The 108851-nt window shown below is 41.7% G+C and overlaps 1 protein-coding gene and 1 gene segment (V, D, J or C); one reads left to right on the top strand and one right to left on the bottom strand.

The window, feature by feature from the left end:
* Nucleotides 1–4255: 4255 nt before the first annotated feature.
* Nucleotides 4256–5199, bottom strand: LOC121666182. The segment is given in 2 exon segments: nucleotides 4256–4847; nucleotides 4941–5199. Coding segments are annotated over 2 exon segments (504 nt in total).
* Nucleotides 5200–26424: 21225 nt separating this feature from the next.
* Nucleotides 26425–93153, top strand: LOC121666178 (ephrin type-B receptor 5). Of its 4 annotated transcripts, none has more exons than XM_042031387.1 (17): nucleotides 26425–26512; nucleotides 44953–45171; nucleotides 55512–55576; nucleotides 58062–58758; nucleotides 71605–71760; nucleotides 72748–73086; nucleotides 81628–81752; nucleotides 82742–82904; nucleotides 83683–83797; nucleotides 86566–86621; nucleotides 86737–86856; nucleotides 87254–87501; nucleotides 88423–88638; nucleotides 89666–89815; nucleotides 89966–90159; nucleotides 91421–91576; nucleotides 92618–93153. In XM_042031387.1, the coding sequence occupies exons 2-17, from the start codon at nucleotides 45078–45080 to the stop codon at nucleotides 92724–92726; spliced, it is 3003 nt and encodes a 1000-aa protein (XP_041887321.1). In that variant the 5' UTR covers nucleotides 26425–26512; nucleotides 44953–45077; the 3' UTR covers nucleotides 92727–93153. The 4 variants fall into 4 exon arrangements, with proteins under 4 accessions (XP_041887321.1, XP_041887323.1, XP_041887320.1 ...); XM_042031389.1 differs by lacking the exons at nucleotides 26425–26512; nucleotides 92618–93153 and adding exons at nucleotides 26619–27000; nucleotides 90625–90689 and having other exon boundaries at nucleotides 91421–91538; XM_042031386.1 differs by lacking the exon at nucleotides 26425–26512 and adding an exon at nucleotides 26622–27000.
* The last annotated feature ends 15698 nt before the right edge of the window (nucleotides 93154–108851 follow it).

The raw sequence follows: 108851 nt of genomic DNA, 5'->3' as shown, positions 1-108851 counted from the left end.
CCTGATTAACACTTTTTACAAAAATGCTTCTAAAGTTCTTACATTCATGGGATGTGAACAACCTAGTCTAGAGAAAGGTGCCCCCTTCTTCTTTGGAGACAAAACCAAAGGAACAGTTCTTGGCAAGTGGGAATTGTGAGAAGGTTGTGCAAGGGGCACATTTCAGGGAGTGTGACAAAGGTAAACAAAGAGAGAAGTCTCTCAATTCTGACGATGGGCTCTTTTCCCAAGATGCCTCATTATTCATATTCTATGAGGTTAGAGTAGACTGGCGCACAGCAGAATGGAATATTAAAAAATAATTCTAGCTCAGTCTGAAACACATTAAGATGAATATAAGTTATTAGGACATTTGGTGAAAATGGCTGCATTTATCAAGGCTGTCAGACAAACCCCCAGATCCATTCTCACACACAGACTTTCAGAGTGGTCATGGCAGAACTTGGTCAAAGTGAACAGAGGACAAACTTGGGCATAGGAGTTTTGGAGCAGACAAGCTACATTTGGAAAGAGGGACACAACTAAGCAGTTCTATGGAAGAAAAGAATTTGGTAAGTGACAGAGACTTCCTTTAAGATTCTGGAATAAGAAGAATGTTCCCACACTGAATTCATAGCTCTCAGTTGCTGGAAATTGAGACCAAGCACAGGAGTCCAATCCTGTTCTGTTCCAAGCTTGCTACAAGCCACGTAATTCTCCTGCCCACACACTCCCTCGATTGTAGGATTGATTGTGCAAAGAGAGCACTTTAAAAGATGGGCAGATACATATCTGGGCTCATATAATATCTCCTCTTTTTTTTTTCTTTTGGTTTGAAGTATGTTTAAAGGAAAGTTTTTGTCCATGAAGCTCATTTTCAAGAGTGGTTTGTACAGAGGATGTTTGTGATGGGGCTGATGCTTAGGTCCAAGGAGAGAAGCAGAATTCTGTTCTGCACACATTTGTTCACTCATTCTAACCATACAGGAGACTGCTTTGGACACAGTGAGGTCTTCCAGGTGATACTTATGTAAGTCCACTTCTCTACAATTACACTGTGTCTCTTATAATTTTCAAGAGAACCAGCTAATGAGAATGAAGGTGAGGGTTTTAGACAAAAAGAGGGAAAGAATTCCAGGGAGATACTGCATATGACAATGGAGGAAGTATGATAAGATTGTGTTGACCTTTTAAAGAAAACAGTAAAAAGGAAAATTAGGAAGAGTAAGAAAACAAGAAAATAAAGACCTAAGAAAAGCGATGGGGGAGTGAAAATAAAGACATAACTTAGAGATAGGGAAAAAAGGATACAGTTGAAACATTGTATTGATTGAGGGGTGGGAATCTAATCTGTAGTGGAGGAGCAAAGGGAACCAGAGTGTAAAACTGTGTTTAGGGGCACCTTTTCTGTGCAACATAAATTATAAAACCAAGGGATTACTAAACCTGAAGAGTGTTTCTGGTGATCCTTCATCCACTTTGCATCTCATTATTACCTCACACCACAAGTTAAACCATTGGTAATTCAGTAGTAGCACACACAGGAGTAGATGAAGAACTGAGTCATAGATTTTATGTATAAATGTTTCCCAAATAGACACAGGAATAACACAGACCAAGGTAGGGGAGCACCTGTGGAGCTTTGGAAGCAGAAGATCTGAGAATGCACCAGCAAGGGAAAAGGAGTAGGAAGCATAGAGTGGAGACCCTAAAGGGAATTTCTTTCTAACATAGAGTCAACAGCAGGGGAAAATGTCTCTAAAGGCCTCAGCAGAAAATGGTACCTCAGAATGAGAGCAGGTCGTGTGCCAAAATGTGCTGGAAAATATCTCTTTAAGGCAACAGCAGTTAAATTTTAGCAAAACAGGATGTGGTTTGACATTTACTCAAAAAACCATTTTGATAACGCATCAGCCTCTCTTACCACAACACCACCCCAGCTTCTCAGGACGAGGCACAGGATGTGGCTTTCTATTCACCATTTTACAGTTGGACAGAAAAAGTGACACATAAACGGTCTCATGAAAGCTGTTGGGTGTTTTGCCTCAAGTTATCACACAATCTTCTTGCTCCTCAAGTCTGCAGATGGGTCCTGCATGTGCAGCTGCTCTTTCTGTTGTGCAACATAAAAAAAATTAAAAGATTTGAGGGTTTGGGGGAGTTGTTTGCTTTTACAAATTAAAAAAACCCTAATGGCTTTTCTAGGCATCTCAAATCAGCAAAGCAAGACAATAAAAATCACAGACTTGTAGAAAAATTATGACGGGAGGGGACTTCTGGAGGTGTCTCAATCCAAATTCCTGTTCAAAACAGGGCTAACTTCAGTGCTCCAACTCATGTTGCTCAGAGCTTTGTCCAGATGATTTCTGAATATTTCAAGGACAGAGATTTGATAAGATCTCCGAGAATCCTGTTCCAGTGCTGAAGCATCATCAAGAGAAAGTATTTTTTTTATGTCTAATCAGAATTTATCTTGCTGTGGCTTGTTCCCACTTGATTCCACTGTGCCCCTCTAAGACTCCAACACTGTTTAGGCAGTTGGAGTCATGCAATTATTCATCTTTTAGCCTTCTCTCCATGATGAACAAAATCAGTTCCCTCAACCTCTCTTATGTTTCTGCTCCAGTGCCTTCATCATCTAGGTGACTGACTCTCTGCTTCACCCTACCATTTTTGATATCTCCGTTGCCCTGGGGCTGGGGCTGGGGCAGGCATGTGTATGGACTAGAGAGGTGGCATTCCAGATGTAGTCTCAGGAGTGCTTCAACATGCTAACTACACCCTTGCTAATGCAACCAAAAATGCAACTAGCCTTCAGTGCTGAAAGGGCTTGCTGCCTATCCACGTTCAATTACTTTTCTGCAAAGTTGTTCTCCTAGCCATTCAGCTGATATTTAAAGGACTCACATAAAGGCTCTTTCACCTCTTCTCCAGGGATGTGCCTGTAATCCAATAATTCCCTTCCCAATGAAGAAACACTGCACAATAATCCCAAATTGAAATTTTCCCTTGGAGATCAGTATGGTTATCCTGCATGTGTTGTAATACTCTTTTGCCCTACAACACTTACAATATAATCTGACATAATTCAGACTGGGCTAAGAATAATTTCACAGTGTGGATGCTATGTCTAATTATGGAATGTTCCCATTCTACATCCTGTATTTAAAGCTTTCCAAAATGGAAACACATTATTATTATTATTAATTTCAGAACTAGCACATTATGCAGGTGACTTTTATACATCACAAGAACCTTGCTTAGTGCTTTTTTGGTTTAGAGCAATTTAAGACAATTTGTTATATTATCATCGTGAAAGGCTTACACCAAAGAGTATCTCAGGCTATGACTAATCCCACTGCATCAATTACACTGCCTGGGAGAATGGTGGTGATGGAAAGACACTGGAAAATCTTTTTGTTTGACACACAAGAGTCTTCATACCAAACCAGAAATATCCTGTCAGGGAGAGGTTATGTAGTAAATAAATTTACATTCACATCCTGTTTGTTCATCCCTCTATATTTTTGTCTTCAAAATATGGATGCTCTCTGAAGCAGTGTTCATATCAGGACTTAGCTCACAGTCAGAAACCCACAAGACCTTGAGAAACATTGCAAAGTTGCCTTGGATAAAAAAAGCCCTCAGAACTCAGCCATAGAGAGAAGGAATAAACCAGATTAGTACTGATTGTTGCTGCTTATTGAGTTGAGAGAGAGGTAGATAGATAGATAGATAGATAGATAGATAGACAGATAGATAGATAGATGTGATGCACATAGTGGCATGGGAATCACTATGCAGCCAGAAATAAACTCCATAGTCAGAACAATTTCTGAACAAATGAAAACCTACATGTTATTTTTTCTTGAATGTGAATTCATTCTAAGGTGCATACTACTTTGACTACCTCCCATTCCACTTCATACCCTCCATATACATATAACTTTTCAGGATTTTTTCTATGCACTCGTAGGTCATGGCAATGACTCTTCTCAATCCAATCTGTTGCATATTAGTTCTGTTCAGATTCTATTCCTGCATCATCTTTTGTTCAGACTCCTTTTCATCACTGCTGTCAATGGTAATTCTGGACTTTTCTTGTGATTAGGGTAACCTTTCCAAGCACAATAAAAACCACTGTGGTTCAGGAAAGAATAAGAGTGCACATAGGAGTCACGATCTCTAAAGTATTTCAGACTTGTATATGTCAAGCAACTGTTCTGTGTCAGGCAAGAAAATGTCTTAGAGGACAATAACTTGTGGCTGTGTAGGCTAGAATTTACATTTCCTTTATTTTATGTCTGCATTTGGTTAACCATTGTTATTGATTGTCCTGATGAGATGGAGGATAAATGGCTGACCAGGAAAGAGGAGCTCAGCATTAACCTGCACTTCAAATACCTATTTTGCCTAGGTCTTATTTCTACCTATTCTTGTTCCCCCTTCTCGGTAACATCTGGTTTGTGAGTAGGTGATTGCCCTACGCACCCTTTTCCTGTGCTGAAAGTGTCTCCCTTCGGAGGGAAGGTGCTGAAAGGGGAGAGGTTTATGTAAAGAAAGCAAGTGACTTTGAAGTGTTGTGTCCAAACTACTGGCACAGAAATAGATGCCTGAGTGGTTCAACTTCACAGACAAAATATCCAAATAGAATTCTTCAGTCCTTGGCCGGTTTGCTTGGAATCCAGCGCGAACGTCACCCTCTTGCTTTTGATTTGCTCCATAGGAAGAATAAATCAATTGCATTCCGTTTCCTGGCTGCTGCAGATACCAGTACATAGAAGCGTGACCATTATTTTGACTGCATTTCAGAGTAGCTTTCTCATCTTCTCTCACCACAAGACTTGGGGTTTGGGTGATTTCAGCTCCTGTAAGACAAAACAAAACAAAAACACAGTAAAACAAGTAAGCCACATTCTCCCAGCAGCAGAGCAGGTATTATGGCTCTACTGATTCCTTACTTGTTCCAAAGAAGTACATGGCCACACACAGAGCTGTCCACATCCTCATTTCTGCCTTGGTAGTCAGTGAACCTACCCTACATGGGACTTATATAGGTCTGTTTCACCTGCTTCCCTTAAACCAATAGCAGATAGCTCTGTAACAGCTACATCTATGCTGAAAAACAAGCTCCTTCCTGCAAGATTTCAAGCAAACACTTTATTTGAAGTGCATGTGTTGAAAACACACACAAAGTTTCAAACTGACTCATCTGGAAGCTTTTCGTACTCTACCAGACAGGATGTTGTCATGTGTGACAACTGAGGTTTTATTTACCCTTGCATGTCTTATTTCACCTTTTGATATTTTGTTTCCAGAATAAACCAGAAAATGTTTAGTGTAACAAAATAAAGTGGTATTATTTTGCATTGGTAACTGCTGGATTTTTTCCTTTCTGGAAAAACACAATACCTATGCTTAGACTTTATTTTTCTTCCTTTTCCACCTGTTAGGATAAGCATGCATGATATTATTTTGTAAGAGTTTTACATGGGAGCTTGTTGCAGCCTTAGCACACAGCAAAAATGAAGGAAAATTGGGTTATTCCTGAAGCAAATATCTAACAACTTCTTGTCCAGAAGTACCTGTACTAATTGTAAGTGCCTCTTGCAGGATCCAGAGTGATACCACTGATTCTGACACAACCTTTTAACCTGTGTTAAGAAGAGTGATTGCTGTCCTACCATGGTATTTTGGAAGCACAGAGGGAACCATCGCAGCACTCACATTTGCCATTTATAGCTTTGAAGTGTGGCCCCAGGGGCCAGTGCTCATATCAAGCAATACAGGATCTGTGCTACTGGAACTATTCTTTCTTATTTAAGTGAAAGGGTACCATCTGGTGGAGTGAGGGCGTGTTTACTGTGATCCTTAGAGGATTATTTCTCACGGTTCTTTATTTTTGCATTGGCAGATATTCATGGAAAAGGGAGTGGAACTAATGTAGCAGAGATACATATGTCTGTCGTTAAACTGGAGACTGTGAAATGCTGCATTGGAAGTGTTGACTCACAAGTACACAGGCTCTTAATCTGGACAAGAAAAATGATATTGAGAATGGGGTTTCAAAAACATAATGCAGATGAGGAGGGGAACTAGTGTGTGGAGTAGCCAATGAAGTTCCTAACTAGATAAGCTGTAAAAGCTGTCACAAGGTCCAGGTAGATGGGCTGGAAAAAGAAACCTTTTTTCACACAGAACACAGAGCTAAGAGTTTTCCTTTGGGTTTATGTGGCACAGGGGGCAGAAGAGGGGTCTACAGCAATATTATAGGTAAAACCTTTGAGAACAATATCTAGATTAAAATCCCATGTTGTTGTTTTTTCAAGACAGGATCTGAATCCAGACAAACCAGCTCTCCAGTGCACTGTGCTGTAGGGTATCACAAAGGGATTAATGACTAATGTTTTTCAACTGTATAAAAAATACAGATTTATAGCCTAGACTTTCCACATGGAGCAGATTCCATGATCAATAAATATTTAAGTATTTAATACAAAGTGAAAGAATTTCAAGAAGAAAATCTGACTCACAACATCCTGTCGCACACCAGTAGTTAAGTCTAAGTGGTTACGTGTGGGAGAGAGAGACCTCATCACCTAATCCTGGCAGTGAGTTTGTTGGGAGGTTGGTCTTCCTGATGAAGTTGTAAAAGTAAAGGCATCAAAATGTCTTGCTGTCACTCTGAGCATAACGTGGCCAATAACCTATTCACCAAATCATCAGCTCAGTGCTGTGAGAGGTTTACTTTCTTCTTAATGGGAATGAACACATGTAACATGGGCTTCACTCTCAACAAATGTCATTATTATCCTTTCAGCCATGGTTTTTTTAAAATTTTTGTATGACTCTGACATTACAAGATGTGGAAGAAAGTTGTTACTAGCAATGTTAGTGGAACTAATCCAGTAAATACAAATACTTCTTTCAGGAAAAAAAATTAGACTATTACTCCTGCAATTTAAAAAAATTTAGAAAAAATAGTGTGCCTTTTTTCCCCCATTTTTCTTTTTTTTTTTCTTTCTTCTTTTTTTAGGTGGAAAAAAATTGTTTGAATGCTCTAACTATTACTCTGTCAGAAAAAAAAGCCAAGATGAGATGTAGAAAACATGCCCTTTTCTTCCTAGATTTGTCAAGTTTATTTAAAAATTAGTGTTACATATGCCACCTTCCAGTCATGGGTATCAGGAACATTTTGCATGAGAGAAAACTCAATCCTGTCTGTAAGCCAGCTGTTTCAGACTAGTATTGTCACAGCATTTTTATTTGAAAAATGTATGATAATGGCATTTAGTATCATTTGTATGTTCCATAATCTCTTCTCTGGTCAGTTTAATTTCAGACAACACTTCTGGTGAGGATGAGTTACACAAAGAAGGATTTCAGTCTGCCCACTGTAACAGTCTGGGTTTGAGTGTGGATTTCATAACATCCAGAGATGTTGCAAAAATAGTTATCTCATAAATTAGGGGTCTCTTAGCTCTCTTCAAGGTCAGAATTTTGAACGCTATTATTATTTAGGACTGAGTGATAGGTTTTCTTTCAGGAGATCCCTAACTCCCTGATGGTGTCTCTGTTTCAGAACCCTGTGTGTTGCTCAGTAAAGGTCATGGAAGTTTCAACACAAGATGGTTGCCATCACAGCTAAAACACTGGAAATGAAGGTTTGGTACTAGCTCCTTTCTACCCAGGCCCAGAATTTCAATCCACTTTTTTCAGGATGGTTTCTTTGTTTTTTTCATTTGAACCAGTTCTAAATTCTTATTGCAGATATAATAGAATTAAAGCATGGACTGTTTATTACAGGAACATCCATTGGTGAGGGCGGAAGGGAAAGAAACTGGCCTACTGACAGAAACTTTGTCTGCTCAGCAACTCACAATTGAGAGTGAATGAGATTATTTTTTTGTTGCTGCAGGACCTGCATGTGCTCAGTCATACTGAAGGCTCCTGGCACAGTAATGCATCCCAATGTTTTGGGTTTTCTTTTTTTTCTGACAAAGTGGTTTCATGCTCAGTGTAAACTTCTGCTGCCTGCACTTTAATATGCTGTCTTAACTCCCTGAACTGGTTGTTGGAAGCAGTAAATGCAAGATTGTCTCTGTGCCCCTCCTGGTGGATAATCAAGAGAATCCACCTGGAAAAGAAAAAGGAAGAAGGAAAGAAAGGAAGAGAGAAGGGAAGAGAGAAGGGAAGAGAGAAGGAAGGACAGAAGGAAGGAAAAAGAGAAAAAGAGAGAAAGAGAGAGGGAAAGAGGGAAAGAGGGAAACAAACAAACAAACCAACAAACCCAGAGAAAGGAAAAAGTCTTCTCATGCACAGCAGATAATTTCTCCTCACGTATTTAGTGAATGTCATGATAAAAAGAAGCAGCAATGGCTACCCAGGTATCTTTCTTTCCTTTAACATTACTGATCTCAGATAATTTTCCTTCCTCCAGGCAGGTAAAAGCTACAGATAAGTTGAATCACATAACATTTCAGACTTTCTATCTTCCCCTGCCATTTGTATTAACCTTAAGTTTATCCCTGATTTGCTCTAGAATTCGCATGCAACACTTTTACAGATTACTTCCATTCTCCTCTCTTCTCATCTTCTTGCTTTTCCTCTTCCTCAATTAAAATTCATAATTTCTAAACAATGTACCTGTACCAACTAAGTGGTCCTTTTGCATCAAGGCCTGCCAAACCTCACAGTTTTGATCAGACTGTACTTTTGTTAATCTCCGGATTACAAAGCAACCTTTTAAAATTTCCACTACTAGACCTTCAGATGATTACTTTTTGTCATCTTGTAAGTTTTTAAGAACACAAGAAACTCTCAGGCTTCCCCCACCCACTCATCTGGTATGATGAACTACACAACCTCATCCGGCAAATTCTACCCTCTGTTCTTTCAAACACAGATACAGAGTGAGAGGAATTATACTGAAAGCCTCCTTCATTTTGGCAGTCAACAGTAGAATAAAGCACATCCTCATATTCACAGGTTTCGTCTTTCATATCACACTACTCAGAAGCCATGAATATCATGCCCTGCAGGACTGATGACTCCTTGGGCAGCTGATCACAACTCCTAGTAGTCTGCCTCCTCTTTTAGCTGCCAGCATCAAGCGTGTTGCAGGCCTACTGATCTTTTGCTTCTGACTAATAGACCAGCTTGTGAGTGCTTTAGAAAGGAGAGCCAGTGGGAGAACAGGCAGCATTAGGAGTCAAATGGTAAAAGAGAAAAGTTGGCATAAAGCTAAGTCCTCTTGTCTATAAACAGTGCAACTACTGTGGTGAGAGGGAAGATAGAACTGGAAATAGCAGACAGGAGACCAACAGGTGTATTGCTTCAGCCTGAACAGAGCTAGGTGGAGGCTCAAATAAAGAGAACAGAATGTCAAGGAAAGGACGTTTAGTCAACTTGCAATGCTGTGAACCGAGATGCAGCAATTATATCTGCTTGTCCTTCACCTAAGCAATGCCTAACACTCAAGGTATTGATTTTGAGTATATTTGCTGTCAGTGCAGCCAATAAAATACTTTGCAGAGGAAGCAAAAGCTATAGACCTCTAAAATCTGATTTAAGTAAAGAAGAATGCTTTACAGCACAGCTGCAAATAAATCCTAAAGGATGCTGGCTGCCTCACATTCTTGAGTAGAAGATACTGCTCATTAACTATTCAACAGTTTACTGAAAAACCAAGGAAAGAAGACAAGTCAGCAAAACCTTAAAACCAGCCTGAAACTGTATTTTATCACATAGGGATAAAAGTATTTAATTGCAGCGTTCTCTTTCTGGCACATCTGTACAAAATCTCACATATAACCACCAAACAAAATTAATTTCTTTGCTCCCAGTCTTACCCATATGATTAAAAAAAAATAAACCCAAAGCATTTGGCTTTGCAAAGAACATAAAAATAACATGGAGCCAGGCAGTGAATAAAGTGAGAGGCACATACTGGCAGGACCAAGAAACACAGCTTGCATTTTATGATGCTAGCAGGACTGTATGGGAGAAGGAAGAAATCTTTCTGGTTGATGATACTACAACACAGAGGTATAACCCTACAGTATTTAAGGCAGTTCTAATTAATGATATAACAATATATTTGGTATGTGCACTCAGGATGTGATTGAGAAAGAATACTACTATTTATGTATCTGTGACAACTATCCATTTTTTCACTGTTCAGATTATTACATACTGGCTAAAATTGACTAGAAGCTGATTCTGTGACCAGCTAAACACGGAGAGGAAGGTGGGCTGAATCTGAGTGCCATTAATAACTTTTTCTGTAGTTTGATGAGCATGATGTATCAGGCCACTTTCACTGTGCAACAATGTACAGAAGCCCTATAATACTTCCTAATTCTTATCACACCCTGAGAAAAGAACTCATGCAGTTAGTTATACTTGCTTGAACACACTTCTTCTTTGGGAAAGAAGACGAGAATCAGAAATAACAGTTAAGTCCATAAACACCCTTCTTTGTGGTGATGTTTGATGTTCTGTTGGTAATCAAAGTACCTCTTGCAAGAAAAAAAATCTCAACACGCTCTGGTTGGATCTGTTCTTATGTCAACCCTTCATGCCCCACACTGGCAAAAAGGACTGTGGTGGGTTTAAGCTCAGCTGGAGATGAAACACCACACAGCTGCTGACCCCCCTCTGCCTCCCCCCACTCCCCACGGTGGAATGGGGAGGGGGGGATCAAAATAAAACTTCTCTGTTGAGATAAGAACTGAAAATAAAGTCAAATAGAATAACAATGATTATTACTGGTAATAATAATAATGAAACAAACGCGTGATGCACAGTGCAATTGCTCACCACCCTCTGACCAATGCCAGACCTCACTTCCCAACCCCAGGCTGGCTGTGAACTGACTGTGAACATGAACTCCCATGAACTCCCCCCAGTTTAAACACTGGGCATGACGTTTTATGGTGTGGAATATCCCTCTGGCCAGTTTGGGTCACCTGTCCCAGCTATACTTCCTCCCAGCTTCTTTTGTGTACTTCCTCACTGGCAGAGTATGAGACATGGAAAAAGGGGTGATAAATTACTCATGATAAATATGACTTAGCAAAAAACCAAAACATCAGTGTGTTACCAACACCATTCTCTTTCCAAATCAACACGCAGCACTGCAACAGCAACAGAGAAGAAATTAATTCTATGCCAGCTGAAACCAGGACAATAAAGTACAAATAAACTTTACAATTCCATTTGAAAACTTGAGTACCTTGACTTTTTCATAGAGAAAGACAAAGGATTTTAAATAAGCATTAATAAACTTTCATAACTAAGATATATGTGAGTTTCTCCGTTGCTTTAACACTATTGACTTTAACAAATATACTTGAATCCACAGAAGAACACTTACTACATTTTCTTTACAAGCTTTTGAAGCTGTTTAGTGAAGCTAAAAAAAGAGTTTGGGGAGCAATGTGATTATAGGAATGAACTTGTATTGATGTACATGCAAAATGTGACAGCACAATTTTCTCTCAAACTATGAAATAAAGCAGTCATCAAATATATGTCAATAAATTAGTATATGCAGACACATAGGAATATAAAAGACTAGAAATCAATTAATCTCTTATCAAATATATGTCAATAAATTAGTATATGCAGACACATAGGAATATAAAAGACTAGAAATCAATTCATCTCTTATTTCTGCAGTTATACAAGATGATTTAAGAAGAACTAGGCTGGATTTCTACCAGCAGGAGGGCTAAAGGATGTTTTCCTATTCATATTATTCACTATAGTTAAATTTGTATTAAGATACTCTAAAAGAAAGCAGAAGACAAAGTTTATTTATATTTAAAAACTGTTAGAGTTGTCAGGAAAATCCACAAACGCCAGGGTTTATGTCCAAAAAGGAGACAGAGGAGTCCTGCAACTTCATTCGAATAAAGGGAGAGAGCCCACCGGGGCACACGCCCGCGGTGTTTTCTCTCTCGAGGTTTCGGAGGGCACAGCCTCCTTTTATCCCAAACTCCCGGCCGCATGTTGCCCTCGTCCTTTCCCCACTGGCTCAGGTACAGGGAAGGTACAGCCTTCCCGATCCGCCTCCCACATCTTCCCCCCTCGAACCTACTGTTTTACCCCAAAGCTCAGAAGTTCAGGCTTGTGCAGACCCTTGTGGGTTTCAGGAGCCAAGCTGTGTGGGCTCTGCAGCAAACCTGCTGCCCAAAGTTAGTAGAGACATTAAGACCCATTTCAAAGACATTAACACCCATACCTTCACCCATCGAATTGTTTGTAAAGACATTAGCTTGCCTCTCATAATGCAGTCCAGAGAAAACGTTATTTATAGCCTTGTTTTTCCTACTTGGAATTTTTCAACATTTTTCTGTCCCTAAAACAAGTTCTTACGCATCATTTACCCTCAGTTTTCCTCGACCTGAGGGAAAATGTCAAGTATCTCTAGAAAAGTCTGCATATAGAGCAGCATTAGGATATACTCAGTGTTTTGAGGTGCTATCAAATCAAATACGTCGTCATGGTCTATTGGGATATCTCAAATTTACAGGATAAAATACCTGTGATCTAAACTTTATCTCATGAGCTTATAAAGAAATGCAGCCAGTCTGACAAACAGGAGCTCAACCCCCTTTTGCCTAGACTAGTCTATCACAGGAATTCACTTATTCAGCATTCAAATCATACGGTTTCAAAACTTAGAACCCATAATTGTTAATTCATGCCCTTACGAGGTAAAAAAAAAAAAAATCTAGCCGATAGTGAGAATGTTCATCCTTCCTCTTCCATCATTTGGGCATCCCCCGTGAAACACCGGGAAGCATGGAAGTCCCAGCAATCCAGCTGCTACTGCTTTTGTATCTTCCAGCTAAAGGTTTGGTCTAAATAATATTCGTAAATTAGCAGATTGTGCAGAAAGTGCCAGACGGAGACGATGGCTGCAGGAACCAGCGATCTGCAGGTGACAATGGCTGCATAATGGCCCTTTGCCCCTTTCTGGGCACCTGTCCTGCCTACTGGCGCTCTCTCTTTGACCCAGTGTCTGCCCCCAGCCTACACCAGGCCTGACCAGGAGCTGTGCCAGCCATCTCCTGAGCAGCATTTTACTGAACAGGCACAATCCTTAAACAAGATTTAAGAACAACCTGTTCCCTATTCATTAGTAAAATCTGAGTGCAGTCAAGAGTCAAAAGAAATTGTCCCTCCCACACATAATTCAACTGACTGTGAGCTGATCCTATTTCCCCTTCCCCTAGGGCATGAACACACTCTAGGGCTCACCTTTCTGTGGATTTCTCACTGATGAGCATTCCTTAGACTGAGGTGGATGAACCACATTCCATACATCCTGAAAATGCAGATTTTAAGAACACTCTCAAGGAGAAGGCAGTTTTATATCTTCCAGTGAATCTCATTTTTATATGTAAACTAGCAATGAAAAAAAATGTACAAAACTTATCAGAGGTATTGGCAAAAATCAATAAAAAGCCTTTTGATTAACTCAGAATTTTCTTTGGCATTTGGGAGTAATTGTGTTTTTGATCTGAAATAAAACCCCTGAAAAGACTTTACTAATGAGGTGTTCCTTTTTCATTCGTCTTCCGGGGTTAACAAAAGGTAAGCAGCCTGTATTTATGAGGAAGCAGTCCGGGGCACCTCCCTTCAGAGAGGGTGGGAAGTGCCAGCTGAAACCAGCACAGCTCTGCTCAGCTGGTAAAGAGCTCTGGGCAAGAGCTGTGTTTGCGTGGCTCAGCAGGAGGCTCCAGGCACCAGCAACACACCTCTTGTGTCACTGCTAATGAAACTCCTTGTGCTCATGGGAGCTGCCTCTTCTGCCCGCCAGCCACGACATGTTTGTGCAGGATGCTCGCACTATCCGGAGCAGCACAAAGCCCCGGCGCTGGGAAAGCTTCCTCACGGGCTAGCTGCTGGTTCAGAGGAACGTTGCCACTGCAGCTTTCCAAGAAGCTCGACTGATGATCCCTGGAGCTGAAAACTGAAACAGGGAGGCTACTAGAAGGTCTGAGAACACTCATCTGAGAGAAAGGAGGGGGAAAAAAAGAAGTCACACCTCTTGATCCTGACAGCTCCAGTGTGTTCTTGCATTCAGCAGCTGTAAGAAGGAACAAAAACAACAACCATGTCAGCATTTTCCTGTCCTGCAACTGCACTGATGTCAGCAAGAGACATCAGGCACTTTGAAACCAGATGTTCTATGTGTTGCCTGGATTTTATTTTTCCCTACAAAACCTTCCTTTTTCCAGTCTTCATTAATTCATTCCACTGGATTTATTTGGTCATGCTGTGGCTCTTATTTTCTCTACTTTTACTAGAGTCTCTCTTTATTCCCAATCCTCCCTCTTTAATTCTCTTTTTAATTTCCTGAAAAAAATCAGAAGTTAATACTTTTCCTATTCAACATTCCACTTCCACAGAATCATTTTAACAGAGAATTACTGAAAAACTGGTTATGAAATCAGTCCCATTTTCCTGGAGTATTCCTTTTATGAGTTATGTTCCATCTTTGAAAGAAAACACAAATGTACCTTAAACGTGAATTTTTCACATTATTTTCTGTTCTTCTTCACATGTGAACTTGAGTATAGGATGCTGAACCCTGAACTGACTAGGCATGAACCTCTTTGCATGTGGCAACTACCTCTTCTCTTAAATGATTGGCTCAAAACATTTATTGATTCAGTCTTGCTCAGGCAGTAGCTCAGTCCAGGAAAATGAAGAATTTCAGCAGTTCATTAAAAAGCACTTCATATGAAAGGAATGACAAGAAGTTGGTAGATAGAAATACTAGACTGCCTGATTAGACTATCACACACTCATTGTAAGGAGGGTTGACACAGGCTGTGTTTTAGGATAAATGTGAATGAGAAAGGAAAAATGGACTTACAGAAAGCAAAAGATAGGTAATTTGGGACTAAGGTCTGTCCCTAGGACACTGAGGTAGAAGGAAGACACTAGGCTAGTTTGTTTAAGGAAAAAAAGCAAACCCACCTTACCGTGGACAAAATAGCTTTACTTTCTTTACAGGCCACAAACTGACCCTCAAAAACAGTCTTGAATTTATCTGAAGCTGCAGCATTTTTTTTGAAGCTTTTTTTTTTCTGAGCCAGAGAATTCTTTGTCAAGGATGCAAACTTGCAGTTACAGATAGAAATCTTCCAACCACATCCTTGTTCATATTATTGAATGTGAAACCAGAAAGCACCTCACTGCAAGCAGCCTACATTAGCTGCTTTTAGGAGAGGTGTCCTCTTCCTCATCTGCATTTTGTGCCCAGACAAGCTGTTTGCTATGTCCTCTCTGAGCAGACACATAATCAACTATAGCAAAACAACAACCATACCACACATTTTGCATGCGTACATAATATTTATTTATTTGTTTGTTTGTTTATTTGGATGACCTGTCCAATCTTGCTGCAAAGCACAGCAGCAAGCTCCCCATTTTTTTTTCTTTCTTTTTTTTCCCTGCAGCTCTCTACTGTTCACTTGGTTATACCTTGTCAAAACTGTTACTTCTTTTATGCAGCAAGTGAGCTGCAGTGCAGGTGAGATCTAAGTACCTATGGTCCTCACAAGCCTGACTCTAATTGATAGACCTTGTAGAAGTAGTTCCATGACATTTTCCATAAAACCTACTGTATTTTTAAGATGACATTTCCCTGCTCTTGCCTGTACAAGATTTATTGTCTCAGTGATGCTAATGGGATCTGATAAAAATGTCTGTATTTTGGCAAAGTAATGTAGCCACTTGTGTCAGTGGCAAAGACCTTAAGCTGGCCGTTCCTGAATGACAATCTGCCTTTAAAATGCTCCCAAGAACCTTTATGCATCAATCCAGTGGTCACTAAGTAGGAGAGAAAGCCTTTAGATGAGCCAGCAGGAGACTGTCCACATGAGAACAAGCAATTCGTAAATATGGTCCATAAAAGATCACTGGAGCTTTTTCTAACAACAAATGCAAGGAGGGATCTGCAGGCTGGTGGTGCATTTCACCCAATTTACCAAAAACAAAGGTGAAGATCTGCTCACAGCATAGCTTAGACAAGGAATCTGTGCCGACATTTGAGTTTAAATACAGCTTTTGGGGCAAGGGACAGAAACTGCACTGTTGGAGAGTGCAGGTGAGTTTGTCTAGAACAATTGAGGCTTATTGGTGCACTCAGGATCCTTCCTGACTCTCTTGGCTGAAAGTACAGCTTCAACAAGCATCACAGAGGAAATCATAAACTCAGGAAAAAAAGACTTACTTAAACCACAGGCAGCATCACTTAGAATTCATGACTATCCTTGAAATGCTAGAGATTAGGTAGATAGTTTCAAATTACTTTTCCCTACCGAGTTCAGTACCCTGAACTGTGCAGTGCTAGTAAGGACCCAGAAAAGGAGACGGTTAGTACCTTTCCAAGTCCTTTTCCAAGTTTTGGGGCTCTTTATTTCATGGAATTTCTAAAATTTGCATACGCAATGCTTTCATACCCCTGGTTCTGGTAAGCGTGAGGGATGAGCCGGCGGTCGGTGGGGCGGAGCCGGTGCTTTGGGGCGCTCGGATGGTTCCGCCGGCCGGCAATACCAGCTGTGACCACCGGGCGGCACTGTTCAGCCGCAGAACCGCCCCCCGGCCCCAGCGTGCAGCCTCTGGAAGGGGCGCCCCGAAATCGCCTGCCTTGGGTGACTTCACGCCCACAGACAGCTGGAGTTCCGGGCTCTCCTGAAAGAGCCAGAGACATTCTAGGCCCCTCCACATGATATCTTTACCCCGTGTTCAGACTTCAGCGCAAGGAAAAATGTATTGCTTGTTCTCCAGACACATTCACCGGCTCAATATTCTCCTGAGCTCTAGTTGAAAATTACACTCCCTATTCCATGTTTTTCTTCAATTTTTTTTTGTACCTTTTTCACAAATCTTAGTCCTCTCTGTTCACAGCCTGGACTCTAATACATACAAACTGGGGGACGAGAGGCTGGAGAGCCCTGTGGAAAGGGATGTGGGGGTTTGGGTGGATGGCAAGTGGAACATGAGTCAGCAGTGCCCTGGCAGCCAAAAGGGCCAACCGTGTCCTGGGGGGCATCAGGCACAGCATCGCCTGCCGGGCAACAGAGGGGATTGTCCTGCTCTGCTCTGCTCTGCTCTGCACTGCACTGATGTGACCTCACCTCAAGTCTGGGTGCAGTTTTGGGCACCACAGTGTAAGAGGAACATCAGGTTATTATTAGAGTGTGTCCAGAGGAGGGTGGCCAAGATGATCAAAGTTCTCCAGAGCAAGAGGTCACTTGGTTTGTTCAGCTTAAAGAAGGCTGAGGAGTGATCTACAGCTTCCTCATGGGGTGAATGGAGTGGGAGGTGCTGATCTCCTCTCTCTGGTGACCCAAGATAGGACACAAGGAAATCTAGAATCATTAAGGTTGGAAAACACCTTTAAGATCATCAAATCCAACCATAAACCCAACCCTGCCAAGTCTGTCTCTAAGATGTGTCCCTAATTGCCACATTTGCACATCTTTTAAATGCCTCCAGGGATAGTGACTAATCCACTTTCCTGGACAGCCTGTTCCAGTGTTTGATAAACCTTTTGGTGAACAAATCTTACTTCATTTCCAATCTAAACCTGCCCTGGCACAACTCAAGGTTGTTTCCTCTTGTTCTGTTGCTTGTTACATGGAAAAACAGACTCACCCCCACCTGGCTACACACTCCTTTCAGGGAGTTGTGGAGCATGATAAGGTCCCCCTGAGCCTCCTTTTCTCCAGGCTAAACACCCCCAGCTCCCTCAGCAGCTCCTCATAGGACCTGTGCTCCAGACCCTTCACCAGCTCTGTTGCCCTTCTCTGGACATGCTCCAGCACCTCAATGTCCTTCTTGTACTGAGGGGCCTGGAACTGGACACAGCACTCGAGGTGTGGCCTCAGCAGTGCCAAGGAGATAGGGGATGATCACTGCCCTGGTCCTGCTGGACACGCTATTGCTGATACAGGCCAAGATGCCATTGGCCTTCTTGGCCACCTGGGCTTTATTGAACCTCTCAAAACTGGCCTTGACCCATCAATCCAGTCTGTCCAGACCCCTCTGCAGAGTCCTCCTGCCCTTCAGCAGATCAACACTCCCACCCAGTTTGATGTCTCCTGCAAACTTGATCCCCTCATCCAGACCATGGATAAAGATATTAAACAGGACTGGCCCCAACACTGAGCCCTGGGGGACACCACCTGTGACCAGATACCACTTGGATGTAACTCCATTCACTACCACTTCCTGGGCCCAGCCATCCAGCCAGTTTTTAGTCCAGTGAAAAGTACACCTGTCCAAGTGATGAGCAGCCAGTTTCTCCAAGAGAATGTTGTGGGAAATGGTGTCAAAGGCTTTACTGTAGTCCAGGTAGAAGATAACATCCACAGCCTTTCCCTCACCCACTAGGCAGGTCACCCTGTCATGGAAGGAGAGCAGGTTGGTCAAGCAGGACTTGCCTTTCCTAAATCCATGCTGGTGGGCTTGAATCCCTGGTTTCCCTGCACATGACTGTGTGATGGCACTCAGGATGAGCTGTTCCATGACCTTCCCCAGCACTGAGGTCAGCCTGACAGGTCCTTAGTTCCCTGGATCTTCCTTCTGGCCCTTCTTGTGGATGGGCATCACATTTGTCAATGTCCAGTCAACTGGCCCTCCCTGGTGATCCAGGTCCCTCAGGTGGATCCCATCTGGACCCAAAGCCCTGTGTGTGTCTAAGTGGTGCAGCAGGTCACTGAGCATTTCCATTGGATTATGGGGGCTGCATTCTGTTCCCTATCCCTGTCTTCCATCTCAGGGAGATGGGTACCTGAAGAACAACTGGCCTTGTTTTTAAGGACTGAGGCAAGGAAGGTCTATTATGTACCTTTTCCTCATCCTTTGTCACTGTTTCCCCCTGCAGCATCCAGTAAAGGATGGAGATTCTCCTCAGCCCTCCATTTGTTGCTGATGTATTTATAAAAACATTTTTATTGTCTTTTCATTCCTCTGAAATTATATGAAGCTGTGTTAGGGGAAGTTTACATTGGCCATTAGGAAAAATTCCTTCACTGAGAGCACTGTCGGTCACTGGAACACGCTCCCCAGGGAAGTGGTCTTGGCCCCAAGCTTGTTGGAGTTCAAGGAGTACTTAGTCATATGGTTTAGATTTAGGCAGTTCTGTGAGGGGCAGGGAGTTGGACTCAATGATCCTCATGGGTCCCTTGCAACTCAAGGTATTCTGTGACTCTATGATTCTATGATTCAGGGTGATAAGCAGGAGAGCTGATGTGATTGTATAGATTACTCCCAACAAGATGAAGAGAAGCAGTTGTTCATTGCTTTTGTTACCTTGAAGGTGCTTACTCACCTTCTGCAGGTGTGCTGCCTAATGCATAAGGGGTTTACTCTTTTCATGTTACCCTGTGGCTAAACCTGTGTGACTTCACACCTCCACACCCTCAGTTTTTTCCAGATTTACTCAACAAGGGCATTTCAACAATTTCTGGAGGCATTTTCAGGTTTAGCTTCATATTCTTGCATACTTTCTTAGCTATTTTCTTTCTTTCTTTTTGCAGCTTTATTTTTGGTGGGAAGAGAACAGTTTCATACACAGACCGCAACAGCAAGGGGTACTGAAAACACATCCCTGTTACGGGATACTCAGTTTCAAAGGCCTCATACTCTGGGGACTGGCATATGTCCACTTAAAACAAACATCAACTCTCTTGACTGTCCCCTCCCAACCTGCACACCCTTTGCCTTCCCATCCATCTTCTAGCTGTAGCATTTATTCAGTTCCATAAAGTAAAATTGTACATATAATTTTTGATGAATTAGTTTTCAGACAGATCAGGTCCTTGATCCAGATCACTGCACAAATCTTTGCTGATAGCATTGGGAAGGTGATGAGGAAAGGGTAGAGAAAAAAAAGAGTGTAAGGTCACCTGTCTCAGTAGAGGTTCGTATTCTTCTGGGGTTGAAATGTCTGTGGGACTACGCCCTTAGAAGTAAATTCCCATTTTGCACTACACTGCTTTTAAACTGTTTTCTATAAATATGTTGCCACCTCTGGGTTCTGAATATTCCAGTCTGTGCATGGGAGATGGAATGAGAAATTAATCTTTCTGTTGAGATGTTTCCGTATCTTACAAGTAATTAAGCATTCCTTGGGAAAGAAACTGGCATCCAGGCAGCAGACTGAGACCCAGGAACTGCCAGGGTTTGGAGTGGTTCTGTTCATGAAACACTTTTCCTGCCAGGAAATGTATCCAGCCATTCATTCCCTTCTCTGAAAAACTCCTGAAATAATTACATTAAATGGAGTTTCATGCTAAACAAAATTATTTTAACACTTCCCACGTTCTTTTTCTCTAGGAAAGAAAATAAATCATTTTATTCCCAACTAAATTTGTAGTTCTCCTTTCCTACTCATTTTTCAGCCAAGAGCTAAATGAAAAAGGCAGTCATTTATGTAATCCCTTGCTGCAAGTTTGAGCAGGCTCACAGACCTTTACTGATGGATCTGGACATAGGGTGGCACCAGTCACCATCTCTGGCAGCCAAAAAGAAAAATCCTGTGGGTACCTTACATTCTCTCACAGAACCTCAGCTCCATTCCGTTCAGCTTCCTGAGGGTGTGGAGCCCTCACCTCTCTGCCTTTCAATGCCAGTGACTTAATGTCCTTATTTTTCTACTGGGCTTCCAAGAATAAGCTTTATGTTATGTGATCTTTTTAGCAGGGCGATTTTGCTTAAATCCCAGGGCACTTAGGAAGTGCAACTTCCCTTTCCATCTGCGTAACTATTGGTCCATTTTTTCCACTAAAGCATAGGCGTGCAACCGAAAACAGAGCTTTTTGGAATCTTCTGCAGTTTTCTGGAGTCATTCTTCAGATGAGCAACAGTCACCTGAATCTAGCACAGATCTCCTTTAAGTATGGAACACTTCCAAATCCTCTTATGGAAGCAACAGAACAGTAGGATAATTAGAGTTTATTTGAGCCCCTCTTCCTTCCAAGTCAAACAGACAATACTGAAAAAAATACAGTGGTACTCGGTCCGTGCTATTCCAACAGGAGTTCGCTGTTTCTGGTTTTCACAAGCAGAAATTAGGAATTTTATGCTTGGTCAAGAACTGTGGTTGCAGCACACATCCAAAGGAAGTGAGTGAAGCTTGGAACATGGATCAACATGGATCAGCAGATAGGGTTAGTCTTAGGTGCTTTATAGAATATAAAGGAGATTGCAAAACATACAAGTTCATAACTTCAATACCTCTTTAAAAGATATACCTATACATTCATACTTTCTAGGGAGTTCATAGGACTTTAATAACAACATATACAAGATAAATGTACATCTCCCTCACTGCGCATTTCTGTTCCTGGGCCATGGCTGTAGAGCTCATGAATTTTACATTTTCTCCCTTTGGCAGCTTCAGAAACCCTGTAGTGTCTCATGTTCCAGTAAGCAAAAAATTAATTTACAAGGTCTGGGCATTCAGGTAAAACCTAGTAGCAGTATTGAACTTACACAGCTGGATTGCAGGTCTGCACAGAATTGACTAAATAGTGTCCAGTCCCAGCATGGAACTAGGCTTGGTGTAAAACCAGTCATGGATCCCAGGCAGCCATTCTCTTTTTAAAGTTCCCCAAATCCTGGTCCACAGCATAAATGACTGTTTTTCCCTCTAGGTGTTGGCATGATGAACACTGGCATTCTCTCTGTGTGATGAGTGTGTCAGAACACTAGGGTTGCATAGGTAGGATGCTGGAAAATGGATAGATAAACAGACATTCAGACTGTAGCTGCAGTGAATTGGCACAAGTATAGCTGTTTGTTTGCCTTTGAGACTGTTCATGAAAATTTGCAACTGGCCCGTGCCAACTGAGGAGAGAGGTTAGGATGCAAAGCGTAGAATTACAATGGGCAAATGTTAATTCACGTGCATGAGGTGTCCCAGCCAAACTGGGGCAGCCTGCATGTGGTTTTACACACAATTCATATACCCTTCAAACATGCAGGTAATACATGATTTGACTAATCACTTACACCCACACTCCTGATTATTAATAACAGTAAATCTCTGCAAAGCACCTGCATTTTTGCAGAATTCTTACTGCTTATCTGTTGATCCAGACATCCCTGGAGTCCGTCTTGCTATAATTACTTGCTATGATGCCAGAAGATGCTGGGAAGATGTGGTCTAAGATGCTGCTGTTATCTTGGTTGTCAAAGTCCATATTTCTAGGACTAGGTCATCCTTTAGTTTCTTTTGCTTAAGCAGGAACAATACTAACTTCAGTAAAACTTCACAACTTTGTGACAATACAGTCTATAATGTGAACTAATATATGTTAACAAAATTAATACACTGTCACACTATAAAGATTGATTGATATAATAGTCAAAGAAGATAATTTTCACAACAGCTGATACACATACTTAATGAAAACAATAATTAAAAATATAGGTGGGTGAATAGTCAGCTAATGTAGATTGAGTTTTTTCTCCTCTTGGCATTTATTTCCATTAAAGCTCATAAGCAAAGCCCTAAGCAGAAGTGCAGGATGGCAAAGAAGGAACAAAGAGAACAAGTCTGGTCTGTAAGCAGAAGCACACTGCTTGTTTCAAGGGAGAACTGAGATCCAGAAGCCTTTTTGCTGGTAGAAAATCTCATTATTTGTGATAAAGATTAAAAGAAAAAAATTAAAAAGCATGTCTGTATACTAATGTTGCCAAGAGCCGGTGTGGAGACTGTAAAGGTGCAGGGTCTGGTTTTTCACACTCCATTTTGAGCTGCCCGTCAGTCCTTTGCACTTCTGTGCTTCCCCAAATTATCTTCAGTTATCTCTTAGGAATTTTCTGTAAGCTTCTCCTCTTTCTATGCCAAGCTTTCTTAGGGAGAAAATACCTTTGTACTTAACCAAACAGCAACAAACAAAACAACAAGGCTTTGGATATAGGGTATCCAGAAGGATATTATAAGGTTTTAGTTTACTGCTCTGTATGATTATTTTTCAGAAATCTGTGAAGGAAAATGTGCTATTTCAGACAGTTGCAGTGATAAATCTGCCCTTGAAAAAAATCTTCTTGAAGATTTTATCCACTAAATAGTTCTGCTTCAAAACTGCTTGTCAAACATGTCCTCTCATGTATAAATAGTACCCTTCTTATTCTTTCCTCTGCCTGCTATTCTATTTGCTGTTCCCAGCTCCTCCCTTTCTTCTTCACATCCCTTTCTTTCCTTGTCTGTCTTTTATAGTCGCTCTGTGTGTATCTTGCTTTCTCTACCTCTGTCTCCCACCTCTCTCACTCTTACCCTCCTTCTTCTCTCCTTTTTCTTTGAAACTCTATTCCCCTTGTCTTAGCCTCACCCCTCCCTTTTATCCTCCTCAGCTATTCTCTCATGGGTGGTTTTCTTCACTTTGGTTTGTGTGGTCTGCCCTGCACATTCCAATTCTTTTCTCTTCAAGACCTAACATGTTTCACACAGTGAGGAGAGTATTTGACAAATGAATTATGCTTTGCTGCTCTGACCATTGTTTTAATAACTGCAACTTTAAATATTATGAGATCTGTTTGTGTGTCTGGACATTTGAAACTCACTATTGTGTGGAATTGTGTGTCTATAAAATGAATGTCTGTCTGTGTAATTTGGAGTACATGATTGTCTTTATCAGTGTCTCCAAACTTTCTTGATCACGTACCCCTCTTAGTAAAAGGCTTTAGCATACACCCCGTTATGCATATATTTACTTATTTATAAATTATGTAGTACTGAAGTTCTAATATTTTCCTCCTACCCCCCAATGGGCTGCCTTGCATACCCCTTTGGGGTGCATGCACCCCACTTTGGAGATCACAGCTCTATATTGTGGAAGCCACATTGTTGCATGAGATACACTGGTTTTGTCACATTTAGAGACTGTCCTGAGAATCCGTGGTAGTTTGGGATTGAGAGCTTTTTCTCCTCTGTTTCTGTCACGTCAGCTGTGATTGTTTATATATTGAGAGGGCTGAGTTTTTCTGGTAGGGTGTGATAATTTGCCTAGCAGAGGGAGATTTCAGAAACTGGATTTTTTTTTTTTTTAAGATACAAATTCTGCAGCATTGCAAAATGCCGCAACATTGGAGAAGGAACATTTAAACGCTGACGTAAAAATTAATCCCTCGTAAAAGGTTGACTGTCCGCTTGCCTTTCACCAGGTGAGGTTTTAAAGAGGGTTTGGATGTTGCATGTGCACGCGTGCACAGGAACTTTTCCCAGACTTCCCCATTCAGAGCAGTTCGCTCATGCTTGGCTTTCATTCCACAAGAAGGAGGAGGAGGAGGTTTTGGGGGGAATATTCCGTTACCATAAAGGGGAGGAAGTGTTTCTGCAGCTATTGAACAAAGCAGCTAGTTAACCTCTTTCCCGACCCCGGTGCAATGGTACAGTCCCACTGCTCCTTTCTAGGGGCCAGATGCTCCTCACAGTAGTAAAATGAGGAAGAAAGGAAAACATATGTGCAAAAATTTACTACCCAACTGAGTAAGGACCAGATTCCAGGAGGAGTGGAATACCTGCAATTTCTCCTAAAGTAAATTTATTTTAGAATCATATTGGGGGGGGGGGGGGCGGAGAGAGAGCGGGAGGGAAGTTGGAAGGAAAGAGGTCTGTTGTAATTGGTGTCTAGAAACCCCCACAGAGAGGATTAAGAAAGAAACTATGCTGTCTGGGAAGAAGTAGGTATTTGTGTTACTCTGCATATATACAGAACTGCTAGGAAAGGCTGTGTTCTGTGGAAACTAGCCCTAGCTTTCTGAACACTGAGATGTGTCACTGTCTGCTGGTGGTACTTCTTTTAAGCAGAACGTTATTCAATGTGCTTTTTTCTTCTGTATGTGTACCAGTGTCTTACGTGGAAGGGAATCACAGTCACTTTCTATTGTCCGTATTGTGAAGCTCATACTTCAAACCAAAGGAAGTTACTTTGGCAACAGAAGCCCAAAATTCTGCTCTGTGTTATCACAGAAGTATTTATGAATTGTAAGGCACCGAGTTTTGATATCTTTTCCTTTCAGTCCTAATGCACGCTGTGTTTAGCTCACTGCACCCTCCCTCATTTTCTGCTGCTTGGCTGTGTAACTCACTGAATGGTAGGAATGAGCAGAGGGTTATGCTGTATGTCTCATCCTCTAGCATTTCTCTGTTTTCAGCCCAGTGACATTTGCAAAATGAGTAGGTAGACTCTTGTTCTTGCACGAGCAATAAACAGGAGACACCCAGAAAGATTATTCAAGAAAGATGCAAAGTCCTTTGTTTCCACATTGGAAGCTGAGGTTCTCCTTTGGAAGAACTGAGGAACCCTGTTTGATTCACCCAGACAATTGAGGTTTGTCAGTGCCTGGAATCGAAGAAGTGCCTAGCTAGCTTCTGTGACATTTCACAGAATCACAGCATGGGTCAGGCTGAAGGGATCACGGGAGGGGTCCTCTGCTCCAACGTCCCTGCTCAAGCAGGGTCATCCCAGAGCACATGGCACAGGATTGTACTCAGATGGTTCTGGAATAACTCCAGTGGGGAAGACTCCACAACCTCTCTGAGCAACCTGTTCCAGTGCTTGGTCACCCACACAGTGAAGATATTCTTCCTCATGTTCAGGTGGAACTTCCTGTGCATCAGTTTCTGTTCATTGCCTTGTGTCCTAGTGCTTGGCACCATTAAAAAGAGCCTGGCTCTATCCTTGACACCCTCCTTGCAGATACTTACAGACACTGCTAAGGTCACCCCCTCAGACATCTCTTCTAGAGGCTAAACAGGCCCCACTTCTTCAGCCTTTCCTCATAGGAAAGGTGCTCCAGTCTGTTAATAATCTTTGTAGCCCTCCACTGGACCCGTTCCTGGAACTCCATTTCTCTCTTGGACGGAGGAGCCCAGAACTGGACACTGCAACTCCAGAGGCAACTCACCCGGGCTGAGTAGAAAGGAAGCTTTGGAGGTGGAGTACAAGCAAGCACAGATGCACTAACTTGAGGCTGGGTCCGGCAGAACAACAGGAGATGCCACACAGTAATTTGGGTTTCAACAGTATCAAGAGAGACTGACCAAGGATTAGTCCTGTACAGCCACACTGTCCCTCCTAACCTGAACCTGGCAGGGGCAGAGGGGCAGGGGCAGAGGGGCTGGGGCAGGAGCTTGGGCAGAGGTTGGGGCAGGCACAGCTGCGGCCACGCTCGGGATCCCCAGAGAGCAGGCGGTGAGGGAAGACCCGCTTGGAAAATCCCTCTCTGGAAGAGGCTGGGTGGGGGAAAGGGGGAGAGGTCGGGCAGCACAGGCTGGGATCGCGGAGGGAAGCCGGTGCCGCCCAGCGACCCGCCCAGCGGAGCGGCTCCGAGGGGAGGCTGCGTGCGGCCGGGGGAGCCGGCGGGGCGTGCGGCACAGAGGATGGCGATGGCCGCGGAAGTGACAGGAGTGACTGCAGCCGCCTCGGAGTGCGGGATCCCGCAGCGCCCCCACCCCCATTTGCCGTCGCTGGGCCTCTGCGAAGGAAAGCAGGTCGGGGGGGCGGAGAGAGAATGGAGGAGGGGCACGACGAGGAAGGGAGGGAGGGAGGGAAGGGGGGAGAGAAAGCGAGAGAGAGAGAGGAGCCGGGAGAAAGGGACAAGGCAGATTCTGGGAAGCGAGAGGAAGAGAGACTCCTGCAGGAGGGGAAACCTGGGCGGGGAGAGGACATTCCCAGTGAAGGGCCTGGAGGGGAGCGCAAGGATCGGGACTGCTCACAAGCATCCGACTTGTTGAAAGACGTCGAGCGAGGACCAGAGGCTGTGCCCGGGGCCGGGGGACAAAGCGGCGTTGGGCGCGGAGCGAGAGGGAGCTGGCGCTGGCCCGCCGGGATGGTGCGATTCGCGCCGTGAAAATGGTCTTTGTCCAACTTTTCTGATGCCGGGAGGCCGGGCGGCACGGCTCTAGCGGGAAGGGCTCCTGCGAACACTGCTCGAGTAATGCTGGGAAGTGGAGGGGGTGTTGCTGGAGTCCTGCACAAGGTACCGTGGCGGACGGGCGAGGACGGGCATTGTGAGTCCGGCCGGAGCGCTCGGAGCGAGCGGGACGTGGTCGCGGGTTACCCGCCGGTCTCTGCCATCCGGGGGAGGGGGCACAGAACAAACGAGGACTACTTAGAAAGGCGTTCAAACTCCTCAGGTCATGTTTTTTCCCTCCTTTCCCGGTGCGTGCTGTTCAAAGGCTGCGTTACCGGGACCCTCCCCCGAGCGCGCCTCTGCTGTCAGGTGCCGGCTGTGGGCGCGGGGAGGACAGATGTGGGCAGTCGGGTCACGGCCTCTTGCTCACGGAGGTTACCATCGCACCCAGAGTCCTTCCACACAGCCATGGTGCGTTTGGTCTGCTCCCATGTGCGGTGTTTTCCGTCTCTCTAGCCCCCTGAAGAGCCATAGGGAAAAGCTGCCTTTGAAGTCTCTGAAGTAGGGCTTGATGGATGCTGGTGCCGGTTCCCGATCCTCGTGGAACGACACAAGCGAGGCTGTGTGGCCTTGTCTGTGGGTAGGGTTGCTCAGCGCTCTTGTGGGGGACAGATGGCTGTATGAGTGCTTGTGGCAGAGAAAAGCCATGTTAGGCTATTTTTCAAGGAGATGATGCAAGTTACTACTACTCAAGCTAAATAAATCTGTGAATGTGGGAGGGGCTGTTGTGATGGGTAATTTTAATTTTGCCTTTTGTGGGATCCACTGAGATGATTTCACTTACTCTGAAGTTTCTCTTGCTGTTACCACACTCATTTGGCCAGGGAGGAGAGTGAGTATCACCTGCCTTTCCTACAAGTTCCAGAAACCAGAGAGTAAAGGTGGGGAAGCAAATCTCCCGAGGGGCATCCTTCACTAGCAGTGATACCATGTCATGCAGATTCATGATGAAGAGGAGTGAGAGGGCAAATGGAAACAACAAAGTCAAGAAGAGTAGCTGCCACCAGATGCATCTGTTACAGGGACAAATCTGTAGCCTCATCTGGGATGGAGGAGGAGACCTCCTTTTTCATTGTTGTATGAGTTCTAATCAGAAACATGAAACTGGATGTGGATGCACCTCTTGTTTAGTTACAGCTGATCCAGCTGCCCTAAGCCATTAGTACAAGATTTATTGGCTGGTTTTAGGTATTTCTTCATTCCTGATTTGAAATAATTTCAATGCTGATGTTCCTTTGGGAGAAGGAAAGGAAAAGATAATCCACAATCTAATAATCCTCTTCTGATGCTACCCCATCTCATTGCAGAAAAAAAAATACTGTTTTTCTCTAGAAGTTCATTCCCTAAATTCAACACCTTGCACTACTTCAGTTCGCTGTGCTGATGTATTGGCAAGTTTCAGATAACTGCACATAATTGCATCCTTTCCTTTACTGCCCTTTGCATGTATGTTCTCTTAGCCAAATTATGCATGTGCAGTTTTTAATTCCTTGACTTGTGTGTCCCTCTAGCCACTAGACATTTTTTTCTTGTCTTCTGAGTTCTCTTCTATTTGACATTCTTGCACTTGCATTGAGCTTCTCAGAATTGTTTGCATGGCCATGTGTTTTGATACTTGGAAATACCATCACTTTGGGGCACTGGAGATTGTATGAAGTAGGATTGTATCTAATTTCATCACAGAAACCCTACAAAGGCATGTTTTCTTGCATTGTTCTGAGGTTCTCAGCTCTTCCAAGCTGTTACCTGTGGCAAGAACAGCTTAGGTTGTGGAGACTTTTTGGAGGGGGTTGGGGAAGAGATGTTTCTTCTCTTTTCTTTCGCCCAAGGCTGCTGCTGTCTTCGCCTTCTGTATTTTACTTGGAGGCTGACCAATGGCACAGTGTAAATCTTTTTTTGGGGCAAGGCAGCTGGTGGCTCCAAGGAGACAGCTGCTTATTCTCCAGCATGCTCCCATAGGCTACCAGCACATGTATCTGACAAGGGAGCTGATCACTCAGTCCATTGAGAATTGTGTTCTTTATGCCTGTACAAATTCGCTGTGTACGTCCCTCTTTGTGCCCAGGTGCAGATGTCTTCCCCTTCTCCCCTCTGATACTGCATGTGCCATATGCAAAAGATCATATAAGAGATGAGTATATTTTTTCCCCCTTATCTTGTGTGCTTCCAATTAAGACAGTGTTGTTTTTTTTGGTCAACTCTCCCTCCCTGAATTGTAGAAGATTTATGCATGCTTTTCCTCTGGTGCAGGAATGCTCCTCTCTCCAGATCTGCTCTCCCTAAAACCTTAGTTTCCTTGTATTTCATTGTCCATCAGCAGTCTCTTTGTAGAGGGTTATCCTAAAGTCCCTACAGATTAGTGCAGAGTACTTTTTGAGCACACATAAGGTTGCACAATATATTTTAATTTCTCATGTCTGTGGCCATACTGCATATGTTTACTGCACACATAAACAATAGAAGGTGGAAGAAGTACAAATGGGTGTGTATGGTCAAGCTAGAGCTTTATAATGTCATTTAGCCACCAAACAAGAGGGCAGTATCTCCCAAAAAGGGTACTGTCATGAAGAAGTATTTATTAAGAATATTCCAGATTGGCTGGTTTTGGTCATAAACGTGATGATTTTTTTCAAAAAACTCAAAGACTTATTTCTGTGAAAAGCAGATTAAGGGTTTAGGGGGAAACTGATGAGCCCCTATAATATTGTCATTATTTAGTCTTGTTTGTTGTTGTTTTTTTGCTTAAACCTGATTTAATATTATATTACTATTATATCTTGCTGTTGAGTTTGATTTTGTTAGCAAGCTTTGTATCATCTTGCAGAAGTGCAGGTAATGTGCTTCTTCCAGCTACTGACTCCACACGTTCAGCAGTTTTCCAACTCATTACGACCTTATACTTTAGCTTTTCTACCTGTTAAGTCTTGGGCTGGGTATCACTCTTCTCTCCATGTTTGCTCTCTTTGGCAACCATGAAGTGTCATGGGCTTCAGGGGTGTACACAAGTGTAACACAGGTGTATTTTGTAAATAGTTCTGTAGATGTTGTACAACAGCATACTAGCTCTCTTTCTCCAGTGCTGCCAACTGTGTAAACAGACTCCCAAAAGGATAAAAACTCCTTAATTGCTTGTGTCAGCCACAGCAGTCAAACATGTGAGCAGCAAGTCTGAGTAAGAAAAAGCCATTTCACGTTGTCACTCTTCTCTCACTTGATTTATACAAGGAGTTTTAAACTTAACAAAGAACTACACTAGTACTTCCTTCTCAGAGGCATGTGTTGTGCTTGAAGAAATACTCCTCTGCCACCAGAAATAGAATATTATTGGAAGTGTACTGTTAGTATATGTTGTGTTTTAAAAAATGCAATTAAAACGTGTACTTTTTGGAGATCCTGGCACATTATTTTATACTGAAGGTGCTGTCTTGCCTCTTAAAAAGTCGCCATGGAGCAAGCTGATGCTTCTGTCACAGAGGTCCTACTTGAAGGTTGTTCTTGAGATCACTTCTGCCAAAAGATCTTCTAGTCACTGGTTTCAATTTTCCATGCCAACAGAGGCCCCTGTGCATTCTGCTACTCAGGCCTGCTTGTCAAGAAGATTTTTGTTCAAACGTTTCACGTGCACACCCCCACTCCCATATGCACGCACGTGTGCGCATGCTCGTGTGTGCCCACAGCTATGGGCAAAGAGCGGAAAAAAGGGCTGTCCTGGCAGTAGAGAAGATTCTGGGTACTATAAGAACACAGTCTATCCAGCCTGAAAACTATAGTCTTACATATGAAAGCTGAATCCTTAAGGTCTTGATTCACCTTAGGATGGAAATTCTCGCCAGCCCAGACCTGCACATTGAAACATACATGACTTCATTTTCAGACAGGCTTTTTTTTTTTTCCCCGTCTCCTTAAGCTTGCCAAGTGAATGATTCCTCTGCTGATTCTGCAAGTTTCCAAGTGCAGTTTTTTGCTCTATGCCATGTCTCTGGAAAATATCCAGTGTGTCTAAATCATGTAATTAAACCCTAGAAGCTAAAGACTCAGAACTACTGACTCTTTGTAAGATATTTCTGTTTTAGCATGCTGATGTTTCTCCAAGTTACTGTAAAGCTTTCAAAGCTCCCTAAATGACCTGATCTCTCTCCCACTTACTGCAAAACATTCACATGATATGAATCTGTTTGGCCCAGCTGACCACTTCAGAGGCAGTGTGTAGGATACAGACGCCTGTGTGGAAGGCTTTAGCATCAGGCTTACCACAGGTTCTCTCAGATCCTGAGGATGTCTACAAATGGAAGCATGGTTCCTTGGCAGAACTCTCTTATCTTCCTAACTATTCTCTAAGAAGAGAGTGGGATGTCACAAGAGAGACAATATTACAGAGATTTCTGGGCAGGTTTTGAATAAATTCAATTTGGAAATTCAAACTGAACTGTTTATAAGACTGTTTGAATTTCCAAATGTTAAGTTTCACTCACAGCTAGGATCAATTTCATTCCAGTACGCAGAATCTGGAATGCTTTCTGCACCAGGAAGATGTTTTAAATTACTCCTCCTTGGGTTTGAGCCAGGAAGAAGCTGCTGGAAGCACAGCTGGATTGGGATGCATGCCTGCAGTTGTCTCCCAGATGGTCCCTTCCCTTCCTAATGTCAGTAGGCTTTCAGCTGGTGCCAGCAGCAATGGGAATGCAACTATGTACTGACATTTTCACTTTTCAGTGAGTTTGCTAATCCCGTTCGGTGCATGTGTTGTCCCTAAAGGGGCTACCATAGCAGCAGTAACCACTGCCATCACTACAGTATCAGGAATGGAGTAGTTGAAGAATGTTTGTTTCACTGCTAGTGCAGAGAGGATCTTAGTGGTCTTCTCCTCTTCCAGTATCTAAGCATGTTAGAAATACATAAAGATGCAGTACCACATGATGTGAGAACAAATCCTGATGACTTAAGTATAAATCAGCAGTCTGTTAAAATCCAGGAGGTAGATTGAGGCTTGACAGAGGGAATTTTCTTAGTTTGCGCGTGCCTTGTTCTGCTGGGACATGTATGTGGAGTCAGATGCTGAAGAGTAATTAGTCTTCATTTTGAGCCTTACTGTAGCTACCTTTTTGCTTGGGGCTCCAGGCTGAGCACCAGAAAGACATTTGGTGAAATAACGTAATGGGAATGATGCATGACTTGTGCTCCTTGTTTCAGTCAGAAGTCCTCTTAGCTGACTGCAAGAATCGTGTTGACAGCTGTGTGTTTCTCATGGATAATTTTACCAGTCTTGACTTAGAAGTGGCTCTGGATGGTCTCAGAGAGCTGCAGGTTCTTGCAAGAACTAAGGATGTCTTCGGGTAGAAGATGGAGGGCCATGAAGGGAGGGCCAGAAAAGAGGGCTGAAGCACCTCTTCTATGAAGACAGGCTGAGAGAGCTGGGATTGTTCCGAGTGGAGAAAACTCTGGAGAGACATTATTGTGGTCTTCCAGTACTTAAAGGGGATGCGAGAGAGCTGGAGAGGGACTTTTGACAAGGGCATGTAAGCAATTAAACATCTGGGAAAGACTTTAAACTGATGGAGGGGTGGTTTAGAGCAAGGAATTCTTTACTGAGAGAGTGGTGAGGCACTGGAACAGGTTGCCCAGAGAAGCAGTGGATGTCTCTTCCCTGGAAGTGTTCAAGGCCAGGCTGGATGGTGCTTGGAACAGCCTGGGGTAGTGGAAGGTGTCCCTGCCCATGGCAGGGGGATCAGAACTAAATGATCTTTAAGGTCCCCTCCAACCCAAAACATTCTATGATTCTATGATTCTGTGAAATCAAATTAGTGACTAGATCCCTGTTACCTGAAAAGAATAGCTTAAAAAATTGTCTCCCGAATAGATTCTTTTGATTATGTGAACCCCAAAAAGAGTGTGTGTGATGACAGAGCATAAAGAAAACAAATGCATCTTTGGAAACAGATTAAAAATAAAAATGTTCAATTCTTTAAAAGAATTGAGCTAAAACAAGTCTTACTCTGTCTGATAAATTAACACTTACAGCCCTAATGGAAAGGATCAGAATAGGCTCGTTGAATAGTCGTTCATTTCCTGCTTCTCTTGGCTGATTGTACCAGCCCACTGTGTCTAATAGCGTTGTAAAGAGTTGTGTGTACAGAAATCAGAGTGGGAAGAGGGAACTTACCCTAAACCCTCAGAAAGTTCTTTTAAAATCAGGTTTTAGATTATTTTTTTTTCTAAGAAAGACTTAGCTTTCCCCTTCTCCACCCAGATCATAGCAGATCAGCCTGGTGTTTTCTGCTTTTTTTCTTTTGTGCCTCTGAACCTGAGGTGTTGAAATTGGACAGTCCCTGACTTTATGGCACTAATGCAAATGCACACAGACTATTTGTGTTTGACTGTGTGAACTTCTCTGCCACAGCACTGATGAACTGGGAGCTCAGTGAAGAACAACAGAAGTGATTAGGTGACTATAGGGAATTTCTAAAATGCTATTAAAAAGAACTAGCTTACTGATGAGTGAAAAGAGTTTGCCCTGGAGTAGCTAGACTACCTGGGAGACTGTTGGCAGGTTCCTAGGCAAAGGGCTGGCTCAAATTGCCCAAAGCAGATGGATTTGGGTTCAGTATTAAGATGTGGTTTCTTCCAGCAAAGGTTCACACAGATTGTAGAAAGTCATGGAAGCCATATTGCTAATGACATTTAAAAATATGACTAGGCAAGCCTAAGGAAATATACAGCCAAAAATCCTGCAGTTGACCGGGGACTGTAGGCCAGATGTTGTCTAAATAAAGATGCCCATCCCCCTCGTTTCATTTCTATTATTATAGCCTCACCAACAACTGGGGGAGGGACTACCTTCCTGACAGAAAATGTATCTTGGATCTGCTCTGTTACAACCAAGACTGGTTGATATCCAGGGAAAGGAAGTGGTGTATTGTACTCACTCCATTTTAAATGTAATCCTTTGGTTTTGAGGTTGGACGTGGATGTAACAAGAGCAGCGAGCCCCAGCATCCACACTGAAATATAAATAAGCCTTTGAGACACTGAGGAGGCAGGATGAACTCTGAGATTTATGTGTTGTTGCTTTCATCTCTGGCACGAAAAATAATACAAACATACGTTAGAAAGAGATGCTATGAGCCTGAAGTATCTTTCTACCGTAACCTGCTTGGCCTTCCCTTTTCCTCTTAAGACTATTTCTGTTCTGCTGAAGTATTAGTGGCACATAATGTTCCCATTTCCTGAGGGTGGAAACACTGAACTGGAAATGCAGGATGGAGCAGGAGAGAAGGACCTGAGAATGAAATTGGCTGCTCTTCAGGCTCTGCCAGTGGCAAGTTCAAATTTTTGGTGGAGCTTCCTAACCCACTTTTGCTACACATGGGCTCCTTGTGATGCTTCACTGAACTCAGGGAATTGTTCCAAGCAGTCATTCCCATTCATATAATCTCTTCTTTGCAGCCTTCATCTGACTTCTTTTCTTCAAGCTACCATTTCTCCTTCATTTCCCTTTCAATTGTCTTGTAGACGAGAGCCAGTTTTGGGCAAACCTATTCCCAAAATCAAAGTGAAAACCTGGTCAAAGCCTTGAACCAGCATGAATCACTAGTGTTGTCCACTAAATAAATATCTAGATGTTGATAAAAAGTCTTAAAGGTCTTAGTGTTAAAGACCAAGTGAGATGTTTCTGAAGTCCAAGGCACTAAGAAGAAAGACAGCTGAGTCTGAATGAATATTATGGATTTTGAGACTGGAACTGAAGACAGCAAAACTGGAGAAACCATCTATTTTCTCAAAGTCTTTCCAGAGTAAGTTCTAGGTGTCATAGTTCTTTTCTTTGTGTTCTTGAGAGATTGCCTGTTACTGCACAGTGTAGTAACATCTCCTGCAAAAATGGTTGTAAGACAGACTGCAGTAAGCATTGGTGTACAGTTCTCAGAGTGTGACCAGTGCAGTGCAGGGTTGTTTTGTAGTGTTTTATTACCTAACATGAACATGAGACTCAAACTAATGGCAGAACAGACAGAATTCCCATCTAGGCAAACAGTGGTCATAAAAGAATGAAAACTGTGTGGCAGAGCTCTTCTCTGAGCCATTTTCTCCCTCCCTCGTAGCTTCCTAGTTTTGTGCATATATTTCCACATCAAACGCTCTAATTTACATGCTGGAACTAAAGCTTGTATATTGTACAGCCTGTTGGTGCAGTCAGCAAAATGTAAGGGAATCAGCTTGACTGAAGATAATTTTTTATTCCCACTGCCGTTTGGGGAATATGTTATGTTACAGCCCTCTGTTGAGGCAACCTTATGAACTGAAAAACTGGTATTTGCAATTTTGTGGGGGTTTAACTAGATGGAAGCTACCTGGTAATCATCTGCATGGAGGGAAGCTGGGAGAGTAGATCTGGACAGCAAGGTCAAGGCAGTGAAAAAGTCAGCGAAGTGATCGTGCTTCAGTGCTTTTCTGCCTTGTTGTTTTACAAAGAAGCATTCTTGCTTCTCTTAACAGGAATTAAAACAGTGATGATAAATGATGCTAGTAATTAAATAGTTTTAAAAGTAGCCTCTATCTGCAAATGCATGAAGCCAACAATTTGTGAACCAAGCTCTATGACAGCCCAAGGCTGTGAAACTGATTAAAATGGAAAAAAGTAGTTTTAATTAACCCTTAAATTATGAAGCACATTCTCTGAAAACCCAAGCTGCCTCATTGAAGCCAGAATGGAGGTTAATAAAAAGAGCTGCACTTAAATTAAGATGCTTTAATATTATTAGTTCTTTCTGTAATCTGTTTTGAAATGACAGTTTCTCTCGAATGAAAGGCAATTTCAAAATGATGGGAATTCTCATAGAAGAGGAACATTATCTCTTAACCGGCTGTCAGTGCTGCCACTATATCCCAATAGACAACATAACCTTGGATACTGTGAATACGAATAACATGCATTTTCTGCTTATGCTAAATATTTCTTACTGTAAAACCCTCATGAAGTCAAAAGCAAAATTAGAGATGAAGACAGTAAGCATATTTTTACAAAAAAAATGAAGTTCTTTACTGCAGCTGAAGAAAATACTAATCCATACTAAAGGATTTTGCAGACTGGTCCACAATGAACAGTTTTAGAAAAGTATTTTCAGCTTGTTCCTTTTTTTCCCTCCATTGTATCTTTTTAGTATTTGTGCATAGATCTTGGTTCATATATTTCTAGGCATGCCATGTAAGGCTACATTCTTAAGTTACAATGGGAAAGAGCATTAGTATAAAACATCCCTTTTCTTAGACTTACTCATATCTTAGTCTTGCAAGCCACTCTCGCTTTTGCTCCTGCTCAACCCTTCAGGCCCTTGATTTCTTTTCCAGTGTCCTGAGAGTGCCTTTAAGGTTGTTTTGCAGCTCTGTGTTTGGGTTGTCTGTGCAGATTTGCAGTTGCATTTGCAGGCTTGGTCAGCAAATGTCAAGGTTATTTTTCTGATTTGTGGCATTGCTTGTCTGGCCATAGCAGACACTGTGCTTGGCTTCTTTATCACTCTCCACCCATCAGCAATCAGAACTTGGTATATAATAACTTTAATTTCACTTGAAAAAAAAAAGCATGATCAGCACTGCTGAGTAGATGAGAACATGATTTTAGGGACATTCTCTTTACGTCACTGTCATGGTTTAACCCCAGCTGGCAACTAAGCAGCGCACAGCTGCTCGCTTAGCCCTACCCTCCCACCCCTCAGTGGGATGGGAAGGAGAAGCGGAAAAAGTTAAAAGACATGGGTTAGATAAGAACAATAAGAACAATTTAATAATTGAAATAAAATAATAGCAGTCATAATGGTGATGATGATGATGATGATGATGATGATGATGATGGAAAGGAAAGGAAGAGAGAGGCATAAAACCCAAGAAAAGCAAGTGATGCACAGTACAGTCACTCACCACCCACTGATGGATGCCCAGCACATCCCTGACCAGCGATCAACAGATCCTGGCCACCTCCCCTCTCTTTGTGTACGGAGCATGACATTCCATGGTATGGAATATCTCTTCAGCCTGTTTGGGTCAGCTGTTCCTGGCCAGGCTCCCTCCCAGTTTCTTGTCCACCTCCTCACTGGCAGAGCATGGGAAATTGAAAAGTTCTTGATTTAGAGTAAGCTCTACTTAGCAACAACTAAAACATCTGTGTTATTAAGAGTATTCTCATACTGAATCCAAAATACAGCACTGTTCCAGCTCTGAAGAAGAAATTTAACTCTCTCCCAGCCAAAACCAGGACAGTAACACATCCTTTGTTTAATAACCATTTGTGAAAATGTGTTATTTCCTTTCCCCTTTTAAATGCCGAAATAGGATGCATCTTTTTTCTTGTTGTTTTCAAACGTCTTCTGTAGTAAACATTCAGCGAATTTTGGGATGTTTGTTTAAACTTAAGCTGTATCAGAGAAAGTGTCAATTTTCAAAGAATTTTTAGTACCACAGATGATTTTCACCTAGAAGTTAAGAATGTGGTGATCTTTAGGGATATTTAAGTCTAGTACTTTAAACTTAAAATTCTGTGCTTAGAATTGTGGAAATACAACATTTTACACAGTGCTTGACAAAGGTTTGCTGCTTTACCCTAGAGTTTGTGAATTGCATTTATTTTCCTCTCTGAAGCCTTGCGTCTTCCTTTTGTACCGGTGAAAGTATAATTGTCAAAGATAAATCATACTTGAAGTTGATAACATATTTATTTCCACATAAAAGTGCAAGGATCTGTGCATAGTTGTACTGAGAGAAGTATCCTGAGAAATTAGAGTAAAATCAATAGCAGGACAGTGAAACCATACCCAGTGGGTATAGTTGTCATCTTCTCTTTCCATCAAAGAAGAGAAATGTGATGGACAGCTGCTAATTCTTTTTCTCCCTGTTCGTACAGTCTCCTTTATTTACTGTATGAAAATTCAGAGGGGGTAATTTCTGTATCATTTCAATTCCTGGGTTTTTTTGGAGAGTTTCTATCAGGCAAGTGATGGATTACATACCAAAAAATTAATTTCTTCACATTTTTCATTCTATAATGTTGTTAATATGATAAAACCAGGATTGTGCTTCCAGGTGTGAATGTTAGAAACTCAAGTATAATTGCCAGTGTTTCTTTGAAAACGACACAAATCACTATAAAAATTGTCAGTCAAATCTTGTGAGGTGGGAAGAGATTTCTTTCAGGAACTTAATTGTGTTTAATATGTATATAATTAAAGTATCTAATAGGTGGAAGAAAGAATCTAATTAAAATTTTTTTTTAATTGCTGTAGTTTCAAGAGATCAGTGTCCATCTTTGTTAGGAATAGCAGAGCATGATGTGGAGGCATTGAGAGAGTCTGCAGAAACATGGAGCAGCTGTGAATGAATTTTGCTTAGGAAGAAAGACTAGATTTACAAGCTAAGCTGTGAGGCTACTCTAGCTGACTATGTGTCATGGCAGATGAGAGAGATTTAAGGGAAAGCACTGTAGTTATCTAAAGAGATGCTAGTGTGGCCACCTTTGTGGGTTGAAAGATCTCACAGAGGCTCGGAATCTCCCCAGATACCTGCCGGCTGCACCTGGGGAGTCATCGGGAGGGAGCTGTTCAGCTGTCCATAGCTCCCTTTTTTAATTAGTGCAGCTCTTAGTTACCTGGTGAAGATGATTCAGCTCCGTCCAGTGACTGTAGAGGTCATTTGAGTGATTATGCTTCTAATTTGGACACCCTGTTCGAGCCTCAGGGGTTTAATAAGAATGCATGAAAATAAGCGTCTCTTTCTTCCCTTCAAGAGCTGTGGAAGTTCTTCATTTGGATCCCACTAGGAAATGTATAATCAGAGCATGGAAGATCAGCTTCAGGACTCCTGGTGTTTCTGTGGTAAACAAGGAAGTAAATGTCTTTCTTTGGAGAATATTCAGAATCAGATCTTGGATTGTCATTGTAAACTTAAGGGATCCCAATAGACACACAGCTCTATCTAGATAATCTGTAGGAAGCAAATGATCAAGCCAGCTAGAAGAAGTATTTTATGAAGTATGCTCTTGGGGAAGAATTCCTTTAAATTTAGTTATACATTTCATCTAGAGCATTTCTCTCAAAATTAAATTAATGAACAGACGGTAAAAAATCCACAAGGCTTTTTTTTGACAAATTCCACTCTCCTCTCGGATATTTCCAAAGTATTTTGGAGTCATTAAAAATAATCTCAATTAGTAACAGAGGATAAAAGGATATACAGCAACTATCAAAATGATCTATTTATTTAATCAATCATTTTTCTGTGGTGCCTTATGTGCCCCAGTAATAGAATTTTTTGAAGAAAAAACATTAACTTCATTATATTAAAACCCTGAGCGATAAATTATATGTTGCTCTCCCCCCATTCACTTCCTGTTTGGGATGTAGAAAGATTTCTATGAATAGCAGTTATTGTAATTATTGTCCAAGAAAGAAGGTAGGCAGTATTATTTCATGCTCAGAGTGTTGGGCAGGCACTGAGTGACAGCTTTTCACAACGACATTGTGAGATTTATCCCACTGAGATGCATGACCATTGCTGCAAGGGCATCCCAGTGGCAAAGGAGCAATTACAGTAGGACAGAACTGGGGGCAGCAAAGGGCGGGGGGAGGCCTCTTGCTTGATGTGTAGCACTATCATGATCCCCTATTTATCACGAATGAGGAGTATTAATTCCACTTTTTGTACTCTGCCTAAATGTGATGAATCAGTGTGCAGCACAAATTAATTGGAATAGTAGTTTATTGACTCTCCCAGATGTTGTGCTCATTTATCTTTTTAATGGTTCTTGCTGAGAGATAATATTAAACTGATATGAGTCACAGTGCAAAATGTGCAGGAGGAGGAAAGACTGTGTTTTCAAAGGTACAGCATTTTCTCTACCCTGAAGAATTTTTGAGGTGAGGAAGAAGTATGACAAATACGGGGAAAATCTGTGGAATCAAGTGTAGCAGAGGGAAGTTATACCCATATAATGTTTTCTGCTGTGAAATAGGCCTAGAGGAGTCAGTTAACAATGAACGAGGAAGAAGCATTGTTCCAGTGGGAGGAAACAAGATGATTTGGAAAAGTTCTTGGAACAGATAAGAAGAACTGAAAGCATAAAAAATTTGGCACTGTTACGATTTCAGCTTCTATTAGTAGAACAATTTAAAATACGTAAAAATACTTTGTTGCATGAGGATAGATATATTTCCAAATCTGTTAATAAGTTCAAAACAGGGATTGGATTAATTCCTAAAGAGATGCTAAAGGGAATGAATTGGGGGATATTCTCTAGTAACCTTTGTCTTATATTTGTGGATACCGGAGGAGGAGTAGGGAAGTGGATCACACAGAGGCCAGGCTTGCAAGCCATCTGCACACAGCACTTCTTCCTGGCACTGGACACACAGACAAAACTTGGCTGAGGTGGACATTCATCTGCTTCTGCGTTTTCTTGTGTTTTGAAATGCAGAACTCAAAGAAATGGCTACATTCCATTAATGGAGAGGAAGAGCCTGTCAGGCCCTCATCTTTTCCTCCAGAAGGCTTGTGCAGTACCTGAACAATCCTAGCTTTTTTCTTAATCCTAAATGCGTGCCTGAATTCCTCCCGTGGAAGCCAGACAGATGCATGGTTCAGATGAATGTTTAGTGCAATTTGATGTCAGGTTCTGCAGGTGGTATCTGTCAGAGGGAGATAGGGTCACTGTGCTATTACTTTCTGATCTGTGACTACATATTGTCTGTGTAGTGAGCTAGAACATGGTTCAGTGAAGGTCTGTCTAAAGTTTTATGGTTAGAGTCAAAAGGTTGAGAAAAGGATGGGTTTTGTTCAAAGCTTAGGTCCAGAAGAACCTGTGGCCATCACAGAATTAATACATTCATCTAGTCACCACTGTTCTTCATCAGTGCCATGCAAACCCCAGAAGAAAAGAAAAAGCACTCCATGCTAAGAAGACCCCTCTTAGGTTTGTCATGTGCATGACCACCTCCATCAAGACACCATTGGGGTACTCTGAAATAAGTGGCTACACAAACCTAGGAGCAAACCTGCTTCCTTTCTAATAAAAACACATGCACTGATGGAAGAAAATTTTCAATTAATGCTGACCTGTTTAGCAGCACTGGTGCCCTATGGCTCTTCAGGTGTCATCACCAACAGTGCTTGAACTTCGAGGGAATCCTTTATTTGCATAAAGCGGCTTCTGCAGAGGTACTGGCTGCATGAAATACTTTGCCACAGCTTAGGTACAGCATGGGCAGACAGCAGCCCTCTCTGTGACAGAAGTCTCACAAGCACAGAGCTGTAGTACTGTCAGTTGTTTTAGCACATGTGGGAGCACTATCACTGTCTCTTCTGTAGCACTGAGCATCATTTGCCTGGATGTGTACTGAAGTGTTCCCACTTTAAGACTGAGTTCAGAAGAAGTGAGAAATTACAGCGCTGGTCCTGTCTGGTGAGAATAAACAGGACTTAAACAGGACTTAAACAGTGCCAGTCAAGCCAGGCATGCTGTTTCACATTCAAGGCTTTCCAGCTGAAAGGGTTTGTGTTTTCAGTCTTGGGTAGAAGAAGGTTTGAGGTGATTGGCAAGAGCTGACTCTCTTCTGCTGAGATAGACAACAGACATATATAGAAGGAAGAAAAAAAATCCCCAGTAAAAAAAAATTTTAAATTACCCATTTCAACACTGCTACAGAAGCTCAAAAAAGCTGAGGAGTCTCCATCTTTGGTGGTGTTCAAAACTCACCTTGACAAGCTTTCCAAAGAACTCTTCTCCCTCACTGATTGTTCAGCTAAGAAACCAGAATTCTTGAAAATACTGGTGATGATTCTATTTATCTCTCTAACTGGGATCTCGAACGTAGATTTCGGTAATCTGGGTACCCCAGTGAGGGTGCCAAAGTAAACAGTCATAATAGCTTTGGTGAATAATGTAAGGAGATAACCCAGGAAATTCCACTTCCCATCTCTTGGAGCTTGGTATTACGGTAAAAGTAATATGTGACTGGTCTTTTCTGACTGCTTGAGATCTTCACAGTTTTATAGGGCTGAATCATTAAAAGACATTTGGATCCTCAGGAACTGTCATGCTTTTCAGATGCTTTACGATTTTCAGGACTTCCAAGGAGATGGGGATCATTCCTCTAGCTAAGGAAATACATGCCTTAAAATGGATTAAATTCTTCATGGAAGGGTTAGCATAAGAGGAGTGACATCTGCTACATGAGTAGCAAGTTCATGTATTTGGAGGAGAGAGCATGAGAAGGGGTATTAATGGAAGTTTATAGATCCTGTGTGCAGAAGATGTATTACTTTGCAGTCGGATTTGGAGGAGAATGGGGAGTAGTGGATTCCGTATCAAAGAGAAGTAATCTTGCTGAAAGCAGTTTTGGAAGAAGTAACTAGCTGAGAAGGCCATGGAAAGGTGCTTGTGTGGACAAGAGAAGAGGGTGGTTTAGAAGTTGGGATTGTTTGAGGTTTCTGTTTACGTAGTTTGGTGTAGGGTAGAAGTAGTAGTGGAACTGAAGAATGAAAGATGAGCGTCTTTGGGTGTAGTCAGATTCTGTACACATCAACTGCTAGGGGGAAGGGCAGGGCAGTGGTTAGCAATTTAGGGGCTTGGTACTCTTTAATTCACAGAGGCTAGTGCTTCCCTCCTACTCTCCCTTAAATGCTTCCATAATGTTCTCTCTATCCTTCATTGTGGAGTAAGCATTTTTCACTGAGGTGTGGAAGAGGCAGAATAAGAATTCTAAAAAAAAAATTTTCAAAAAATTTACCTTTTTTAACTACTAAATCACAACCAGCTTTTTTATTTGGCCACAGTTTATTTCAGGGAAGATAATTGCCAGTCTAATCCAGACAAAGGCTGTATGATTCCTCTTGAAGGGCAGTGTAACTTAGGTGGGATATAGGATCAACCAGGATAAGGCAAACAGATGTTGCAAGAGAGATGTGCGGGTCAGGAGGGCAGCAGAAGAACAACTGGTTTCCTTGGAGCCAGAAATTGTTTTGTGTCTGGTTTTGTGCACGAGGGGTTTCTTAGTTGTAACTGCTTAGTGGTAATTTCAATGCTTTGGCCTGAGATCCAGGAGCCAAAGTGTATTTGGGTTCTGTTTTCTGCTCTGTCACTCATAAGTTATGTGACATGAGAAAATCTGAATTGTGAGCTGTTTTCAAGCCTTCTGCAGATAAATGAAGTCCCATTGACTGAAATTAAGATATTCTTCAGTTTGTTTGACCTCTGTTTCTGCATTTATTTGCCTTCATTATGAGTGTTTAAAAGTCCCCATCTCTTAGGATTTTACTGGCCTAGTAAAAAACTTTTAGATATTGTATAGATTGACTGGCAGTCCAAGTGGTAAGTATTTATGTCTCCATGTAGAGGTATCTTGCAGGCTTGATTTTGGTGTACCCAATCTTAGTTTTGGTGGCTCAGGCAGCAATCTTCAGTCCTGTTCCAGGAGAACACTGCTGTGTGCTTGGATCTTTCTTTCTGTGAAGAACGACTTTCTGATCATTACCCTGAAATTTTCTCCCTTGTGCAGTTGCATCCAGTGGTGTTTTTATTCTGTGATGTGTTGTGTTGTATACAGGCTTCATAAACTAATAAGCAGTACCTGTGTTATATCCATCCTCACATTTAATCTTCATTTTTCCTCAGTTGTACTTAGTGCACTTTATTTTTCTCTTTCCTCGGAAGTAATGAATAGAAGTTTTTGCCTCTTGCTGGGATCCCTTTAGTTTCCTTACATTTTTGTGATGCCCAGAGTGCCTTTGGTTCATTTGGGTGCTCTAGGTTCTCACTGGTGGCAGCAGAAGAGAGAGAACTGTTCCATCCTGTCCAGTATTTCTCTCCCTCTCCAGTAAAGCAAATCTAATTGCACTGCACTGCCTTTTCACATACTCCCCAGGCTGCTTTTTTCTCTGCTATGCCCAAGTTGCTCAAATTCCCTATTGCAAGGTTTTCAGATAATTGCACAGAGGCTGCCCCTTTTAATTACAACTCTTCCCTCCCCTCTTTCAGCCCAGTTATTGAGCCATTTCTGTATATTGCCTGAGACATTTTTCTTTCTCCTTAGCTACGCTTCACTGTCTCACTGAAGACATTGGAGTGTTTTCAATGCTCTGCTCAAAGAGCACCTGAAGAAACAAAACATACTGGCTTTTTGCATGCAACCTACATTTTACTGTGATATTTCTCTGGTGAGCTGAGAATTGGACAGATGGAGCTAGAATTACCTTGCTTAGCAAAATTGTTATGCTGTATTCATCTAATGCAATGCTGGATTAGACTACATGCTGCTCCCTTACTGTAAGATAAGCCTTTATGTCAGGTTCTTAATGGTGGTGGTAGAGTTTTGTTTGGATTTTTTCCCACTAAAGATAATAAGCTTGGACTTGTGTGCTTTTTCTGGCTGTAATGCAGGCTTCCTATTTGACCTTAAATATCACAATGTTTGCTTCCTCACGTACGACATATCAACGGGAAAAATACTGTCCAACTTAGTAGTGTTCTACAGTCCTGTGCTTAAAGGGACAAATGGCTGCATCTGAAATGCAGTTACAAGTGTGTCAGCTGTGCAGATTTGTGTTGGCAAAAACTCTCCTGTCATGGCTACTGCCCTGCAGAGTCCTGAAAAGGCAAAGTGTAAGTTACAAGAGACAGAATTTGAAAAGCATACAGGGGAAATGGAATGGACACCTTCCAAGAAATGTTTCCAAAGATGCAGAAAGGATCAGGTCTTCAGTAATAGTACAGCCTATACTGTGGTAGAGATTAACGTTGATTTGGGAGCCACACTGTCACTGATGCCATGAAAGTCTCAAAATCTGTGTGTACTGGCAGAGCACAAAACACCTGTGACTGACTGGAGTCTTGAGGGGTGGGTATGTGGTATATACTGGGTCTGTGCTACTCCTTTTCACCCATGTCTTGGAAGTAGTAAATGATGGAATGGGTGTATAAAAACTGTCAGTTTTGTGTTAGTGTGACCTGATTTCTGTTTCTACCTTCTGTTTTTTCTTAAACAGTATTTCTCTGTGAAGGCCTCTGTCCTTTAATTTGGGAAGAAATTAAAACACTGCAAGAAATCTCTGGCCATTTCAAGGGAGTGGTGTGTGCTTGTTGAAGATGGTGGTATTTACAGAGAATCTTCATGGATTCTAATGCTGGCATCAGTGCAAGAAGAGTGTCGGGAATGGGTTTGCTCTGGATGGTCTTCTTCTTTCATCTAGTCACCTCATTAGAAGGTAAGAACAGATGCTTTGCAACAACTTGACTAAGTTTTCTGTAGAGGTTAAAAAAAAAAGTGTGCTCTCCAGTATGCTTGTATCCTAGTTCAGATGAGCATGTCTTTCTGTTTGATGGTTGATCACTATCTCTTGGGATTTAACAAGTTATTAGTGTTGTTTCTGGTGGGAGAGGCAAACCCTCTTATAAAGGACCATTAATGAACATTATTGCTAACTATCTCAGAAGTGACTGCCTCAAAGAATAGATTTTTTTCTCCAGGAATAAGCTCCTTGTTTATACTTTGTGTGTATTTGATTCTCGTGTTCCTGTTCTTGCACCATGCTTGCTTTGTGAAAAAAATCTCTGGACATTTATACTGTTCTAGAAGACAGCACCCAGTGGGCTGAAATCAAGAGTCTTTGTCTCACATCTGAAAAAGTTGCCTCAAATAATAGATATGGAGAGAATGCTTTGCGTTAACAAGAAGAGGCAGTTCACATTCAGCCAGCAGGGAGAGGAGGGAGAGAGCAGTGAAGGCAGGGTAGGGGAAAGGTAGGCAGGGGAAAAGAGGTGCCAAGAAAATGGTAGGAGAAAGAAGAGATGATAGAAGGGAGGGCGATGAGAGCAGGAGATAAGATGAGAACTATGGAAGAGAGTGAGAGAAGGGCAGAGGTACTGTAAACAGTCCCCTTGTTTGTTCCAAGAATATCCTTGCAGCTACATGTGCTCAATGAACTGTACTGCTTTGTGATGAATGTTCATCTCTTGCATTTCTGAAAGCCTCTGAAAAAGGAGAGGAGGGAGAGACGGAATCAAAGGGAACGATCTCAAGGAAAGACCTAGAGGAAAGGAGAATAGTGTGAGATCTAATAAAAAGAGGAAAGCTTGTTAAAGCATCCCTTCTCTTAATAGGAGGGGAATGCAGTGTGTATGGGAAGTTCAAGGACTAAATAATTGATGTAAGATTATAATAGAAATTCTTAAATCTCTGAAATTCTGTGAATTACTGGTTTAAAAATTGTATTACAAATTACTGTGTAATTCCTTGTGTAACTGGTAGAGAAACTGAGATAGAAAAGGGGGGGAGAAATGTCCATTATCTCTGCAAATACGAAGTAACTGAGTGATGCCTGTACGAGTGAACATTTTTTTAGTTCAGTGCTCACTCCTGAAAGTTTGTAGAGATAAAAGAGTTTAGAAAGTACTGTGTGATACAGCTTCACAGATCACGTAGTTGGACTGCCCGGATTAAAACAGGACAGTAAAATTCTGCCTATGGAGATGAAACAGTAAAGGTGTCCATGAGCCAAACTGCACCTCTCAATTCGGAGTCAGGGGAGTCAGCATCTTCCTTGTGACTGTACTGCATGGTCCTAAGTTTGCACTCCAAAGCTGATTTGCATCTCAGAGGTAAGTATTTTTGTTGTGGTCAAAAGTCAAAGAAAAATTATATGGTAAGGGAGGAAAGTCTGATGATAACTATGTAGAAAGCTTTGCTTTAGTGCAGAGTTGTCCATAAGGAAGAAAAAAGGCCCATGGCTTGTTTGTTGACTCATTATTATATATAGCAGAAACTTGAAATTCAGGTTTCAGATTTAAGTTGAAAAATACAGGGAATATCCAGTGTGGTCTTTAGTTTTTGTAAAGTTTCGCAGAAGTTTTAGATGGTGTTTAAAATAGATTTTACCTCTAACTAAAGAGAATTGACTGAGTGGGAAAATCAATCAAGGTAGTTTTTCTTCCTAGTGTTTCTCGGGCATTTGAGTTGAAGTCTGAATGTAAATCACGTTTTGTCTCAAACTAAATGTTGTTCAAACTTTGTTCGAAATTTTCTAAGCCTTACTGTTAATCATTAAGAAAAGAAGGAGAAGCTGTAGAGAGGGGAAGAGAAGTAGTCAAAATATTCAAACCATCTTTATATGCATTATGAAGAGAGCAAATACTTCTTAGGCAGAATGCCTCTCAGATATAAAGAAGGCAGCATGCTTTTACAGGACCTGATGGGACTTTAAACTCCTTCATGACTCAGAAGTAAAGAAATTCTTGTAAGCAGTAGAAAACGTTTTTGTTGGTTTTGGTTTTAATGCATAAAAAGGAAACATTAGGCTGAATTTATTCAGTGCAGCTCTAGTATTTGGACACACTGATTTCACTAGGAATGAGCATGTCTCTGCAAAGTTTTCCAGACATGGTTTTTACAATAAAAAAAAGCCAGAATGGAAACCTGAGGGAAGACTGCTTTGCAAACAGAGGACATTTATATACTTGTTATTTTATCTTTATAAAAGAAAACACAATTGCACAGAAGTTTTCATTAATACTACATTTCTCAGTGTTTATGGCTCTGCAAGATTTTTTGAGGATTTAATTTTGAGAGCATTATTTTTGAGATACATGCTGGGTAAAGGAATGGGTTTTTCCTTTTTCTCAAAGCCGCATAAAGAAGTACACTAATTTTATTTCTTTGAAAATCTATATATGTATGTAATTACAGTTTATCACTGAATATTTAAGTTAACATTTTAATTTAACCTTTCTGATTGTAAAAGTTAGTGAAGCATAGGATTTAAGAATGCTTGATGGGCTGCAGTCAAGACAGGTGAGAGCGAGTGATAACTTGTTAATGAAATAGCTCTTTCCAGGGCACTGAGATCAATTTTATGTGGAATATTGGTTTTGCTTTGATGGAGTTATAAATGTCTACAGCTGTAAACACAAGCAGAGTTCATTTTGCAGAACTCATTAAATATGTTCCAAGGGAATGATGTGTTCTGTATGTAAGTGACTGCATTTATTTTACAACAAGCTCTCAAGCCTGCAGAATAGCTGGACAATCTTTCTAAGTATCTTCCAGAAATTCAAGATATAGAGAGAATAATTCTTCTGCTTTGGTAAAACCTCTTTGCATTAAGAGTGTCTCCTTGGCAAAAGGGAATATGGAAGAGAAAGGTAGTGAGGTCAGACATTCTTAATTCATTTTCCCCCTATTTTTTCTACTAACTGGTTGCTGTCTTGGGCTGTTGAGAATAATGTATTGATTGCTCAAATTGGCTTGCCTTTGAAGTGGAGGAAAACACTTTCCTCAGAGGGAATCTTCAGAGTGAAAAATACCACTGTTTTTTGGCTTATTATATGCAGTTTAGTATATACAAAGAAAGATTTAAATTAGTGTTATTTTACTGCAGGGGAAAAAAAAGTGAAATTAACTTTTTCGTTTGATTGTTTGTGATTCACACGAGTTATTAAAATCCTAGCAAACATTTTCTTCACAGTTCTTTCCTGATGCTCTCCTGCATGCCAAAATCTTCGCCACATGCTTGGAAAGCCCAGGGCAGAGGAATACCCTGTTGTAGACATGCAGAAGGTGAATGAGAGTGGGCTGGATGCACATCTTGTTTGTAAAGGGAGAATAGACAGTGGTTTATCCTTTTGGTCAATCTCAGCAGCTCTGTTTGGTTTATTTTCTTCCATAGTAGATTCCTGTGTACTTCCTGTGCTAGGACATCCCTGCTCCCAGGTTTGTACCATGCCCTGTGTTGAATCTGTTCCCAAACTGCTGCTTGGAGGCCAGTAGGACAGGACAGAGTATTTGTGCTGCAGCTAACACTGTTTATATTCAAAGCTAATTAAAGCTTCAAAGAAAAGGAGCAGCATTCTTGTAATGTAGGGTATCCAGGACTTTTAGTACATGCTTTAGTAAAACTTTGGAAGACATAAACTTGCTTTTTAATGTCTGTGGAAAAAAAGGAAGCAGGAAAACATATAAAAGCATTGAAAGTCATGCTGTGCTGCCATCAAAAGTAGCCAGTTTGATGGCAGTGGCAGTTGGATCCAGGTTCTAGACTCTGGTGGGTGTTTACAATGGTGGGTGAACTTCTTAAGCTGTGGAAGAGTAGATATTATATTGTATCACTAGGAAAGTTGTAGATAGTAATTTAACTTGATTTCATATGCAAAGTTGAAACTTTTTTTGTTTTAATTTCTTGATGTCTGCATTTTCTGACATCAGTAGTAGTGCAACATGCTAATCCTGGCAGTTTCCTTAGAGCTTTAACAAAAGAAAGGGGCTGGGAAAGAGAAAAATACACAATCATTCATAAAGCTTAAAAACTGTGTTACCTTGCAAAAAGCTGTGTATTTCCATATTCTACACCATTTGGCTGTCATTTTTCTCTTTCACAGATGGTGCATAACTCCTGGTTGGAGTGTGAGAATTCCTCCTTGCAGATGACAACTTTGATGTTCTGATAGTGTCAGCATTTTGCTCTGACATAGCAAGCAGTTAAATTACATTATACTTCATGGAACTTACTAAACACATAGCCCATTGAATCCAAATAGCTTTTTAAAAATTAATTGCATTTGAGAAGTAGCATTGCAGAAGTAATACAGATCATTCATTGCAGGATTGACAATACAGATTTATACAAGAAAAATTTGAACTCAGTTGTCTCATATAGGTTGGTTTTGTGTATATACTCTTACATTACTCTATAACTCTGTAGCTTGTTTTTTCATGTTAAGTCTTTTTTTTCATAGCTAAACTTGAAGTATTTTTTTTTTTAAGTCTTTGTGTTGGATAGTTACAAACAAGTTGGATTTTTTTGCTATTTTTGTTTGGTTTTTTACTTGTTTCATCAACTCATTTTTGAAAAATAGAATACTTATTACAGTTGCATATGTCATTAGCTATTGATATATTGTTGCCTTCACTACAATAGCTGTTTAGTTTTGGAAGAAATTCTAGTGTATTTAGACCTTCCCAAAGGTTTCACTGTATTTTGTCTCCAGATGATAGACCCCATGCATAAATACATTTGTTTATCTGAGTGATGAAAGGCTCCTGATAAAAGGGTCCTCTCCCCATGCTCAAAGGAGTACAGAGGAACAGTGAAAGGCAGGGGAACCTGAATAACCTAACAGAGAAATGAATGCCCTGACCCAGCTTCTCCCGGAGCTACCACAGGAGTGTGATCAGTCCATGGGGTGGGAATGGAACCCATTAAGTTAAATCAGTGGAAGTGCTCTCTGGTACGCCTTGCAGATTGAAGGAGATTATTGCCATCAGGGGCATAGGATTTATTATGGGAAGTAGAGAAGATAATCTGCAAAATTAACTGCGGGTTGTTTAGGGGAGTAACTGTAGGTGTGGAAAGGGAGGATTAAGTGTGAGAAAGTAGAGAGATAAGGGGCCAGTCACGTACACCAGCTGCAGGTCAGTATGGCTGTCAGGCATCTGATCACCACAGTCTATCCTATCTTCTTACTAAATTCCGTTTTTCACCAGTTACCTGGCTGAGGGGGTTTTGTTTTGTTTGTGTTTGTGCATGCACATTTTTATACCAGCAACTGGAGTTGAACCACAGGTCATAGTGGCCCATGAGTCAGCGCAACCAGCAGCTGGAGATCATGAAATGGATGAAAATCAAGTGCTAGGAACTCAAGGTGGTCATAGGATCTGTGCATCTGTGAGGCGAGGAGCTGGAGTGAGTGAGCTTGTGTTGGTGAGCCTGTGATCTCTACATCAAGCTAGACTAGCCTGATGGTAGAGTTAGTGGGTTGGGAAGCCAGGGAAAGACCAGAGTCTGGAGGAGGAATGAGACACTAGTTTGTATGTGTGTGTCTCTGTGAGTGAGACAAATGGAGGGGTTTATCTAGTGAGGGAAGATCAACTATCAGGAGATCCAGGTCGACTCTTCCGGTCACCATAAATTCTGGGGGTTCTTTGAGAGTCCTGTCTGTATGTTGTGTATCTCAGTCCACCCAGAGACAAGATGATCCCAGGGCCAACTCCTGGGTCGGCTGAGTGTTGAAGACCACTTGTTGGAGAGATCCAAAGAATAGCAGCCCAGAAGAACAAGCATCCAGGGCTAGCGACTGGGTAGGCTGCATCCCTAAAGCCTGTTAGTAGAGGATCCATAGCGTGCCTTTGTGTGTGTGTGAAGGGATGTATCAGTGAGTGAGGCTGGCTGACTCCTCACACCGGGAGTGGGGCTGTGAGCTTCAGGTGCCAGCAGATGGAGAGACCACAGATCAAGAGGTCAGGAGGCTAAACCTTTAAGGACAGTTATTGCAGGGATCTATATTGTATATAAATGCATATGTATTTCCCACTACCAGACCTTAATCCTGACCCACCAGAAAGGGGAGCAGGATGAGGCTGTTGTTGGTTTCTGTTTGCCTGACTGGTGAGTGCTTCTGTTGGTGTTGATCTTTGGGGCTGGCCATTCACAGATGTGCAGTGCCTGCATGTGTTTGTGTGTGTGCCTGTTGGGAATATCCACTTAACTCTGCTATTGGTTCTGCCTGGGGCCATGGAGCTGCAGCAGCCTGGCTTGTGTGAGGTTACTGGATTTGACAACCCCTAACACTGTTTTTGCACAAGCCCAGGGAATGCTTTCTCTTCCCAGCCTTCTTAGAGAGCATTCACACTCTTCCTACTTGCTCAAGGCTTAATCACAGAAGGCAGAACAAGCTCAGTAACATTTCAGTTCTTTTCAAGAACTCTTTTAACTGAGTGAGTTGTGCTGCTTGGGGCATTCAGCTGCATAGCAAAGCAAACTCTCTGAATGTTACCTTTTACCGTAGTGCCCTTTGCCTTCTACCAGTGTACATTTGGATGTATTCAGAATTCAACTGGACAAGGTTTGGAGCAACCTACTGTAATTTAGCCTGGCCTTGAGTGGGGTGTTGATCAAGATGACCTCTGTACCTCCCTTCCAGCTTGTTTCATTCTGTGATTCTACAGTTTTAGTACTAGATTCTCATCACACAGGTAAAGGAATTCTTTTTCTCTCCTCTCAGGATCAGCTCTCTTGTCTGTGGCTGTAGTTTGCAAGGCTTTGGCTGTATAATTCCCTCTTGCGCCACTGCCCTGTTAAGACACTGAGGGCGAATGTTCTTCAGTCCAGAAAGCTGTTAGGCCATCTCTGCCTCTGTGAAGGTTGTCTAAGGGTAAATCATCCTTGGGTGAATTGTCATCCTCTTGCATCAGGGTATCATTTTGTCTGTAACATAAGCGCTTAATAGTCTTGCTTGAAAATACAGGCAGACCAAAATCTGAGGATCATTAATGTGCCTATTCTGAACAGCCTGATGTGTAATAGCAGCTTCCAGCCTCTGCCTAGTTTTTCTGGATGTTGACATAACAGCATAATGTAGCCCAAGAGATTGTTTTGTGATGTAAATATAGAATAGTACTAGCTTAAGTACTTGGGATTTTTATTTCATCCTTTCTGGCCTGCAAGAACTGAGGATGCTGAAATGAGAGTTCAGATTTTGCGAAGAATATAATGAACCCATTTGACTCTTCTATAAAAAGTGATGTTTTTTCTTTTTAGTTTAGGGAAGAGAAATACAGGAGAATCTCTCATCGGTTATTTTTATCTTAGTTTAACTAAAATAACACTTGTAATATGAAATTGGAATATCATTCTTCAAAATTGAGATTGAACCAGGAGTCGAAGAAGAGCTGTAGAATTGTCATCATTTCACATGTTTGAAAGCCTCTAGATTGCTCAGATATCTTGCCTATTCCTCATTTTTAATGCAGAGTGGACTACTGCTCCAATGATACCCAGAGATACCTCAATCAGTGTTGCCTCTAGCAGCATCATGGGCTGGACTGAGCCTGGGTTTAACCTGATTTTGATTTTGAGCAATGATGAAAGGGTGTAAGCCATTTTTCTTCCAGGGTGGTAAATTCAGCTGAACAGATCATTTCTCTCTGCACTCAAGAGCAGCAGATTACTGGTCTGGCCCAGCAGAGTAAGGATGTGGAATGCTACAGCAGTCATCAGTGCTACTAAAGTGTCAGAGCAAAGGCTTGTACATGTACACATGTAGTCATTCATACTGTTAAATTATGAGCACAGCCATGGATTTGTTTGGTCCATGCCAACTAATCTCAACACAAACAGTGCCTACACGTAGGTCAGAGGTTAGGATGGACCAAGGACCATTCCTGAGAGGTGGTTTGGATGCAGCCGTGCACTTCGGTGGGGTTGGAGTTTTTAGCCATGGGAACATGAACCTTACTGTGCCTGCTGTCCTCAGAGCTAGAGAGCAGTTTAACAGCTTGTTAGATTTATGAGTGTGCATGCAGCTGGTGTGACTGAGGATGTGATTCAAGCCATACAGCCAGTAGGTGAGGGAGAAAGAAGAAAAATAGTGAGGGACTTTAGGCTGTAGGTTGTGAAATGAGATTTATGAACACAAAATTCTTGTGTACTTTTCTTATTTTTCTAATGGTTTCTGACTTAAAATATGCACTGTAAAAGGGACAGTGCTGTCTGCTTCAGGCTGCCTATTTCTGTTTGCTTGTGAAATACTCATGTGCTTGGTAAGTATTACCTTGCTCACTGGTGAGAAGCTGTCTGGAGAATGTTTGACATGGCAGAGCACAGGCTGCTGAGCAAGTCTTCTCTATTTTCTTTCTTCTCCATTCCTTTCTCAGTTTCTAGATGGCTTTCCCTGCCCTGATTAACTTTTCTCTCTTGTACTTTCTTTTAGTTTCCGTGGGGTAGATGCATTATACTTTGGTAAACGGGAGACTCAGATCTGATTAGAAAAGAAGTTCTTTCTGTGTTGAAAAATGGCCTTGTATATTATTTCAGCATATCAAGGCCATGTCTGGGAACCCAGTGGCAAAATAATGACATGACACAGTGCAATCTCTGTGCCAGACTGCAAGTGAGAAGGGTAATGAGCATGGGGGAATGCCAAATTCCTCTGCTGCCAGGACAGCCAAGGGAAGACAGTGCCTCAGGGAGGCATAGGCCTTTTGCAGATGTTCTGCTGCTCAGAGGGGCTGTCTGAGCTGAGCTGTGCTTGAGAACTGAGCAGCTCAGCATTTCCTGAGGTCTGTTACATAATTTTGGTGGGGTTACTTTAGCTGTAACCAGTAGTTCTTTCTAGTTTTGGCAAGCCAGCCCAGGTATTTTGCACTGCTTTTGAATCAAGGAGCTGCATCAGCTCCTCAGAGAGGTCTAAAAAGTATAAAGTATCCTGTAGGAATATAGGGAATGTAGTTCAGGGACATGGGTGAAGGCTGAGGTCTGTATAAACTTGCTCACTTGATCATGTCTGCTTTAGGATGAGCCTAGTCTTTCCTTTCCAGTGATTAATGTGGAGTGAATCCCCAGGTGTATTGGTAGGGATAGTGACATCCGCAGTCCACAAACTGGGGATAAAACCCATTGAGGACCTTTCACGTGCATAAAACATGGACCAGTCATAATATTAAAACTTTGCAAGGGAAATTGGAATAATGAATCCTATTTGTAAGTAAGCTGGCTGTTGCTGTTGGGTTTTGGGTTGTTTTTTTTAATCTGGTTTTTGGGTTTTTTTTTTAAAGCAATAAGATAGAAATATGAAAATCAAAATAAGCAAATAAAGCTTCCTAGAATTTAAGAAAAGCCAGCTGATTTATACAGTATATATCAACACATGTAAATACCTGTTCAGCTGAGTAATTTTCTTATTCTGTGTCCTAAATATACAGAGTGAGGAGCACATGCTTGCATACCACGATGGTCTCAGACCCTGACATTCTCTTTTGGAGAATACTATGTTTATAGTTTGCACTGTCACAGTCTCTTCTGTGTTTATTTGTACCCAAGCAGAGAACAAAATGTCCGAGAGCAGTCAAGGCTAGTATCTGTCTCCAGTGGTAGATTCAATAACAGTGGAAATGCAGACTAGTGGGAATAAGCTAGGCCTGTGAAGTTCTGCCTGTACCCTGCTCCTGAGCCCTGTGATGCAACAGATTGTTTAATACTGGGATTCCTACACAGGCTTGCAATGTAATACCCAGCTTCAGAACTAAGTGAATCCATTACAGGATCAGATGGGTCATAATCCTAAACTCCCAAAGAAATTTGGTTCCAGAACTGGAAATAAACATGTCTTGGCCTCATGTCCACACTTACATCTGCAAATAAAATGGGCAACCATAGTTCTAAGGAGACTGGCATGGATTCATGTAGCTCATTTTGTGTCCCACCTTTTCCTTTCCTAAAAGAGAGTGGTCTCATGTGTACTGCTCATTATGATAACTCTGCTCCATGCTGTCAGTATGTTTACACTTTGCCTGGGAAAGTCTGGTCAGAATATTGCCAAGCAACTTGATAATCATGAGTTAGCCTGATTATGTGCCCAGTGTCTCTGCCCTTGTCTTGGCCCTTCTTAATTTATTAGTATGGACATAACCTGTTGTAATTAATCTGAAAACATGAATGTTTATTTTTGGTGTATGGAAGCCCTCTACAAGACAATGTTGTGAGGAACAGATAAGATTTTAGTCTGAGTTGGAATAGCACAAAATACTTTTTTTGTTTAATTTTTTAAATACAAACAGAAATACTTCTGGATACAACTCAAGAGACCTCAGAGATTGGCTGGACCTCACACCCTTCTGATGGGGTAAGCATTTCCCTTGTCCTCTTCTTGACTGTACCTCTGCTGGGATGATGTACATGCATCTGATGAAGAAAGGGAAACTGGAAGCAGTGAGACTTGATTTATGGATTTTCTACATATGAACAATTTGAACACAGTGTGTTGTACAGAGCCAGATTGTTAAGAGAGGAGGATGCTGAGTGGGATGCTGTTGCCACCTCCTTACCCTATTCCTTCCACTCTGCTCCAGAAATAGAGTCCTCCAGCCATCCCTCCATACAGATAGAATAGAATAGAATAGAATAGAATAGAATAGAATAGAATCTTTCAGTTGGAAGGTACGTACAACAATCACCTAGTCCAGGTGCCTGACCACTTAAGAGCTGACCAAAAGTTAAAGCATGTTATTAAGGTCACTGTCAAATGTCTCTTAAACACTGACAGGCTTGGGGTATTGACCACCTCTCTAGGAAGCCTGTTCCAGTGTCTGACCACCCTGTAGGTAAAGAAATGCTTCCTGATGTCAATTCTGAGTCTCCCCTGAGGCAACTTTGAACCATTCCCATACATCCTATCATGGATCCCAGTGAGAAGGGATCAGCACCTCCCTCTGCCCTTCCCCTCCTCAGGGAGCTGCAGAGAGCAAGCGGGTCACCCCTCAGCCTCTCTTTTCTCCAAATTGGACAAACCCCAGAACCCTCAGCCGCTCTTCCCAGGACACAGCTTCCAGCCCTTCCACCAGCTTTGTTGCCTTCCTCTGCACACATTCAAAGACCTTCCCATCCCTCTTACACTGCAGGGCCCAGAACTGCTGCCGGCACCCCGGGTGAGGCCGCACCAACGCTGAGCACAGCGGATGATCCCCCCTTCTGGCCGGCTGTGCTGCCGTGTTTGATGCCCCCAGGACACGGCTTTGGCCCTCTGGGCTGCCCGGGCACACCCTGCTGACTCTCACTGAGCTGCTGCCCACCAGCACCCCCAGGGCCCTCCCTGCAGGGCGGGCTCTCTCCAGACGCTCCTCTCCCAGTTTGTGCTTGTGCCTGCAGTTACTCCATGCCAGGTGCAGGATCCGGCATTTGTTCCTGAGAAATTTCATGCCAGGGATGATTGCCCAGTGCTCCCATGGTGTACAAACATTTCAGTTGTGCTCCTGAGCCCTCCATGCTCCCAGGAGCATCGTACATGATCCCAACTAGCAGTGCCATCCTAAGTCTATGCCATGCCAACCCTTGGTTTTACCTTCAGCTCTCCTGGTGGTATGCCCTTCCTCCATCAATTATATATCAAATCTCTCAATCAGTCCTTCCAGTTTATGAGCAAAGATACATTTCTTCCATTGGGACAGTGGATTCTGTCAGGTCCCAGCACACCTTATGTCTCAAAGATTCTTCAACGGTCACAAACCCAAGCATTTTGGCAGAGACACCAATCCTGAAGCCAGGTACTGATATCTTGGCATCATGTGTTTCTTCCCAAGTGTCTTACCACTACTGGAAGGATGGAGAAAAACACTACCTGTGGTCTGTAGCGTTCTTCCCAGTGCCCTGAAATCTCAAAATCAACTTTGCACTTTTTATTGGTACTTTATTTGTACCCATGTGAAAAAGCAGGTGTGGATAGTAGTCTGAAGGCTGTACTAAGCTCTTCCATCATCTAGTGGCATCACTAAACTGGGGCCCAGGGAGGCAGCACTTGCCTAAAAAGATGTTCTGGTCTGCAAATGGGTGCTTCTGTTTCACACAGGAGAAAGTCACGGATGGCCATAACCATAATGGCAAATGGTCTTAATGCAGATCTTGTTGCGAGGGGTTGGTTGGTCAGACCTTTCCGAGAACGCTTGAGCAGGTTCCTTCTCTCCTATCTCACTGTTTACGTCCTCTGTCTTACCCAGGGCCTTGTACCTATTCTGTAAAGCTTGTTGAGAGGATAAGGAGGGGTTTCTCTTACAGCTTTGTACAGGAACGCGCTTCTACCCCTCCTTATCCCTCCCTTGTGCCTTCCTTCAGGCACAAACCAGATCTGGACCTGCCCCTGTAGTGGCCATGCTGAGTGGATTATGTGCACAGATGTCAGAACACAGCTCCCACTGTGGTGAAGCTGGGTAGAAGCGACTTCTGCTTCAATGTGTTTTCCAGAGAAGAGTGTCTTTGTTGCTCTATCTCATTTGTTTCTGTCCTGTGTTTTGTCTCTGGAGATGAGAGACGGGAAAATAGGAGGGAAGAAAGTGTGACTCTCGCATTTTAAGATTGTCAGTGTCGTGTGACCAAATTTGCATGATTTATGTTTTCTGTCACAGCAGTTCTTACTTCAGAGTTTTGACTGCTCTTCTTTACAGGGTCATACTCTGTCTAGAATGCTGTGCTGCACATGGCATCAGCAAGTTCAAATCTTGTCACAGACATGGCAAGGAGAAGGGAAAGACAAAGACCTGTCCTGTATTTTTGGTGCAGTTGAATACTGATTCCATTTTTTTTCACTGTTTCTTTTTTCTCCTCTATATCCATTGCAGTGGGATGAGGTAAGTGTCCTGGATGACAAGAAGCGCCTGATCCGAACCTTTCAAGTGTGCAACGTGGCTGAGCCAGGTCAGAACAACTGGCTGCGCACCCACTTCATAGAGCGGCGTGGAGCCCACCGAGTGCACGTCCGCCTCCGTTTCTCCGTGAGGGACTGCGCCAGCATGCGCACTGTGGCCTCTTCCTGCAAGGAGACTTTCACGCTCTACTACCACCAGTCGGAGGCTGACATAGCCTCTCAGGACATGCCAGAGTGGCGTGAGGGCCCCTGGACCAAAGTGGATACTATTGCAGCTGATGAAAGCTTTTCCCAGGTGGACAGCAGTGGGAAGGTGGTCAAGATGAATGTCAAAGTGCGTAGCTTTGGGCCACTCACCAAGCACGGCTTCTACCTGGCCTTCCAGGATTCAGGAGCCTGCATGTCCTTGGTGGCAGTCCAGGTCTTTTTCTACAAGTGCCCAGCTGTGGTGAGAGGATTTGCCTCCTTTCCTGAAACGTTTGCTGGTGGGGAAAGGACCTCCCTGGTGGAGTCCCCAGGGACGTGTGTACCCAATGCTGAGGAGACGAGCACGACGGGGTCCTCGAGTGTTCGGCTGCACTGCAATGGAGAAGGGGAGTGGATGGTCGCCATTGGACGGTGTACCTGCAAGGCTGGCTACCAGCCTGTGGATGATGAACGAGCCTGCCAAGGTGAGAGAACTTTTTCCCCATCCCCCCAACTCAGGCAGCCACCTTTTTTTTTGGTTCTCTGCATCAGCAGTATTTGGCACTAGCCAAAATTTCACAGACCTGGGAGAGTAAATCATTTCTCACAGAGATCACTTCGTAGCAGCCTCTTCTGACACATTTAGCTCCTCAGACTGGAGTTGGGGTGACTGCTTGTCCTGGTTTAGGAATGGTGTTCCCTAGTTTGGTATTCCCACTAAAACCACACTGCCACTCGCTCCCCCTCCAATTGGAAGCACAAAAGGCAAAGATAAGAACAATTTATTTGAAACAGCAATGAGATAGTAAAATGAACAGTAACAGCAACAATATTGATAACAAAAGGTGTAAGGCAAATGATTTACATGGGAAGTGACAATAAACAAATACTGATCGATTGGCTCTTTCCAGCCAGGTGTTCTCCCAACAAAAAGGAATGCCCTTTTCCTCAGATTGTGAGTGCCTTCTCCCCATCCCTGGGAATGATAAGAGGTGGTGTAGAGTAACATCTAGTCCTGGTTACACCCCCACAGCCACACCCACTCCCAGCTGATGCAGAAAATTATCCTTGTCCTGGCCAAAACCAGGACACCACTGCTTGCTGCTACGAACATGATTGGAAACTCCACTCAGGCCTTAGTTCCAGCTGCCACCAGAGACAGCCTCTCAGGCTACTTATACAGAACTAGCAGGAGCTCTCACTAGCCAGATGTACCATAATTCCACTTCTTTACCAAGAGGCGACAGTGTTAGAAAGAAGATGCCACATGGGGGAGAGCTGAGCCCAGAGCTAACACACTCTTTTGTCCTAGTTATTTCTGGCCCTTTTGCTAGTGTATAGTAATAAAATAAAATAAAATAAAATAAAAAAAGGGGAAATGGCAGCAGCTTGGTCATGGGACAGAGAAAATGTGACAGGGCTCTGTGAGCCTGTCCTGACTAGGAAAAGCAGTCTTAATGGTATCATCATTACTAGTAATGTACTCTCTGCCCCAGGGCCCGTGGTATTTCTGTGAAATGTTTGTAGGAGGAAGTAGAATACATCACATATCACCCAGAAGTGGTATTGGGCTAAAATCTGGCCAAGCCTGAACACCCAGTCTAATGTCATGACTGTGTTCCAGTCTCAAGCTTAGGACTGTCCATTAGAGCAAACTGCTTATGTTGGTTATGATGTTCTTCTGATGCTTCCTTTGTTTGAATATGCATCTACTCAAAATCTCTCAGCCATGTAAAATGTTGCTGCAATACACTTAGTACTCTAAAAAATAAATGTAATGTGGAACCCAGTTTTGGCTGCAGACAAAATGCAAAAGTTGGATTTATTCAAACGAGAGTTAACTCAGACATGGAGCATACAAATACTCTGGTTAACACCGAGTGCAAATGCAATGAATAATTAATGGTTGTCAATATGTTACCTTAAATTCCTGCTTCATGAAGTGATTTGGGTCATGCAAAATAGCTTTATTAAAATACAGGTCATTGTGCTGGAGACTTATAAAGAAATTAAAATTGGTAAGTGCTTTTCATTTGTTTAAACTTTGAGAATAATTAAAATATGTGTGCCTTTTTATCCTGCTCATTCTGGGAGAAACGTAACTGCATTCATTTAGTGGTGCTCCAGAGACAGTAAGCTCTGATGTAGAGCAGCTCTGTATGGCGCTAAATTTGTTGTCTGCATCAGTAGCATGACTAGTTCACAGTCTAAATAAACTGCCAGTCAATAATTTAGTTTCAGATAGTACTCTTAAGCAGTCAAAAAAAAAAAAAAAAGAAAAAGAAATTAGACTTGCCAAAGAAAAATGAGGGGTTTTTAAAAAATCTGTCTTCCATTTTTTGTAGTATTCAGTAAAAGCTGATACTTCCTTGCAGCTTCATTGTCACAGAAGCTGGAGATAGATGAAAATGGTTAATATTATAAAGAATAACTGAAATAATGACAGTCTATCAAGCTACAAAAGTCAGTTCCCGTCATTTACTTCCTGAGATTCCATGAGCAGCCTACAGCAGCCAATGACAACCAAATAGGAATCATCATGTTAGAGGGGTTTTTTTTCTCCTCATATTTCTTGTAAACTCCTTTGGCTTGATCGTCCATCCTGATCTCTTCTCCTGCTAACAACATTTTGCTGTCCTGTCTGAATGAAGCCACATTCAGCTCATGTAATTTGTCTTTTTGCTTGGTGTTTCTCTGTGTGGAGTCCTCTCCAGCACTTCTCCTCTGTACATAACGTTCTCCCTTATGAAGAACAGAAGTACTCCATGATACAGAGCTGCCACAGTGTTCTAGATGAAATGCAGAACAAAAGCAATAGCTCAAGGGCAGATTTCTACTGATGGTAATGCGGAGAGGTGTTCTTAATAAGACTGAAGAATCAACCAAGGATAAGGAGGAGAAGCAAGTTTCCTTCTTACGCTTTAGTAGAAGAGTGTGTGGGCATTGCCTTCCCCCTCACCATATGCAAGCCTGTGGAGTCCTTCCTGGACCAGCTGTTACCTCTTTATTTAGAACAACGAATCTGCCAAGAGCCATTCTGGGCAGATAGCTAGAAAGCCCTTTTTTCCCCCTGCCCCCTGTCATGAGTTAAGGTACTTTCTTTCCTTACTTTTATAAGACTGCCTGCTGTATGTTACTATATGACAAATTTATCCAGCTAAATGGAAGAGTGAAATGGCAACCTTTGGGTGATGTGGGGCGCAGTCTGCATGGGGTTCACTTTTGACTTTATCTGAGTAGACTTGTCATGGTGAACAGTCAGAAAAGAGAATGGCAGTTTACAGAGGAAAAAAGCAGGTTGGGACCTTAACTCATTTTCTTTCTGTAGATGTATACACACAGGGTGCATTGCCTTGCAAATGTCTTACAGGATTTAAGTTACCAGTGCTTCTGAAAATAATATTTAGAATGTATGACTGGGACATTTTTAAAAATATTCCAAAAATGACAATGTAGACAAAAAAGAGAAGAAGAATGACTGCCTGATAAAGTGCTAAGCTGACTTCCAAATAAAGAGGGAAAGAGCTCTGGACAGAGCTGAGCTGATTAGCCATGTGTGTGGCACTTCTGTACAAACATATTCAACCAGGGGCAGAAAACACCAGCCAGAAACAGGAGGAGGGAACAAGTTTGGAATGAAAAGAGTTAAGCTGAACTTGGGAGAGGGAGGAGGAGAGGTGTTGGTTTAATGTTTGTTTTTGTTTTCTCATTACCCAAATCTATGTTAATCAGCAATAAATTAAATTTCCCCAAGCCAAGTCTGTTTTGCCTGTGACAGTAATTGGTAAACAAGCTCCCTGTCTTTATAACTTCTTTACCTTTGCCCACGAGCTTTCTCATCCAATTTTCTCACTATGTCTTGCTGAGGAGGGAGAGTAAGAGAGTGGCTGGGTGGGCATTTGGGTGTTTATCAAGGTCAGCCATCCACATGGCTGCTTCTCCTCTCTTCTTTCCCTGGATGTTTCTAAGAGTATTAAGCAAGCCAAAGGTCTGCCTGTCATCTGTAGTAGCTTTAAGGATTCCATAAAATGGCTCATATGCTTTGGCTATCTGTAGTCCCTTCTGATTGCAGAAGGAATCACATCTGTATTACTGATAACTACAGGAGCAAGCAACTGTGCACAGAGCTGTTGGAGGTCTCATTTGGGAAGAATATTGCATGATTATTTTTGTACTGTTAAAAAATGCCCTTTCTCACCAGCTTGGGTAAACCTTTTTCAGTGTGTGAGGCTAAGAGAATTTAAGATTTATATTAAAGTAAAAGATTCAATAGTCTGCTAAAAATATGCATATACTAGTAGCAAAGGAAAAAAAAAAGCACAATGAGCTCTTCTTAAATTTTAATCACTTAAAAGATGCTTTCTTTAAAACCACAGGATAATTTACATTGCAGGGACTTGTGAAAGTCACCTGCTCCAACCCTATGCTCAAAGTAGGACCAAACTGGGTTAGGTCACTCAAGGCCTGTTCTAATCTAGTTTTAGTTATTACTGAAGATGAAGATTACACAATGTCCCTGGGCAACTGTTCCAATATTTGACAACACCCATGGCGAAATTACTTTTTCCTATGCAGAAGATTTTAGTAAGATGTAGTAAGAGGTTATTATGACTTGTGTCTGTTACCTCATATTCTGCCACCTTGTGCCTACACCTCATTCATATCCTCCCATCAGGTGGCTGATGACAGCCGTAAGCTCCCACCCCACAGCCTGCTCTGCTTCAAAATGAACAAACCCAATGTTTTAGCCTCTCCTGGGTAAGAACTTTACTTTCAAGGTAAACTCACAGTAGACAGTAATGTTTGGTGCCTTGATCTAGATTACCTTTTTCTATTTATTTTTCTCCCATACTGCTCCTTTCATCAGCTTCTCCAGCCTTCTTCTGCTATTTGCACATACATTTGGGTGCTTTTCAAGTAGTTTGCTGCTTTTCCTGTTTCAAGTGCTTACTGTCTACTTGTATTCTGTCCTTACCCTGCCCAAATCTTTCCTCTCGTGTTTTTGCCTTTTTTTTCCTTCACTCAACCAATTCCCTGGCAGTTCTCCCATATATAATTATCCAGTAATTGCTTCAGCTCCACCTCTTTTACCTAAAAAATCCCTTACTCAACTGATCTCTTATCAACAGTTAAGCGGGAAAGAGTTCTTAGTCACTTCATTTATTTTATCTCAGTTGATTCGATGCTCTTCTTTAAGACTCAAAAGACACACTTTTCTCTCCTTATGTTTCTTTCATTTTCTACTCTCTCTTACCCACCCAAACAGTTGTAGCAACTGTGAAACTCTCGATCAACCCAGGGCCACTTTGCGTCACTGTGCCTTGCTTCTATCTCTGGCTGATCCCACCTTATTCAGAACAAGATGCAAGATGCACGGTAGCAGTCACTGTGCAGTAGCCTGGCCCAGTGGGAATTTACTATCACCATAAGCTAGCCATAGACATTTATGGGGGGGAGGGGAAGAAGTGCTTTATCTAAAAAACACTAAAATTTTTATTTTCTAGTGTGTTTTCTGCATGCTAATTATGCTATCTTTCTAACATTTTGAGAAATGTAATGTCTAAATGTCTACATCATATTTCTACAATATTGTCAGTTACTAACTCCTTTCCATCATCCTGCCCTCTCTCTAAGTGCCAAACTCCATCCCTTTGCCTAGAGTCATTCTCATTTGAGGCCCTCTGTAGCTCTGCACATCCCATTTTCCCCAGGCCTCAAATTGAGCTGTGTCTATTCATCCTTCCCAGTTTGACTCCACTGCCAGCTTTGACACTGTTCATTTTCAATACTCTCTCATCTAGTATTTATTCTTGCTGCCCCATAGTACACCTGGGAGCAGAACTCCCATAACAGAAACAGATCACTTGTCTCAGTCAAGAAGAGAGCAATTTTATGCTCTTCTAAATGTCTTCCTGTGTCCCAGTTCAGTTCCAAGTCATATCTGCATACAAAAAGTCAGTGTCACCTGTATCCCATTCCCTAAAGTCACTGTTGGGTGTACCTAAAGCTCTGTTGAAGTTCCCTTGGTCCTTCTCCACTTGCTGCCTTTTGTTTAGTTCTCAGAATATTTCCTCTCTGCCCTTACCATCTGAGTGAGCTTTTTAATGCCTCTTTCTTAACCTCTTTGGTTCTTGGTCTGTCCTCTCTTCATTTTCATTTTCTTTATCCCTCTCTTTCTTGCCACTCCACAATTCCAGCACTTTTCTCTGCTGGTTTTGGTATTTGTTATTGTTAGAAGTCTGTCAGAAGCTGCTCCTCTGGCCTCCCGGGTGGAACTTGTCTCCAGTGAGCAGTCAGGCAAACACAGGGGCGAGTGTTGTAGGGGAAGCTGATGAAAACTGGGTCAGTGTCTGAGATGAGCTGTGCCCAGCTGAACTGTTGTGGCATTCTGACACTGTGCCAAGATATGAAAAATGACTGAGACAAGCTGAGGGAAAAGCGCTTGCGCACTCCAAACTCTGCCTTCTCCTTTCATAGTAGCCTTGACTTGATGGGAAGTGGCAGCTTGCTCTGCCCCCTGAGGTGCTAGCTCTGCAACCTTCTGTCCTTGCATTGGATATTGTGAATCAATCAGAGCTAGATCCGTGTTTTCTTGGAAAGTCCTGGTGCCCGGGGGATGATAAGTGGTACGATCGCCGGCAAAAAGGCCTGTGGCTTAGCTGGTGTTCGTGTTTCATGTGAAGATGTTCTCCAGGAACACACTGGAGGTGTTTCAGGAGAAGCCGCTCTTGTTCAGGCTTTCTCTGGGATGGTCCTGAAGTGGTAGTGCTCACTGCAGGAAAGCATACTAGTCCTAGTGACAGTGGGCCTGCTTCAGCCTGAATATTTGTTACGACTGTCTCAAGTGAACACAGTCATCTGCAGAGACTGGAGGACCATGGCAAGTGGACCTAATGCCGTGATCTGCAGTAAGAAGGGTATGCAAGGTAAGATCATTCAGAAACAAATGAGGGATGGATTCTGTGTGTGTGAAGACAGCCCTAGGCTCACTGTAACTGCTTGAATAAAAGGAAGTTGCTGTTGCCTATTTAGATTGCTAGGGAATTTTTTTCTCTTTCCTCCTGACTTGACCTTCGATATACTATTTATAGTGACTGGACTGAGGCAATGCCAGGAAAAGCTCCATGTCCTGGGAACAATTACTATTGCTATCTGAGGGCTAAAGTCCTGAGTGCTGTGGGCTAGCCTATCTTAGGTAGTTTTGGAAAGGGATAAAGGTGCTCATGAATGTAAGCAGCTCCCTGACTGGATGCAGAGGCAGGGTTCAGGTGGAAGCAGAAAGTTGTGATAGCTGCAATGCCTGCCTTTGGAGGCCATTCTTTAGCTTCTTTTAGCTGGAGGCCAGTTAGTGTTTGCTTTACTCAGTCCAGCCATTTTGGCCAAAATTACAGATGTAAAATACAAGCAACAACAAAATTTAGGCCACAGTATACTTTTTCCAACTATATTTTCATTAGGAAGGTGAGAGAGATGTGAATCATGTTTAATCGCTGTAAATCAGCTTTGCTTGCAGTATGCTATATGATTTCATTTTGCTGTTTTTCTTCTGGAAATAGAAATACCCAGGGGCAGAATGAGAGTTTCAAAGCATGATTGTTTCTCTGTATCTGCCATCCCTCCTGGAAATAACAGCGTGAGATTATAGGTTTATGTAGTAATTATTTTTTTCACTAGACAATAAAAAATAATCACTGTGGAGAGATCTTTGCTCCTAAGTTGCTCAGTATTCCGCTCCTCAGTTCTTCAGGTGCAATTTCTGTAATGTGAGTGGAGCCAGGCAGGTGACTCTCTTACTTATTGTTTTTCTTTACACTTTTCTGTCCTTGTTTAAAGTCTTTTCTCAGGCCCCTCCCTCAGAGGGAACCTGACAATCTATTCTCATTTCACTTCTGAACATCTGAAATGAGATGTAGTCTAGTGTCAAGAACTTTCCATTCATTGTTCCCTGTCCACCCACAATCATGTATGTGATGAGTGATCTGGCAATGAGGCAGCCAAGACCACAGGATTCTATCCGCACATTTTAATTGGCTTGTGTTTAAGGGATAACACAGAATAGCTCCACTTGGAAGAGATCTCTGGAGCGTACCTTAACCTCTTCCCTGTACAAGCAGGGTCATCTCCAGCAATTTGCCCAGCACTAGGTCCAGACTATTTTTGAAATTCTCTAAGGAGGGAGACTCTGCAACCCCTCTGGGTAACCTGCTTCAGTGCTCGGTCACTCTCATGGTAAAAAATTGTTTCCTGGGTTCAGAGGGAACCTCCTGTGTTTCATTTTGTGCCCTTCACCTCTGGGCCTGTCACTGAGAAACACTGAAGAGACCCTGGCTCTGTCCTCTTTGCATCCTCCCTTCAACTATTTCTGTACATTCATGAGATTGCTGGAAGCTTTCTCTTCTCCAGGCTGAGCAGTCCCATCTCTACCAGCCTCTCCTCCTGTGAGAAATATTCCATCCCCTTAACCATCTTTATGGCCCTTTGCTGGATTCTCCCCAATATGTTACTGTCTCTAGTGTACTGGGGAGCCCAGAACTCAACACAGGACTCCAGGTGTACCCTCACCAAAGCTGCGTAGAAGGTAAAGATCATCTTCCTTGCTGCAGAATTCCCCAAGGTCTCCAGGACCTAGAGTTCTTAAAGACTGGTCTTGCTAGTAAAGACTGATGTGAAGAAGGTGACCTGTGTCACCCAGCAGTTGACCCACATTTTCCCTCTTCCTTGAGCCACTTCTGTTCTTAGAGAAACCCTTCTTGCTTTTGACATCCTGTGCCAGATGTGATTCCAGGTAGGCTCTGGCTTTCCTAGCCACATGTCTACGTGTTTGGACAGTGTCTCTATGTTCCTCTCAGGCTACCTGTCCGTGCTTCTGCCTTCCATGTGCTTCCTTTCTCTGCTAGCAGCTCCTTGTTCAAACATGCAGTCCTGTTGGCATTTTTTGCCTGAATTCATGCTTGTTGGGATGGATTGCTCTTGCACCTGGGAGAGGCAATCCTTGCACATGAACTTTTTTGAGTCACTCTTCATTCCAGAGCATTACCCCACAGGACTCCTCCGGATCACCAAGGTGGTCACATCTGCTCTCCCAGAGTTCAGTGTTGTGAGCTTGCTTTTTGCTCTGTTCACTGCACTCTCAATCTTGAACTCCACATGTCATGGTCACTGTAGCCAAGGCTGCCTTCAACCTTCACATCACCAGTGAGCCCTTCCTTGTTTGTGAGCATCACGTCCAGGGGGCACCTCCCCTCATTGTCTCCTCTATTGCTTGGGTCTGGAAGTAGTTCCTGATGCTTTCCAGGAACTTCCTGAAACGCTTCTACCCTGCTGTGTTCCTCCTCCAGTAGATAGTAAGGTAGTTGTAGTCCCCCTTGAAGATCAGTGCCTCTGAATGGGAGGCTGATTCCAGCTGTCAGCCCCTCAGCTCGATCCAGTTTTTCACAGATAAATATTGAAAGCCCTCTGAGATGCCCTGGTGTAGCCAAGACATCAGTCTACTCTGGTCTAGCACATAGGACATGTGAACATAATACTGAAATTCGTTTTTTTGGTGGAACAGCTGCAGTGAAATTTTATTTGTTCAGTTTACTCAGCTCAAGTATAGTGCTTATTAATGAGACTATGTGGCTTCTTCTGCTTAAGTTAAATAAAGGACAAGGGAATATTTGACCTGGAGATGTTGGAAGGAGGAGATGTGTTTACATTAATTCTGCTACTTTACTGTAAACGGCAACTGTATCAAAATCGATTCAGAAATGGGCCAAGTTCCTTCTTAAATGTGCTTAGGCTTTTTTTTTTTTTTTCTTTTTCCTTTTTTTGTCTGCTGCTCGTATTTGAAGGTTTTGTCAGAAGTCTGCTACTTTAGTTGGTGGAAATATTCTTTTTTAAACATGTAAATTACTGTGAAGTCACCTGTTCTCATGCTGTCCTTACTCTTGAGCATAAACAAGCAATTCTTCATTGAGTGACTCTTACCGTTCTGGGATTGCAGTCACAAATAGATGCTGCCTCAATGAGTAAGAGGTCTCATAGGTAGCAAGGAGTCACCTCAGTGGGACAAGACAAAAGGCATTGGACATTGGGCAGTGCTAGGGGAGACAGCAATGACCTGCATTTGCATATGGTTCTGACATATAATGTCAAACACAGTGCATGGACAGTGAAATTAGATTTTGTGAGGCAATTAGCACAGGTGTAAGTATTTGATCACTAGTGTTTGTTACACATAACTATTTCAGTGTTGTCTCTATATTAGTGTCCTGCATCAGTGATAGGAACAGATAACATTGTTAGCTGACACCATGTCCCTGTGCAAAGGCTTGTGTTCTTGCTCTGTGTGTTGGTTGGTTGGTTTTTAGAAGCAGCTTTTGAATGTTTATGGTCACTTGGAGTGACTGCCCATAGCATTGATGAAGTCTTGCACGGCCTTTTAAGCAATAGAGGTGCTCTTACTGACGCCATGATGATTTTTTGCCTTTTCTTTTATACCCCTTCTATATACCATTTTATAGCTTTTGTATTCTTAGTGGTTTTTAGCCTACATTCTTAGACTTATTTGTTATGTTAGGAGACTAACCATCTTAGAAGCCCCAGACCCCAAGGTCCTCTCCAGAACAATTTGTAAACTAAGATAGAACCATCCAGGGGAAGGTTCCTTGGGGAGGGGGAGGCTCATTTGAGCCTCTCATTGGGCAATCTTTGATAGATATGCTAATTAGTAAGACCTAGAATATTATACCAGATCTTTGGGGGGTGCATTGCTGTGTGCATTGAGGTGCATTTGACCTGGACGTAGTGCACCTAAGGATCCTTAAAATAAATACCAAGGTAAAATCCCTTTTCCCCTTCTAACCGTTTTCTAACCATGATTCTTGATTTTAAGACCAGGAAAAGGCATCATTACTCACATAGACTGGCTTTCTTTACTGAGGAGGTGCTGCACCATTTTGTTCCATTGCATAAAACCTACAACACTGCACTTGTGCTTACTACCTTTGTCTAACTCATCAACAGCGTGCTATCTCTGCACACCTCATCCCTGCATCTCCAAGCTCAACAGCAAATTGCCAGTAGACTTCAAAGAACTGTGTAAAAATAAATGTTTATTTATTTTAACACAACATGTTTATTTTTAAATTAGTTTTATTTACTAAATGCCAGACAAATTCTTCATTCACAGCTTTGCTAGCTTTCCATATGATTTGCAATTGGGCTAAAGGTGAATCTATCTGAATTCTTTTAGCACCGTCCTTGTAGGGTAAATGTGGTTTTATATGGCGGGGTAAAGTCTGTACCCTCTGCAGATTTCCCTTTAGCATCACATACATGACAGACATTACCATTACCTGTTCATTTTCATTATTGTGACTAGCAGGAAGATCGTTGTCCCACTTGATATCAGGCTGTAATACTGAATAAAAGAAAAGAACCATTCTGCAGGGTCTACCTTGACAAGTGGAATGAATGTGCCATTAGTTCTAAGCCTCGACAAGGGCTCAGAAGGAGTTTGATGCAAGAAAAAAACAGATGAGATAAAATCACTTTTAAGCAAATAAAGATACATTAAGTTCAGCATTCTCAAATTTGAAACAGAGAAAGATCCCTGAAATTTTGGTGGAATGACTATGCAGTGCATTGAATGAGAATTTCCCATTCATACTACTCATGGTTTCAGTACAGGTGCATTTGCCAAGAAGTGTAAAAATTATATTCTACATCTGTGGCTGTTCAGAGAGCCTTAAATTGAGTGAAAGGTGTATAATTTATAAAGTGGATAAAATCTTACATACTTTTTTTTGTCCGTATGAACATACGGACATAGCTCTCCATATGAGAATTAGTTTGATTTTCTGCTGGATAAAGGCCTGAAGGCAAAGGCAGTTGCACTTTTCTAACCATCATCCATCACAAGAAGATTACAGTCTCTTCTTCCCCTTTCCTTTCCAAATGGCAACGTATCACGCGCTGATTGTTGTCGTTTTTTGAGTGCTGGGAAGAAACAGTGCTCCCCTATCTAACAGCTCTTATTCAGAGTTGTTGAAGTCCCCTTTATGGTCCGACCTGTTCCAGGACTTAACACTCTGTTCATGTGGAGGTTGCTCTGCATCCAAGAAGAGTTTCAACAGAGAAGATGAAGTAATACAAGAGGCATAAACCTGATGGGACTCCATAGCTGTTATGGGCTGTTATTTGCGGACTGCGCCTGTAACCGCAAAGGGGATTGAGCACATATGATCCTGATTTCATATAACGCCTCTACACAGTATTCTTCTCTTACTGGCTTTGCTTCTTTTAAATAACTTTTTGCTATCCACAGTCCTTTGGAATATTCTGCTTATGGTCACCCCTAGGACAGTTCTGCTCTTGAGGGTGTCCCTTGTGTCTTTTGACATCAAATGCTTATCTGGTATCTATCTGAAAGTTTCCCATTCCTTGTAAATGCTTTTTATTGTGAAATTAATGAACAAAATGTCAGCTGCAAATGAACTTTTACCTGAGTTTTGTTAGTCCATAAAATCTAAAAGAGCTGTATCTATTTATGTAGGAAATCAACTTTAGAAAACTTAGATAAAAACAGTAAAATCTGTATCCTAGCACTTCAGTACTAGGTCCAAGCACCTCCTGTTAGGCATCTTTGCCAAACCTAGAATGTACCATACTCTCACATTGTTAATAAGTTATTTTTCATTTTCTTTCCCCGTGGGATGGATTTCCATCCTTGTTTCAGCTTGTTGCAAATACATGTTCCTATGCAGATTACATTTGACTAATTAACGTGCTTTTATCCATTACTGGGAAGTTTTCAGACCTACAGGAAAAAAAACAGGACTGCCAATCTTAGTGTCTGCTCTTAGTTTTAATGCTTAATCAGCCATGGTAGTGTATATGACTTAAAGTAATGAATCTGTTGTAGGCAGCATAAAAAATCCAATTTTGTGGCTGTGTTAGGTGGGGGGAAGGAGATGTGGGTAGCTGTTAGATATTTCAAGACAAATCACTTGGCTGGGCTCTTTGGATTCTCCAGTTTAAAAGCTCTTTGAGTGAATAATGAGAAGACAATTATTTGAGGTGGCCAAAGCTGTCTCAGTTCTCTGCTGGTTCTCTTTCATCTGCCAGTGAAATCAATCTAAACACTTACATATAGAATAAAATAAACTGTTTTGAAATTGCAGCTTGAACAAAATACGCTCCATAAAGAACCAAAACTGGTAGTGGCTCTATGCAGTAACTTCTCCCAGCAGTAGCAGCACGAGTTGAATGTAAATAAGGTTACAGTGTTTCTGAAATCTGAATTAATGATTTTCCTGCTTCTGCCTCTCTTATTTTCCTCCTCTTAGCCTGTCCCCCTGGTTTCTTTAAAGTATCTGTGGGAGATGAGCCCTGCCATCTGTGCCCTGCCCACAGCCACGCTCCACTGCCGGGTTCCCGGGAGTGTGTGTGTCAGAACCGGTACTATCGATCTGCTTCAGACAATTCTGATGCTCCCTGCACTGGTAAGTGTTTGGATGAAGTGTTTGCAAGCACAAGGGCAGTTAATGAGAGAGAATGTGCCTGGATGACTTGGGGGGGTTGCAATTCCCTTCATCTCAAGAGCTTTGAAATATCCCAAAACTTCCCTTTGCTTCTGCACCTGACTACAGAGTAATGGTGAGAATGAGGATTCTTGGGTTTCATTACAGCCTTCAAAGGGAAATATTCTGTAAATAATGTTTCCCTTGCCCCTCCCTGTTACTGAGCTCAGCCTCTCTGTCCCTACCCTTCCTGTCTTGCTTTGTGTCTGTGCCCAGGTTTAGCAGCACAGTTCTGCTGCCTACTTCTACCTTTCTGAACTTTTCACTTCTTAGCTGCAGTGTCTTGTCCCACTCATCCCCATGCCTTCTTCTCACCCTCTGCATTTTCCTCCTTCTCTTCGCTGTCTCTCTGCCATCACGGGAGGTGTTGGAATGCACAGAATGGGCAGTTTTTCAGCTGTCAGAGTTTACCCCTGATGCCATTGAGGAATCTGGCTGGCACCAGGAATAATTGCAGGCAAAACTGGTATGCAGTTCCTGGAATAGATGGAACAGGTTAACGGTAGTCTGAGAAAGTTCAGACATATTAGATGCCGAAGGAGAGAATTACAGGTCTCAGTAGAGAGCAATCTTTACTAAGGTTGTGCAAAGTTTAAAATTTCAAGGGATTGGCACTTCCCTGTTCTACGGAAATGAAAAAGTCACACCCTTGAAACAAAGACCCTTCTTTATAATTTTGTTTGTCTAAAATGTGCTAATACAGTTGTTCCTTTGTTTATGTAAGTGTGTGCTTGATGTAGCAAAGAGAATGTTTTTCTTAGCCTCGCTCAAAGAAACAACTAAAGAAGAGGAAGAATGACAAGAAAAAGCAACTTGTTCTTCTATTCTTTTCCCTTTGCTTTGCTTTTCCCTTCCCTCACCTCTCTCCCATTCTTTCATGGGATTTGGATCTTTCATTCTGTTTTCTAGGCATCCCCTCTGCTCCTCGTGACCTCAGCTATGAAATTGTTGGCTCCAACGTGCTGCTGACCTGGCGCCTCCCGAAGGACCTGGGTGGCCGCAAGGACGTTTTCTTCAATGTGATCTGCAAGGTGTGCCCGGCGGGGTCGGCGGGGCCGTGCGTGCGCTGCGGGGACAGCGTGCAGTTCGAGCCGCGCCAGGTGGGGCTGACCGAGAGCCGCGTGCAAGTCTCCAACCTCCTGGCCCGTGTGCACTACACCTTCGAGATCCAGGCCGTCAACCTGGTGACTGAGCTGAGTTCAGAAGCACCCCACTTTGCCACCATCAATGTTAGCACCAGCCAGACAGGTGAGGAGACCTCTGCATCCGAGCCCCGGAGTTTCTACTTCTCTTTCTCATTTGATTTGCTTGTATCTTTTGAATCCTGGAGTTTTGTATTTTTACTTGTGTGGTGTGGCTTTTTTTATCCTGCCCAGCTAGTTCTGCAGTTTCACTTTTGCCCTTCCTGTTCCTGCCTTATCTAAATGGGCTTTCCATTCTTTCCTCTTGGCAGAAAAACTCAAGTTTAGCAGCTAATGTGGTTCTTGGGGAAGAGGCTGCCCTGGAGCAGATTCCAATGGGAGATGTAGCACTGTGGGTCAGACAAAGCATGTTGTTTCATTGTGCAAGAGAGGGGACACTATCAGGGTTTGACGAGGATTTTGTGAGCATCACCTTGCCAGAGAAGTTCTTAGTGAGCATTTCTTAATTTCCTCTTCATTTTCTCTATCCCCTACTCCTCTTCATTTCATCTTCTTATTTTCCTGTTAATAAACAACTTTTTTTCCTCTTTACATGGTAGAAATATTAAAATGTGTTTTGCAGTTATATTCAAAGATGTCGTGATCCTTGTAACTAGAAACTAAACCGTGGGGATAACTAAACTAAGATACTAATGGCTTGTGTGGGCAGTCAGAGGAGTTCTATTTCCTGTAAATATCATTTACAAGGACTGGAGCTGGAGAGAAACATACATCCAGGCATAGAGTTCTGCTAAATGTCAGCATTAAGAGACTGGGCATATGTTGTTCTTCACAAGCATGTATAAGCTAATATGGAGAGGAATTATACACAGCTTGTTTAAGAGGATATAATGAGGAGTAATGTGATGAAGAGGAGAAAGAGGGGGAGCATTTTGAACTGAGTGACAGAAAATGTCTGCAAACATTTAGAGTTGTGTAAATATTAAACTGAAACAAATCCTGTAGTGTAGTGTGGAAACCCCTGCAGAACAAGGTTTTGGTAAAGATCCAGAGAAGTGCTGTGAAACCAGATGTGGCATCATGGTCTTGGTTAAATCACATCTTATCATTTCTGCTTCTATTATATGGAAAGAAAGGGAATATATATGTACCCCCCAACTAATTTCCTACTGTTAGCAGATGCCAGGGGGTTGATCTGTTTGTTCCCTTTGAAGTGTTACCTGGCAGACATTGAGTAGCAGAGCACCTATAGGATCCCTGGTTCCCTTAAGAGGCTGGCTGCAAGTGGGTGATCAGCTTTTGTTTACTGTAAAATGTGGGTGGGTAATTTGTGTGGTAATTCCAGACAGTCCTTTAGCTTCTTCTGGAGAAAGGTGGGTGTTCTATTAACATCCTACAGAATTCTCTTTCTTCATGCTTCTCATGTCAACCTTCTTATCTCTATCAGAGATAACTTAATTGAGTAGCTGCTTCCTCCTCCTTCCCAGAATCACCAAATCTACTCTCTTCTTCTGCTTCTGTTTGATTTTTCTGACCACTCCTGCTCTTCCAGGTGTCTCTTGGTGTCTCTGGGTGTCTTGGGTGTGTTGGGTGCCTCTCTCTAAGGTGCTTCTCTTGTGCAGTAAAGCTGTTTCAGGGGACGACAACTTTCTTAAACATCAGTGTGTACTGAGTGGCTTCTTTTTGTGTTTGGTCGCAGTTTTTCTTTCCTTGCTTTTCCTTGGGATCATTAGGAGTGAGCTTGAGATGAGCTGCCCTCGATTTGTACTGACAGCTCATACTAACTAGGCCCTGCTTCCTCCATCACATGGCCTGTCTCATCCATACCCCCTCCTTTTGATCCCTTCAGCAGCTTTTCACTTCAGCATTGTTTGTTGATGTTGTGTTATTATAACAATTACTACTATTTCTATTATTACTATTATTATTATTATTATACAAGCAGAGATCAAAATTTCAGGGTTTTACATGCTGAGAGAGACAAAAAGGGCACAGGGAAACAAGAAGGGTACATAAAGAAAAGCAGACTGGAAAAAGGTACACTTTCAGAATAAAGGGCCACAGCAAAAATTTTCTCTCTATTGAATTAAAGATGACCCAAAAAAAGACCCTCCAGTCCTGCAGTTTCTGAAGCTTCTTCTTACTTATACATCAGAGTCCTCTCTCTTCTTCCAGTTGCTGGTCCAAAAAATACTCCTGCCCCTTCATTAGAGATATCTTAGGCAATATTCTGTATGGAAATAATTCTATTTTTTCTTTTTGCCGTGATACCTAGTCACTCTCCATCTTTGTCTCCAAAACACTGTTCCTCTAGGAGTTTGCTTACCCCTTGCAGTCTTCTGGCCCTTTTTCAGAGCATGATAGGATCCTTTGGTTACACAATCACAGTTTTCTGTGGCAGACTGATCATGATGTTCCTACTCTTCAGTGACCATGTGCCTGAGACCAGAATAAGAAGGGCTGGCACTGAAAAATGTCCTTTACTATAATAAGACTTAACCTGAAATATGAGATCTGTTTGGATAGCAATAATAAAACCTGTTTGGATAGTAATAGTGTGAAATGCAAATATGATATGCTAATCACCGGAAGAACTGTACAGAGATGAGACAAGAGAAGGGAATTGCTTTCAGCTCAGGTTTGAAGTGCTGAGGGTGAATACCTAAATAAATGTCAGGATGTATAGAGAGATGTTGGAAGGCTGTTCCAGATAACAGAAACCACATGATGAAAGGTAATTATGTAATTCTAATTAAGTTACACTTCTTCACAGGTGTGAACCTGACACACAAAAATGCAAAGAACTTAAACTCCTACCACATTATTACAAAAAAAAACCTGAGTAAAATTTTATTCGTTATTTTAGCATCTTCAAGTGTACTTATCAGGGTAAACAAATACCTCTTCTCATGTCCCTGGACAGAAGTCAGGTTTTCATTTAAAAGACTGTGAAGAAACTTCTTCTCTGCACAGCTGTAACTACCTGGAACGACCATTTTTCCTCTGCAAGTTTCACTGAAGCATGTAGTAATGTCTGTTGCCAGAGACATGCTACGGAGCTTATTCGTTCAGGCAGTTGTTGCGTTCCTAGAAAGAAGAGGAAGAGAGAAAGGCAGCAGAGATTTAAATGTTGGAACAAATCAATGCAGACTTCTAAAAGCAAGTGTATTGGGATTTTTTTTAACTGAATCCAGACATTCTGAGAGCTAGTAGAGGTATATGAGGATAAAGGTTGTTTTTTGACCAGGTTGCCTTGTACCTGTGAAAATACATGTAGCAGCCTTCTGCATCAATGGGAATCAGAGCAGTGGGACCTGGCGATACCAAAAATCTGTAGAGCTGCAGAAATGAGTGCTAGACAGTCTGAAGGTTTGTGTAAGAGGCTGAATAGGGACAAGGACACTTTTGGGTAGTGCCAGGAAGTTTAAGAGGACCTGACAGAAGATTTTCACATGAAATGGTATGATAAGAGGAAAGAATTTAAATGCCAAGTGTGATTATGAGATTATGAAGGGAAATGATGAATTGCTTGAAGATGTTTGCTTTTCCAAAGAGAGCCAAAAGAGTACAGTAGATTTACTTGGCCAAAGCAGGGACAAAGGCAAGGCATTTTCTAGTTCAAAACAAGAAAGAAATAAGAAGAGAGCTGTCAAAAACTACATACTATTGTGTTTTGTCAGGCTAAAGCCAGCAGGTACAGCAAGTGGAGTGTGAGTGTTCATTGTCCTCTGAATGAAAAAATTGTTTTTCAAAGTAGTTAGCTGTTTCCTTATTTATTACCTAATTGCCAACCCTGAGCACCAACCAAAGTTCCCTAAGAATTCAACTTTTTTGTTTTCTATTCACGTAGGAACAGCAAAAATACTCTTTTAAGTTCTAATTTTTCCCTTAGTGACGTTAATGATATTTGTCAACTTAGCCATCTTTAATGGATTTGCCCAGCTATGACTGGGAATTAATAACAATTTCTGTGGTCACACCACAAAAAGGAACTATTCCAGTTTCTCTCTTCACTATGCCCAATCTCTGCAGCATGAGCAGAGAATGGATGTGCTTGTTTCCACAATTCAGGTTTCAGTTACTGTTTAAATGAAGGCAAAAACCTTTTGAGCAAGTATAAATACAAAATACAAAGTAAAACATGGTACCTTGTGTCATAAAGGCTATTTTCCTCTTTATTAAGCATGAGTGGAATGCATCCACAAAACCTAATAATAATAGAGGTAAAGGAAGTTAAAATAACTGACTAATTTGCCCTTTTAAACCACTCTTCATCCATAGAGAGCAAAAGTACAAGGTTATGGCAGAAGACAATCCAAGATACTTTTAAAGGATTTTTGGATATTTAGAGAAAGGGCCAGAACTAAAGTGAAATGTGTGGGAAAATGTAAGACATTTTTAAAATAAAGATAAGATAATAAACACATCAAGAAGGGCATTTCCATGCTGCATTCAGACTGATCTTGCTTTAAGATGGTATTTGGGAAGCTGTATGGAACAAAGCTAGGGTCTTCATGTCATCTGCTTGGAAGATGAGGAAAATAGGATACCTGAAGAGGTAATGAAAGTGAAATAAGAGTGAGAATGGCAGATTTGAGACTACTATTAGAGAATATAGAAGCATGTTAGAGAACATTAGAGGCCTGCCTGAGGTTGATCAAACTGTATAATTTCAGAAGATTGTGGGGCAAGATGGAAGGATAAATAACTAGATAGAACACACAGGCCTTGGCAGGGTTTAGTTTGAATCCCAGCTGAGTGATGACCCATGAGTCAGTTGTCTGTAGTCCATGGATGTCTGTACTGCTGAATGAGTGTCTCCTCAGAATCAGAAAATGGCTAAGCTTGGAAAAGACCTCTGGAGAATGTATTCTCCAATCCCTCTGCTCACCAGGGTCACCTCAAGCAAATTGCACAGCCAGAACACTTTTGAATATGGCCAAAGTTGGAGACTCAACAACTCCTTTGGATGAAGGTGAGGCTTAGCTGCCTGCACATCCCTGGATCCTCTTTCTTTCCCATGTTGAGCAGAGGAGTGACATTTCTTTTCCACTAGTCCTCATGCACCTTTCACAGTCACCATGATGATTCAAAGATTATCAAGAGTGGTCTCAAAATGGCATGAGGCAGTGACCTGATGGACGCATTCCATCAGGGGCCATGGAATGATGTAGTTTGCCTAAATATTCAGTCGCCTGATCTGGCATGAGGAAGATCTTCCTAGCTGCAGACTTTCCCCTAGGTCTGCAGGACCTGGTGTTCCTAAAGGCAAGACTTGCTAGGAAAGACTGATGTGAAGAAGGTGGCCTGTGGCACCTGGACCCCTGCACCATCCAGCAGCTGGCCCACATTTTCCCTCTTCCTTGAGCTACTTCTGTTCTTAGAGAAACCCTTCTTGCTTTTGACATCCTGTGCCAGATGTGATTCCAGATAGGCTCTGGCTTTACTAGCCACATGTCTACGTGTTTGGACAATGTCTCTATGTTCCTCTCAGGCTACCTATCCATGCTTCTACCCTCCATGTACCTCCTTTTTGTGTCTTGAGTTTAGCTAGCAGCTCCTTGTTCAAACATGCAGTCCTGTTGGCATTTTTTGCCTGAATTCATGCTTGTTGGGATGGATTGCTCTTGCACCTGGGAGAGGCAATCCTTGCACATGAACTAGCTTTTTTGAGTCACTCTTCCCTCCAGGGCGTTACCCATGGGACTTCTCCAGGCATAAGCACAAAGGGGTCACATTGGCTCTCCTGAAGTAACTTCATGGAATGGAATATGGATTGAATGTCACATGCCAGAGATGCTCATGGTCTGCCAAGAATCGCACTTGGCTGTGCTCTGCATAAATGGGGATTGCCATATATTCTTGCTCAAGTCTGCACTTCCTTCACATTCCTTCCTTACCTAGTCTGTTGATTGAGATAGATTTAGTCTTGCAGGCACATGTCTGCTGCCAGGAAAAAATTTGTCCTGCAGTGTAGAAGGGTTGCAACTGACAACCCACAAAATACAGAATCTGGTAGTTGTATTTAACTGGTATTTGGACTTCTTTGCAGCTTTAACTAGGTTGATATGGGCACGAATTTTCCATACAAGTCTTACTTAGAGGTCTGGTCTCACAGCATTTTTTTAATCTCAGTAAACAAAAGAATAGAATAGAATAGAATAGAATAGAAATAGAAATAGAATAGAATAGAATAGTTGGAAATGAACTTACAGTGATCATCTAGTCCAACTGCCCAGATTGGACTGAATCAGGCCCTGTGATTTCAGCTGCCATTAGACAGGGACCTAACATGTCTATGTCTATAAAAACCCCATGTAAAAAAAAATGAATAAAACTGAAAAATCCATATAAAGCTGGACACATTTTTGTATACAAAACAAAGCTTTGAAAGCAAAGTTATGTTACAAACATTTTTAGTAGTTGGCATGCAAACAAGGGAAAATACTCACCTAGCACTTCTGTGGCAGCGGAGGTATGGTACTTTGAATGTCTGTAGACATAAAATCTTGAATTTTTTATTTCTTAATGTATTAACACTGGGAGAATAACCTGATAATACACCTCTGACAGGAAGTATGTATTTACTCCACCAACAATCATTGTCACATTGCACATCACTTTAGTATTAGTATTCATACCATGTTAGTATGGAATTTTTCAAAGGAGAAGTCTTGATATCTTTTTTACATGAAGTGATGGAAGAGCTCCCTGGCCAGTGGTTCATAATTTTTTAGGTCCTTAAAAGAGAGACAAACATGTATCAAAATCTACACTCTATCTCAGAGAGGCAGATTGAAGACAACCTGCCTTGCAGTGATTCATAGCTGGTTTTATTTCTGAGAGTTTTTAATGGCTTTTGCCCTAAGCACTGTTTGCTTATTAGGCACAAATCACCTATTTGTGCCTAATTTGCTATTTTTTAATACAACAGGCTGCATTTTCCTGGTTGCCCCCACCACCACCATCTGATTACCCTGACTGATGGACATACCTGGATAATAGGAGCATTCTAGAATGCTGTGGCACATGGTCAAGAGATACGCTTGAGTGATGTTTTGATTTTTTCTTTATTTGATTAATTCTTCTAGGTAGGGGAAAAATTGGGGATTGGGAAGGAATGAGAAGCAAGGGACGAATAACTGTTGCAGGTGGGAAGGAGAGGAATTGAGGGAAGATTTAACTCTGATAATTCTGTAAAATCTTCATCCAAAAGCTGAAAGAAGTGGGATGTTCCCTGGCAATGTAGCTGTGTATTTAGGTTTGCATCTTTCCCTCTGTGTTTGCTTTATGTCTCAGGGAAGGGAGTTAAACTCTTTGGAACCTTAAATGTAGCACAATCTGTCTTGATCAAATGTTAACTGACAGTTACCTACTGACATTTTGATAGTATTATTCATTTGCATCTTAAACGCTACATATGGTCTTGGTTAATTGTTGCTCTCTTCCATTCTTGTCACAACATTCTCAATGGCAGGTGAAGTAGTTGTGTAATATTTGAAGAACAAGCAATGGTAAAAAATGAAAGGAGTAAGCAGGAGAGAAAGCATTTTATTGCTTAGACTCTTACATTTTTGTTTCATTTACATTTTTAAATTAGTTCCCACTTGCCTGTCTTGTTTGAAGCCCTTCTGAAATATGTTTTTCAGAATAATTTTATCTTGCTATTAAAAACAATCCTTTTATCTTTTTCGCAATTTATGAGGGAAGAAAATGCTATTCTGCAGGTTTTGATCATTTGCCAAATGTGCTTCATTCCTCACATCAAGGAAGTTTATGTCTATTTTGTAAAATCGGTGGTGTTTGGTGGCAGCTTTTCATTGGCATGCTTTTTCTGGAAAATTCAAATGTTGCTGAAAATGTTGCATCCATTAGGAAAATGAGGATTCCCTAGCTGCTTACCTGTAGGTTTCTTGGCAACGTGACATTTTGTTTGCAGAGAGAAAGCAAAACTTGAGAAGAGCTTTGTGGAAAGACAGCTGGCAGGCTGAAAGATCCTCTTAAAATTATCCTGAAATTTTTGCTTGGAAATCTCTTCCTAAGATGAAACTCCTAGTCTCTTAGCTTTTGCATGAACCCACAGAGTGTGCATGTGTGTGCACATGGGCTCATGAATGGTTTTGGTAGAAGTGGATTTCCATTCTCCAGAAAGCTTCACATGCGAGGCCTCCATTACTCTGGTAGCCCATCCTTGATTTTTTCCCCCCAGGAAAAGAATTCCAACCTGGGGGAGAAGCAGAAGAGAAGTAATGTGTTCTGCTTTTCTTCTGACCAGTGTCCCATTCTTTGTCCAAGCGTGATCTTAAAACAAGGTGGTGGCATGGAGCACCTTCTCATCTTGCATGTAAAAATTGCACATTTGAAGATCAGAATTATATTCCAGCTACAATACAGATGATTTCCTAACTCCTGTGCATAATCAGTTGGATGTGGATTTTTTCATTTTCTTTCTGTCTGAGTTGTCAATGACTGTATCTCCCAGCAGAGTAGTATTGTGCCTGGATTTCTTCTGGTTATTTTACAAAGCATTTCATAATGCAAATTAAGGAAAATTAAAGGAAGAGCTGACCTAACTTATTTACTCATCATAATGAATATTCAATTATAGTTCATTTTTAAGCTTATCCCTTTCTGTCTTTTATTCCAGTCCCCTCTGCCGTGCCTATGATGCATCAGGTGAGTCGTACTACCAATAGCATCACGCTGTCGTGGCCTCAGCCAGACCAGCCCAATGGGATCATCCTGGATTACCAGCTACGCTACTTTGACAAGGTGAGCAGAAAGTGATACTGAGCACTTCTGTCTGGGAGATGGAAAAAAATGCTTCAATTATGAGGAAGAAGCAAAGTAGCAATACCAAAAGTTTGTGATATACGTGTCACCTGGCATCAGTCCATCTGCATTTCCCAACTTGGAAACATCTAGGGACAATGTAAATTTAAAAAAAAAGAGAAGACACTTGTTTAAACTTAAAAGCTGTGGCTAACAATAAGTTTAGCATCAACTGACACAGGTAACAGTGGAAGGAGCTGAAGTTTCTAAATACGTTTGCTGGAATTGGATTCACTGCAAGTCTGTCATTTGTTTCTGAGGGGAAGTCTTGTGTCCCCATTTATGCCTGGATAGACATCTCTAAGAAATTCCATGAGGAGGAATGCACTCTTTCATTTGCTAAGTGGCAAATACCTCTTTGTGTGCTGGAATTACGGGGTGGCAAATACAAATTTGTCCTCCATTCACGTCTTGTGACTCCTAATCCATCTGACTTGAGGGGAAGAGATGTGTGGGGCTGTTCATACAAACTCCCATTCCATATTACTGGTCTTTCACATAAATATTTTCGCGGGATTTTGCAGGGCTACTGTTAGTGGTAAAAAATACTGCTATTTGTGATAACATGTCTAGCAGCTTCCTGAACACAGCATTACATGTGTTCTTGCTCTGAATTCTCCTAGGAGAGTATATGAATTTGGAGTTTGTAGAAAGCAAACCACAGGACAAAGTTTTGTCTCTCACTTTTGTTTAGATTGAGAGTCTTTAGCAGAGCTTCGTGGGAAGCCCAGGCTTGGGGGAATGAGAAGCAGCAGTGAGGAATGAGTAGTGTGCAAGGAAGTAAGGTCTGGAATAGCAGCTGTTGTTGGGAGGCTCTGTAAGAGGCTCAAAGAATACTGGGTTGACATGGAAACTGTCATGCCTTGATGAGGGGAGCAAGCAGTGTAGGCAGAAGTTTCACATTCCTTTTTGGTCATTGAAATTCACAGGCAGAAGATGAGGATAATTCACTGACCTTAACTAGTGAGACCAACATGGCCACCATATCAAGCCTGAGCCCAGGCAAGATCTATGCCTTCCAAGTGCGCGCTAGGACAGCAGTCGGCTACGGCCCTTACAGTGGGAAGATGTATTTCCAGACTTCAACAGGAGGTGAGTGCTACCATTTTGTCCCGAGGTCTGCACATGATCACCTTACACTTGCATGTGTCCCTGAGTGTGTTGGCTTATCCTCTGGAGGACTGCTACCAGACACTCCTACTCAACTTGTATTTCTGTTTATAATAATTTGCATATGCAGATTTGTTCACTCAGAGAAGCTTCATGCTGTCTGAGGGTATTGTTTACACTACTGCCATGCTCCCCAGCCCTGCTCCTTGTTGCCTCGGTGCCTCTGACCAGCAGGCACAGAGTGTGCCAGTAAAAATCTCTTTAGGGGGACAGGGCACTACATACACCACTGTAGTTTGGCCCCCCCAGCTGTCAGGGGACATCCTACAGCTGAAAGCTCTGTGAATGTCTTAAAGATAGGTGGGACATGGGACACAAAGGTAGATGGGACACAGGCATATGTGCAGAAGCTTGCCTTCCAGCAGGATCACCATCATTTTGGTACGGATCAAAGGTACTCAAGTATGCCACTGACAAGCTACATTAATAGGGGACCAGTGGATTACAGCCCAGGTGTAGAGCTAGCCTGTGCTTAAAGTGGATTGGCAGCTGTCAGTAGACCAGGGGAAGAAAAAGATGATTCCGAGGGAGCACTGCCTTTTCAGATATAGGAAGGAAGGCACTGGAGAAGCACTGTGACCGGGGAGCAAAGGACTGTTAGGGACAGAATTACGGGTGAGATTTAGTGAGCAGAAGGGAACTCTTCACAGCTCCTGTCCTCTGCATCCATGTGTGTGTGTATGTGTGTCTTCCTTGCCAGGGGAGCGCTCGGAGATGGTGCAGGACCGACTGCCACTGATCGTGGGCTCAGCACTCGGGGGTCTGGCCTTCTTGGTAATTGCTGCCATTGCCATCCTTGCCATCATCTTCAAGAGGTGAATTCCTTGAGCTGCTCATGTGCACTTCAGACAGTGGAACTTCCTTACCCCTGCAACATAACCCCGTCCCAAGGGAAACAGCCTGATCTGCATTTATCCAGATGTCCTTGAGATGCCTTTCTCTAATTAAGGAAAGATCCTGCCCCATTACTCCTATCTGAGGAGCCTCTCCTTTGGTAAACCACTCATGTACTTAGCTGATATTTGGCTAGTTAGCAATATGAACACAAGGAAAGCATTTCAGAGCTGATACTCAAAAGGTATTCAAATGTATCACTGTAAAGAAGGGACTGTAAATTGCATTTTAGGCAAGCAAGTGGAGAGTGAAACAATGTAGTGGAGAAGGACTGGTGGAATAAGTATCCATATCCAGTTATTTAGAAGGTGATAAGTACCCTTTCACCAAGAACCAAGAGACAAGGGTGCTCATTTGCTGAAGAATAAAATCTATACAACCCCAATGGTTCTATGGAATGCTAGCTCATAAAATAGAGGTTAAAGAAAGCAAATACCACTTTCCATTTTGGAAAGAATAAAGGGCATATAAGAGGTTGTAGAGATAATCTGTTACAGCAAAAAAAAAAAAAAAAAAGGACAGAAATTTTAAAGAGAAAAAAGTAAGGGTTGCTTTTTTTGTAGAGGTACAAAAGTAAACAATGGGGGTTTTGTTATTTGAAGAAAAGAAACAGTCATTACCCACTCCTTGAATTTACTGAGGTTTGAACTAAATCCCCTAGATTGTCAGTAATGGATTTCTGTATCTTTGCTCTACCGTGCCTCTGCACAAGAGGGACTTTTTAGCTTTTTCTACTGATCTAAAAAAATGTATAAACTACTTAACTTTAGAAAGTGACGTCTAGTTTTAATGTTTTCTTTTTTGTTCTCTTCCCTTTTCCACATTTGTTTTCTCCTCTCATGTATATTCTCTTTCAATATTTTTCTTTCTGCAAAGAAAAGAATTATCAAATATTGTTATTTTTGAAATGTTGCCTCCTTTTGTAGCTTTGAACTGTTAAAAATACAATTTCTTGTTACAGCTGGAAATGTGATATTCTGTGCACAACTCAATAAAGCATATATTTTTCTAAAAAAAATGAACCAAACCCAGAATAAGTTAATATTACCAAAACTGTGTTGGGGAAAGACATTAATGGCATCTGTAAATATACATATGAGGAAATATCATAAAAAATATGTTCATTTATATTTAAAGAGTTATGTACAGTTAATAGGCAGCTTTTCAGAAAACATGGAGATACCAACTTTCTATTTTAAATTTGTCCTTGATAAGAAAAGTAAGTTTGAAGATGCAGAAAATGAGGAACACCAGATGAAATGAGTAGTTCTTTAAAAGGTTGAACATATGTAGAGTCAAATGCTGTGACTTTAACTTGTTTTTATGAATTGTTGGTACACATTTTTCAAGAAATATGCAATGTGAAACATCTATTTTAGCTAACTGTTTTGTTGGTTTTTTTATACAGAAAACAATTAGTTTGTTAAATAACCTATAAAAAAACATTAATGTAGACCTGGCATTCAGGTTCAACAACAGAGTTGGAGCTCTTACGTAGAGACCCCCAGTAAAGCAAATTTCTTTGCACAAGAGAAAAAATTTTGAAGGTAGAACTGCCTGTGGTTTTGAAAGCAGAATTTAAAGAGATAAGTCTGACAAGTAAGAAGAATACAGTTAGCTGTTAGAATGTCGGAATTACTTATGTTCATAAAAGTAACATAATGTTTCGTGATACTTTGTCTTCAAATGCTAATTGAATCAGCAGCTAAAAGGTCTTATGCTGAAACAGCAAAACATATGAGTTGACACAAATCCATGCAGACAGCAGGGATACTGCAGGATACTGTAGGGTCTGATTTACAATCTGGTCTAATTAATAGGATGATTGGAAACTATTGGAAACTGATGAAATGCACATTATTTGGAAAAAGAATGAACACTTTGGAACAAAGGAAGTATCTTGAAAATGGAAAATATATTTAGAGCAAAAAAAAAAAATAGGATGAAACTCCTAAAATAATTAGATTATGCAAGAAATAAATACTTGAATTATACACATTTAGAAGGAGAATGAAATCTGAGAAATGCCTGTGCTGAGAAGGACCTATACTTACTGGAAATGAGATGCATATATGCAATAAACTTTACAATATAAAGACCATACCTGTTTTGATCTGCACATGCAAAAATCACATCACGGGACAGATTTCTGTCTATTTGGGTCTGTGTGGCTTGGTTCGGGTACCGTACTTATGAAAAGAATGGCCAAAGTAAATGCTGTTAAACAAAGCCAGGAGGAAAAATAATTGGGGGAAATCTATACATGTTAATCATTAGAGTAAATGGCTTTTAGAATGTTTTTGAAGAATTCAAAAGGCATCACAGAAGATGGCTTAGATTATAATTGAAAAGAATAATTTGTTGTAATTTAATGAAATTAAAATGCAAATTTAGCCTGAATAGCAAGAAAACTTCTAAGGCAGTGATGTTAAACTGTAATTTTTTTTCAGGATAGTGTTGAAAGCCCTATCATTTTTCATTTCTAAAGTGGGGGTGAAAACAGTGGTGTAAAAACTACCACGTAGAAAACAAGCATGCACTGGTTACCAGGAGATGGGCAGGATCTTAACACCCATCTTCCACCCCTAATTTCAAGGATTCTCTGAGCCTTGCACTGAGAAGCCTACCCCAGCATCTGATGAGAGACTCTTGTGTGTGTTTTGACTTTCCTTTCCTTTGTGTCCTGCAGTAAAAGGCGAGAGACTCCATACACAGATCGCCTGCAGCAGTATATCGGTGCACGAGGTAAGTGTGCTTGAGCAACAGATGGCAAGGGCCTGTCTCTTTTCAGGACTCATTAGCAGTTGTGTGTCTCAGGGTTTGATTCTGGTGATGTTTTGGGCTGTTTCCCCCACTGCAGGACTCGGAGTGAAGTATTACATTGATCCTTCAACTTACGAAGATCCCAATGAAGCCATTCGAGAATTTGCCAAGGAGATTGATGTGTCCCTCATCAAGATTGAGGAGGTCATTGGATCAGGTAGTGTGAGAATCTGCAGATTTTGAAGTGCCTTCTTGTTCCCCTTGAGACCTGGCACACTACTGGCCTGAAATGGACCCATGAATCCATGGTACATCAAGTGTCCCAGGATACCTAAACCTCCATTATTACCAAAATTCATCTTAGCCTACTGACCCTTAGCTGCTGCCTCTAAACCAAGTTTAAAACACCCTTTGAAGTCTCAGAACTCCTCATTTGAACCATGAAGATGTAGTCTCCAACCTTCACCAAGAACTTTGCCTTAATCTAAACATTCCCAGTAGCCCTATTTCCAAGCAGCGCCCGAAGTCATTCACAGTAGAATGCTTTAGTGCATCTGACTAAAATCCATTGCTGTGTTTCCTTACTTGAGGTGTGTTTCTTCCCTCCCTGACAGGAGAGTTTGGAGAGGTGTGCTTTGGACGCCTGAAACACCCAGGGAAGCGTGAATACACAGTAGCTATTAAGACCTTGAAGTCAGGTTACACAGAAGAACAGCGGCGGGAGTTCCTGAGTGAGGCCAGCATCATGGGGCAATTTGAGCATCCCAATGTCATCCATCTGGAGGGGGTGGTCACCAAGAGTCGACCAGTCATGATTGTCACAGAGTTCATGGAGAATGGATCACTGGATTCCTTCCTCAGGGTACCAGAGTCTCCCAGAACCATTAACCTCTTCATCTTGCTGTGTGCCAGTCTCAGATCTGATAATTTCTCCTGTCTTTCCTCTTCACTCCTGTCTCCCTAAATCCTCAGTTGCCCTCTTCAGGTGCAATAGAAATGATAGCAGATTTCCACAGTAAGTGGTTTTGGGCCAGCATGGTGAAAATACTCCAAAGGCTCAATGATCATATAAAATTTCTGCAGTATTTTAGACTTCTCCAGCTCAAATAATTAATGTAAACAGTACCAAATTGCTTATCTCTGTACACACCCTTTCAGTTGTTTGTGTACATGTTCCAAATTTTTCTTTTCTAATAATGTTTTTCAGACTTTATTTCACAGAATATTTTCATGTTTCAACATTGTAATGAAGTAATGAAACTTGCAGTTATTTTTGGATTTCAAGTTTTCTAGTAACGAAACACAAATATGGACAATCTATGTAGTATAGCTGCTTCACTTCTCTTTTTTTACTGATGCATGTGCTAATTCAGCCACAAATGCTTTGGCAGGTACAAACTGAAGAGCACGTGAACCCATTGAGTAGAACTGCATAGAACCCATTTTAAAGATCTTAGTAAAAGCAGATTTGTCTGCTCACATTCGTTTAGCCATCTTAGTAGTTAGCGAGGTTAGGTGTAGGATGCTAAAGGGAGATGTGGCCGCAAGAGGAGGTTTGCCTTCAGGAAAAGGTCACCAATGTCTGATTTCATTTGAGGTTCATTGCTTTAAGCCCACCCTCCTTTGTTATTTGTTGTCCCTGAACCTTCAGATTGTGGCCGAAGTTAAGATGTATGTTCTCTAACTTCATAAATCCACCTTGTTCCTTTGCTCTTTGTTAGTCTCCCCTGTTGGCTTCATGTTCTGTGGTCATGAGAGCCTGTGTTTGCCTCCTCCCTTGCAGCAGAAGGAAGGGCAGTTCAGTGTGCTGCAGCTGGTGGGAATGCTGCGGGGGATTGCAGCCGGCATGCGCTACCTCGCAGACATGAACTATGTGCATCGGGACCTGGCAGCACGGAACATCCTGGTCAACAGCAACCTGGTGTGCAAGGTGTCAGACTTCGGGTTGTCCCGCTTCCTGGAGGATGATGCTTCTAATCCCACCTACACTGGGGGTCTGGTGAGTCACTGCTGTGGTGGGAGTTACTCACAGTAGTGCTGACAGATAGAATTTTTTCCTGTGTTCCTCCTTGGTTTGGTGTACCCTCTTCAGTCCATCTTGAGACCACAGAGAAGAGTGGATAGAGCCTTTTATCTTGTGGACTATTTGTTCCAAAGCAGTAAAACGTAAAAATAACTGAGGATCTGAGCCACTCTTGCCGTGTGAAGTCTCAAAGTGATATTCTTTGTGGCATGATGGTGAGTAGGTCAAATCTCACAGCCTGATGTAGCTGTTACCTTCCCCCTTTCATTAGCTTTTCATAGGAAGCATAAAGGACTGAAGGAGAGATTACAATCCTGTACTACCACTCTTTGAAGAAAGAGCTGAGTTTTTTCCTACAGAAAGGATAAATGGACTAAGTGTATTTATGGGCTTACAACCAACCATCAAAGGAGCTTATTGCCTGTGAATTGTGACAGCTGTCACACATACTACAAAAGGGGTGGGAGTATAGCAGGTGGATTGAAAAAGAAGGGGATGAAGATTCCAGTCACTGAAGAGTGGAACAATTTTTAGATCTGTGCATTTTGAAGAACAAGCACCTGAATGATATTTCATCTTGTAGGTCATACCTGCAGTTAGAGAGGTCAAGGTGGAAAGAGAAAGGAGTTAATGCAAGCTACTAAGTCTCTGACCTTAGTGCTGCAGTTTGGCATTATTTAAATGGCTTTAGATTTCTAAATGATTGTGGTTCAGGAGGATTTAGCTATATGCCACTTTCAAATGCTGCAAAGTGAAGCTGTGAAAGTATAAAATCATGGGATTTGTAGCAGCAAGGTAGCTTGATTCTCTCTTTCCGTTTATACTTGTCAGTAAAACAAGCTGAAAACCTTGAACATAGTATGAATTGAAACCAGGCAGAATCAATGGGACTGTCATGCTCAGGGTTGTGTTGGGCTACTAACATCTGATTGTTTCAGTGATGTTGTTTTCACAATTAGTGCTTATCTCACTACGTTCTGGTTGCTTTCTGTCTGCTTCCCAGGGCTGCAAAATCCCCATCCGCTGGACCGCCCCTGAAGCCATCCAGTACCGCAAGTTCACCTCCTCCAGTGATGTCTGGAGCTATGGCATTGTCATGTGGGAGGTGATGTCCTACGGTGAGAGGCCTTACTGGGACATGTCCAATCAGGATGTAAGTTTTAGAAGTGGTGAGGATGTACGTCTGCCTCTCTGTCCTGTATCAATTCAAGCAGAAGAAAGCCATACACACAAGAGTGTTTGAAGCTCTTTTGTCTTTTATTTTCCCAGTTGTGATAAAGCTTTTTTCTTTTTTTTCCTGCAGGTAATTAATGCCATTGACCAGGACTATCGCCTTCCACCACCCCCAGACTGCCCAACTGTTTTGCACCTGCTGATGCTTGACTGCTGGCAGAAGGAAAGGGTCCAGAGACCCAAATTTGAGCAAATAGTCAGTGCCCTGGATAAAATGATTCGCAAGCCATCAGCCCTCAAAGCCACTGGCACTGGGACCAGCAGGTGAGATGGGCATTTAATGCAAAATAATAGGACTTGTCTCTCAGTAGGCATCATGAAAAGGAAAAGGAAAAGGAAAAGAAAGCCATAAATCAGGCTATATAGTTTTGTTTCTAACCCTCTCATTTGAGACTGGGAACAAACAGGAAGGGAAAAAAAAAGAGGAAGCAGGTTGGAAGAACTGTGTATCCTGATTCAGTTAATGTGGAGTTATGAGTGCTGAATGTGACAGGAGATAAATCTCGGTGAGTTGCACTGGGGATGAATGACTGAGGGATCATAGGGACTGAAGGGAGGGACACATCTGGGTGCAGCTGCACGAGATATTCTGTGATCACACCATATTGTGTGACCACAAGAGATGATGAAGAAAAAGAAGACCTTAGCTTATGGAGGGAAGGAAGTCTCTAGATAAGAATAATTAGAACTGCAGCTTACATCCCATATTTTCCCAACTGCATTTTGCAGTCTGATGGAACAAGAGGCAGGAGGTCAGCAAAGAAGAAGTCTCTGGAGGGATAAACGGTGCCAAGGTTAGTTGGCTGCTGGGCTGATGACGAAATTACATCCTGCTGGCATGGAGGGTTTTTCCCTGTGGTTATAAATCTTGTCTCAGTGGAATGTACTCCACAACTGGGGGAGGGGAAAAGTATCTAGTGATGCCCAGTTTACTAAAAGCAGCACATAAAGAGTATTATAGCTTTGGGATAGATTCAGATGATGAGGAGAAGAAAAAATGCCGTGTGTCAACAGTCATTTCTTTGGCCTTTTACTGCAATTCTTTTTTCTGATGGGTGTTGGAGCTGAAACAACGTGCTCATTGTCTCATAGGTTACTATGTGACCCAAAGAGAACATCTAGGAGAGGGAGACCTAGTCACAAAGGTAAAAAGGTATATAAGGTCTCATGTCTCTCTCAGAAACCTCCTCACTGCAGCTCTTTGCCCAGCTAATAGGTCTAGACCAGGAAAGTGTGAAAAGATCTTGGGCAACAAGCAGAGAATGTGCCTGAGAGAGTATGGGCAATGGGTAGGGAGAATCAATTTCTTGGGTTGGTTGATTGTTTTCAGGCAGAAAAAGGGACACAGGTAGCCTGGAAACAGCACATCAAGGTGGGACTTCAGGAGTCAGGGCATGAAGAACTGTCATTGTTCTTCATTCTGTCCTCTTCAGAGGCTGCATTCTCTGCCTCTCATAACTCTTAATTTACTAGTGTGGTCAGCTGAAGTTGGTAACTTGGGTTTTAGAACCTGCCTCTTTTGCAGACCATCTCAGCCTCTCCTGAGCAACTGTCCTCCAGATTTCCCTTCCCTCAGCAATGCCCATGAGTGGTTGGATGCTATCAAGATGGGCCGCTACAAGGAGAATTTTGACCAGGCCGGTCTGGCTACATTCGATGTCATATCACGCATGACTGTCGAGTAAGTAGCAGGGCACAGAGCAACAGATACCAGACACTGAGTTTTCCATGCAGAAAGTGAAAGCAGTCTGAGAAATTGGCTGTATGGAAAACACACATGAAAAACGAGAGGGAAGCCAAAGCAAAGTAGCTACCGTTCCTTGCATATTACTAGGGCCTCTGGACGCCATCCATGCCATTATACACTTGTAACCTGTTTTTATAAGCATTAATTCTGATCCAGTGTGCATCAGAAAACATATTGTCAGTGTTGCAGAGAGCCTGTTACATCAGAATGTTCATGACAGCTAGCACAGATAATAACAGCCACTTTTAAGTAGATGTGTAGAAGCAGCCACGCAGTATACTGGATTGAAGTGCTATGTAGAAGAAAGAATCCAGAAAAAGGAACATTCTTGGAATCACAGAGTGGTTTGGGTTAGAGGAGACCTTTAAAGATCTTCTAGTCCAACACCCCTGCCATGAGCAGGGACACCTTTCACTAGATGATGTTGCTCAGAGCGCTGTCCAACCTGACTTTGAATGTTTACAGGGTTGGGACATCCACAACTTCTCCTGGCAGCCTGTTCCTGTGTCCCACTACCCTTCTTTATCTCCAGTCTAAACCTACCCTCTTTCTGATTAAAGCCACCACCCCTTGTCCTGTCACTACAGGGCCTGGTAAAAAATCATTCTCCATCTTTCTTGTAAGCCCCCTTTACATATTGAATTGTCAGTTCAATTACATATTGAAGATCATTCTGGAGCCTTCTCCTCTTCTGGCTGAACAACTCCAACTCTCTTTTTTCTGTAGGAGCCCTCTGATCCTTTTCGTGGCCCAATTCCACTGCTTCTTTTTGTACCTACCAAGTTCTGCCAACACCCCCTCCACCCACGCACATTTGTCAAGCAAAAGCAGAAGCCTTGTCAGCTGTTTCTCAGACACAGACAGGCACACACACACATCCATACATGTTGATTTGCATCTACAGCAAAATGGACTGAGTCTGTTGAGAACAAGCAGCTCATTTTAACAACTTCCATGTCCTCTCTTCTTTTGCAGAGATATCCAGCGTATTGGAATCACCCTTGTTGGTCACCAGAAGAAGATTCTAAATAGCATCCAGCTCATGAGAGTCCATTTGAATCAACTTGAACCAGTTGAAGTGTGATGTTTACATCATCCTCATTCCACTAGTCTCAAACTCTGGAAAGGTTCTGGGGGAATTCAGAGGGATTTTCAATGTAAGAAAAAGATGTCAGTATGCTACTTGAAGACTTAATGCACCCAGAGAGTGCACACTACATGTCCTGTTCCATGAACAAAAGCAAGGCCTTGCCGTGATTTGAAAGCAGAGCTAAATGACTGGTGACAATTACATGTGGCTGATGTCATACATTGGGAATGGGTTTGGGGTGGGAAGGTTGTAATAACACGGGGCAGAGATGGAATAATGGCTTGGACAGATCACAAGCACCTGTTGCCTATTGTCTGCCAACAAAAGGTACCTGACAACTTTACAAAGTCATCAGCAGGCTTTATTTATGGCTGAGAGCCCAGCAAAGCTGAAAAGACATAATAAAGGCAACAAAAAATCAGCCTTTTTTTCAGAAGAGTGCCATTGTGGTGTGAGAGGTTATTCCTCAGATGGAGATGAGCATCAGGCTATCACTTGGTATGCCAGCTCAGTTTGGAACTGAAGTTCCAGGTAGTGCACAGTATGTGATAAGCAAAACCAGGTGTCACCTGGTAAAGGGTTCGAAATTCAGTGCTATTTCGTGTGCAGTTCTTGGGTCTGCTCCATGATGGGAATTACTAATCTTTTGTGCTGGTGTGAGGAACAGTCATCTATTTATGGGGCTGCAACAGAATGGATAAATAACGATTCCTAGAATCCATCCTGCAGGATCTGAAAGTGAAGAGGGAAACAAATAGATTCTGGCTCTCATAAGCCCATTCTTGTGAGGAAAGGCATAGCATGTGTTACTCCAAAATCCTGAGTACTCAGAATGTGGGTTTGTTCTCTTCTGAACCCCTTACAATGAAAAGCAGAATGACAAAAATCTGAAGCCCTCTGCTGTTGAAAAATACTTCCTCTTTTTCTCACCCTAGCCACTGAGCACAGTTGTTTGAATATTGTTTTTGAAGAAAATGCAGACCTGCAGTAGTCAACTTCAAACAGACAGTTGGAATGAGGGAGGTGAAATTCACTCACAAGTTTTTGCCAAGAGTAATCAGGGAGTGGTACCAGTCCCACAAGCCACCTCAGTCCTTAAAAAAGGGTTAACAGTGTTCTTGGGATCAACTGTGTTGTTTGGTACAGGCACATGAGAGTGACCAGAATGGCAGAGCTTATGTATCCCTTCAGTACATGGAAAAATCTGCTTTGAGAAGGAGCAGAGCTTTGGGACTGTATCTCTCTATCTATCCCTATGAAGTTGAGCTTGAAAGGAAAACTCATGAACTATACACTTGTCTACCTCATCAACACATAGGAAGGGAAATGGAAATGGCCCTGGTAAACAAGACCCCAATTATGATACTGTGTGTCCAGAGAGGAAATAACCCCAACTGTTCTGATCTGTGCTCATCTGTTGGCTCACTGTGAACTAGACATGAACCTAGTGTATTTTTCCAGCTGTCAAGGTTGGAACATCACAGCTTCCTCCAATACTACTCCTGTTTGGATTTAAAGATTCCCCCAGTCAGCCCAGCAACTGAAGACCAAGAGGCCACGTTTAATAGTGATTGAAGCATCCAATAATAGGATAGGAGGTGCTCCAGAGTCGTTGCACTGGGATAGCCAATGCACTTCAGACTCTTTGTTACAGCATTAGAATAACGTTATTTTTAATTTTTTTTTTAGCTGAAGAGGGAGAACAGCATTGCATTTTTCAAGATACAAAAAAGTCAATACAAAAACAATAAAAGGAAACATGAATAAAACATTCATGACAGTACAAAGAGAGTGTGAAGATTTAAAAAAACCCCAAATCACATCAGACTAGAGTCCAACCCTAGAAAATTTCAGTCTGTGCTTTTTAAGGGGTTTCTGGAAACTTGGAATACTCACACATCCAGTCACATGTATGCTGACTGACTGTCAGCTCCACCCACGGCATCCGAGACAGAACAAGTGTTGTCCTCTTCAGGAAGCATATTGAGCACAAGATGTTGAGGGGAATCTGTGGTCTCTAGCACCTTCCATATATAGTCACCAGAGGACAGCAGTGCATGTATGCATCTTCATATATGAGTGTATTCTAGAAGTTCTCTGTGCCATTTGGGGAAACAAGGCAGCCTTTCTTTTCCATGCCTTGAGTGGTCAGGATTACTGGAGAGATAAGCAATCTAGACCAAATTCTATGGCCTCTTTCAGCCTAGTAGAAACTTACATGCAGAAAATACATTGTCTCTCTCTCTTCATGGAATAGGAGATGAAATGGGAGCCTTGCCTGAATTCTGTTCTATTGACAGTGAGACTTAGAACTGCACAAGGGAAAGGCTAGGCATCACGTTTGAAGGCAAATGGGTAACTCTTTTCTGTAAGAAGTGTCTCCGTTCCCTTTATTCCCAGTGTGTTCCCAAGTTTCAGGTGCTTATTTTCTTACACAGCTTGTGATGCAAAGGTTCTCAAGTTGCAATCCAGCTTGTGTTATTTGCCATCATGTCACTCCTTAACTCTGCAAGCATGGCAGAAGGGCAGTCATGGCAAAAGCATTAGAAATACCCTGGTCTTACTGTTCTCAGTCATCTGAAACCAGAAATTCTACATTCTGTTTCCACAGTTGTCTGGGATGTCCTGCAGTATATGAGCACCCTCAACAGGTAGGGATGAGAATGAGGAGGGAAAGGAGTGGGCTCCCCTAGGCACCTGATACCCGCCCTTCACCAGAAGAGTGAGAAACAATGCTGAAAAAGTCTTGCAGAGCTGCATTCTTTGCCTGAGAAGCAATGGGAGACTAACAAGTTAATGCCCACCTTTTCTCCATATGATTTCTATAACATGCAGTGTGCAAGGGTGATGAATAAATTAAATGCTCAGGGATCAATGCACAGACCTTCTTGAGGGCATTAGGCTTTTGTGTGAAAGCTCAGAAGAGTTACACCTATAGCTAGAAAAAATATATTTCAAAGATGAATGTCTCTTGTGCTTGAACACCAACTTTTCACAGTCTGGAAACAGGAAGAAACTTCACCTTAAGGCAAGCTGTTTTGTAATTATTCTTGATGAGGTTCCTTGAACCTGTCTTTTTGCTGGACAGCCTCCCAGACAGATAATTGCATCTGCACCAGGATGTCAGTTAATGTTCTGTGCTGCCAGAGAGCACATCGGGCGAGCAAGTTCCCACCTATGCTGCTTCGGCAGCCAAGTGGAATTCTCAGCCAGGAGCTACATGCCTGTGCACTCCTGCCTCACTAAGCCACGGCACGTTTCTGCCAGAAGCAGCCCCTGCTCGCCAGTGTTCAAAGACAAGCGTGTAAGCTAAGATTCTTTCTTCCATGCCTGAAATGATTTTAAGGAAAGGCTGAACGAGAGTGTGACTTACACAGTGATTCCTGGGCTTTGCACCCAGGTAGCTTCAATTCATGTGTGGGTGAAATGGCTGAAGTCCCTGGTTTCTTGTTTGGTTGGTTGGTTGTTTTTTTTTAAATTGAAGGGTATAGTCTTAGCTCATGCTTCAACAGCATTGTATTAGGGCTAATTGAGGGAGCACAAGCTGCTTAGTGGAGAGAAATGCTGAAAGTCTGTCTGTTTAGCACAAATATATTCAGCACCTAGGGCTATCTAGAAAGAAAGAAGCTGCTGTAGCTAGTCCCAGACAATTCATATGTTATGAAGCTGAATGAAACCTGTGGGTGTGGTGGGAAATTACGAACATCACCAAGGAACTTACCTTTACTAAACAAAAAAGAGCAGAGCTGTCCCTACCACTGGATCTTCCTTGGTATGATTCCAGCCAACAAGTCTGCCTGAGGGCTACTCCAAATGAAGACAACCAGCTTGAATCCATCCTGCCTTTGGCACTTTTTCTCACCAGTCAGCTACACAGTTGTTATACACAGAGATGCAGCTAGGTAGTAGCTTTGGGTTCAGGACAAAACTGATAATTTCTCTTTCCTGAAACCAAGTAGTGCTAGAGGGGCAATGCAATCAGCTGATCACATGTTGTGTGCTAGCATCTATTCCTGAGTACCACGTATTCTGAGGATTGCAGATCACACATAAATTTGAATCTTTGGGTATCATTGAGAGACAGCATGGAAGAGCAAACCTCATTGCTCTACCTAATCTGTCACTTTTCAAATCTATATGGAAAAAATGGCACCTTTCTTAGAATTTACATTTTGTTGTGGCATCCAAGGTCATAGTGCTCTTTGTATAAAGCTGTTCCGCTTCAGTATTGCTGAAAAGGCTGCGCTGAGCTAATGAAAAGTCATTGTCTAGACCTTGTGGAGCTGTAACTGGGACCTGTTCAAAGAGGAATCGCTCCCCCTGGTGTGCTGAAATACAGAACTGAGGTGTGCTCATGTGCTGAAGTACAGAACTGCCCTCAAAAAGTATTGGAGCGTAGCTATTTCATTTCCCTTTCCCGGGTGATGAGAAAACTCTCTTCCTGAAATATTCTCAGTTGAAACATGCAGATTCATGAAAACATACTGGGATTTCCTTCTGGTTTCTTCCATGACCTCTGTTCCTGGAACGAACAGAGCAATGTGCTCTTTTACTCAAGTGCTGCAAGAGCAAGTCACAAGTATGAGTGCAATGGGTTAGCATCTATGCCTCAAATAGTTAATAGTTTGGCGTGTTATTTATGTCTCTTATACAAGACCAAGTGTGCTTTGCTGACAGTGATAAAGCTGTTTGCTTCTGAAAACTAATTCCTTAAATTCAGGCCATGCTAAGTAAGGTTGGATTTTTTCCAGTTCACAGAGACATGGAAACTATGCAGGCTGCTGGCTAAAACTAGAATTTGAGTTGAATCTATCCAACTCTCTCTCATTGCGTTTTGGCAACTTTTAGCCAAACCTACTACTGCCCATGCATTTGGACAGCAGGAACAGATTGATCATTTATAAACAATTCTGTTGCTGAGAACAGGTTCTTGCCCTCTTTGAACCATACTAACTCTGCAAGTGAACAGGAGATTAAAAATAAGAAAATCAGATTTATTCAGAGAAGTCAGGACAGATACGAATGACAAGGCATTATCTGAAATAAGCTATTTAAAAATAGATCTATTCATGTTGCTCTGTTAAAAAAAGACAGTAATTATAATGTGCCTTCCTGTCTCTACTATTCGGGTAGAAGAGGGAACATTGATCTTTACCCTCCAGGACAGTACACTTCACCTCATGACCCACTGTTGAGTTTAACTTATATTTGACTGAAGAATTTTTGCTAGAAAGGCATCTAATCTTGATTAATTCAGGAATAATGAATCTACAGGATACCTTGGACTGTTTTTCCCATGGCTGTGATAATTTTTAATTGCTGTTTACCAGGCACTTTTTGTACACTACCCAGTTTGGATAAAGAGCTGTTTTTAATCTGATATTTCTGCATTTTCCACCATCATTGGGTCCCATATTCACTTCTTTATACTCTAAAAAAATGAAATATTTAAGTGTCTCCCTGTCACACATCTTGTTTGGTCCTGTCATCATTGTTATGGTTCTCTTCTTCATCACGTTTTTGGCCTTCCTTTCTAAGATGAGAATATGAAGAACAGACAAAACCTGTCTCACTAATATTCTACATGGACAGAAAACCAGCCTCTCACACTGACTGTTCGCTGCTTATTCACCCACAGATCACAGTAAGCCTTTCACAATTGAGTTCTTTGACTCAATCAGGACACTCTGATCCTTCTGACGTAAATGTTTTTTTAGGAAACCCATTCTATGTAGATAGAAAGTGCACTCTTTTTTTTTTTTCCCCAGCTGTCAAGCACCACCCTTAGAGGAGAGTTTTCAAAAAATGGATCTTCATATTGGCATTTTACAATGCTAAGCAGTTTTTAATCAGTATTTTCAATCTAATAGACCATAAAATGATCCTTAAGTCAAGTTTGTACTCTGTAAGATTAATTTTATTAGTACTTTGCTATCCAAATCTCAAATATTCGCAAGAACTGCCTGAATTAAGGAAAATATATCAGTGTCTGCCACTTCCTCCCTAGACACAGGGAACAAGCATTTTCCCTTGCTTGTTCAGCACCTCATCAGAAGAACCCAGCATCTAGCTGTTCCTGGGTTGTAAGCCCTTCTTAAATACAGTAAGGAATGAACCTGTGACTTCAATTTTGTGAAACTCCAAGGGCAGAGGAGTTACAAATCATGGGCCATATTGCTATAGCATTTTTTAATTACAACCAGGAATTTACAAATGTAAAATGCCTAAAAATGGAAGTGATCCAGAACTTCTGAATCCCCAGTGGCCCTATCAAAGGCAGGCCCTACCACCTGCCAGATGCTGGTTCATGACTGCTGGTTTGTATCCCATCAATTTCTTCCATGCCTGCTTTGAGAGAGTACCTATCAATAGGTCCCTTACAAGGTACAGCCAGAGCAAAGCTAGATGAGATAAACTCTAAATCACATATATGTGATCAGATGGGTAAGCATAGCAGCAGTATCTTAGGATCTAAAATAACTCAGTCAAGAAATTCTTAAACTACATCCTCTCACTGAAATAGATTAACTGGAGAGCTCTGGATCACAGGCTCAGGCATTTAGGTGTTCAAGCCTTTTAGTGGATCTGGATGGCCATACTGTAAAATTATCCTGTAATTTATTATATAACTCTGACCGTGCTGTTGGGTTGGACTGTGACACACGTGTTCCATCACAGCAACTCGATTGTTGTCCATACATCACCTGGGATCTGTGATGCCATTCACACAGGAATTTACCATGTGAATTACTGAGTCTTTTAATCTGGTGATAGATATCAAAAATAACATGCACCCCTTCTATGCCTCTCCAAATGGATCCATCATAGTCAAGATCCCACAATACTGAACTACTCTTAAGTTCTTAAGTAATTGTATCCATAATGTGCTAGTCAACAATCTCCATTGCTTTTTCATTTTTTGGCATACCAAGCCAGGTCAAGGATTCATTCTTGGATCTCCTCTGTCTTGTTTAATTATCTTATGCTTAGATGGTGGCATAGGTAAAAAGAAGTATAGATATGTCCCTAATCCGTGAATGTAAACTGGAGAACTATTTTCATTTTCTTCAAGTTTGTAGTGTACCAGTGCCTAAGACTGAATATTTTTCACCACAAGGTTGAAAAGTACCATACAAATGATCCAGAGGGAGGACTCTGTATCAAAAAATTACTCCTTTTACACACCACCACTTCGTTTGAATTTCCCATAACAACATTCCAGAATTATTTGCTGAAGGCAAAAACAGTAAAGGAATCTAGGGGGTTTGCTTGAAAGAGAGAGAAAATTATTTTGACAAGAATCAAGTTGTAGCAAAGAGTAAGGACAGAGCGAGTGAAAGATTTGTGTTCTTCAGAGGAGAAGGAGAAGGGAGTAAGAACTTAGAGCAGATAGAACATAAGACACAAACAACAAGTGAACCCATGAAGAATTTTTAAAGTAAGAAACTGCTTTGGACTTAGAACCTCAGAATGACTGAAAATGCAGCAAATCTAGATTTCACAGCATCCCTAGGCAACCTGCTCCTGTGCTTTATCACCCTCCCAGTAAAATACATTTCCCGATGTTCAGATGGAACCTGCTGTGTTTTAGTTCATGCTGATTGCTTTTTTTTATGTCACTGGACACCACTGAAAGAGCCTGTGCAGATCTGCCTTCTTCAAACACTCACCTCACACTTTTGTACATATTGGACAGTCCCAGGTCTCCCCGCCTCACCTCATAGGAAAGAAACTCCTCTCCCTAAAATGTCTTAGTGGCCTTTTGCTGGACTCAGTGTGGCAGCTCCATGTCTCTCTTACACTTGGAAGCCCAGATCTGGATGCAGGACTCCAGGTGGTGCATCACCAGAGCTGAGCCAGAGGGGAAGGATCACCTGTCTCAATCTGCTGGCAGTGTTCTGCCTAATGCAGCCCAGGATTAGCTTTCTTGGTGTCAAGGACACACTGCTGGCTCATGTTCAACTTGTGGTCCATCAGTATCCCCAGACTCTTTTCCGCAAAGCCATACAGCCAGAGAGGCATCATTTATAACAGGGTTCTTTTTCAGCATTTCGTTTTGGTGCAGGAGTTAAAAGAAGAATGTTTCCTTGATTTTGGGGCATGCAGAGAAAGAACTATTCATATAGTAAAGTACAAGTGGAAGCACAACAAAGAAAATAATTATTTACAAACATTAGAAAGGGCAAACAAAAGGGGAAAGGAATCGTTTATATTAATCATAACTCCTGTTTATAATCTTAGCTCTTACTTATGGTCTCTATTAGCAGGGCAATAGAGAACCTGAGTGGATGTACCTACTTAGCATTCATCATGTAAGAGAAGTTCATCATGCACAGAGCAAGGCTTACGTCCCACTTCAATCTTATTTTATAGTGTGAGTAGGATGTAAAGGAGTTCATCAGCTTCATAATGGCTCTATTTACACGGATTTTTTTTCCTCATGAAAGTTCACTTAAAATGCCTTTACTTCAATGAAATGTCACTATATTTACAGTCAAGTAATCAAGAGTAAGATTAGACCACCATCTGTAGCAGATTTGATTTGAAAAATGTCTAACTCTCTGAAAAGTTGCTTTTATTAAGCATCTACATGGAGAGATAAGTGACCCTCTTTTGGCAACTTTCATGCTTTCTCAACTGGAATTTGGACAATGGACCAGGAACAGTTTTAAAGGAGAATATTGAAAACTCAGTGGGATGGAAAGATCTAAGATGTTAGTTTCAGTAGGAGAAGATTTTGCTGTTCCCAGGAAAGAAGTGGAAGCAAAAATGTAATATGCACATAGTATAGTCATATATAAACACAAAGTACACATGTTTCTATACACACCACAGGTATATACATATATAAACCACACAGATGTTTGGCTTAAAAATGAAGTGTCAGTATAAAAAGTGATAGCAAATTTCTTATTTCCTTTCAGACATGGGCCGTGGCATTGACAATTACTAAATACAGTGGCCAGATCATTGACTAACATAAATAAAATATTGGCATTTATTGCACTATTCCAGTTTTTATCAAATGACAATTAAGCCCATTAGCATCTTAAAGAAAAACCCAACACTATAGGAAGAAGCAATTCAACAAGCCAGCTACAGAATTTGGAGAAATGAAAACAGAAATGAAATATGGAAATCAAAAACATTGTATTTGCATTCTTTTCCACCTGTCCTGCAGAGATTTTCTGCTCTTCAGGGGTAATTCAGATTACCAGTATAATGAAAAGATTATTCTCTCCTGCAACAAGGCACTATGCTGATCTTACATCTCTGCCTTGCCAAATCCTGGCAGCAGAGGTGTTCCAGCATTTCGAGGAGAGTTTTTTTGTCAGATTGATGTTTTGTGTCAAGAGAGAGCCTTACTGAGTGTTAGCATATTAATAATAATTCTTTACTTTTTCTGCTCTAATTTAAAGTGAGCAGGGATTTGTCTGCTAAGTGCCTCACACTTTATATCCTCAGTTCCATACTATCACAAATATTTCCTGATACTCAGCCCACACTTTTGCTTATCAAATTTCAACCCCTTTTTTGTTGTTGTATTTTTGAGGCCCTTTTGAATATCTGCTCTCTGTGACTGTTGTATGCTTTTTTAAAGCATATGATTAGGTGATATGAGATGATGTGGTGTGTTGTGATGTGACATGACACAAAGAGTATGGGAGAGAATGGAAGACGGAAATGCATCTACATGTGAAATTGGAAAGACAGCTTTGGAAAGAAAATCACAAGTCTGTGCACTCTGAAGCAGTGCTTTTCAATTTCAAAAGGGTAGATAAGAAATTTTATGAATATTTCATATATACATACGTTCAGACATCTAAATTTTAATAATATCACTGTCACAAAGCCATCTGTATTAATTGAAGGGGCAAACCATGAAGACTTGGCTGATGTCAAATGTTACCTCATAATACATCTGGACCCACAGAACAACAGTTCCATTCGAAAAGAAAACATTATTAACAAAGTGGATGCATTTGCACAATCTGCCCTTTCGGGTTCTTTAGATAATTTTTGTGCTGACTTTTGTTTAGAATCACTTTTCACAGACATCAGAACTTCATATTGCATATTTCTGTTCACAGTTGAGGTTGCAGAATATTTTCATAGCTGCATATGAAGAGCTGATGCTCTTTGGCAGAAAAGAAAGCACGGTATGAAGTTTCAGATCAGTTGTATTAGTGTTGTAATGGGTGACAGTGAAGTCATTAACAGCTCTTGTCAGTACCGTTATCGTACAGGATTAAAGTTTGGTGCTTCTTTTCACTGCATCACGCTGCTTGCAGGCTCAGACAGGCATTTCCCCATGGGTCACTGTTCCATAAGGGTACAGGGACTAAAAACTCCTTCCTTTTTTAAGACCAAACTTCTGCAGAAAAGTTCTCTGACAAGATTTGTCTTCCTTAGCAATTCTGAAGTTAGGATTTATGGAAGACACACAGACATGCTACTGATTAGACAGGCTGATAGAAAGAGGAGGAAAAGGAGGACAGATGCAAAAACACCCATGTCAGAAATAAAGACAACCCAGCAGTTTAGCCCACAGGTGAATACCAAAGTAGATGAGATTGTAACAGTTGTGTCTAAAAACTTATTTAGTGGCCCAAGGATTTTTGACATCATTTCCCTTTTCTATTATTACCTTCACCAAACTGATGGTTTCTTTCACCACAGCACTGTGAAGAGCAGTCTCTCCCGCAACACACGATTTCCTTATTGTGTCTCACACCGTATCAACTGTGCCAGAAACACTTCAACAACTAGAGATCCACAGCACAGCCACAGATATTTTATTAGTGAAAAGCTGAGAGATACTGAGGAAAATACAGGATTTTCAAAGATTTCCATTAGAATGAGTAATGAATATCCATGGAACAAGGGAGATGAAGTGTAAGATTTCTTTCAAGTCTTAGGAAATTGTCAGTTCAAGACTCTCATCTCATTTTCATGTTAGGACTAACTTTGTAGAAGACAGTCTGGGTTTTGTCCTAAAAGAAGGACCATAAGATCTGATCTGGTTTCTCATCCGTGCAGTGTTCAATTTGTTTGGATCCAAAGGCAGATATTACATCTGTGAAATGAATTGCCACTCAGAATGAGCAAATTCACTGTCAGCATTTCTCATTAAAGTGTTTTAGCGCTTTGTTTATTCCACTTGTGTTCCGACTCATATTTTTACACTCTCTAATCACTTCTGTGTGAGTATCTCAAGTACTTGGAAATGTTACTTCACCAAATTTCCGTGAAGTAGCCTATGTTTATGGCTCTGAAATAATTAATGATCTTTTACAGATGGAGAAGCCGAGGCACAGAGAAATGCAGATCCTTGTTCTTAGATAGGAAATTGACCATAACTAGGTTTCACACATAAATCACTGTTTTCCCTATTTTTTTTTAGACTTTTTCTGAAATAGGTGGATGCAGTTCTCACGCAATGCAGGGTTGCTATGAAAGCATTCTAAAAAGTGACATACCCCTCCAAAACCTTACAGGGTAAAATGTAATGTTCACCCTGAAATTTAGGCAAAACCACAAAATAAATACTACTGCTCCTGAGGGCTACATGAACATACAAGAACTTCAGATGCTTCTCCTCTCATGAATTGTGTTTGTTCAGGGAGGAGGCTCTTCCCCAGGACTGTTTACATTACTTTTCTCTGGCAGGTCTGTGTAGCAACATCTGTGAGAATGAGCTTCAGATAGGAAATCTGAATCCACACTGCTTCTCTCAGCACTGAAACATATCTGCAGAGGCGATCACAATGTGATCTTTCTCAATTATCAATCCAGACAAATCACACAGGAATAAGAAATGGAGAAAAAGAGCTGAGAATGGGATACATTCCACGGACAAAATTGACTTATGGGCTTTTTAGGTCATCATAAGCACACAATGTAGGGACATGGGGTTTTTAGACAGCGTAGGTCCACAGTTCATCTCTTGGAGTGAAAGCAAAGTGTTCAGAGGTATCAAGAAACTGAGTCATGGGTAAATAGAATATCCTTGAGTAGGTAATTTTCACTAGCTCTTTGGGATCCTGAGTGAATCTCTAATGCAGTTCTGGACCACTACTGGACCATTTTTGATCACTTGGATGTCCTGATACTGTCCTTTCATTTATTTATACCTACTTACGGCTCAGATGTCACCGTTTCATTGACAAGCTCTGGGGCTGTGTCCATCACAACTGAGTGACACCCACACTGTCCTACAAGGCAGTCACATGAGGGGCTGCATCCCTCACTGCACCTAGAGACATTTTAATAAATTAAACATCTTGGTGCTGAATCCCCAGCCATTCAGCCATTTCCCCTCCACCCTGGCAAGTTTATTTTCTGCTACAGCTACAGTCTTGTAGCCATTGTCCAAACATGCAGGCCCCAGTACTTTTCTTCTAAAAAAGTATTGCAGCCTAGACTAGTACAAGAAGGGGCATTACCTCTCTCCTGAGTACCACAGATTTTACAAGCAAGAAGTTTCTGAATAGTTTGTTATTCTCCAAGGCCTGGAGCATGGGAGATTCCCAAAGCCTGGAACAATAAAAATTGCCCATTCATGGTCTTAAAATAAATACATTTGTTACAGGAAATGAGTTTTGCTGCATCAGCAAACCAGAGTTGGTTAGACGTTTTTGTTCTCAAGGCAGCAAACACTTCGAGAACTCTCAAGACATGCATAAAAATGATCCACCTTTTATAGATCAGACATTTTGCATAACCAGAAGATCTATAATTCAGCTTTTACATGACATGGGAGCTGGTGAAGATGTCACAAAGGAAATATAATTTTGACTCAGGTGGTAATTCAGCATTCTGAGGTTATTGCACATTTACTGTACTTGACTAGACTTTGTACAAGGTGTCAAATTACCTTCCAATCTTACACAGCCAGGCCTCAGCATTTTCCAGCGTGAGACATCTGAGATCCATGCACAAATTGCACATATTCCTGGCATTATTTGTGGGTTACTGTTCCCATTTCAAGTTTGTCAACCAGTCTCAAGTAGATGGGATCATTGATTCTTGTCATAGTACAAAATTCAGTAACCAAATCCTTTCTTTCTGACAGATGGAAATACACAGCCAGAACACAAAGCTGTCGCTTTGATTCTCATCCTTCTGCTCTAACCAGGAAATTCGGGTAAAAAAAGAATCCTAATTAAAGATTCAAACCTTTCATCTTGCTCCATCCCAGCATGGGAGCTTCAGCTCAATACAATACATAATGACCCCTCTGGAAAGTTTGAAAATAAAGATGTCATTGTTAAGAGAAATAAATAATTTTTAAGTAGCATAAAGGTTGGCTTCATGCCCATTGTAATTATCTCTGATACTGAGAGCCACAGGGGTTCTACCTGTAAGGACCCAGCCAGCTTAATCTGCCAAAATGAAAAAAAAATCAAAATAAAAAAAGAAGCTGCTTCTTCATCAGTTCATTAACTTAAGTAAAATAAGGTGATACCCTAAGAAAGTGCACTAACAACATGCAGCATCATGCTTTTCATAAGGCAGGAATGAAAACCCTCCTGCCTGCTTTTCATGGGGTAGGCTGTGCTTAAGAAATTGAGAAGTCAAGCCTGCAGTTACTGACAAACATGCTGAAAGGGCAAGATTGGGGTAACAGCAGATCTTGCCAACAGGTGCCACACCACAGACATACAAGGCTGGAGAACCAAATTAGCAAGAGGTCTGTGTCTCTCTGACTTGCATCTGCACAATGCCATTCAGAAACTGAAGAAGAAAGAGCTGAAAAGGATGAAGAGACTGGAGTACGCTTGCATGTAGAGTCAGCACTTGTCCAGCATTCACTGGCTCTGCACAACACTAGGTAGTGCTGTCAGCTACTCTTTACCAGCACCGCAATACCTGGTTTATTAAATAGATAGATAAGATAAATGGTTGTCATAGTTCCCCAATGGTTCAGTGGGTAATATAAACATCTGCAGTCACTATCCAGGACCTCTGTTTTGCTGCCTTTCAGCACAAGGAAACAGAGGTATCACACATATATTTGGATGTCAGTCTCAATGAAACACTGAAAGAAGATACAGGGCTCATCATTTACCCTAAACCCATTGTGGAAAGTAGGTCCAGATCCTCCATTAGTATCCCACAAAAAGATGTGAGAAATCCTTCTACCAAGTCTTTTAAGTTCCCTTCATGTGTTTCTCCATGGTTTCTGAGCACTTCATAGAAAAGGGGGCTGTTCTGAAGTCTTTACAGGTTCTCTCTATCCACGCAGACTGTGATATCCTCAGAGTTAAGAACAGGCTGTAATGTAGATGGCAGCAATGTAGATGTCCCTCAGTTTAGCAAGTTCCTCAGGAAAATTGACGAGGTCTTCCTGTCAGTTGTTACTCCTAGAGGGAGTCAAGCATTAACTCAGATTAAGTCTGAACTATTGATAAGTTAACCACCCCCCCAGCCCCCTCGCCAGCAGCTGATTACAGAATAATTAAAATTTTGAACATGACGTTGCAGGAAATTTTAAAAATGGACAAAAGTCAAGCTAAAGGTAATATTTTTTGTCATAAGGAAATATACGTGAAAGTCTGGAATGTCATTTCATTGTGATCTACCCTGGGCAGTCCCAAAATCACATTTTTTGCCACTGCTGAAGTCTGAACCTTTTAGATTACAAATGCTTGGGCCTCTGTTCTTGAGGGAACTGTTCTGCAGGTTTACAGAGTTGTGTTTGTGCAGAAGGATCTCTTATCATTCTACCTGAATCTTCTGGGTTTGCCTAATCATTTTCTTTCGTTCCCTGTGTTCTTTTGAGCCACTCTAACCAATTTTATTGCTTTATCTTTAAGGATAAGATCACTGTCTGTGTAATTCTACCTTTGCCTTAAAATTTTCTGCATCTGCGCCTAATTTTCTCTGTCTTTATTCTCAGCAGGATTTTCATTATGCTAAAATGCCTAAAATGAATGTTTAAAGTCTACCATTAAAATTTTGTGAAGATGCAGTAAATGCAATACTCCTTAATTAAAAATTTAATCAAACTTCTGTCAAATGTATTATATATTATTCAGAATGATTTTTAATGTAGGTGCTCATCACCTGATTGGATAGGTGTATCCACATAAGACTGGATGGTTGTACAGATCTCATGAACTTTTGTAATAGGGCTGTGGAAGAAGTGTGTGTGTTGATGTGCTACCTGTAATTCAGGAATCAAGAAACTACATTCTTTTGTTCCAGAATTTTTTTTTCCAGGTAGCTAAAGTTGAATTTTGAGAATGGCGAAAGCCCGACAATTTTAGTAAAGAAACATTAAATATATTTTGATTAAAATTATATTGAAGAGTATCAAAATACCACTTGACTGGTAGTTCCATGCTCTGAAATGTTATTGCTAGTCTGTAATGAAGTCCCACTCAGCAAAGGAAGAGAAAAAGGAAAAGCTCCCAGCGTTTTTGTCCTTCTTACCTTTCAATAGAGGAATTAATCTCCCCTCATGCCTCAGTAGATTTATTCTTCCCTGACATGTTTGATTGTGTTGCTCACTGATTATTCATATTAAGATGACTCAAGCAATGCGATTCTGTCACTTTTCTTGGAAGTTCATACTATTATGAAATCTTTTTATTGTTTAATTATTAATCCTTAAAGTAATCCTTAAAGCCTGATGGTGGGTCACTAATTATGATTTCAGTTTGACTGTCAGATAGCCTTTCCAGATTTTGAGGCTGTCATTCCATTTATGTTTGTTTAAATACTGTACTAGTGTCACAGTATTTAAGCAAGGGCAGAACTTCACTTGCTTTTATTTGAACAGAGCATCTGCTCCCTTTGGTAGCTGCCTTGTGATATCCAGCAAGAATTGGCTTGGCTGATAGTTTGGGTAACAGCAGTTCTGACAGGTGTGTTAGTGGCCTGCAAAAGATAAACATATAATTTTGTCCAGGACACTGAGCTGAGCAACATGGATTTTTCAAGGAGAACAGCAGGATATGTATATTGACCTGTTTATTTTTGCAGTGCTTTACTTTGGAGAGGCTCTTCTCTTCTCTTCTCTTCTCTTCTCTTCTCTTCTCTTCTCTTCTCTTCTCTTCTCTTCTCTTCTCTTCTCTTCTCTTCTCTTCTCTTCTCTTCTCTTCTCTTCTCTTC

Source organism: Corvus kubaryi, unplaced genomic scaffold, assembly GCF_017639235.1.
Source record: "Corvus kubaryi isolate FWS band 111438036 unplaced genomic scaffold, C.kubaryi_AGA036_p1.0 37341, whole genome shotgun sequence".
NCBI classification, from domain to species: Eukaryota; Metazoa; Chordata; class Aves; order Passeriformes; family Corvidae; genus Corvus; species Corvus kubaryi.
Note: the sequence above shows the minus strand (reverse complement) of the source record. Positions and strands in the feature narration are given on the sequence as shown.

What these genes read in the sequence shown, in the direction of transcription:
- LOC121666178 (XM_042031387.1), top strand. Translation starts at nt 45,078, where the DNA reads ATGGATTCTAATGCTGGCATCAGTGCAAGAAGAGTGTCGGGAATGGGT. An exon ending in TTTCCAGACTTCAACAGGAG is followed by an intron (nt 82,905 to 83,682) that starts GTGAGTGCTACC and finishes CTTCCTTGCCAG; the next exon opens with GGGAGCGCTCGGAGATGGTG. An exon ending in CTTGCCATCATCTTCAAGAG is followed by an intron (nt 83,798 to 86,565) that starts GTGAATTCCTTG and finishes TGTGTCCTGCAG; the next exon opens with TAAAAGGCGAGAGACTCCAT.